At 35.4% G+C, this 144,179-nt stretch overlaps 1 protein-coding gene across 4 annotated transcripts; it reads right to left on the minus strand.

Annotated features, from left to right (window-relative positions):
- Positions 1-7,504: 7,504 nt before the first annotated feature.
- SCN7A (sodium voltage-gated channel alpha subunit 7) lies at positions 7,505-85,408 on the minus strand. Of its 4 annotated transcripts, none has more exons than XM_041722775.1 (25): positions 85,087-85,408; positions 66,619-66,854; positions 61,949-62,061; positions 61,507-61,596; positions 60,106-60,234; positions 58,524-58,615; positions 53,445-53,651; positions 50,266-50,335; positions 48,915-49,056; positions 45,422-45,622; positions 38,791-38,893; positions 37,893-38,131; positions 36,551-36,724; positions 34,735-35,091; positions 30,132-30,569; positions 26,963-27,068; positions 25,223-25,377; positions 22,761-22,934; positions 20,442-20,549; positions 17,890-18,168; positions 17,080-17,133; positions 16,053-16,190; positions 14,031-14,135; positions 13,205-13,475; positions 7,505-10,530 (listed from the first exon to the last, which is right to left on the minus strand). In XM_041722775.1, exons 1-25 carry the CDS (start codon positions 85,094-85,096, stop codon positions 9,464-9,466), a joined length of 5,058 nt encoding a protein of 1,685 aa, XP_041578709.1. In that variant the 5' UTR covers positions 85,097-85,408; the 3' UTR covers positions 7,505-9,463. The 4 variants fall into 4 exon arrangements, with proteins under 4 accessions (XP_041578709.1, XP_041578710.1, XP_041578711.1 ...); XM_041722776.1 differs by lacking the exon at positions 85,087-85,408 and adding an exon at positions 84,857-84,988; XM_041722777.1 differs by lacking the exon at positions 85,087-85,408 and adding an exon at positions 81,357-81,513.
- Positions 85,409-144,179: the final 58,771 nt, after the last annotated feature.

Raw genomic sequence — 144,179 nt, forward strand, 5'->3', positions numbered from 1 at the left:
AGTTTATAAGTTTCTTTCCAATTCAGTTGTTAAAATCTTGGAGATATTTGTACTAAGCAAAAGTGAAAGTCAATGCAGAGTTGGAAACTACTGCCCATAATACACACATGGCTAACAAAAAGTCAATTTTAATGGGATATTATATTAGATTGCTCTTTTCTCAACTGTACTGTTGTCTAACAATTTTTCTAGGCCTTAATGCTCGACAATATGATCTTGCTATAAAGATGTGGATTCCTTCCTTCCTTCCTTCCTTCCTTCCTTCCTTCCTTCCTTCCTCCCCCCCCCTTTTTTTTTTTTAAGATTTGGACCTTTGCCTAAAAATGTAAAGAAGTTTGGGACATCACTTCGCTATTATACAAAGGTTCTATTTTTTTTTTATTACAGGAGAAAAAATGTGATCAGACTAATTGCTACTACTTTATGATGATCTGAACAAGGCTCTTCTAACTTGTTGCTTGTCATTCATTGATTATCGGCCTTACTTGTATCATTACAGATGGCCCATGTCTTTAACCATGTTCCAACAAGTGGAAAAAAATCTTAAAGAATAGAATCTAGCTACATGGTCAGCTTTCACTGCGAAAAGAGGTTGTAAAATGTAGTATTTATTCAAGGAGGCCATGTTTAGCTAATAATTAGGAATGCTATTACCAAAGAAGAAGGGGAGAATAAATAGGGTGGGGGAAATAACAGTCATTTTTTTACATACTTAGAGTCCTCTTAACAGTGAGAAAAGAAACCTTTATCTTATTGAAAGTTTACACTTAGAAATGATTTATTGAAGACTTTTTCATTGCCATGCCTTGAACTGGCTGCAGTTTTGAGAGGTCACTGTCTGTTTCTACTGGGTAGACTGGAAGCTTTGAGAGTAGTAAGACTCAGTATCCTTGTGATGTATTTCCAAGTGCTCAGCCTGGGCTGTGGCTGCAAAAAGTTGATTTTCTGAGCAGAGGATTCAAACAATTGGGAGTTGAAGTAAGAGGGGAAGAACTGGGCCAAACTAGTAGTGAAAGTGTTGTTCATTCCAATCACAAGCAGACTGTTAGTGTGTGGTTGAAGGTGAGGCCAAGTCCCATGATCGTATCACATTAGTGCCTGTGGTACCTTTACCTACTAATAATTTGAGTTATAGAATATACTACTTTTAATTATTTCATGTCTTTTTTCATGGCCTGTTTGAGCTAGATTATAACTTTTAGAGGTCAGAGAGTTTCAATTTTACTTTGTCTTTGTACCTAAAAATACAACCTGGTAACTTGGCTCCTGGCTGAAGGCGGTGCTAAACTGCTGAGCCACCCAGGATGCCCAAATTTTTTTAAAAAGATTTATTTATTTATTTATTTGAGCAGAGGAGGTGCAGAGAGGGGGTGAGAGAGCATCTTAAGAAGGCTCCACACCTAGCATGAGCTTGATCTCACAAACCAGAGATTGTGACCTGAACTGAAATCAAAAGTCAGATGCTTAACCAAATGAACCACCCAAGCATCCACAAGGAACACATTTTGAGAACCATTGTTCTAGGTTAGGATTTATCCATACAAAAATTGATTATAATTTTTGATGGCCTAACTAAAATTTTAATACTATTTCTTATTGTGTTAAATAGTGATGCTTGTTAATAATGATCATTCTAAGCAGCCTGATTAATGGCAATATAATTTTACACTACTTTTAATATTTAGTATTTAGCACTAATTTCATAGCATTTTAGTCATTTTTAGTATTTATACTAATACTATATTTACATAATTGTCCAATTAAAGTGATGCCTCATTTATGTAATGTTGGAAAATGAAACATTCTACATTAACTAACTTTTCCTTTAACAATTTTAACAGACCTTTAAAAATATATTATGAGACTTTTGGTTGAGACAAGATGTCATAGACCATGTTTTTCCTTCTCTTTTCTGCTAAATACAACTGGAAATGCTATAAAACACAACCAAAAAAGAACCCTGAGGATGCTAAAAAGAAGGCAAGTTGACTTGAGAAACCATGACTGGAAACACAGTGCAGTGAAAGACATCTTGCATTCCAACAACCAACAGCAGAAGTCTACCACCTTTGATCTAAAAACAGAGGGTGGTCCAGGTTGGCTGATTCTCTCCCTGAATCTAAAGAGAGTCCCTCTGGCAACATTAGGCAGGCCTGCACAAGAATTTCTTGAGGGCCCTACCAAAAACAAGGTGATTGGGGAAGAACTCTCCTTTTCTGTTGGGCCTGAGTGTCCCTTTTCTGGTGAAAGAGTAGCTGGAACTGGCCAAGGGAGAACAAGCTGTGGCAAGTGGCCTGATCCAGAATGGTTTTTTGACCCAAAAACTCTCTCTTTGATCCAAGGCTTGCCTGAGACCCTCTTTCCCTGTCCAGAAACACCATAATGCATGGGCAGAGCCAGCAAGGACAATTTAGCCACAAGAGCCCACTTCAGAGAGCCTCTTTTTCTCATAAGCTGTAGGTAGGGGTATTCACCTCCCCTCCCTCACCACCACTGAGAAAAACCAGGTTGCCTGACCTATAGAAACTTCTTCCATTCCCTTTGACAGGAACCCACAGAAACCAGTGGGAGTCCAAGCCACACCAGATAAACTAAGAAGACCAAAATAACACCATAAAGCCTCTGAAAAACTAAGCCACCAAGGAACCATAACTCACAAAAATAGATCAGGACCTATGTGCTAAACCTAAGCAGTGTTTAAACTACCTGCCAAAATGAAAGACTTAAATAGGATCCAGTATTTTCTACCATAGTAGACAAAATTCCCTGAGTATGATTAAAAAAAAAATCACTCAGCATACTAAGAGCTAAGAAAATCATAACTTAAAGAGAAAAAGACAATTAGTTGACATAATACTGAGATGAATCCCATGTCAGAATTATCTGAAAAATATTTTGAAGCATCCGTTATAACAATGCTTCAACAATTAATTACAAATTCTCTTGGAACAAATTAAAAATAGAAAATATCTAAAGAAATAGATTTTAAAAGAAAAAACAATGGATTACAGAACTGAAAAATACACTAACAGAAATAAAAAAATTCAATAGATGGCTCAATAGAAGAGAGTGAAGGCGACAGGAGAAAATCAGTGAATTTGAGTACAGAACAATAGAATTCATCCATTCTGAACAATGGAGAGGGAAAAAAAATCAACTGGAAAAAAATGAAGAGCCTTGGGGACCTATGAGACAATAACAAATGAGCCATCATTCATGTCAATATATTTCCAGAAGGAAAGTAGAAAAGAGGGGGGAATGAAAAGTTGTTTGAGGTAGTGGCTGAAAATTCCTGAAGATGGTAAAATGACAGAAGTCTATAATTCCAAGAAGCTGGGTAAATACAAAGTAAGATAAATACAAAGAAATCCATGCCAAAGATACACCATAGTTAAAATTTTGAAAGATAAACACAAAGAAAAAATCGTGAAAACAACTAGAGGGAAATGAGTATTCCCTGCAGGGTATAACAATTCAAATGATTAATATATTTCAAATCTGAAGTCATAGAAACCAGAAGAAAGTGGTACCATATTTTTCAAGTGCTAAAATAAAAGAACTGTTAGCAACGAATTCTATATTTTGTGAATCCATACTTGAGGAAAGAAAGAGAAATAAAATATGTTCAGAAAAAGAAGAGCTAAAAGAATTTGTTACTAGCATGCATATTCATTTTTAAAATTTAGTAATGTATTTTGTTTAACTCAATATGCCAAAATGTTATTTAAATCATAAGTATGAAAATATTAAAGAGAAATAAAATATATTTTTCTCAAAGATTGGCTAAACAAAATTCTTCAAATGGAAAGTGATTGATAAAAGAAAGAATGCTCGAGCATCAGGAAGGAAGAAAGAATAATGCAAAGAGCGGAAATATGGATACATTCAAGGAATCATTCATTTCCTCATGAGTTTTAAAGCCAGATTTTAAAAAATATAAAAAATAAAAATAAAAAAATAAAACCAGATTTGATAATTGGAACAAAAATTATAGTGTCATGGGCACCTAGGTGGCTCAGCCAGTTAGACATCTGACTTTTGATTTTGGCTCAGGTCATGATCTGCGGGTTGTGAAATTGAGCCCTGAGATAGGCTCCACGCTCAGCACAGAGTCTACATGAGATTCTCTCTCTCTCTCCCTCGGCTTCTCCCCCAACTTGCACGCACACTCTATAAATAAATAAGTAAATATCTTCAAAAGAATTATAACATCATCTGACTCCCATGACAATGATACTTAAAAATGAAGAAGACAAAGGTATACAAATGAGAATGAGGTTTTCACACTTCATTCAAAGTGGCAAAATGTCGCTGCTAGTGAACAGTATAATTCAAATATAGATAGAGGGACAGATTAGTAATACTCAGAATGACTACTACCAAAGATATACAAGAGATACATTCAAAAACACTATATATAAATCAAGATGAAATCCTAAAACAATTTCGAGTTTTGTACAGGACGGCCTGAAAGGAGAAACAGAGGAATCGGAAACAGAGAAATGAGGCCAGGAGAAACAAATAGAAAACAAATAATAAATGGAAACTGAAAGTGCTAACATATCAATAATTACCTTGAATGTAAATGGTCTAAGTACATCAATAAAAAGTGGATTAAAAAATGTAACCCAGCTATACACTGCTTACAAGAAACTCACTTCAAATCCAATGACATCTGTCTGTTAAAAGTAAAAGCATGAAAAAAAAAAAAAAAAGACTGCCCTCACCAATGTGGGCAAGCAACATTCAATTCATTAGGGGTCTGAATGAAACAAAAAGGTGGAGGGAAGGGTAAGTTCTTTCTCTGCCCTTGAGCTAGGACATTCATCTTCTCCTGCCCTTGGACATTGGAGCTCCTGGTCGTTGCGTCTTTGTTAATTCCAGGTCTAACACCAGTGCCCCTCACCATATTCTTTGGCCTCAGCCTTGGACTAAGAGCTACACCATGGCTCGCCTTGTTCTCAGGCCTTAGGATTTGGACTGAATTATACCACTGATGTTCCTGATTCTCCAGCTTGCACGTGGCATATTGCCACCCATCTCAGCTTCTATGACCCTATGAAACATTTCCCGTAATAATAAATTTCTTCTTATAAATCTATATATAGGTATTCCTTGCTTTTTGAAAAGTTTGAATTGCTCCACTTCACTTTTACAAAAGACCTATTTTAGTACCTGTTTTCACTAACTAAAAGAAATCCAAAGAGGATTTTTGCCTTCATAAAGCGAAAAAGGAGAGGAAAAAACTAAAGGAAAAGTGAAAATAGCATTTGTTTTGCTATGAGCCCTTAACCAGGCAGCAAGAGCAGTCCCGCCAAACTTCTTCCCCAGAACTACACTTAACATCTCAGCATCAAACCACCACACCTTTGAACTGTGTCTGTGAGCTTCTGTACTTTGTCTTGATATATTTTGTGTATGTATTAGCAAGTTGTGTCCTAAGAGGACACAAAAAAGCCTAAGAGGTTATTTTTTGGGTTTCAGAATGATAAAAATTGTTTTCATATAAATAGTAATTGCTTCTCACTTTACATTATTTCAGCTTATAAAAGGTTTTATAGGCACACTCTCATTTTGGATAGCAGGGGAAACCTATATGTTCTATTAGTTGTTTTCCTTCTGGAAAACCCTGACTACTACCTTTTTAAGGATAAAGACGACCTTATTTATCTCTAAATTGTTGTGTCTAATACCTAGGAAGTGTTCGATAAAATCTTATGAAAGCAAACATGGGCGAGAAAAGAAGGGAAGAAGGATGATGAGATTTTACATGATTGGGAACTGTGAACTCATGCATCATTTTAAGAAGTTACTCTCATGTGGTGTAGATTTAGAATCGAGGACTAGGGGTGCTGTGCCACCTGGATGATTAATAAACTGACAAGTTGGAACTGAGAGAATCCTTTGAGCTCATATCTGCTTTTGAAGTCGATGAAGATAAGAGGTTCACTTACTGATGAGGAGATGAGTAAGTGTCTGACCCTGACAATGTTAGGTTCTCTAAGATAAAAGATCAAAGTCCTCACCTGGAGAGTGAAGGCTCAGTCATTCACTGGAGCTCTTTACTGACTGTTAGAATTGAGAATATGGACCTGGAATCTCTGTGAAGAACAGTAAGGGAGGAAGAGCTCAAGAACCAAAGGACAAAATAAAGCATATCTGGGAAGGGATCATGGTGTTTAGAGTAATTCTGCTCTAATTTGCCATCCATCCAATCTCTTCAGTAGACATTTTATTCCATCTTTGATTCCTCTTTCTTTTTATTGTCTACCCTGACGAATCAAAAGCTCAGATCCTTAGGTATCATCTCTGTATGGATTCCTTTTCTTAAAAATGTTTCTGTGTTGATCATAGTTACCTTCTTCTCTAATTGATAAAATCTTTCTTTTTCTTCCAGGGCCTGCTTTACTAACTTCATCTATAATTTTCAATGCAGAACCCATCATTCTTTCCAAAATACATATTGCAATTTATATTAATAGTATAAAAACTACCATATATTATAATTAGCTATAGTTATGTTTTCCCTCAATAGTCAGCAAGTTCTCTAGTCTCAAATTATCTTTGTGTGCCTATCTGTCTGTCTGTACGTATGTATGAATATCGATCCAGGCTTTGGGTTTACCTCTAGTATCTAGCATACAATAAATATTGAATGAAAAAATTCCTATAGCTTTATTTCTTGTGTCTTTCCTTTATCCAAGGATTGTCTCTAAACAAATTTTAAAATTCCCTCCACCAAATGAGAGATTGAGAGAGAGAAAGAGAGAGAGACCTTATCTCTCCACAACAACTTAATTCACCTTAAACTTCTTCTCTTCTTCTGCCTCTAGGTAGGTCATTTATTACTTGACAGTTATTTTACATAGTGGTTAAATATTAAGGCTCTTCAACTAGACCTGGTTTGGAGTTCTGGCCATGTCGCTTACAAGTTCTGTGCCCCATAGGAGCTCTCATTACCCTTCTAAGTCTATTCTAAGTCTATAAAATGAAAATTATCATTGCTCCATGAGTTGTTGTAAATGCTGAGTTCATGCATGATAAATACTTAGCACAAAGCTGGGCATATTAATAGTCTGCTCAATAAGTGGTAGCTATTTCCAATAACTTTAGAACCATTTTAAAGTGCATTCATTATATTTACTAAAGAAGCAGAAAGAAAATTTTTAAAGATGCAGACTTTAAAATTGTAGCACACCCATCAATTTATTTCAGTATTATCCTCCATAAAGAAAATTCTAATTAATACTGAGATACATCTAATAAACTTATAATTTTAATAGGAGGAGTGTTTTGCAAATTTTGTCTATGTGTAAGGGTCTCTGTTAAGTTTCCTAACACTTATTTTACAGAATTTTTGTGAATTCAAAACTTGTGGCACAAGTTTTGCCAGTTTTGAATTTTGAACCTGAATGAATAAACTTTAATGTAAGGCTCATTGGAAAAAGTTCTTATACAAAGTAGACAACCTGACTTATCAAAGAAAAAAACCCAAAGCTTAGGTTAACAGGTTGTATTTATTATTTTCTATACTTTCTAAAAAGTAGAATATATTGTAAGATTTTGTTAAAAATAATTCTTTACATAGTTTTTGGAAGGTTAGTGACAAACATAGTTTATAAGTTAATATGATTTCAAACTAAAATCAGTTAATGGTCTTGAATTTACAGAAGCAAGTTAAGATTCAATTTAAATATCTAAAGCAGTTTCTACATTAAAGCATTTCCAAGAAATAGAAACCTAAGAAATTTAGGTAAAGCACCAACTGTCACCATGTCACCAAATTAACACTAGTTCCTCGCTGGTCCCCGTCACGTGATGAAGAACAGAAGGAGTAAGGGAAGGAACACTTAAAGAAACAGAACCCTGAAATTACATTTACTTAAGGGTTCCCCCAAAGGCATCTTGGTCAAGTTAATACATTTCTGAGGAGCAGAAATAGATTATAATAGTTAAGGCTCAAGATCATGCATTCATAATAAAATACAATTACTGACATTTAAGTGATATTGAATGTCATACAACATATTTAAAGTTTATCATTTATGTCAGCAGTATACATATTTTCTTCCTGAATACTTTCAGATTTTCTAGGCACATTGAAATCAATCTTTATACAAAGGGAAAAAATACCAGTATCTCGTACTAAATGGATGCAAGTGGCTTCATTTTTGTGATCATGTTAAAAAACAACTATTTGTGCCTATCTTAAAGATAGTGACAATTAATACTTAGGATTTTCAAGTTTTTCAAACATAAAACATTTTATAGAGTGCGCATGTGATGAGTGAAAACAAACTTAAAAAGATAAATGAGAAAGTGAAAACTGATTTGTATACACTAATGTTACACACCATCAACAAACTTACACTTTGATCTTCTATTCAGAGTCTTCACAGTTTCAGTGGTCATGTTCTTTCTCTAAGTTATAGAGAACCATAAAGTACAGTGAAAAGTATTTCAAAGTGGCCACAGTTACCCAACCAAGGATCTAGACTCTGTGAAAATCTCTAGACATAATAGTAACCCTTGACTCTTCTAATTCATATTATGAGCTTCATTTGCCAGATCTTACTATTCAATGTTACATTATGGATAAATGGCAAAAATATATCACCCTTATGATAATATAATACATGAGTCTAATAGTTTCTATATTATATCATTTTAGTAAATGTATACTTTAAAAAAAGTGAAAATGAGAAAAAAATGAGGAAAATGTAGGCCATAACTATGGTTCCCTTTGTGCTTCTTATTCTTTGAATCCATTCTGTTGAAGAGCTAGAGCTTAGGTAGAACTAGCCAGAGATAAAAAAAAACAGGAATCCAAAAACAAACATTATTAATCCCCAGTACCAAAAATAAAAGAAGGCAGAAACACAAACCAAGGTTCCAGTCAACCAAACCTGGTTTGGATCAGCCCAAGAGTATCTGTGGTTGACCTCAAAGGAACTTTCTAAGAACCGCCTTTTTTTCTTCCCCCAGTCTGCAAGTTTATGACTTAATGGCCTGTAGCATTGTATTTTTCTAACACTTTCCCTCCTTAAGAAAGTACTTATTGTACTTGCTTATTTGTAATTAAGTCCTATTAATGGTGACTTGAATCCCATAAAGTAGACATAAACTATACAAGGAAGCTCCTTTTGCTACTAATCTCTCTATCACCTCCTTGGTCCTCTAGAAGAAAGAAGTACACACCATGTAAGTCAGATAGAGAAAATAAGCATTGGATTATCAAATGGCAATATTAAGCCATTTTAACTCACAGAAGTGATTTCAAGGGGTTGTCTTGGCTAGACTGAATATACAAAGGTAAAAAATAAACTTGACATGAAGTCTTGTGAACACAAGTTTAACTGCCATGGGTGGTAAACAATTTAAAATCTTTACTTTTCTCATCTTCATTTTTATTTCTGATTCAAACTTCCAACGTTTTTAGAAGGTGGAAAAGTGGTAAATGGAATTAGATTTGGCTTTGAATAGTTGATTTTTCCTCATCTTTGCCAAAATAGGTATTTTCTGTGTTAGCCTGAACTTCCTTATCTTCATCTATCATATGGATATCTGATGTATTTTTGTCATTTTGCCTTAAGCGGTAACTTTTATAGGCACGTTGAATTATGGTTGCTGAGACTGCCTCTTGTTTTCGTTTCAGAGTAGTTGTAATTGGCTCATATGTGATCTTAAAGGGGTTGGCTAACACAAACCCTGATTCCATCTCTGAAATAATTTTCTCCATCCTCACATCTTTACTCATAACTCGCTTTGTTAAAGCAAGTAAAATGTCAAGGCAATGAATTCTGTCCCCAGCAGCCATGGGAAGATCCATGGCAACAAGCTGGCCCTTATTTGGTTTTGCCATAAAAAGAGGAGGGTCGAGAGCAGCTGCAAAATCAGAAAGCATGCTTGAGTCTATATACTGGGTCTTATCAGGATCAAACTGCTCCCATACCTGAAAGAATTTCCTAAAATCATCTTCACTTAATGTCTTGGCTTTTTTTTTAGAAGCAATATTTAAAAATTCCATGACAACAACAATGTACATGTTTACTATGATCAGCCATGATATGAGGATGTAACTGACAAAATAAATAATCCCAACAGAGGGGTTACCACAATCTCCTCTAACCTGAGTCCCAGGGTTAATTTTATCAGGATCACAGTCAGACCATTTACTGTTGAAAATTGCATTGAGCATCCCATCCCAGCCAGCAAATATTGTAACTTGGAAAAGACAGAGCATACTGCTGCCAAAGGTTTCAAAGTTGGACACATCATTAATTCCAGCTTCCTTTTTAACATAGGCAAAATTGTACATTCCAAAGATTGCGTAGATGAACATGACCAAGAAGATGAGAAGACTGATGTTCAACAATGCTGGGAGAGACAATATCAAAGGAAGTAGCAGATCATGGAACACCTTTGGTCCTTTCCCAGGACGCAGGATGTGGATAATCCGTGACATTCGTATCAATTCCACGATGGAAGGAGACACAAGGTAGTATCCTACCATCATAGGCAGAAATAGTTCTTGGTGTGGGAGAAGATAAAACAGGCAATAAAATTATTTAAATATGACTGTACTTAGAAGAATATAAATTTATTTAATTTATTTCTATTATTATTTCTTTTTTTCTATATGCTAAGGTCATTTTATAAATCCTTCTCATATAATAGAACATAAAGTGCGGATTAGCCAAATATCAATTGCAGCAATTTTCAGGGTACCTAGCAAAATTTGGAGGAGAATTACTTATACCATTATCTTAAGAGTACTATAGGTGAACTATTTCTGAATTCACAGATGCTATGACTTTATAATTTAGAATAGTAGTCACATTTTTTTCTGATTATAGTTGGATAAAGAAATTTAGTTCAATCCAGCCTTTATTGTATATCTAATAAAGGTGTCATGCAAATATGCAAAGATGAATGACCTGACTTTTGTCCTCAAAGACCTTATAATCTAGAAAGTAGAGATAGATATTTAAAGTAATTATAATGTAAGGTAGAAAGACCTCCTAGTTGATAAACATAACTATAAAAATGTCTGGCATTCGGTGATTCACAGACTGTAATTTAATTTATTTCATAAATAGTATTTGGGCCCTTGGCAGCTTTAAGTTGAATTCAATATATGAGTCCTGGCCTAGAACTTTTTTTTTGTAGAAGTGTGGGTGGATGAGGGAACCATGGGAGTGAGAGCTATAACTATGAAACAAATTGAAATTACAATTACCCTAAAAGCAGAGGGCGTATTTTCTGGAAGTACTGGAGAGAGTGAGGTTCATTTTTGATTGAGAGGGTAGGTAGGGGAGAACTCCATGAAGCTTCTAAATGAGATGGCATGTTTATTGAATCTGGAAGGATCATGTCTCCATTTCCATTCAGCTTGGTCATTGTCAATGACGACACTCTCTCTGACATTCTATCTTGTCTCTACCTTCCACGTTGTTTTAGTGAGTCTTCTGCTCTGACTTAAATTTTTATTTCTCCTTACAATCTTCCAAATTCATCCATTATGCCAGAAGTATCCCCATATAATTGTAGACAATTTTTTCTACATCCTCATCACTAGATTTTCTTCATCTCTTTTCTTATCTAAAATTTGACTTTATTTTGAGGACACTATTACCCTTGGAACATTCTCAAGTGCAGAGAGCTCTTTCTTCCCACTCCAGATTTCTTGGGGTAGAAAAATTGAATAACCAAACATCTTCCATCTTTTCCAACGTGATTTCCAGACACTTTAAGTCAATTTCATAAAGAAAAAAAAAAGAATTTTCTGTCCTGACACATTGTGGATCATGCCACTGAACTGCACTATTGCATACCATTTCTTGGCTATATGATCTATTCATTTCTCCTCATTCACACTCATTGGAGAATTAATGCTTGGCTCACTCTCACGCTTTCCACCCCAACATCACCATCAACAGCGCATTGAAAGGCCAGTCTCTTGTTCTTTGACTTTCTTACCTGTAATAATCTCTATAATTTTACTTCAGTCATATGCAGCTATGGCCACATTCTGAACCCAGGATTCTTCACCATCTGAGACTTCTTCAAATTTAAAAACAGCTTTCTCTCTGACTGTGATTTGCTCTCCTTCTGAAACCTCTGATTCAGTAACTTTCACTTTAATCCCAAAGGGCTCTTCACTTCCATAGTCCTCTATTTTTCCCCCTATCAGCCCCTTCCTGCCTTTTGTATTTTTCTTTCAAGTTTCTTGTGCTTGTATTATCAATAGTTGAACTGCTTCTACTACCAAATGAATAGGCTGAAGTTTCTGGAAGCACAACTGGGCAGACAGTTTATCTATATTTTCACTACTAACTATATAGAATAGTGCTTAACATAATAAACATTTAAATATTGTTTCTCATGGAGCTTACTTCCTAGTATGTGTCTTATGGGGAGGCAGACAATAAACAAACTTTTCTGGGCCTGAAAGATTTTTATCCTAGATTTTTCACTAGTCCTTCCCCTTATCCAATGCATCTTGATTTAGATTTTGCTTCATTCATGGAGTTTTCTCTAATCTCTACTTACTGTTAGGTGCCCTTCACTCTCTTGTGCCACCATAACACCCTGTGCTTCTTCCCTTACCACAACCTTAATAGCACATGAAATATGTATTTAATCATCAGTACCCCTTACTAGATTGTAAATTAAGCGCATACAGGGATTATGCCTACCTTGTTTACTATTGGATTCTTTGCATATAGTATAATATCTATTCACAAAGGGGATAATAAAATATATTTGTTCAATAAAACTGAGGTCCCCAGAATAAGAGAAAACTGGTGACAAATTTATTAAAGCCTAACACTCTAGAGTTGTGAGAGTTGTTAATAGTTTTAGAGATTAGAGAAAAAAGAATAGGGACCTTGAAAGGTTATATCATGCTAAGACCTAAAGCTCCTTCTAGAGTCATCCTAGAAAAATACTGTATGTGATATACTGAAGGGGTGACCTCTGAAGTAAAGTCTATGTATTAATTCAACAAGTATTTTTGAATACCTTATAACTGTCAAGCATGTGTACACATATGAATGAAAAAATATAAGCACTCCTGTTGGAATAAGAAGGATATCTTATCTGTTTTGCCTATTAAGAGACTATATTTCAGGACACATTTAGTGTAAGAACTTGCCTGAATTGGTATTACTACAAAAGAAAATGTGACTAAACAAAATCTTACCTGTAACAGAGAAAATGACCACCATAAAATCAAAAATATTCCATCCAATAGCGAAATAGCTACATTGGAAAGCGATGAGCTTCAGTACACATTCTCCAGTGTACAGAATAATAAGAACTAAATTAATCCAGCAGAGAGCAGCGTCCATTTTTTGACTCTGTTCGTCACTTTGTATCATAATGGTTACGGCTTGGAAACAGATAAGAACCATAATGATAGCATTAAAAATGTCATTTGTTACCAAGTCAAAGATGAATCCTTGGCACTTATTCTGTGGATGAAAAAAAAAGATATAATAGCCTTATTAAGAGGTTCAATTCCCACACATATTCTCTGTACATTTATAATTTCCCTCCTAGCATAAACAGGAAAATAAGTGAGGGCCTAAGTTTTCACCAAAATATAATTATAGTGTATATAGTCAAACAAACAAAAGATTATCAAAACTTTAAGGAACATATTTTTAAATTTTGTCAAAAGCATTTGTGAAGCATTCTAAAAACACATTTTCATTTTTTAAAAAGATTACTATTTATTTATTTATTTATTTATTTATTTATTTATGAGAGACACACACAAAGAGAGAGAGAGAGAGAGAGAGAGGCAGAGACACAAAAAGAAAGAGAAGCAGGCTCCATCCAGGAAGCCGGACATGGGACTAGATCCTGGGACTCCCAGGATCATGCCCTGGGCCAAAGGCAGACACTCAACCCCTGAGCCATCCAGGCATCCCAACACATTTTCATTTTTAAAAGAGAATACACAAAAGAAACTCTTCTCGAAGTTAAAAATGGAATCTCTAGTTAAAAATGAAATGTTTTCTTACTCCTGGGCGACGTAATGTTTTTTGAGAGTCCTCACACAACAGCCTCCTCAGTGCACGGGATTGTTTCTTCTGTTTGACTGTTATAAAGATACTGGAGCCTCCCTGGTAAAGAAATGAAAGAAGATATTAAAATCACATTGAATCTAAATTTCACCTTACATCAAATCATTACTGATTTGATCTTTTACAAAGGGCATAAAGGCAATGACCTGATTCATGCCTAACCACATTTAACCTTCTGCACACAAATCCACACTAAGTACATGTAAAGTATATGGTAATGGCTAGCAGCAATTATCTTTTGGTGCACTTTCTTGTAGTCAATTCTTGTCTAATTTTTCAGTCTACCGAGGCCTACCTCATGTTAAACAGAGACAGAGAAGAAACAGTCAGGGATAAACGGAAAGGTTTACTAGGAAAAAATTAATCCAAATGCTAAAGGTAGGGCAGCCCAGGTAGCTCAGCAGTTTAGTGCCGCCTTCAGCCCAGGGCCTGATCCTAGAGACCCGGAATCGAGTCCCACATTGGGCTCCCTGCATGAAGCTTGCTTCTCCCTCTGCCTGTGTATCTGACTCTCTTCCTCTCTCTCTCTGTCTCAAAAAAATCTTAAAAAAAAAAAAAATCTTAAAAAAAAAGCTAAGGGTAAAATTAGTTTGTACCTTCTAATAAGCAGGAAAAATAGAATTGGCCATTATATGTTTTTATAAGTTCACATATTCTTAATTTTCCAAATAATACTTATGGGAAGATATTTTTATACACTTAGGCCAACAGGGCCTTGTGCTTACTTCTTCATAGCACCTTCTAGAGCTTATTTATCTCTGTGTCCCTAGTGCTAATTTCAGTATCTTATATAAAAATATATCAAGAGAATAAGAGGTAAACAGTTAATGTTGTATTAATCTAGAAATTAGGAATTATTACTGCCTAAGTCAGTATTTAGTCACTTAATTTTGACAAGAGTCACCAATTTCAAGTCCAGAAGCAAATCCTAGGATGTTATCCCATTAGGTTGAAGAAGCTGAAGCATACTATCAAGTGTATATTTGCTCACTGTTCTCCTAATCCCATTTGACTAGCAGAGGCTGAGAGTAGTTTGTTTACCAGACTCTGTACATGGCTGAAGATAGAATTTGAAAACTAGACTATTGTTTTCTTTGATTCTTTAGAAGGCTCTCCTAAACCTCTAGAAAGTAGGTCTCTGTGGTTAAAATAAGCAGACTTCAATGACTTTTGAGGCCCTTACATTTGTAGAAGCCCTGAAGGAAGTCTTTGTGCAGAGATGGCACCAAACATGTTGTTTGTTCTGTCTCTGAATCATCTCTTACTCGTTCCAAGTACTCCTGTTTAGACTGTATATTTAGGATTTAGGATTTTCTCTACTTCTAGCTGAAAAAGCTACTGTGCTGACAGAGATGTCTATGGTGGTTATGAGTCTGAAGGCTTTGAACATATCAGAGAGTAAAAAGTATAGCTTATTTTTCTTGAACTTCACATATTTGTGCAGATGTACCACAATATACTTGTCAGTATGTTATTTTTTACAAACATATATATATATATATATATATATAAACTTGTAACTTTTAACTTTAAACTGTCCATTTAGGGATCCCTGGGTGGCGCAGCGGTTTGGCGCCTGCCTTTGGCCCAGGGCGCGATCCTGGAGACCCGGGATCGAATCCCACATCAGGCTCCCGGTGCATGGAGCCTGCTTCTCCTTCCTCTCTCTCTGTGACTATCAAAAATGAATAAAAAATTAAAAAAAAATGACCCCAGACTGCTTTGCTTTAAAAAAAAAATAAATAAACTGTCCATTTATATTTGAATATAGAAAACAATGTAAAGATGATAATTTTATCAGTATTTCTCAATATGCAGGAATATCAACCTGTTTTTTTAGGTAAGTACCAAATATAAATGGTATTAACCTGATCCCAAACCAATTATTTGAAGCAGGACATTTTTATAAATGTGCTTGATTTTCTTAGGCATTAGTCGACAAAAAATATTTGTACTTATCTTTATCTTATGCTTGTTGAAATTAGCAATAATAAAACCGATCAGCATACTCAAAGGAAGAAATAATCCAATAATAACAAAGTTGATAAAGTAACAATACATGTAGATGTTGTCTTCAAAATTAGGTTGCCTATTTACCTAAAAGTTAAGTTAAAAAATAAGAAAAATAAGGTAGGTCATTGCAGATTTTAGGGCAGTGAAAATATTCTCTATGATACTGTAATGATAGTTATATGTCATTACACATTTGTCCAAACCCATATAATGTACAACACCAAGTGAACCCTAAAGTAAACTATGGACTTTGGGTGGTTATGATTTGTTAATGTACGTTCATCCTTGGTAAAAATGTACCATTCTGGGAGGTGGTGTTGATAATAGGCTATGCATGTGTGGAGACAGTGGGTATATGGGAAATATCTAAATGTCCCTCCAATTTTGTTGTAGACCTAAAACTGCTCCAAGAAGTAAAATCTTTAAAAATAAAAGAGTGAAAAAATAAGCAAAATATTGATATACCAATCTTTTAAAACATAAGATTTATAAAACATAAGATTTATAAAATATAAGATTTATAAAACAATTTATAAAACAATAAGATTTATAAAACAATATAGCAAAATATTGATATACCAATTTTCTAAAACATAAGATTTATAAAACAATTTTTCCTTTTTACAACAGGAAAAACCAACAATTCTACCTGAGGTAATGTTTCTTCTTTGTTCTTTGGTGAAGCAATATCATTGCTTATTTAGATTTCAAACTTTACTCCATTGGTTTAATCATTGCTATGAAGTCTGATAATCCTTCAAATGAGCCTACTGGGCTTCAACCACTGTACATCATCCTGGAAGGATTTCATTTTCTGTGAAATACTCAATCTGAAATGTATTCAATTTCTGTCTAGAATAAGCATTTGCTTTTACCATGTTATTTATTCTCTTATTGTTGGTACCCTTTTTGGAACTGCAAAAATAACCTTGCCTATACCTTAAAAATGGCTCTAAGATGATATTGTACTTACACCAATAGAATCAACTGCTGAATTCATAATAGTGATCCATCCATTAAACGTTGCCTGTAAAAATGGCATGTATTTAGTTCTTATGGAAATCTTAAGCTTCATGGCAAATAAAATATAAAACTCAAATTATTAATAGTGTTAAGCGTGATTGGTAAGGCTGACCTCATTTCAATATACCATGTAATTGAGACCTTTATCATTTCCATTACTGCATTTATAATGTCTATTAACAACTATTTAAAACCACTTAATTGTGGTAGCTTAATTGTAGCTGATAAAAATATTGTAAGATAGTATAAATAGAAAGGGGGGGGTAGGTAGATAAATGGTAAATATATACATGCTACCCAAGTGTCACTGTTACTTGTATCTACTATATATGTACTTTTATATGGGGAAAGTAAGACAAGATGAATGATTTATCTCCTCATTTCTGTTAGATGTTGGGTGACTGAGTAGCCATAGCACTAAGTAGAAACAAAATAGTAGTGTCCTGAACTGGACCAAAAATTGTGACTCAATTACCTTACCAATTATGGTAGAAACAGGTTTCCAGTACTTGTCATCTCCCCCATCAGACCTATCTTCACCCTTCCCTCTCCCAGCAGAGCAGGGTCTGTGTTTCACTTTTGTCTTCCCAAATAAGCTTAGTGCAGCATGTCCCATAACATGTATCTACTAAACTAATAATTGCTAAAATATGTTATAATAACCAACTCTAGCAATCATCCACATTTTGTCCTTTATGTTCACCTATAATATGAATGAATGTATATAAACATTGACAAAACAAATCAGAAGTGAACTTACTACTTGAAGCAGTGAAAGGAAACCATTTCCAACATTATCGAAATTCAGTTTTGCATTCTCCCATGGCATGGATTCATTAAACACAAGGCTTTCACACTGACTCTTATTCATGACTTCAGCTATAGGAAACCTTTCTCCACTCGTTGGGTCAATGCATTCATAGAATGTGCCAGCAAATAAATGTACTCCTAAGATGCTAAAAGCCAGCCAGATCATAAAGCAGACCAGAAACACATTCAAAGTAGGTAAGGTTGTTTTTATCAAAGCTCTCACAACCACCTGGCATATAAAAAACAAACAGGTAAACTTTAGGTAAGAAATGTAAAATCACTTTAATTGAATTGGAAATGTTAAATGTAATGTCATATAGAAATAACCAAAAAAAAAAGCGATCACTAAAGATTTACTCAGTCACATGCCAGTATTTGAACAACCTAATATATTTCAATTAAAAATATACATTAAAATCCAGATATTCTCAAAATTTTCATACTAAAATAATCACTAAAAGGCAACAGAGTTGATTAGGTAAATAATTATTTCACTGATTTAACATGTTTACCAATTTCCTGTATTGTGCCAGAAATGGGCAAGACAACTGAACCTGTGTGAATATATGTGTACATATTACCTAGAAAGTATATAAAATGAGAAAGAAACAGGGCTACATCTAAGTCTTGATGATTCTAATTTGGGGGAGGATAAGCATACAAAGTGGACACTGAAGTGGAGGGGGAAATTAGAGGAAGACCAAGAAATCGTAGATCAATGAAGTCATGGCAAGAGGCTATTTCAAGAAACACTGAATGAGCAGGGGTTGCCTGCAAGATCACAAACCTCCTCACTCTATCACTCTACATCACTGGTGAACCACTCCAGAGCAGTAAGTGTGGGAAATAAATCTACCACCTCAACCTGAATAACTCTAATAGTCTAGAATCACTGTCTCCATAGAACTCCCTTCTCTCTTGATACTACAATCGGAATTGAGTTCTTATCACTCCATTATAGCTATTACGGCAAATGTAAACCAGTTCTTACAGCCAATAGAAATTTTCACTCTTTGCATTTCTTTATCTTTCCCTTAGCAACTACACTTTTGACCCCTTTCTCCCAATTTCCTGTCTTTCTTTTTTTGTGAGGCACCATTGATTCTCTTTTCTACCACTCTATCCTTCCCTTCCCTCAGCCACTACTGGGTGCATACTCTTCCTGCTGTACTTTCTTGCTGATATTTATTCCTTAGTTTTCTGGCTTTGAATAAATATTTTAACTTTTAATTTGGTTTCAGTAACACCTCATTTTATTTCTAAAACTAAGTCACAGATCCTTTGTTGGCACTTTAGATATTTTGAGAGGCCCACTGATGCCTCTAATAAAAAAAAATGCTATTCTCATCCAAAATATACTCAATGTAAGAAAAAAGCAGTGGGATAGAGTTGACACAAATATTTTAGTAGTCAGAGCATCCAAGACCTGGAACTTATTAAATCTATAAAGCATTAATTTTGTAATCACGTGGCTCCTTATATATTCAATGATATATTTTCAGAAATCATTCAACTACAGAACTTCCAGAGGTAGAAATGAAGGCTAAGATCTGAATCTGCAATAGAACAGAACAGAGAATCCAGAAATAAACCCATGCTTATACAGTCAATTAATCTATGACAAAGGAGGCAAGAATATACAGTGTAAAAAGACAATCTCTTCAATAATGGTGCTAGGAAAAATAAGCAACCACATGCAACTGGACTCTTTCTTATACAATTAAACACAGATAATTTTCTTATTGGATTCTACCTATATTGACTAGATGAAATTCTGTAATATTAATCAAATAGGTAGGTTAATGTTAAATGATCTATGTAAATGAAAAATGCAAGAAAACATTGATGTGTTATTATGAAATGAAGGTAAAATTGGGCTTTTTCTGTCATTTCTTCACATAGCTGATCACCATATATTACATAATTATACTCTGTGTGGTGGGTCATAAATTCTGTTTTCTCCATTAGCTCTAGCCATAAGGGGTGGGTTTCCATTATGGGCCCAAAAGATTGAACGTTAGTTTTTTTATGTGGCTCAACCTATTAGTTTCCCTCACATTGATAAGAGATTTTAACACATTGGTGAGGGAGAGATGACAAGAATTCATAATTTGTGATATATGACTTTTAAAAACTAATTTATTTTAAAATTCAAACTTTTATTCAGTATAATTACTTAGTGTGTACAATATTCCTATAATTTTAAACATCTAGGTGATGATATGGGCTAGAATGGTTTCACTTTTTGAAACTTTACATTCTCTCCCAACTACTAGAGGTTTTTTTCTTATTTTTATGATTTTTCATATCTTATGAGCAATAAAGACCTAAAATCTTAAGCATAACTAACATACCTTTCTTCTATATTTTAAAATAGTAGAACATAAGGTTCTTGCATTGGTATTATTAAAGATGCAAATGTTAAAACTGCAAAAATTTAATTTGTAGAAGTTTAGTAATCCTAAATTAAAATCTACAGATTGGTTTAGAAACTTTTCTTACCTTCATTCTTTCAAATTGAGATAGAACTCTGAGTGCCCGAAGGAATTTAATGGAAATAAGTGGTTTTAATTCCTCCCGAGATTTGCCTATTAAGCTGAGACAAAACACCTAAATATGTTTAAGGGAAAAAGATGAATTGGGTTTAATTTTAAATTAAATAAAACAATCTGCAAAATAAACTTTGCATTTATCATAGAAAAGATAAGTTAAACTTTACCAAGAAATATACAAAAGATTTAATATATATTTCCATATATCTTATCAATGACTTTCAAAAATGAATGAGGAAATAACTTCAAAAAAGATAAAATAAAAATATTTTGCAGCAGAAGGAATATATATTATTGAAGTAAACAAAAATTTGTATATTTGTCATACTTTATGATCAAGGATTTTTTTAATCCATTTTTTAGTTTGAAATTAGATTGAGTCAGTTTCATGATTATTTGTAATATAGTAATAGTATGCTATGCATTCATAAAAGCAAAATTTGGAATATGTTACATACAAATTCATATTAAATATGGTTAATAGATTAAGATTTCAGAGAAGAGGCATCAAGGAGAATATGGATATTTTTAAGTCCAAGTACAAATTACAAAAATGTATACAAAGATACTAAGGTGATTTTTTTAAAGTAAGCATATGCATAAAATCAATCAGGGCTGGGGTGCCTGGGTGGCTCAGTTGATTAAGCGTGCAGCTCCTGCTTTTAGCTCAGGTTATGACCTTGGGGTCATGAGGTTGAGCCCCCTGTCGGGCTCCACGCTCAGTGCAGAGTCTGCATGGGATTCTCCTTCCCTCTCCCTCTGCTCTTCCATCTGCTCTCTTTCTTTCTCCCTCTAAAATCAATTAATCTATCTTTTAAATATATCATTCAGGATTGATAATTGTTAATGGAGATTGAATAAGATGGTAGAGTTATGATGAACTTTTATAGCATCTTTATATTTTCTGTATTTTCAAGGCAGCATAAATGAAAAATTTTGTTCTTTTTTATGCTATACTAACAGATGGTCTTAAAGTGAGCTTTAAAATAGTCATATGATTTATGTAATCATGGAGGTATGTGGACACCTAAAAATAATGACTAGCAAACAGGAAGACGGGTTGATGGTATGGTGTGATTTTGTTGGCATAGAAGGTTAATTTGCAATAATTTATTTAGAAGTCAGAGATCAGAACTGTAAGTCATTTTATTTATACAGTGAGAGGCTTCAATCATTGCTTGTAAAATAGGAGTCATTTGTTCATTCAACAAAAATTGCTGAGTACCAATTATGATACATGAATTGTTCTAGGCATTGGGGATAAGACAAGAACCATATTAGGAAAATGATTCTTCCCTAAAGGAGCTAAACTTTCAGTGGGGGAAGACAAGCAGTCACAATGAATAAACAATGAATATCAATTAATATATAATACTAATGGTACTATGGAGAGGAAGAAAGCAGAGAAAGGAAAAGGGGGCATTATAATGGTTGCAGATTTAAATATAGTAATGCAGATAGACATCTAACTTCAGCATTTTTTTTTTTTGAGCAGACATGAATGAAGTGAGCCAGCCAAAGTTCGAGGTGAGAGGAAAAATAAGTGCAAAGTCACTAAGATGGAACTCATCTTAGCATACCCTAGGAACTTCAGGAACGTCAGTGATGGTGGAGCAGTCTGTAGACTGGGATGGAGAAAATGGAGAGTAGTAGGAGATAAGACTGGATCATGTAGAGACTTGTAGGTTTTGATTGCAGAGAATGTAGCTTTATACTCTGAGTGAAATGAGGTATTTATTGGAGGGTTTCAAGAAGAAAAGAGACTTGAGCTGAATTCTTTTTTACAACACTAAAATGCATGTGGTTGCTATGTGGAAAACAGAATGAAGGCGTGCAGTGATGGAAGCAGGGATTGCAGTTTGAAATCTGTTGCAGTGATCCAAATGACAGTTTTTGGTAGCTTGGATCAGTGTGATGATGGTGAAGGCTATGATAAGTAGTCTAATTTTGAATATATGTTTTAAAAATCAAGCCAACAGAATTTAAATATTTTAGGATACTGATGTGCAATAAGCCTATTCTGTTAGTAGCAGATTCATAGGTGATTGTTAGAATAATCCAAGAATGAATGTTGAACTTCAAAAATATTAGGATGAAAAGAAAAGGACAAATGTTAGCATTATAAATGAAGATATAGGGGATTTTGGTAACTGAAAATGTATAGATAGAGGAAGAAGGAAGATATAAGTAAATGGAAGAGTTAAGTGAGAATCACAGTAAAGAAGAAAATCAAATAATGAACTTTAAAACTTTTCTTTAAAATACGTACAATAACAACCATGAAGTCTAGTTTATACCAGCCATTAGTGAAATAGGCTTTAAAACCATACGCCATCCACTTTAGAAGCATTTCCAGAATGAAGATGTAAGTGAAGATCATGTCAGCATATTCTAATAAGATTTTAATAGTCTTTCTCTGATCGATATATATATCTTCAAAAGCCTGTGGGTAAAAAAAAATAAGGATTAGTGTACATGTTATTTCTAATAAATCTTTGGCATAGAGATGAATGAAATGTCCTCCCTAGTAAGCAGATGGTGAGCAAAGTCATAGGCTGTTGTTTCAAGGGCTGGTTATTCACATAATCCCTAAGTATCAGTGTCTGATCCCATGCCTGTAGCAGACATCAACTGGTTCTAGAACTTCTTATACAGACTAGTTTGGCACCACAATGATCCATAAAGCTTCTCTCAAATCAGTCAATCACACTTAACATAAGAGGTGCAACTTTTACTGACATCTGACTGGTTATTAGCTCTAATTCCATGTAGCCAACTCACAGATATATGCCAGTTGCTAATAGAGAAGTAGAGATTTTTAAAAAATGTGTCTTCAGATATCTACACTGCTGTTAACAAGAAAAATCACAAAGTTTGCTCTGCTGCAGAAATAATCAGGTAAACCAATGGAAACACATAAATATGAAATAAAACTATAATCATTTCTCCAAAGCCCCTCAGATTTAATTGATCAACTTTAATTTTACCAAGGAGGATGCAAAGCCTGACAATGTCATTTAAAGCAATTTCATAGTGTTTTTATTTTAGCACTGAAAAAAGGCAATAAAATACCAATAATGTCAGGCATACTTTTATTAAAGTATATTCAAGTTCAAAAAGCAAACAAGGATTAAAATAATAGTATGCAAATAATGGTATGATTCTTCTAAGTCTAATGTTAAATAAAAGTAAATATAACATGACAGCAGAGTTACTGACTTTCAATTGAACCAATTATGGAGTAAAGGTGTCTATGTAAGCAAATGATAAATATAACCTAAAATGATTATAAAGAACTTTATTACAATGTATTTACCTATTGCATAGTATATAATGCAATAGTATATATTGCATAGTATATAATGCAAGATAATATAAAAAGATAATATACAAAAGTCTTTAAAAACATTTAAAAAATGGGCAAAACTAATATATAGTACTCGAAGTCCACATACCAGCTACCCAGGTGGACTGGGGAAGTAATTGTTAGGTGTCAGAGTATGTGGTTCTGGAGTCCTGGTAATGTTCTATTCCTCAAGGTAAGTGACAGTTACACAGATACATTCACTTTGTAAAAATTCTTTAAGCCTATATACTTAGAATTTCAATGGTTTTCATTATGTATGCTAAATGTCAATATAAAGCTTACTTTAAAAAATGTATACAGTATAAAGTTGGTTCCCAGCTGTGACTCCATTTTCTCTGCTCCATGCATCTCACAATTAACTATTTTTTGTGTATCTTTCTCTGATCTTCTTCAGTGAAACCCAAGAAAATAATTTATAGTTATTTTTCTTTATTTCCTATGTCATTCAATATTAAATAAATAAAACAATTTCAAAATATACGAATGACAGTGGGAAACATGAATGTTAATAGATATCTAATAGATACTTTTATTCCAGATCATTCTTTTTCCACTTATTACCATATCTTGCAATATCAGCATACATACAGCTTTTATAACCTTTAAAAGATACATTTATTTATTTTAGAGAGAAAGGGAGAGAACAGTGGTAGGGGCAGAGGGAGAGAGAGAATTCTAAAGCAGGCTCCCTGCTGAGGGTAGAGCCCAACCTGGGGCTGGATCCCAGGACCCTAAGATCATGACCTGAGTGGAAACCAAGAGGTGGTGGCTTAGCCAACTAAGTTACCCAGGCACTCCAGCTTTTATATTTTTAAAATAGCTGCACAGTATCCCATTGGGTGATTGTACCATAGCATATTTAAACCGTCACCTATTATAAACTGTTTTTGCTCTTCAATCTTTTTTATTACAATGAACTGTTCAGTGAATAACGTTTAAATGCATTTAATACATGCTCAGATCTGTAGGATAATTTCCCAGAATTAGGGTTATTGGGTCAATGGATAAATACATTTTTTGTTCAAAGGTCGTTAAAAGTATATACAGCACTTTTCTTTCCTGATTGAATTGGTACCAAAGTACTAGCACAGTATAACAGTATGTATGTGCATATTATTAAACTTTGTCTCATACAGAAAACTTTATTAAAATAAGAATTTGGTATCTAACATTCATTTTTCCCACTGTTATTCATATATTTCAAAATTATTTTATTTATTTAATATTGAAAGAGGCTAATACAGATTTTAAGACTGTAATATATGTCTTCCAAAAGTAAAATCACAAAATATGAACTTGGCATGATGACTTCAAATAACAGACTTCAGACACATTTTTTTCCCATAAAAGTCTCATATACTAACCAGAGCACCTGTGCTGAGCAGAGTGACAACGCCAATGAAACACTTAAAACAACTGTTTTCCACTATCTTGCAGCAGGTTTTCCTTATGTTCTGCCAAATTTTTCCTTTCCGGGATACTCTACTAAATTGGCCAGGTGAAGATCTTTGTCTATAACCTGTCAAGAATGAAACTGCTAAGAAGAAAAATCTTGAACAGTCATGAAAAAGTAGACATCTCAAACTTTCTACCATATGCTTTAGCAATTAGTTATTTACAGAATTTAATACAGGTGCTCTCTGGCTTATAAAAATTTGATTTTTTTACCCCTGTTTCTGTGACCACACAGTCACTGAGGAAGACAAGAAAAACTTGTGAGTTTGAGAATAGTAGGAGGAAAGAAATTGTAAAAGGCAAAGATGACTTAGAACATCCCCTAGCCTTGTGGGATAGAGGGACAGAGTCTAAGAAGAATAGAATTTATTCCCCACCCTTAAAAAAAAAAAAAGCACACACACATGCAACACCTTCTAAACATCAAATTTTGGTATGATGCTTTAAAATTCATTCTCTGAAAATTCACAAAGCATTTTAATTTAAGCACATAGATGCTTATGAAATGTTGAGAAGTATAATATTAATTAAGTCAATTAAATTGATGTCAGGTCTTAGGTGGCGTGAGAATGGTGATTCTGGGGAACTCCTCTGGATTGTAGAGCACTTTGTGGGTAGAATTCATGTGCATGGATTGAACTCTACCTTCTGGTTAAGAGAGTTAGCATAAAAATTAAAAAACCCTGAGACTTGAGAAGACAGTGCGTAACAGGTGAGAAAATGAAGAAACAGAAGTGGGTGGAGTTTAAAGTTAATGCATTTTACTTTTTAACTTTACCTACTGTCAATTTATATATCTTTGGTCAAAAAAATATAGGAAATGTTTTATCCTTTGTCTTGAATCATACAAATCCTAGAAGTTGAGCTACTGAGACCAGGTTCTTTTTTTTTTTTTTTTTAACTTTTTTTTTTTTTTTTTGAGAGCAGGTTCTTATACTAAATACAGGAATTTGAGCATTTTAGCAGTTAACATTCTGATTTCCAGTGATTTCAAATGTCCAGAACCCATAATTATTTGTTCATCTTGCTAGGACTAATTTGAATTATAAGTCATCAAGAGATGTATGTTATATATCTAGTGACTTAATCAACTGACTGAAGTCATACATTTCTTAATATTGATGTAATCACCATTACTTATTTTGTTTTCCTATGAAAGATAGAAGATTTTTCATCTGAGTATTTTGAATATTGACTGTATTCCATGAAGCATAAAAATACACACACACGTGCACACATGCATGCACATACACTTATTTAATCTTTTTACCAATCCTGTGAGTTAAGTTTTATTATTATCCTCAGTTTACATTTTAGGAAATGAGCCTAAGAAAGGCTAAATAAAAGCCAGTAAATGGTGACTTGGGATTTGAATTCAGCCTATCTGACTCCAGAGCCAATGCTCTTAACTATTGTATTAAACTTCCTAGGAAATAGGCCCTCTCCCTCTTTTCCACATGTTGACTTTTTTATTGACATTCCCTATAAATTTTATCAGGATTGATATGAGCATGTGTGCATATTTGTTTGTGTGTTCCTTAGCCAAATTAGTAAACTCTAAAATTAGAATATATACAATAGTATTTGATAAACTAAGAAATTTAGTTGAATTCCAATATAATGATCAAAGGAACTTATTTTTTTCTTACCATTTTTAAGATGCTTTGGCTTCTCATGATCATAAACCATTTCTTCTTCTTCAGAGATAGCAATATCAACTGTACTGCATTCAGATGAGCTAGATTGCTTCACCTTCTGAAAAGTAAAGTCCCGCCAAAAAAAGCTGTGATTAAAGCTTCTCACTGGAGTTCAAGTTTATTTCATTTTCAGGAATAAGAAAAATTGTGTACCGAAAGACTTTTATCAGGTTTAAAGACTATTTAGGCTAATTTCATGATTGGCATTAAAATGCATACCTATCTCTGTGATTTGAAGTTTTAAAAAATTAAAGATTAATTTAAATTAAAATAATTTTTAGATTAAAATTAGCATTTAGTTCATAATGCTGTTCTCCTGAAAGATGTATAGGATACCATATCTCCAGTATCCAAAAGGATTTGAGTTTCAAAGCTCTCCTGAAGTTATTCACAAGGTTTCCACATATGCCATTTCAGCTAGATAAGTAGTATCAGAATAAATTACCCCTTGATGCTAAAGATGGGTAGACAAGAGTGCACTTAGTTTGTATTGTGAAATCCAGTCCAGACATTCTTGTATATACCATCATAGGACAGGACTGATGTGAGGTTATCCTGAAGTGAAATGAAGAAATGGCACAAGGAATAAAGGTCAGGAATAGACCTGGCAAAATGGTACCAGCCTTATGGAGAGAGGCTATTTATAGGGACTGACATTCTTTCTCACTCGGTACTTGACTGAAGTTCAAGACCGAATAGGATAAGGTAGCCATGACTTTGTATATGTGGTAATAATGCATGTGACATGCACGGCTTTTACTTGAAATTATTTTCTCACAATGCTTTATTCTACTTTATCTTAAAATCAATATACAGCATGTCATCCTTTAAAATGACCAAGATCCTAAAGTTAATAACATAGGAGATTATTTTCTAATTAAAAATAAGATAAATATATTAAAACATCTGGGGAAGAACAGTCTTATTTTTAAAAAATTAAGGAAAGATCTAAATAAAGTATATCAAAAGGAAAATTATAAATATTTTGTCCTACCTATTGGTCTTATCCACAAAAAGTGTCAAGGAAATATAAATGGGAGGCTTTGTTTGCCTTAGACCTTACATGGTCAATTGTCAGTAAGACATTTGGTACTGAAAAAATATATATCCATTAGGGTATTACTCTTAAACAAATTGCTTTTATTATTTCAATTCCTCATATTTTCTTTATTTCCGATGAAATAAAGGTATAGCAATGTATGGGTTTGAGAGTAAACAATACATAAATGAATGTTATATAATGCTTCAGCATTCCATAATTAAAAATTATACACCTTATATTTATGTTATTTTAGAATTTTTAAATAAACTATTTGATGTGATTTTTCCAAACCCCTTTAGTATGTTATTCTAAATATATATATAAATCAATTGGAATTCAAAATTATAAATAATTTTATTAGAAGACTATTTAATGGCATGATGAAGTGACCATGCTACATATGAAAAACATAAAATTCATTATAAAGTTTGATGTTATTTTTAAAAAAATTTCTATAGTCACATTGCAACTAAAAAATGGCTGAAAGTTTCAATAACAAAGAAAAAAGAAGAATATATCTCAGAATTATCAGATAAGATATACCTTTATATTCTTTGGTTTTTGGGAGATTAGCATCCTAAAGTACTCCTGAGTTGCATAATCTTTAAAGTGTCTAAATTAAATATGCAACTAAATATACAGATAAGTGACTGATCAATCAACAAGACCAAATAATTATAAAGCATTAATTACATTTTCTGAAACCTTACCATTTACAATTATACTTAAGTGTCATCTTTCCTATATATTCTCAAATCCCAGACTTTCTAATGAGATTGGCAAGAAGTTTCCCAGAGCATCTCAACATGATGTGCTTTGATAAATAGCAATTTTACCCAGAATAAGATGGTAGTCAAAGTTGTAAGTGAAGATATGGAAGTGTATCTGGAGAAGAGTATTCTCTGTTTTTTTAGAAATGGTATTAATTAAAAAAAAAAGAAAGAAATGGTATTAATTAAAGGAAAATAGACCTAAAAATATTGGCATGCTAAGGAGTGAAAGTGTTTCTGTAACACAAAGATAGATACTTTCACTAGGAGCTGGAAGGATTCTGGATAATTGCAATTCAACTCCTATTAAGCCAACTTGAGAAGTTATTACAGCGCAGCTGCCAAGCTGTAAGAGGTCTGAGAGACAAGATGGTACCAAAGACTTTTTCAGGGATGTGGAAAGAGACGTTCTTTTCTCCTTCCCAGTTCCTGTGAGTAATCTGAGATGGTTTCCTACTGAGGTACAAAGCAAGAAGCTTGCTGAGCAGATGTGATCTCTGTAGATGTAACTTTATATTAAATTATACCTCCTACTAAGACAACATAATGCTTGCAAATGAAGAAGATAAGATTGATTCCAGTAGGGTGTACATTTTAGAAGGTAAGTTAGCAGCAATATCTCTACTTCCTTGAATGTGTTGAGTTTTTTGTTGCTGGGTTTTTTGTTTTGTTTTGTTTTGTTTTCATTTTGCTTTGTTTGTTCAAGAGTTGATAAAGCTACACACTGTTCACAATGGTAGCGTTTTCCTTATTCTTTTAACCCAACTCAATTATATATGTTATAGTAAATGTTGCATAAATAAAGTGACAAGAATCCTAGAATTTTAGCAGGTAAGAAAGTATTTTAGCCCTCCTATAGTCTAGTTTGTCATTTCCAAGATGATAATGCCCAGAGTTTAATGATTTCTCTGATAATGCACAAAGAAATGTCAATTTCTTTGAAAATTTAGATTTCTCCAACCTGCTTTTCATCACCCCATATTGCCTGCTTATTAATTTACCAAATTTTGTAATTATATTAACCTAATTTTACAAAGTGTTTACTATAGACTGGGTATTGTTCTATGCACCATTGATCTACTTTTCGCAGTCCCATCTTCCCTAAGAAATATATTCAATTCTATCTGCATTTATAGACAAGGAAACTGAAGCTTAGAAAGGTTAATTAACTTGATTAGGAGCATGAAATCAGGAGCAAGGAGTGCTATAGCTAGGATTGAATGGGTCCTCGCAACTTTACCACTAATTCACTTTCTTACCGACAATGCATAAATCAACAATAAGCAATCAGAATATTCAAACATCTTACCTCTTTGCTGCTCCCATCACCTGACTTGCTTTGAATCTCCTTATTATCCAGATTTTCTATATCAGATTCTCCCGAAGCAATTGGCACAGTTTCTGAGACACTAGGACTGGGGATAAGTGATTGACTCTCATTTTCAGTCAGTGTGTTTTTTTCTGTGCCACTGCTTTTTTCCTTATCCTTGAGGAATTCTTGGGTGTTGCTTAATTCAGAAAGGGTATGGTCAGAAATATTCTCTTTAACATATACATCATTTACATTGTCCATTGTCTCCTTTGAAACATTTTGGTTTTTGCATAATATTTTAGAAAGCACATAGTTTATTCCTTTCTGAATCTTTGCCACTGCACGTTGGAGATTTTTTGCTTCATCGTCCTCTTCAGTTGTTGCAGCCTTGTATGAACTAAATGAGCTCACCAATGCCAGAAACAGGTAAATTATCTAAATGAGAAAGTAAATGAGGTTGATTTTATCTTACTTTTTGTTTCCTTCTAAACAATAAAACATCTTTGAAAAAAACTGTCCTGAGATTTGAAAACAGGATACAAACTACAATGCTATTTAGGCTAGCCAGTTCTTACAAAGGGTCAGGTGCTATGCTAAGAGTTTGTACAGCTAGAACTCCCTTAGGATCACAACATTCTCTGATGTATCATTTATTTCTCTTTTATAGATGAAAAAGGCAAGGCTTACAGGTCTCAAATATCAAAGGTCATATAGATTAGACTCAAATCTTATTCCAAAGCTTGTTTTCCTTTGTCTAGCTAGGCTACATCTTCCAAGATGAAGAAACAGATTGTTACTTCAGGTGGCTGACTTCACTTCAGCACTATCCCAGGAAGACATACAATGACATCTTCATGGGTTCTGCAAACCCACAAGGAATATAATGAGGAGAGTGCTATTCCTGGTTCTGAAGCATGCATCTAAATTTCCTTGGGACATGCTAGCACAAGGACTGGGTAGGTTAATTGATTCTCTGTGGTAATAAATTTTGTTAAATAAGAAAGAGATGAGTGATGGAAGAATCATTCCTAATACTTGTAAGTTATTTGAATTCAAGGAGGGTGTATATTTTGACCTTTACTATCACTAAGAGATATGATCAAACCATGTTTAGTTTCCAGAGAATCATACTATTATCTTGTTTGTAACAGAGAATCATACTTTTATCTTGTTTGTAGTTGTAGGATATAAATAATATTTTTGGACTTTAGAGCTGGAGATTCATATTGGTAATTCTTTTAGACTTACAATAATAATTTGAGCATCTTGCTTGTTATGGAAGTTTTTCTGCCTCTCTTTGGATATCTGAGCTTTTAATGATTTAGTTTCCTTTATGTTTTATACATTGCTTTTAATGAACCAAATTCAAATGACATGAATTGTGTTTAAGAATATATATATATATATATATAATATATATATATTAATGTAAAGTTTACTTACAGAAAATATGGGCAGGGGCTCTATGGCCCTTGTACAAATTACATTATTAGGATTTTTATCCTTCTTAAGAGACAATGAGTTCAGGATGTTAAGAACGCAACACCAAATATAATTTAAGGTAGTTGGTTGTTTCTTTTCCTTCCTTTGTTTGGTTATTAGGCATGGTGAGAAATAAAGGAAGGGAAGTTAGGTAAGAATTTCATGACTATACACTTCATGTGAGCAGGAACCAAGTTATCTCTTAAGACAACTAGCACAGTTCTAGGCACAAAATAAGTGATAAATATTTGTTGAAAAAAATTATATAATGAATGAAAGAATAGATATTGTGGGGATGCCTGAGTGGCTCAGTGGTTGAGCATCTGCCTTCTCCTCAGGGCATGATCCTGGAGTCCTGGGATCGAGTTCCACATCAGGTTCCCTGCATGGAGCCTGCTTTTCTTCCCTCTGCCTCTGTCTCTGCTTCTCTGTGTGTCTCTCATGAATAAATAAATAAAATCTTAAAAAAAAGAATAGATATTGTGCCAGGATTTGGACAAGGAAATATTCTGCTATAACAGTTGTGTTTTTAAGAGCTTACAATCTAAGATTTCTTATATCTTAGATACACATATCCTACACACAATACCTGCAGATTTACATATACAATAAAAATGTTAAAAAGCTGAAATGAAATTCTAAATGATAGAACTGAAATTTGAACCCATGGATCTGAACTGTTCTTCTTGGATCTGAACTCTGTTTTTTCTTGGATCTGAACTCTGTTTTTATCTACAGCTCAATGCTACATATAAGTATTTAAAAGTCAATTAAATACTTGCTTTTGTATATGACAATATTTTAAGATTTCCACTTAAGACTGAATCACTGTCGGAATCTTGTTGGGAGAATAAGATAAAGTTAAATCTAAAAACTGGGAAATATCTTCTTTTTACATCAATGCTGAGATTAAGTGTGAAATTGCAATGCTGTAATGCAATGAGTTGGAAGTACAGGGGGAAAAGATCTACAGCCTTACAGATTCTCTCCTTGCATTTTTTCCCTTATTTACTCTAGTGTTATTATCATGATGTTCCACACATGGGTGACTGTTGAGGGGAATAAAGTTTAAAAGATTCAGCAAGCCGAGTAATATAATTGTCAATCAATTGGAAATGCAGGTTCATGTAACTCCATTTTACCCTCTAATCTGTCTGCCTATTGACATCAAGTTTCTTATAATCAGGAATAAGAAAAATAAGACACAGAGTAGAGTTCCAAAATAAAGAAACAGAAGTACAATTATATAATTGCCTCAGCATTTTTGCTTCCTTGCTTTCTGTGTGTGTGTGTGTGTGTGTGTGTGTGTGTGTTATTTCCATCAATAGCCATCAACCATGATCCCTCCTTTTCAGAATAGAAACTTATATTTCCTTTGCAAAATCACCCTTATCTCATTAGTAGTCATATGAGTTGAAATGATGCCAACTCCAGCTCCAGGACAGGGTTCTGAGTAGTTTAATGTAATACATGTTAATATATCACATGTTAATATATTCTACACTTTGCACAATAAATAATAAGTGTATTCCACACCCTGTGCAAAAGAGATTGGTTTACAAATAGACATGTGACTCAGAGCTAATATGAGAGATCTGCTGTGACTTCTAGGAAAGAAACAGGAATTTCTCTTCTATTAGACTTGACATGATATGAACACAAGAAGCTTTAGACTTCAGCAGCCATCTTGATCAAACAGAGGGCAATAGCCAGCAAGAGGCATACAGAAGACAGATCTGAGATATACAAAGATGACCTTGTTTGAACATATGTGTCACACTATAACTGAAGTGAAATCTACCTCCGATATTTTGAGTTATGCATGCCGATACATGTGTTGATTTTTGTTTCAGCCAGTACGAATAGGGTTTTGTCACTGGGAGTTGAAAGTGTACTAATAGCTACAAAGGCAGAGGTCAGTGAAGTCTTTTCACATGTTGGGCCCTGTTCTAGGCTTTGATGATATGGAGAAAAGTCTTGATCCTTTCTTTGTGCAGCTTAGTTTAATAAGGAAGGTTGAGACATGTACATCAACAATTAAACATAATGTCAGCAGAGGTAAGTAGACAGGGGTTATAACCAAGGTGAAACAGAAGCAAGGTGAATAGGAGCACCAATAGATACAATGGAGTCTAACCTGTGATTTTTTTTTCAGTCTTTAGGAAAATGTATTTGATCTCCACCAAATATTGAATCCTTTCTTTTTTTTCCCCTTTCTCTGTAAGAGCAATTTTCTTTTATAAGCTATTCCCTTTTCTTGGAAGAAGTGAAAGCTACTTACTCAATTCATGTAATACCACTTCAATTACTGGGAATTTAAAAGTGACAGCTTTTCCTTTTAGTTAATGCACAACAGTTTTATAAACCAATGATTTTTAAACTGCTGCACAATTCAATCAAATGAAAACTTAAAAAAAAAAAAATCCTGATGACCAGGCTATGTCCACATACCAATAAAATCAGAATCTCTGGGAATGGATCCAGGGTATTACTATAGTTTTATTAATTCCCCAGGTTATCCCAATGTGCAGCCAAGTTTGACAAACTGTGTTACATCTAAGTGCTTCTTAAAAATTTAATGTGCATACAAATGACCTGGGGTTATTGTTAAAAATGTAGATTCTACTTCCATAGGTCTGGGGTGGGGTCTAAGAATCTGCAGTGATAACTATCTCCCATGATGCCAATGCTACTTGAGTAGCAAGGTTTTAAACCAGTGCTATCCAACAGAAATATGATGCATGTCACATATGCAAACTTCTAGTAGCCACGTTAAAAACATAAACAAAAACAGGTGATATTAATTTTACTACATATATTACTTAACTAAATATATCAAAAATGTTATTTTAAAATTTATTCAATATGAAAATTATTAATCAAATCACTTACACTTTTTATGGAGTAAGACTTCAAATCCAGTGAGTATTTCCACATGTAGCACATCTCAAATTGGACCACTCATATTTCAACTGACCAACAGCCAGATATGGCTAGAGGCCACCATATTGGACAACACAATTAATAGACTACTAGATCCCATAAATCTGTATCATGAAAATACCAGCCTACATTACATCAGTTTTTCAAGGAAAATGTAAAAGCATGGGTTACTTACCAGTAAGTTTCCAATTAAAATGACCATCATGTAAAAAGGAATACAACTGAATTGGCCTGCTACCTTAAAGCAGTCCCATAAGGTCTCTATCCACTCTCCACAGAGAATCCGGAACACATTCAGGTAGGAGTGGAAGAAGTCCTGCATGTGCCAGCGTGGGAGTCGACAGTCTTTGTCTATGTTGCAGACACCTTCTTTGTAACTCATACCAAAGAGTTTCAGGCCAACCACAGCGGAAAAAAATGTGAATGTGAGCAACAGCAGAACCAAGTCTTTCAGGGCCACCAATGAGTCATTAAGAATCTGCATCAGAATCTTAAATGTCGGCCAGTATTTTACCAACTTGAAAATTCTCAACTAATACAGAAATCCCAGAAACAACAAAAATAAGAAACAAACAACAAAAAACCTGGTCACTTTGTATTGTGACATATATTTAAAATTTTTATCAGCATTATACACATATACATATATAGTCTTTAATGCAATACTCAGCTTTAAGTTTTATTAATAATAACCACTGAAAATTCATTTTTATATAATTCTTAATATAACATACATATTCTGTATTTTTTACACTAATCCATACACATCTTCTTCTATTTATTTGTCAATTTTCATTCAACATTATACTATTATAATTACTCTAGTTTTGTTTTAATATCTGGCAGGGCAACTAGCCATTCTTTGTTTTGCTTTTCACAACACACAGGAAATTCTCCTACATTCTGACAAATAGATGATATCGAAAAAACATGTTAGGTCCCATTAAATTCCAGTTAAAGTTTATTATGTATTTTCCTTTAAAGTAACTTATCAAAGACCAAACACAGCATTCTAGGTTTAGTCTGAATATTTCTCTTCTTTCCACTAGATTTTTTGTTTCTATTGATAGGGTTACCTTAAAACTTTAGCCACCATATTACAGTGAACAGTTATCTAAAACTGAAACATCATTTTTATAGATGTTATACCTTCTACAACTTTGTCTAGTATACAGTTGGCTTTCTGAACTCAAGAGTAGGGCTTCACATTTATTCATGTAAAACTGAATCATTTATATTCAGTCCATACCAGCTTTTCAGATACTTTGATACTTTTATCGTATTTTTATATTTCCCAGTTTTGTTTCATCCATAAATTTGATAGGTACCTCTCACATATGCATATCTTACTGATTAGAAAAGTCTACAGATAAAGACTTAAGACAAGGCTCTGAAGAATTACTTGGAAAAGGTCAAAGCTACTTAATTGTTCTTGATTCCTGCTACATTCCTTCAACTTCTTACCAGAATATATTACTTATTAAGTACTTAACATTTCTATACATACTCTTCTAATAACATTATTTCCTTGGCTAGTTTTCTGACTCTTACTACCACCCTACATTGCAGGCATATACTGATTCTGACTTAATATTTTTCATAATAACATTCTGCTAGCCTGATCTCTTATAATGTTTTCTAACTCTACATTCAGAAATACTGTTCTTTAGTTATACACTGGCATTCAGCTTCTGGGACTCTAGATTATCCTGCTCCTCACAACTGACCAGTAACCCTGGTCCTACTTCCTAAAACTACACCTCAAATTTGCTACAGATGTGGCTCATTTTCTTTGAGGTTTTGGTCAAATGACAGCATTGGAAACTGCTTACTCTTCCTGGGGCACTTTCTAAGCTCTTTCCATGAAAATTAATTCATTTATTACTCCAAATGTCCCAATGGGAGAGGTATTACTATCCTTCCTACGTTGTGTCTGAGGAAGCTGAGATAAATTTTCATAAAATAAAATTTAGATATTGAATCCTACTTACCACCCTGAATGTTCGAAAAGGAGCCATTCCATGAATATTTGCTAGATAAAATTCTGCTAAACCATGGAACACAATCAGGCTATCAAAAATGTTCCAACCTACTTGAAAATACCCATATGGATGCATTGCAATTATTTTCAAAATCATTTCTGCTGTGAAAATTCCGACACAAATCTAAACAAAAACAAAACACATGGATGAGAATATGCTTTCAAATACACTATCAAAACCCTCATACACAGAAACTATAACTTTTCACTGCCACAGTCTTCACAGTTTCTCTGTCAAGATCTGATTAGTTTTGGAGCCTGTATTATAAGGCTAGGCTCAAACATTTTTATTTAACAGCCTAACATCAAGCATTGCATACAAAGTTTTCAGTTATTTAACAAAAAACTATTCTGGAAGACAACAAAAGAATATTTAAGGATGAAAATCTTTTCATTTTGAATGGTTCCTTTTGGGATATAGAGTAGATGATAAGATATTTAATTTTTTAAACCGTTAAAGAATTTTATTTTATTTTTTTTACTTTTTTTTCGTTAAAGATTTTAAAAGTACATATATGAACTAGAAAAAAAACAGAGTAAATCTATGAACACTATTTTTTGTAAACTATACTGGCAGAAATAACTAAATTGTTATATTGGTACCGAATAAACGCATAATTCAAAATGGGTAGTAGTTTGGCAATCCGTACTAATACCAAGCAACAAACAACAACCACCATGAAAGCAAAGAAAATTAAACACTGTTTATTTCCTTGAATGTGACTTGTTTTTAAACTCTGAGAAATCTGTTTTGCTTTTTGCACTGTAGGTAAGAAAAAGGATGAGTGTATCTCAACAATGCCTTGCCAAAAGGATAAATTACCATCTAAGGCAAAGACAGGCAAAGTTCCCATCTGGAACAGACAAAGCAGGTATGGTTGTAGTCAGGATTCAGAATTCAGGTGTCATTGAGGAACTTGTATTTGTTATTTCACCTGTGCCCTGCTCTGATCTATGGAGCTATGGTACCAAGAGGGGAAATACTTGGGAAGGGAGAGAAAATAAGTAATATTTCCATTTAACCTAACTGCCAAGCAGCTGACTAGAATCTCAAACTTAAATAGCAGAATTTTAAACTTTAGCTATAAACTTTTGCTATAAACTTATTCAATGATAAGAACACTTACAAAGCAGAGCTGGGGTGGGTTGTGGAAGTATGAACATAATACTTCAGAAGCTAATCTGCATATAATGCATTTGTAACAAATTGGAGTTATAAAATAAAATAATGGGAATAATGATGACTAAAGAAAGCTGAAATCACAAAGGAAAATGATGTACAAGAGCCTTACCAGGTTTCCAATGCTGAGAACATTTTTGGTTTCTTCACTCATTGGATAACAATCCAAGGCCAAAAAACATATGTTTAGAATTATGCATATGGCAAGGACAAGATCAGTAAATGGGTCCATTATAATCATATGGATAAATTCTTTCAATTTTAACCAACAGGGAGAACAATTCCAAATCAAGAAAGTTTTAGTACATCTATACCAACACGATGGGCATCTCTTCCTGGATTTTTTAAGCTCTGAAATGAAAGAATAAAAAGTTAAACATTAGCAAATTCTTTAACATCTAACTAATAAAATATTTTATTTTTGCATGCAAAGAGATAAGTTTAAAACTTTTGATTTGGAATTAGCAAATAGAAATAATTTGTACTAATAAAAGCAGAGCAAAGTAAATTTCCTCTATTTTGTTCATTCTTGCTGAGTTAGACCAATCAAAATGAGACAAACTGTCTATTAGAAGCAAAATATTAGTTTCTCTCAAGAAAACAAGTATGTAATAAAGTTGAGAGTATTACGATTTATAATTTCTAGATTTTAATGCTTTACAAAATAATGGCTTTTAATATTGTCCATGATAATGAGTTACTGGTTATAAATATAAAAAAGCAGACAGTACAGAAAGGATCTCAAAATATTGTTTTATTATTACAACTTCTATTTTTAGTTGTTATAAGTTAATACTTTTTTGTTAACAATGTTAAAGAAAATTTCTTAGCACTCTTTGGTGACTCTTTCCAATGTCTAAAATACCATGTTTATGGAATTCCTTAATATTCTTATATCAATCCTTAAACTTTTGTTATCATTTAAAATTCTGAAGAAATTGCATGATTTCTTTAAAAGTGAATCTTATGAATGGTACCTTTCATAATGTCTAAGTTTTTTTCTACTTTACCTTCCTCATGTCTGATAGCAGCAGTAGCATCATCCAACATATTCAAAGAAGTGATAATAGAAGTTGGTGATCTTTTCTTCATTTCTATTTGTGTGGCGTTGGTCTAAAAAGAAATTAGATGAGTCCAATGCTGGCTTCTTCCCTTTATAGACACAAGACTATAACTATAAGAAGTTTTATAACCTTTTTTAAAATGCTGACTCTTTTACCTCCAGAAATCTCTTTTTGGGTTTCATCATCTGGTGCTCTTTACACTATAGGCAATACTAAACTAATCTAGGATTATTTGGGTAATGAATGTGTATAACTTGCAACTCAAAAAAACCATTTCATACTATGAGGTCAATATAAAAGGAGGAAATCAGAGAATACTGGTTTATTATTCATATTTGACAAGCCATTCAACGTATATTTTAGGATTATTGCAAAATATCCAGTTGGTAAACATGCCACTGAATAATAGTATTTCTTAAACAAAATTTATTTGAGGGTATTTTATAACTGAAAACTCTCTTGAAGGACATCTGGGTGGCTCAGGGATTAAACATTTGCCTTTGGCTCAGGGCATGATCCTGGGGTCCTGGCATGGAGTCCTGCCTCGGGCTCCCCACAGGGAGTCTGCTTCTCCTTTTGCCTGTGTCTCTGCCTTTCTCTCTGTGTCTCTCATGAATAAATCTTTTTTTATTTTTTTAAAGAAACTCTCTTGATAAAATCAAAATTATTTGCTTTTGTGATAATGAAATAATCTTGAATAGTATGAGGTAAAAGAATGTATCGCAGAGTTGTTTTGGCTAGAACATATAGGATAATTCCATAAAGGAATCACTTCCTTCTGTCATGTCTCTTGAGTGATGGTTTTAAGATAGTCTCTTTTGCTGATGTGGTTACACAGAATTCAAAAGAAATCCTGCATTGGAAATACATTCCTAGAGTCTGATGTAGATGTTACAAGTTCTAGACCATTATAGTTATCACAAAAAGAGCTCAGATGTTTCTAGCAACCATGAATAAATTTATATTTGAATTTAAAATGTAAGAAACTGACAATGGTGGGGCACCTGGATGGCACAGTTGGTGAAGTATCCAACTCTTGATTTCAGCTTAGGTCATGATCTCAGGGTAGTGAGATTGAGCCCCGCACTGCACTCTGTGCTGGGTGTGGATCCTGCTCAGGGTTTTCTCTTCTTCTCCCTTTGCCCTTTCCTGCTCAACGCACACGTTGGTGCGCATGCATGTGTCTGAGTGTATGTGTGCACATGCTCTTTCTCAAAAGAAAAAAAGAAAGAAATCGACAATGGGTACATAATATTACACCACAGAGTTCCCAACAGTTTTTACATTTGATACACAAGAGAATTATATTTGTATATTTGTTAACTTGCCATTAGGTATGGCTAAATAGGTAAAATAAATAGTAAATAAATTTGAATATAAAGCTTCTCTGGAACAGAGGTAAATGGCATGGGGCTGCTGCTCTGCACTAACACTGAAGGAATTAGTGGTCAAGGCTCATTGATAAGCAATACTCAGCATTCCCTGGTTGGCAGGTTCTGCTGTGGTCTTTCTGAAGTGGCATAATAGGTATCAAGGGAATCATCATATTTATCTCAGTCTATATAAGTCAAGTTACCTCTAATTTCATAAATAGTAGAATCAGAGGAGGTAAAAACCAACTGTACTACACACTGATTCCATCATGAAAATGATAGATTCTTCAGGTCTACAGATCTCTGTTCCTTTATTATTAGTTTTTTATTGAAAAAGTAATCTAAAAACTCAGGATGTGAGGTTATTTACCTTAACTAAACTTACTTCAGAAAGTAGTTTTTAACTGACTTACAAGGTTATATAAAATATAAGTTGTAATTTACAAAATTTCAGATTTCCATGAGTTAAAAACCAACAAAAGCATAATTGTTCTGTTATTAAAGTCTAACAAGGATTTTCCAGGTAAACCTTCATAAAGATGATATTTTATGAGATAGTGAATACCTTCCACTATTCTTATATGAGGAATTGCCTCTCCTAGAGAGGTTTCTGATGACAGTGTTTGATGGAACCACCTCAAGAAGCAATTCAGTAAAGATAATCATCTGTGTGGAGAAGGTAGAGTGAGGAGAGAAATAACATTATTGTCAATATACTCAATGTTCAATTCTCTACTTATTTGGCTTGAACTGTAGATATATTTTAGAATATAAAATGAATAAACTACATATAAGTCTAGTAATATAATTACTTCAGTGGAACTTCTTAAAAATATTGAATGAATGCCCACAAGTTGGCCAACTACTAAGGACAGGACCATTTTATAACGCAAATTAAGAAGATCACAACTCAGCAATCTCCTGTTTGGAAGTTTAAGAGGAAATCAGGACATATCCCAGGTTAAAATTAGACTGAGAAAAGGAGCTACGATTCTTGTTCTCACAACTGGTTTAAATTTTCCTCTAGAGAGGATATATGAATAAGATAGAATCCAGTCATATTTCTAGCATTTAGCAGTGAATGAAGCAATGAAGTATTCATCTTGGACTTAGATTTGCTCTAAGCTATACTGGCCTTTTTAATCCTTACTCACTGTGTTCCTTCCCCCTATATACTGTGGATTCATTCTTTAGATCTCAGTTCAAGTGTCAGTTCCTCAGAAAAACCTTTTCTTACTCAGGGAAATCTTTATTATAGGCTCTCAAAGCATCATGTTTCTCACCTTTATGGCATGTGCCACAGTTTCATTTATTTTTTTTTATTAGAGAAAAATACAGTGAATCACCAGGTACCCAATATTAACATTATACTCTTCATTTCTGATGCATTACTCAACCTACTTTATTTTAAATATTTCAGGAAAAATATTTCAGACACTATATAATCAGACACCAGAATAAGCTTTGTAAGACACATAATAACAATATTAGGATCACAATCAGAAAATTAGTAATTCCTTAATATTATTCAATACACAGACCATGCTCCATTTTCTTTCATTGCTCAGAAATTTTCTATTATAGTTTATTTGTTCCAATCAAAATACAAAAGAGATCCACATATTGAACTTAGCTTACAGGTCTACTGATTATCTGGTGACTTTTTTTCCTATGTGATTTATTTGTTGACGATAATGGATCACTTATAACTGCAGAATTTTCCACTTTCTTGATTTGGCAGATTGTGTCCTATTAATGTAATTTAATGTGTTCTTTTTCTTATAGTCTCTAGATAAAGATAGTTAGATCTAGAGGCTTACTAGATTTAGCTCAGATTATAGCAATAATATATTATATCTGGTGTTTTATATGTCCCATGTTTCATAACAACAGGAAACACATAATGTCTGGTAATCCTAGAGGTACAATTTTGTGTTTATGATAATTTTATGGTCTATCTCCCCATTTGGTCATTAGCTTAATGAAAGCAGACTCTGTATTTGTATCTATTAACATTTAAAAATCTCCAATGCTGAGTATAATGCCAAGTATATAGCAGATTGTCAATAACATTTTACTTAGACAGATGAGATATAAGGATGCCATTTGCTATTAGATGGGCAAATATTTTTGAAAATATTTATATTCCTACAGTTGTATATATCTGAATCTCTTCTTAAGGTTTGGACAGCGACTGGCAATTCTTGAGAAAGTTTCATCTGCCAACTGTGTAATTGACTGAAAAATATAGTTTCAGCATTGAGCCTCCAGAAAAATAAAGTGGTGAAAAATGAAGTCAAGTGTTGAGAAATTAGATACCAATAAATACAAGTCAAGTTTTGCAACTGGAACTCCTCAATAAAGATTAAATTTGAGGATTCATTAAGATGCTTATCATATGTGAGTCAACACTCAATAAACATTATATACCATTATTATTATCATTACTATTATTTTAATTACCCCTAAAAGGGGGTAATTAAATTACCTCTAAGAGGGGGATATAGTCAAAGACTTAAGAGTTTTATGTTGATGGGGTAGTCTCTATCATGTATTACTGTGCCTTCTTGTGTCCCCTATAATTAGCCATTAACATCTTTTTTTTCCAGTTTCTTTGTATACTATAAGCATTGCCAAGTGCTTTACAAGAATTTATTTCATTTGAATCTCACAACCTATGAGACAGATACTACAATTATATATACATATTGCAGATAAAGAAGCTGAAGTTCAGAAAGATTAACAGACTTGGCAAATATCATATATCTATTAAGTGGCTAAAATAGACTGAAATCTATATTTATCTGACTGCAAAACTATGCTTTTAGCCAATATGATTTACTGCTTTCCTATAATGTGAAAGTATGAAGCATCTAAGTAATCTCTCAGTAATTCCATCATCAGAATTATTTTTTTTTCATCATCAGAATTAGAATCTAATTAGTCTTAGATCAGTCACCTAAAGGGTTCTCAGTATTTACAGTATTTTCTTATGTATAAATAAAAAAGGAAAAGAAAGTAAATCTTGTGAAAATGACCTTCCCTCTTGCTTCCCCAAAAAAAGTTTTTCATGACAAAATGTTCTAGCACTCTTCCAGGAAAAGAAATCCTTTACAATTGAAAGATTTTAATTAAAACCAGAAAGGCTTTATGTGATCCAAAGCAGCCAAATGAATGGAGATATTAAGAAATTGAGAAATAATTCAAGTTCTTTCTAAGCAGAGTTAAGAGGGCATCTCATCTTGGGATAAGAGAAGTATTGTGCTCTTGGATACACTTGTGTGTAGCCCTTGACATTTGAAATACTACTTTAAAACAAATTACACATTCAGCATATCATTAAGACCATAATCATTCAATCAGAAGGACCCCACACTCATTTCTAGAGACAGAAATCTCTTGTAATTTTTCTATGACTTCCTCATGGGTGATATAATGGCTACACTCAATAGCCTCTTTTTATACATGTTTTCTTCATACTGTCTATAATTGCTTCTTGTTTCAATGGTATGCATGTTATGAACCATGTAGACACAGTATCTATCAATAACTTTTAATTTGGTGTGATCCTACACTATGTTACTCAGTTCCCATGTTCTTAGGAGAATGGCTTTTCTAGAGATTCTTCAGTGATGATTTAATAAAGAGTTATATATGTAGGGAAGTTAACATTTTCCCCCTTTGACCCAGAAGTTACCTTTTGTATTATTGAACCTCTTAGCCAGCCTTACTACACATTCTACTTAGTGCTGAAGTCTATCTTGGCTCTTTACTTGTCCCCATCTCTTTTTATCTTTCTCACATGACAGGGTCTCAGTAGAGTTCCTTTCTATTCTTTGTCTCCTCCCTCAAGCCGTCATTTTATCATGGAGTTTGTATTTTTCTCCAGTGTAGACAATCTTTATGAGCAGGTGTTGAGAGTGCAAAATAGTTACAAACCTAAAAGAATGGAAAAGGAGGCAGGGCAAGTGAGGTCCTGTATCTAGGCCACTCCAGTCAAGAAGCACTCAACTCGACTACAGCCATTTTGTTCCCAGTACCCTCCAAAGACTAAGTTCCCAGGCAAGAGGGTTCTTTATAACACCAGGGTAGGGAGAAATACCTGGAAAAAGCATGGGCTGAATCCTACTGCAGGCCACTTGGCTCCTGACCACCATACATACCTCAACAGCTCCAGGTAGGGGTGTTAGAAGACTGGACCAAACCTATTCCTCCCCAACTGAGAAAGAAGTATGAAATTGCCAGGTCCTATTGACTATAAGAAAGCAACTCTGGTTGCTTCCCTGGGTCCCCTTCTTTTAGTACACTTATACCAATTTAGATTTTTTAAAGATAATTTCTATAGCTTCTTTAATGTTACTTCTGTCAATACTTTTAGGTTCATTTTGCTATGAAGCTAAAAATCTGAAAATACACTCAAAGACAACACTAAAATGATGGGAAATTAATTAAATTTTACTAACCATGGATTTCATCATTTCATGAATAAAATAATTCCTTATATTGAGATGCATAGTGCATTTCTTCTTGAAAGAACTAGAAAGCTACTAAAGTGCATTTTTTTCTCTTTTTACAACTTCAGTACTGTACTTTTTTTATAAAGATTTTATTTATTTATTCATGAGAGACACAGAAAGAGAGGCAGAGACATAGGCAGAGAGAGAAGTAGGCTCAACGCAGGGAGCCCGACATGGAACTCGATCCCGGGACTCCAGGATTTGGGGCTAAAGGAGGCGCTAAACTGCTGAGCCACTGGGGCTGCCCAGTACCGTACTTTTAATCCATACTTTTAGTACATCATGATATCTAAATTATGGAAGGCATTATCACTTTTGAGTTGAATACTAGAATTGTCCAGTTAAGTCTGATGTACTGTCTGAAGCAAGCTTGAATAAACTAAACCTGCATTAAGAGAAGTTTGAAAAATAATATATTCATAGTTTATCAGCAGTAATAATACACATTTTGGAACATAAAATTATCTGTCTTAAAGAAATATTTAAAGATGTTGGTCACTCTTACCACACTGCACTCAGGAAATAATGTTATGTAGCAACAGTGAGCCCACTTATCAAGATCACTGTTGATGTTCCTATCATGAACAACACACAGCTACTGAACACTAAGTAGAAAGCAATATAGTCCAAGATCTTGAGAAAGTAACTCATTCTGTGATTCTATGAAGCATTAAGAAAAATTTTTACCTCAGCTGCTTCATTTCTTTCTTGAAGTTCTTTTAAAGTCTGCTGAAATTTTGGCTCAACCTTCCTAGCTTTAGTTTTCAGCTTTTCTTCTTCACAGGACATAGCAAGTATGCCCAAGAACAAACTTGCTATGTAAAAAGCAAACCAAAAGCTTATCACAACAAAAAATATCATGTAGACTTTTCCAGAAGCATAAAGGATCTAAGGAGAGATGGAAAACGACAAAAGAGGAAAACGTTATTTGTCTTCCTGTAATCTATTTTAAAATGAAAAATGACATTTTGTTATGAAAATAATTTAGTTGTAAGTAGAATGTAATCACAGAATAGTTTTACTGGCTCAAACTGGAGAAATAAGAGAAAAGCTCTTCAATTTTAGATATATACATTAGGTACAAAATGCATGGTATAAAACCAAAGGAAGAATTTAGTAACTGAATTAAGTTAGGGTGAGAGTCCGGCTTTTAGGTCTTCACTAAAAGAGAAAACACACTGACAGGAAAAAATTGTCATTTTTCAAAAAGAAAGCTGGACAGTCTGAAGTAAAGACTATTTCCTTTATAGTAAAAATTTTAATATATGAAGCTTATTAAAATTAGAGAATGAATATTTAGAGATTAGTTTCTTCTTATTACTTTATGAAAACATCATAACAAGGAAACAGCTTAGGTCTCTTCAAAGAGGTGGGGAATAAGATAATTTTTCTAGGTCAGATACCTACATTGGTGAAGAACATTTAGACAAATCACATGGTAAAGTCATATAATTTACTTATGGAAGTCATTTATGTATAGAAAAAAATCCAAGATTTTAGACTTCAAAACTGAGTATTGACTAGCTTTTATTTCATAATAATTACCTAAGAAAAATGAGAGAATTTAAAAATTTAGAAAATTATAAGTAATAGGTAAGGTCCACTATATAAGTAATACAGGCCACGGATTTATCATTATTGATTAAAAGCATATAAAGAAAATTTAAAAAATAGATAAGACTAGTGTTAATTTTTAAGCATCCACTTGAATCGATAGGTAAGTATTATTTATAGAATATATTATACTGAATAACAGTTAAAATGTTTACAGATTAATAAGTTCTAACATTCAATCAAAAATAATATCTTATTAATCTATAGTGTATTATCTTCAACGGTATTTTTAGTAAGCTTTATTTCCCCAAAGAGTCACCTATTTAGAATTTGGTTAAATATTTTTCCCACTGAACTAGCTATCATCTACAATAGACATTCAGGAGTCAAAAATAGATGTTATAGGATATACTGCAGGCCATGCATATTAATCAATACTTTGTTTATTATCTCATTAAATCTGTGCAGCACATTTATGTGGTATTTATTATTATTTCCAATATGCAGATGAAAGATGAGGTATGTGGATGCCACCAGGGTACTCCCAGGCTGATTTTTCATTTCACTAGTAGTGGGAAAGGATTTCCTTTAGACCAATTCTAAGAAGAAAATTAGGTAACATACTTAGAGGGCTGTAACCAAAAATCAGAAAACATTAATTATTATGTAAAGTAATACAATCCATAAATATTCACTTATATTTTTGTTTATCAAAATTTCATTAAGCATTTCTATGTGTTTGATGCTGAGAACACAAAAATTAAAATGTGGCAAAATACTTTTTAGCTAACATATCTCCTAGTGGGAGAAACTGCTGAACAAGCAATTAAAATAACCATAATTAGGGATGCCTGAGTGGCTCAGTCGATTAGGTGTCTGACTCTTGATTTCGGTTCAGGTCATGATCTCAGGCTTGTGGGTTCGAGCCCTGTGTGGGGCTCTGCGTTGGTATGGAGTCTGCTTAGGATTCTCTCTCTCTGTTCTTCCCCTCCTCTTCCATATGTGCACATGCATGCTCTCTCTCTCTCTCTCTCCAATAAAATAAGATAAAATAACCACAACTAAAGACAATTATACAGTTCCATGGAATTCTACTGTAGGGTTTGCCTAGCTGTGAAGAAAGGCTTGGGGAAAAGCTCAAGACTGGAAAAGCTCAAGACTTTTTCTGGGTTTGAGGCATGAATTTAAGGTATGAGACTGAAAACAGAAACCTGAATTTAGGCTGAGGGTACAACATACATTGAAACAAGAAATTATGGGAAAAAGCTCACTTAGGAAACAGCAAGCCTTTTCCAATAAAGCAGAGAGTAGGTATATATTGGGATATCACTAGAAAATAAATCTGGAGAGGTATGCAAAAACTAGATCTTAAAGGGCATTATAGACCAAGCATTTGAACTTTGAACTGCATTCCAATGGATTTGGAAACCTTTGAAAGATTTTTAGCAGTAGGATAACGTTATAAGATTATTTTAGAAAGAAGAAGTTCCTAGTACAGTGGAGGAGGCATTGATACTTAACAACATTTGGAAATAACATAAATAAATACTCCCCTTACAAAATCAGAGAAATATAGTTTGCATTTTAAAAAGTCATTTTAATATTTTAATGTATTTCTTTTATTAGAAATATAATTGTACTGCATGTCTATTTGGTTTACTTGATTTTTCATCTAATAACATAACATCAACCGTTATGCTGAAAGTCCTATCATTATTAATAGCCTGTAAATACACATACACACACACACACACACATACACACACACACTCGCCGTAATTTACCCAATTATAAAAAGTATGGAGTATATGTGTATATTTTTTAAAAAAAGGAAAAAGTAAAAAAAAAAAAAAGGAAAAAGTGTTTTCCTTCACTGTACATACTTTGGAAATTTAAAGTAATTTATTTTATCTAATATATTTTGATATTAATTATGCTGCTAAATTAACACTGCATATTATACTGTGATAAAACTTCTCTTAAAAGAAAAACTGAGTCTCCATTTTAAAGAGTATTATATCTTTCTGAGAAACTATGGCACATAAATCATCAGTTATGAAAAAAGACTCAATTTGGATTTCAAGTCTCATAATGGCAAGCTTTCTGTTAAAATCAGACCATGATTAAATATTAAAGGGGAATGAGAAGAAATAGAAGAATTGATGTGAAATACACATTATAGATATTAAATAATTTTTTAATACATGGTAATCTCACAGGTTCAAAATTTTTTTAACTAAAGAATTAGTACCTACCAATGTTCTTTACTTAGTTAATATCAAATGTATGATAACATAGGGCAGGGCAGTCATCTCTGGAAGATACATGTGTTGTAACTTTGGAGAGGTTATTCACCCTCGGATCTTAGTGTCTTCATATAAAAAGCATATATATATTGGTCTTGCAGGATTGTTTCAAAGATTAAATGAAATATATATAAGGGCACAGATTTGGGCACAGCATTAGCATACAATTTGATATTCAATAATTCTGATTCTCTTTTCTTCTGTGCTCAAATTCTTCTCTCCATAAAAATTTGATAAACCATGTTACATTTGACCTTTATTTTAGAAGGGAGGAGCATGGCATCATTTTTATGTGCAATGCAGATTCTTTCTGTTCTTACCTGATGATAAAGTGCTTCAGGGTAATCCTGCGTCATTAATCGAAACATGGCAAGCAAGGCCCAGCCAAAAGTGTCAAAATTTGTGAAGCCATAATCAGGATTTGTGCCAGCTTTCACACAGACATATCCTTCCGGACACTGACTAAAGAAGACAAAGAAAAGAAAAGCTGATTACTCTTAAGTGACTCTCATTATAGCGAAATCATAAATACAGAACATCTACCCATGAATAATAAAGGGTTCTTTTCTTCCATAGAGAATAGTCTTCTAAACAATTTCTAGTGAAGAAGCTGCAAATGAGGTAGATTTTAAGTTAATATAAGTGAAGAGTGTTAATTAAGCTAAAAGGAAAAAGGGCCTCACAAATGGTTTTTTGCAAAGCCTTGTTAAAGATTTCTTTGCTACTCAGTATCAAAGTCAAAGCATACTTGATGGGAAATAACAGTCATAAAACAAAGCTGTAGTTGAGAGTTTAATTTTCAAATGCTCTCACCTCAAGCCCTTAGCTCCCATTGTTTATGGGTGAGAAAACTCTTATCACATTGATAATTTATAAGCAATACGTGTTGGTAGAAAGATCAGATCATTCACATGATCTGGGCAAAGAGTTGAACAAGCAACAAAATGTCTAAATCATGTGAACATATAAACTACATAACTCATGCTCCTCTGCCTCCATATGACTTTTTAAATCTGGGCCCCAGAGCTAAAGCAAGAGCTGAGCCTACAGATGGGCATCAAATCATATTTGAGGAAAGTTACAATGAGGGAAGTAACATAAGGAATTACTGAAGTGCTAGTACTGCTGAGAAGCACCATATTTCTATTTTCTTTTCTCTTTATTTGAAGCCATAAGACAATGACTTGAGAGTTTTGTCATATCACTGAAGAATTATTTATAAGTACTATTTTTAAGAGCAGTAAACATTTTATGAATGTAAATTTTAGTCATAAATGATACAAGCCATAAAATAAGTGAAATTAAAGCATATCTTTCCTATTTCTTCTCTTCAAAGGCTTCTGGCTAAAGAAAAGATTCATATCATCTTTCTTAATAATTCCCACTAGTTCTGGGGTATACAGAAAACAGAAAATCAGATCCTTATTTACTTCCCAGCCTTGCCATTTACCAACTTCTTGATATTGAGTAAATCATTTAACTAGTCTGTTTATTGCTTTTTCCTGTAAAATCAGATTAATAGTATTCCATGTTGTATACTTCTCAGCATGGTTTTAATAATAAAATGAGATAACGTAATCAAATGAGAAACATCATCCTAAGCAACAATAATTCAGTAAATACTATGGATCCATGATACTGACTTGATACAAGAACATTAACAGTACTTACCCAGCATCTGTTCTGTTGCCACAAAGGAGAGCAGAGTTATCTCCTTCCAAATAATAAAAGTTTTCTGTTTCTGAAAAAATAGGAAAGAAATTATATTCTCTAATTTTGAGTGAAGAGCATATCTGATATTCATTTATATCTGTATTAGAAGATAAATATCCCTCTCTACTATGGAAAAAATATACACCCTCGCCCTTTTTTATCTACAAAATTGTCCAAGATGCACAGGTCAAAATGCACCTGTTTCACTTGGACAATCCACCTGTTTCAGTGCCCCCAAAATGAAAGCTCAGCATAAAAAGAGGAGAATCCCTTTCAAAATTAGAGTTCTAGAAAATGAATATAACCAGCCAGGTATGATGAGAACCTTGAAGGAAAAATTCCCAAAACTAAAATGTTTGAAAGCCTGAGGAACTTTTTTCTTCCAGGGTTTATTCCTAATGATCTTCCTGAACAGAAGACCATATTTCTACCTCTGGGTTTAAATGCCTCCTCCCATTTTGAAGTTTATTCTTCTACAAAAAGCATCCAGAGCCAGTTACTTGCCATAATGTCACCTAATTTCAACCACAATACAAACTAATCTGAATCATAGTCCATAGAATTTATTCATATATCCTTATCTGCTGTCATTCAAAATGTTAGTTGTGTGTTTTTAGAGATGAGCTACCAGGGTTGGGAACATGCATTGACATTAGGTTCAAAATTCAAACCACAGAGATCCAACACATGAGATTAGTCCTGATTGTATGCGTGTATGTCATAGAATCATATACATATACGTAGGTATGTACATACACACAAAACCAAATTACTCCAATCTCAAATAATGTCACTTCAGCTTGTTGCCTAAAATAATACCACTGATCAAACCTCTTTTTTTTTAAGGATTTTATTTATTTATTCGTGAGAGACACAGAAAGAGAGAGAGGCAGAGACACAGGCAGAGGGAGAGGCAGGCTCCATGCAGGGAGCCCGATGTGGGACTCGATCCCAGGTCTCCAGGATCAGGCCCTGGGCTGAAGGCAGGTGCTAAACCGCTGAGCCACCGGGGCTGCCCCTGATTAAACCTTTTATTTATTTATTTTTTGATTAAACCTTTTAAATGGCAGTCAAAAACCAAATGAAATTTGACATTAATAGAAGAGGGCAGCCTCAAATACTCTTCTAAATACAAGGACTTTGACATGGCAATTCGGTTAAATAATGTCTTATAAATATAATATTTTAATCAAGTCCTAATATGTTTTTAGAGGAAATGGAATGACCAAAATTGGACAAATTTTAAAGTAATTTCTTTATAATATAAATTATGCTTTAAGATGAAAAGAAATTGGTCTTTGTTTTCCTAGCAATAACCAGTAAAGTAGTAAAAATTGTTTACTTTTGTTATAACCAAAGAAACCAAAGAGTACCTCAATTGGAATCTAAGTTTTAACATTCATTTTCTGTTGCCCTCACCACCAGATTCATGACCATGAAATAGACACATATAATAAGGAAATGTTTCACATACTCATATGCCAATAATTTTGTAATACTTGCATCATAATGATATTTTGGGGTAAACTAAACAGTAAAATTTATTAAGATTTGTTTTAGAACTTTTTATATCTAAATACAAATAAAATTAATGTAGGGGGACTACATAAGACATCAATATTTTATTTTTATTCGTTTAAAAATATGCTTTTATATTTTTCTAAATACTATCAGAAGGATCTGACAATTTTAATATGAGACAAAAATCCAATAAGAGAATATAGCCTGGCAGAGAGATAATGGAATTGAAATCTAGATTGAGCATGGTTAGAATCCTATTTTTATCACTGAGTAGTTACAATATGCTGGATTTTTCTGTTTGTAACAGGGGTCATTCACTTCTCTGCAGGATTATGGTGAAGGTATGTGATCAAGCATGTGAATTATTTATATATAAAAGCAATATTTATTTTGGCATTATTACTATTTGCCTAAAATATGTTTATTATTTATCAAGGGATAATCCAAAACATTTAAAATTAGCAGCAGTAATTGAAACCCAACAAGAGTAAGAATTTCTATAATGGAGGCCATTTTTTATATTAAGGTCATTTTAAAACTTCTAATGAGTAAAGTTAAATTTATATTTTAAATAAACAACTTTAAAAATAAATAAATAAATAAATAAACAACTTTATTGAAGAAAGGTAGTATTATGAGGATTCTACTTTGATGAAACTGCAAATAAGACTTTGGTCATATGTATTTATTTTGTAAAAGATAAAATTTACAAAACTTAGCAATTTCAAACTTAGGTTTCCCTCAGTGAACTGTCTGAAGATTGCAACTTTGCAATTCTGATCATTGAAACTGATCCAAATCAGCACAGGTTTCCCCTCACTATCCAAAAGTAGAGCATTTCTAATGAAATCTTTTGTGAACAGAAATGACATAAAGCAAAGAAACAATTATCATTAGTTTTTAGGGAAAAAAATTGCAGGCATTCTTAGGCCCCCAAAGTAACCTCTTTTCAGCTTTTCTGATATTTTAGCACACATCTTGCTTATGGATGCACAAAATAAAGATAAAGCACAGGTGCTCACAGACACAATTCAAAGCTATGGCAGCTTGATGCCGAGAGGCTGAGTGTGGTTCCAGGGGAAGGAGCTTTGTTGGGGCCACTTCTACCTGTGGCGATGCATGTTATCTTTTAACAGTTTGCTGCAAAACAAATGCTGAATGCCTTTTTCATAAAAGTGAAAATCATCTTCAGATTTCCTTTGGTTAGCGAAAACTGGTACTCATGTAGGTCTTCGGTAAAAGCTAAGTGGTGAAATGTGAACCTTCAAAAAGCCGGGAAGACTATCGAGCACAGTTATAGCATTTATAAGAAGTTTGTTCTGAAGTTGAGTGTTTAACACTTCTGTGAAGGCTGCATGGCCAGTAAGAAAAAAATTATTTAAAAAAAAAATTTTTTTTTATTATTTATTTATGATAGTCATACAGAGAGAGAGAGAGAGAGAGAGAGAGAGGCAGAGACACAGGCAGAGGGAGAAGCAGGCTCCATGCACCGGGAGCCTGACGTGGGATTCGATCCCGGGTCTCCAGGATCGCGCCCTGGGCCAAAGGCAGGCGCCAAACCGCTGCGCCACCCAGGGATCCCTAATTTTTTTATATAGGTGGCAAGTGATTCTTACCTCGAATATAATATGGATTTCCAGTTTTGTTGTGCAGGGTTGCAGTTTCATTTTCTTGAGGCCATCGCAAACATTTATGTTTCAGGTTGCCCATGAAGAGCCCCATCCCAATTAGAGAAAATATACTCAGAAAAAACAGAGTGAGGGTAATGACACCAGTAAGTTTCTTCAAGCAGTGGATGAGGATCCCTACAAAAGACCTCAGACCTAAAAAAAGAAAAGTTTGTTTTTGATAAAGTAAAATATCTTAGTAAAGCAGCCTTTAGCCCAATTCCTCCAGGGCGAATGCATACTCCATTGAAATCAACAGCTTTGTGTTTCATAATCTAAATCATGATTATCTATATCTAATAAATAAAATGAATAAAAAATAAGATAACTAAATATACAAACTTTAAAATCTCTATATTTTTGCTAACTTATTACATCTGATAAAATAATTCAGGCACAAATTTTAAAATTAGCTATTTGTTTTTCTTTACTATAAAGAACAAGATTAACTTTATTTTGCTGTTTGCAAGTATTTTTTAATGTATTATATTAGAGGTAGAATTGCTTTACCATAATATATTAAGTATTAATACATTATATTCAATTTGTTTTTAAGAGATGTTGAAACAATGTATAAACCAAAGATATAAATACATAGTCAAGCCTTCACTGACATCTTTAAAAAAGTTGCCAATTTATTAGAAGAAAAATAAGATCACTTTACTTTTATATAATTTCTGTGATCACTATAATGAACTTACAAAATATGTATATTTTATATGTACTTTTCATTTAGCAACTATGAGTCCTCTGTATATTTTCTTTAATTGAAATATAGTTAACATACAGTGTTATATTAGTTTTAGTTGTAATTTTTTTCTACAAAAAATTTTTTGCAGTTTTGTTGGAATTATTATTATTTTTTAATATTTATTTATTTGAGAGAGAGAGAGTGAGCAGGGAGAGGGGCAGAGAGATAGGAAAGAATCCCAAGCAGACTCCCCATTGAGCAGGAGCCAGAAACATATGGGCCTCTATCTCATGGCCCTGAGATCACGACCTGAGTTGAAACAAATGTCAGATACTTTACTGACTAAACTACCCAGCTACCCCTGTTAGAGTTATTCTTAAGAAGAATAATTCTTAAGTAAGAATATATGTATGTGAATATGTATATGAATATGTATATGAATTCTTAAATAAGAATATATGTATGTCATATAGATATACATAACCAAGTTTCTTGTGGAGCTTTAATTTTAGTGATGACATTTTGAAGGTTAAAAAAAGTCACCATTGAATTTTACAAAATCAAATTTATTACTAATTTTCATTATTATCCACCATTCGCTACTATCTACTGTTCAAAGGTCTGAACCATATGCCAATTTTGACTTTGATTTCCTAGTATAACTTTCCCCTTTTATTTTTAAACTTTCATTCTGTTTTAGTTTAGGTTTATCTTTTGTGGAGTTTGATTTACTTAAGATTTAATATTAAAGTCTACATCTTGACAGAAAAATTTGATCCAATTGTATTTATTTTCATAAATTGCCTTTACTTTTGGATATGACTTTACCATTATATTTTTGGATTCATATATTCCCCTTACGTGCCTCATATTTTAAAAATAAAGTTTACTTTTTCTCCCTTTTCTCTAGTACTTAAGACAAAACATTTGTTTTAGAAACCGTATCAAATTTATGTTCTTAATTTGAACAAATGTACTCTCTACATCAAAAATAAAACTGTACTATAGTCTCACCATGTAAGATAAGGAAATAATCATTTATTTTCTCACATTTCTCTATTCCCACTTCTCAGTTTTTATTAATATAATTTAGGACTTCTGTCCTAGTTATAATTCCTCAATTTGTGTATTTTGCATTACATATTATCTTTCATGATTTATAGGAAAGGTAACATTCAAATCCTTACAATAGCTTGTTAGGAAACATAAATTCATGCAAAGGAGGAGCAGAGGGGACTTGGATGAATATACCTAATTTAAAGGAGCACCTGCTCCTCAACTACAGCTGGTAGTTGTCATGCAAGAATGCAGGTGGGTGGATACTGAGAATTCATCCAAAGTAATTTAGATTTTAATGTTAAAAATTACTAGATTTTTATGACTTTGGCATCTCTATCAAAGTTTTCTAAAACAGAATATTTTTCAGGAATGCTATTACTTCTGATTTATAACATTTGCAATCTGTTTTGCATACCACTAACAACAGTAATTAAAAATTCATTTTGTGTTGAAATTTCAGAGTTCACTGTGATTACCTCTGGTATTAAATCTCTCCGTTGTTGAATATTTTGTTTTCATACCAGTTATTCAAGAAAGATACATATATAAAATTTCAGAACTCTTGCATGACTGAGAATATCTTCCTATCAACTTCACATATGGATAACAAACAGGTTAGAATACTGGTGTTATACCTCCCTGCCTATATCTCTTCTAAGCTCTGAAACTCCACTGCCTATTCATGTTCAAAATTATCAAAAGGTTTAAAAATAACCTTTCCACAGGGAATTTTTTTTTTGCTTATAGGATTTTTATACCTTTATTTTTAATAGTTTAAATTTAAAAGCTATTATTATGTTTAAGTATATCTTTTAGCTTTTGTCTACTGCAAAATGAATCTTTTCCACTTGTGACAAAAATCTCATTAAATTATTTTTTAAAAACTTTTCTAGTATATTTTTAAATAATTTGTCTTTTACATTTATTCTAATCTCTTTTTTAGGGTCACCAACTACCCATAAGATGGAACTTAGTTTTCTCTTTTTCATTAACTCATCCACTTTTAGTTTTACTGTATTAATATAGAATTTCCCTCATTTTTCTTTACCCAAATGGTTTTATTTTACTATACCATAATACTGTACAGATAATACTGTATTTTAGTGCTTCTATTACCATTAAATATTCACCAAGATATTATAAATTTTTAAAAGATTGATTTCTTTATTTTAGAGAAAAAGAGAGTACATGAGTAGGAGGGGCAAAGGGGGAGAGAGAATCTTAAAGAAACTCCCCACTGAGCATGGAGCCCAACACAGGGCTCCATCTCATCACCATGAGATCATGACCTGAGCTGAAACCAAGAGTTGGATGCTTACCTGACTGAGCCACTCAGGTGCCCCAGGTATTATAATTTTTATCACTTTTTGTCTGATAAGTGTTTTTGTCTATTTTATTATTTCATTTTCATCTTCCACTTGTGTCTAAGTTTTCTTCTGAAGGCACTACAAAAGTTGCACCTGGATGGTGCAGTCAGTTAAGCATTGGACTCCTGGTTCCTGCTCAGGTCATGATCTCAGGGTCATGAGATCCAGCGCCATGTGGAGCTCAGTGCAGATTCTGCTTGAGATTCTTTCACCCTCTGCTCCTCCCCTCACTTGTGCTCTCTTAGATAGAAAGATAGATGATAGATAGATAGATAGATAGATAGATAGATAGATAGATAGATAGATACAATCTTGAAGGCACAACAAAAAAAGATAACTTCGTATGCTTGCCTCTATTCCTTAGGGCATATATCTTTAAAGAAAAAAGAATTATTTTTATTCTCTTAAATAATATGCTCCTCTTTTGGTACTGCAAAAATACTCTCATATGCTCTACATTGTTGGTATGTGTCTTGATTATTTTCACCATTGGAAAAAAAGTTTCTATCAGCCTGTGTGTCTTCAACTCAGTGAATACATTCTTTTTGTATTAACTTAGATTCACCTGATTTGTTCTATAATCTTTACTTCAGAGCCTAAGATGAAGATACAGGTGATGCAGGTTTATGTTCTAGTCACTTGTGGAGAGTAGTAGGGAGTTAGAACTGTGAAAATTCCTATCAGGGCGACTCTCACTGCTACTTTCGTTTTTTTTTTTTTTTAAGATTTATTTTTAAAAAAAAGATTTATTTACTTATTCATGAGAATACACAGAGAGGAAAGAGAGAGAGAGGCAGAGACACCGGCAGAGGGAGAAGCAGGCTCCATGCAGGGAGCCTGACATGGAACTCGATCCCTGGTCTCCAGGATCAGGCCCTGGGCTGAAGGTGGCGCTAAACCGCTGGGCCACCTGGGCTGCCCTGCTACTGTCTTCACTGGGTTTGGTGAAGCTGCCATGCATAGGTCATTTCTGTTAAACAGCTTTGTTGAGCTATAGTTCATTAATCACACAATTCACACACAGTATGTGTACCAATCAATGTTTTAATATATCGACAGGGCTATGCACTGTCCATCACCATACTCTCCAATATTTTTGCTGTTTTGCCCAAGCTGGACTCCAAGTACGTAGTATGCATATATCTGGTCTTCTTCGTGGAATTCCAGTGGACAGAAACTATCTGTAGATCTCATTTTTGGTATTATCATACTTGCTCCTGGACTTATTGGTCCACCTCTTTCAAAAGTACTTCTGACTCAGCAGCCAAAAACACTCTGAGTGAGTGGAGTTTTTCCTATCTGTTTTTTATTAATTCTTAACATAAATAGGTGCTAGTGGGCCTCTCTAGGATATCTTCAGGAATGGGAGCTGTAAATTAGTCCTTAGCATCTTCCATCAATGTGATCCCAGCTCTACCTTATTTAGCAGAACTTCCGTGAATTCTGTGGCATGTGGAATGTCTCCTATCCAAGCACTCAGAAGAAAAGAAAATTTATCTTATTTTGTATTACTTTGTTAATTTCAACAGGCTTTTAGATGCAGTGAGGAAAAGAAGGCAAATTAGATATCTGTCTAAATTGCTCTCTTAGAAGTCTAAGGACAATTTTATAAGTTCATTTTTAAGATGCAAGAATAAATAAGAAAAAATAGAGAATAATATATTTTGATTAATTTCTATATTTTGTTATCATTAGGTACTGAATCCATCTCAAATAAATAACGGTTGAATGTGAATTTTTTTGGCTTTCTTGGAGTAACTGAAATAAACTTATAGATCGGATAATTCACTGATTTCAAAGAAGAAGCACTGTTCAATTTAGTATTTCTCCAAGCAATTGCAGGGGAGTTTAAAAGAATACAGGAGAGTACATAAATCAAAATGAAGACAAGAACAAAATGCCATTTCTTACCTTGGTTTAGGGGAATAATTTTTAAAATCCTCAAATTTCTTGAAATTCTAAATATTGGAATGAAGTATAGGGGTAAGTATCTTGTTATGTGCCTGTGGAATTAAATTAGAATTACTTAGAAGTCATACTGAGTCTATGCTGCTTATGATTAACTTTTTATACTAGTTAAAACTTATTTTTAAAACCACATATCCAAACGTTTCCCTTGCTCTCATTGTTCCATTTTGCAAGTAGTTGCATTATTGATTTGAAGACAAAGATTGCTACAGTGCAAAGAAATTGGGTAATTATTAATCCACAAACAAATTATGACAGTTCATAAAAGACTGACACTGATTAGTCATAATTCCATACCAAATACCATATATTATGTTTATACCATATATTATGTTTATGGATAATATTTTGTTATCCAAATAGTGAAGAGGTAGTTAAAAATAGGAAAAATCCATAGTTTTCTAAGTAATGAGATTTAAGTACTTAAGCTTCTGATGATGATTATGATGAGGATGATGGTGGAGATGATGCTGGTGGTGATAGCAGAAGGCAGTGTATATACTGGTTACGAGCACAGACTGTAGCCAGAGCATGTGTGTAGATATTCAGTGTGTAGAAATTCAGGCTCTCAATTTACTAGCTGTGTGACATGGAAAAATTAGTGATTCCTTCTTGGCTTAGTTTCTTCAAAATTAGAGTGGAGATAATATTTCCTAATTCTAAGGGTTTTGTGGGGATTAAACAAGCTAATAGACGTAAAGTGCATGCACAGTACCTGGCATATGGAGATAAGGGTTATCTGTGTTAGCAAAGTATTAGCTACCAGCAAAGGCAATAGCAAAAGTACTAGTGATAATAATTTTAGGAATATTAACTATTATTTTCTATTGCTTACAACATGGCAGACACTGATTATGTGCTTTATGAAGGCTATTCGTTGTTTTTAAAAATCAACCTCAAATCTTGAAATAGAATATCATTTTAAATTATATTTAACAGGAGTTTAGTGCCAGTGATCACTTCCTTAGCCATAAGACAAAGTACACTAAAATAGAAGCATTAAAATTTAATGTAACACTCTTGAAAATATGTGTGTGTTTAAAATATCTTACCCTAAAAAAATAAAATAAAATAAAATAAAATAAAATAAAATAAAATAAAATAAAATAAATAAAAATAAATAAATAAAATATCTTACCCTGATATCTAGTATGTTTACTGGCCCTAAGCAATGTAGCTAAACTAAATGTAGGTTGGAGACAAAATCAACATGTTAGGATCTTTTTGTTAAGTCTCCAAGAGATTTACTGCACATTGAGAATAATCACTTAAAATTCTAAAATTCAATTCTGTTACGTTGCTTCAGATAAAAAGAGATAATATCCCATTTCTTTCATTTTTATTGCATATTCTGAGGGCTAGTTCAGTCAGAGCTGCCTGAGAGAATTCATTATGGTTATGATTTATGAAATATTTTGTTTACAGAATTTTTGCAAGCAGAAAACTTGTTAATCTTGATGTTTCTTTATGAAAAGTACTTGCTCAGCAAGGTATTAAAATGTTTGCAATTTGAAGAAATACTCACTCAAACAAAGTTACACTGAAATCGAGCCAGTTCCATGGATCACCAAAGAAATAAAAAGGTTCTACCCAGATGCCTCTTGCAATGAGTTTTATAAGTATTTCAAATGTGTAAATTCCAAGCAAAGTATTCCTGCAGAAAAATTTTCATATAAATGTTAAAAGTGAGAAAATGCATTATCAGCTCTGAAAAATATGTCTATGGTAACTCTTTCGCAACCAACCAACCAACCAATCCACTAATCAACTAAACAACAAAAAGCCTATGCCCTTTGAACCATACAGTAGGACTTAGAGCTTTTAGGGTGGGCTATGTGTTACAACATTAACTATGAAATCTATCAACTTTTTCAACAAGCTCTAGCTAAGGTTATAGTCTTTATATATATTTTGGTAAATAATGAAAATATAAAATATCAAATTTATTCCACATTGGAAATTACAGAATAATTAGCCAAATTATAAGAGTGTGAAAGAACTGATTTTATTATGTGCATATATAAGAATTTTTGTGGTGATTCAGTCTTATATTTACCTTCCAAAATTAACTAGTTTTAAGAACAGATTTAAAGCTTAAGAAATAGCATCAAGGGGATCCCTGGGTGGCGCAGCGGTTTGGCGCCTGCCTTTGGCCCAGGACGCGATCCTGGAGACCCGGGATCAAATCCCACATCGGGCTCCCAGTGCATGGAGCCTGCTTCTCCCTCTGCCTGTGTCTCTGCCTCTCTCTCTCTTTCTCTGTGACTATCATAAATAAATAAAAATTTAAAAAATTAAAAAAAAAGAAATAGCATCAAGAAAGTCTTCTCTAGAAATTTTAATGGGCCTTTCCACCATTGTAGGCTAATACCATCCAAACTATTCACATCCTTCAAGAAAGAGAAGAAAAATAGAACAAAATGGAGGCAATAGAAATAACTTTCTTAAAGAATAGAAAGGAATAAATGTTATTTGAGTTTACAAGTCAGGGGTGGAATTGCAATAGTAAAAATCTGAGGCACTGAAATAATATATTAATCTTATTAATTAACTTTAAAACCTCATTTGTCTGACACAGATATAAGCATGTATCTAACATTCAAATATCTATATGATGTGGACTTAACATGTTGGAAAATCACAGCATTTAAAATCTAACTAAGAATAATGAAAGGGCAGAAAAACATTAAAATTTATTAACTAATATATGTATCTATTTGTTTTTACTTGGAAAATTCATTAATTGTGCTATAGGTATAAGATATTATGTACAATGAGTTTATATTACAATGAATATTGTATATGAAATATAAACAGTAAATTGTACAATGTTAAATATATAGTATATAATGTACTGTGATGCAATATGTTAAATATAAAATATAATCATATATGAGATAATGTATAATAAAATTCTATGACTTACTGTAATACTGGGCCCCATTTTGGCATCTCAGTCATGGACATAAATATGCAGTCAATCAAGACGCTAATTAAAATGAATAGTCGGAAAAAGGTAGGTTACAGTCAAGGAATAATGGATAAATATAATATTGGAAATATGCTTTTATAACTTGTTTATATGTGTATACATGAGATAAGATATCTTTTTAAATGTCAAGAAAGAATACTATTCATATTGAAAAACAAGGAGGATTAAGATTTGTTAATATTTACTACTGTTATGTATACCAGAAAAAAATTTTAAATGTATTTTCAATTATGGAACACTTAGTACAGTTATAATCTAGATTCCAATATGACCTAAAATGAGATATCAATTCAAAAGAGAAAAATACTGCAGCAATATTTGAATAGAATAGTTGCATCTGATACTATTACAGTCTAAAGCCAATAGAAAAGGATATGGATGTACCAAAATCTTAATAGTTGTTCTTCTAGTTGAACTGAAAGGAGAAAATGTGCACCATGTGGCATTGAATCTGAAGATTGTTCTACTTTTATTTAATACCATGAAAGTCTGTAAAATTAAAAAAGAACATCAAGTAAAATTACAACTAGGAACTAAAATTTCATCCACTATGTAATCTATTGCCAATGATCACTTCAGTCGTGAATTCTAACAGGTACACTTTTCTTATATTTTGATATCCTCTACCAGATGAAATCAAATGGGAAAAATTGTTTTTTTAAACATTTTCACTGATATTTAGGATTATCTACTACTTTTTTTTTTTGCTAGTGTTCTACCTAAAAAGCCGTTTGCCACACTCCAACCCTCAAGTATTCCTAGAGAACTAATGTAATATGGAGAAATCTATATCCTGATCCTGATGGCTCATGAAGATACATTTAAAGAAACTTGAATTAATGAATATAAAAAAGGTTAATTTTATTTCTTTTTTTTTTGGTTAATTTTATTTCAAAGCAAATAAGGTGTGAGATTACAATAGTAAAAATGAGCCAATTCATGTAAATATTTTATTAATCACTAGTAATTATCTATGGTATAAAACTCCACTTTTGTGTTATTATTGAAATAAACATATCTAAAACAAAAAGTTACATCATGTAAAACTAATATATTGGGGGCAGCCCTGGTGGCTCAGCGGTTTAGCGCTGCCTTTGGCCCAGGGTGTGATCCTGGAGACCCAGGATCACGTCCTGCGTTGGGCTCCCTGCATGGGGCCTGCTTCTCCCTCTGCCTCTCTCCTTTTCTCTCTGTGTCTCTCATGAATAAATAAATAAAATCTTAAAAAAAAACCTAATATATTGGGATACAGAAGCATTAAATACAAAAATAATGAAAGATCAGAAATGTCCTAAAAATGAGTTATGTATGTATATGTGTGCATATGTATATCTGTGCATCTATTAAATACAGACACACATAGTATATTATAAAATGTATACATATATGTTATAACATGTATGTATCTATATTATAATAGATGCACAGATATACATATGTACACATATACATATATATTATATATCTATGCACACACATATATATGTACAGTGAAAGTGTCTATGTGCGTATGTCTTTGTGTGCACATATATATTCACATATATACTTTTACTATATATACATATCCATTTGGAAAATTTATTTATTATGGTGTGAGTACAAATACATTATACACAATGAATATTATGTCCATAATACAACATAGTATATAAATATAGTATACAATGTAATGTGATAATAATGTACTAAATGATATATGTAAAAATAATCTATTATATACTTAAGTATTATATTGTATGTGTTCTATAATTAAGTATTATAGGTACCTATGGTGACTATATATTGGCATTTATATATATATATAAATATATTAGTTAATATAAATATATATCCATTGGTATTTATGAATGTATATTCTAAATGGAAATGGAGTGTATTATAATTCTTCTCAATAAAACACTTTTTGAATATATAATCTATGGACATTTTGTCATCTATTGTAGTTATTTTCCCTATTTCCATTTCAAACGCAAAGCAAAAATAAGAGGGTCACCTGAAAATCTGATTATTTAACATGTGCTTTCTGTTATTTTCCAGGACAATCTCAAACTTCATACAAGAGGTAATGTGTGAGTGAGGCACGTGGATAGCGCAGTTGGTTAAGCCTGTGACTCTTCATTTTGGCTCAATTCCTAACCTCAAGGTTGTGAGTACAAGACCAGAGTCAGGCTCTGCACTTAGCATGGAGTCTGTCTGAGATTCTCTCTGCTTCTCCTCCACAAGCTCTTTCACTCTCTCTCTCTCTGAAATAAATGAATCTTTAAAAAAAAAAGATTGCACACTCTATGTGCAATCAACTAGTTTGTTATTGTGAAAAAAATGTTTAGCACTTGGGGGAGCTGCTCTGCCCCTGCCTAGTGCAGGGCTCGGTGGGGGTTGTTGACCCCGTGAGGCCCCGAGAATGGGGAAAATTAACAAGGCAGGAAACAACAAATGTTGGAGAGGATGCGGAGAAAAGGGAACCCTCTTACACTGTTGGTGGGAATGTGAACTGGTGCAGCCACTCTGGAAAACTGTGTGGAGGTTCCTCAAAGAGTTAAAAATAGACCTGCCCTACGACCCAGCAATTGCACTGTTGGGGATTTACCCCAAAGATTCAGATGCAATGAAACGTCGGGACACCTGCACCCCGATGTTTCTATCAGCAATGGCCACAATAGCCAAACTGTGGAAGGAGCCTCGGTGTCCATCGAAAGATGAATGGATAAAGAAGATGTGGTTTATGTATACAATGGAATATTACTCAGCAATTAGAAACGACAAATACCCACCATTTGCTTCAACGTGGATGGAACTGGAGGGTATTATGCTGAGTGAAATAAGTCAATCGGAGAAGGACAAACAGTGTATGTTCTCATTCATTTGGGGAATATGAATAATAGTGAAAGGGAATATAAAGGAAGGGAAAAGAAATGTTGGGAAATATCAGGAAGGGAGACAGAACATAAAGACTCCTAACTCGGGGAAACGAACTAGGGGTGGTGGAAGGGGAGGAGGGCGGGTGATGGAGGGGAATGGGTGACGGGCACTGAGGTGGACACTTGACGGGATGAGCACTGGGTGTTTTTCTGTATGTTGGTAAATTAAACACCAATAAAAGTTAATTAAATATTAAAAAAAAAAAAAAAAAAAAAAAAAAAAAAAAAGAAAAAAATGTTTAATTGCAGACATAACAATTTTCCAGTGAATGTCTAAGTGCTGAAATTATTTAATTTCACAATTATTTATTGGTATGCCACCTTTAACAAAATAAACTGAATATAATTTACATTTTTAATACTTTGTATCATCATTAATACTACTGATTTTATACTAAACTATCCTTATGCTTTTTGGCTTGTTTTATTTTTCAAAATCCTTGGTTTTGTCTTAAATAACAAACTTAGATTTGCCTACCATATCTTATACATTACAAAAAACTCAGAACTCTGCTAGATAGTAAAAGTAAAAGCAGAGATAATTGGGATCCCTGGGTGGTGCAGCGGTTTAGCGCCTGCCTTTGGCCCAGGGCACAATCCTGGAGACCCAGGATCAAATCCCACATCAGGCTCCTGGTGCATGGAGCCTGCTTCTCCATCTGCCTATGTCTCTGCCTCTCTCTCTCTCTCTCTCTGTGACTATCATAAAAAAAAAAAAAGCAGAGATAATTGAGATGAAGACTTAACATTTTCACTAAAATGCTCTGAAGATTTTACAGGTGTTTTATAGCTAATGCTACATAATGCCCATGGAAGCTACTGCAGATACTGGAGTCTTTGTTAACCTATACATTTACACTGTAAAATGCTAATACTCTTCCAGCATGCAAAATATTTGAAAGAGTTGTGGTTATGCAAAATCATCACTTTGCCTTCTATCCAGAGACTTTGGTTCAATTCCATTTTGCCCATTTGGTAATATCACTGAATGCTTTAAAAGAATATCAAATTACGTTTGTCCACAATAGGGCTAATCCTCATATCCCCCCAAGCTTAATTTTTTTTTAGAATTTTTTTTTTTTAATAGAATTTTTTTTTTTTAATTTTTTTTTAGAATTATTTCAGTTTTGTAAAGTAGCACTACTATCATTCCAGGCTGAAATTTTGGCATTATTAGTCTGTCTTCAAATCCCGTTGTTTCTTCTCAGGTTTGTTAATTTTTCCCTCTTCTAAAACCTTCCTATAATCCAGGCCTCTTCACTTCAGACCTGGATTACTCTCTTTCCTATATCATCTCTCTGACCCCATCTCTTCTACACAATAGTAATTTATAAATATTCAAATTGAACTTAATTAAACATTGCATTCATCACATCAGTCCTTTGGCCATCACATTAAATCCATATTGACATCTTCATTTCCTCATTCCTTCATTTCCCACAACTTGCAATAGGGGTTGAGTGCTATCATCATCCTATCTCTTCCCTATTCCAATTAATATCAAGATCTTCCCTTTGCAGGGATAAAATGTGAAATGTTCTCCAAGCTGTAACCAAAATTCTATTTTCTTAAGGAAGATTCTTTCAGCTTTGTCAGCCCACACAGCCTTTGCTAAGAATAATAGTCTTATTTTATCATTTCTGTGCTTGTTTGTGGATTGTTCAAATACTTAGTGGGCTTCTCAAGTCATTCCAGGGATAAGATAGGATGTAAATGTATGAATTAATGAAAGTGACAAAATATAAGTTAGTTTTATTTTCCCATCTACTGAACAAGCTTATTAAGTTCAACATTTAAAATTATTGTACATATTACAAAATTTTTGTATCATAGTCATTTTAAAATCAATAACCTTAAGTAGCCAATCCCATAAAGTAAGTCCTTTACACTAAGTCCTAACAGTCTAGCCTATTAAAAGTAAAGTAACTCCCAAAAAACCCTAGCAGGCAAGCAACCAGTTTTAATAAAAATCCCGAATATTTGTGAAATTTCTTATCCAGTTTTTTACACTTAAAATAACTCTTTGACTTATTATTCATTCTTTTTAAATCCTATCTCAATTACATTTTTTTGTACATCTGAAAAAAATAATGAAAATGTAGTCACAGTAAGTTCAATTCATTCTCACATTTTTATTCTTGTAGTATGGGTCCACATCTTCCAAGGGCTCCAACACCATTCCTTGAGGGAGATTCCCATAAGCAAATGGAAGTTCTTTTCCAACTTCCAAGTCAGTGTTTGGCGTTAAATCTCTTTGTTCTTCACTGTGCTTTTTAGCAGTATGCTGTTTCATAAATTCGAGAGACTCTCTGGTGAAGGGGACAAGGCCCTTAGGTTCTGGGGAGGCCATTTCCAATTTTCTACCTGCAAAAATGTATTTTCTTCAGTTCTTTATAAAATTTTGGTATATAAAGAAAAAATTAAATTTCAAATGGTTAGGATATGATTAAGAGAGAAGAGCAAATTAAATATATACATTCAAAGAAAATTCCTGAGTTTTGTAGATATGGGAGTTGTTAAACTAGATTTTGTTATATTTGATATTATACCTATTTGTAAGTTCATGAGTGACTAATCTTACATCATTTACTCATCCACTGAATTCTCTGTTTTATTGAAAACTGCCTTCCAGTTTCTCCCCCATAATAAAAGATTTCTAAAGTTCTAGAGATTTTCAGTTTCCATTATTGTACATGGATATTTACCAAGAACATTTCGGCAAACATTCTCTTCTCTCAATCATCCAAGTGGCAATTACATCCATAACAGCAATTTAACAAGTAAAAACAAAATTCATTGTTTTACTGAGTGACTACAATTGCTCTTTAACCTTTTAGACATAGTAAACACACACGTACACAAACACACAAATTTAACACCTTGAAAATTATTCATGAAATCTTTGTCATCAATTCCTCTGAACAAAATAATATTCTTATAATTATCTTCAATCATGAATTTAAACATGTTCTGCCCTAATCTCAGACTTTTAGAATCATAATTTGTCTGGTTGGGGTTCAGAGGGTTGGTGAGGGAGAGCTAGCTTCAGCATTTTGGTCAATTTTTGTTTGATGCTGATATAGTCAGTATGGCACCTGCCTGATGTGTGGTGTCCACAGCTGTCCACAGAGCAGTTATCCTCAGCTAGCAATAGGCTGAGTCAAGTAAGTCAGAAATACTGTGTCTATAATTGGAATAACTGTTTGCCAGAAATTAGGGATCTCCCACTGGCATGGAGTGCAACTAGAATAAGCCTGATTTATAAATGAATGAACAAATATATGGAAATCATGATCTCAGTTGGGCCAAGAGATACATACACACCAGGTGAAAAACATCCCTATTTAATTTAAATATTATCCATTGTTCACATATCTGTGTCAAAGTACACATCTTTATAATTCTATATCTGGATTGCCCTAGTAATCTCTAAGGTTTCTCTCAGTTCTAAGTCTTGCCTATTTTAAGTCATCTGATAGGCCACTGATGTTAGTTTTCATTAAATATAATTTCATGCATTGATTCCCCATTCATGAACTTTGCTTTATTCTCTCACATAAAACATGTTCTTTGCTGATTTTCTCCATTCTGTTTCCTGTCAACACACCTCACATATCATACTTTATTGAGAGGAGCCTGAATGCTTTGAATTAGTACAATTTGTCAATACAAGCTACAGATACTTGATGTTTGCACTTACATATAAAATTTTCCTTTAAAATATTTAATGAAATATTTAATGAGCTTTCAAAATTATATCCATTACATGGAATTCCTTGAATACATATTAAATAGTTTCTTAATGACTCACGGTTATAGTCTAATACAAACAAATAAAATCATGAATCTTGGAATTAAATGGTCCTTCCTGTTACTAATGTTCTTAGCAGTCTCAGTAAAACCACTTAGTGCTCTCTTTTTTTTTTTTTAATGATAGTCTCACACACACACACACACACACACACACACACAGAGGCAGAGACATAGGCAGAGGGAGAAGCAGGCTCCGTGCACCAGGAGCCCGACGCGGGATTCGATCCCAGGTCTCCAGGATCGTGCCCTGGGCCAAAGGCAGGCGCTAAACCACTGCACCACCCAGGGATCCCCACTTAGTGCTCTTAAACCTGTCAGTCATAAAATAGGGATTCCTTCTCAGGTTAAATAAGGATAAAATAAAATAAAATAGGTGAAAATGCCTACTACCATCATTGGCACACGATAGGTGGGAGGTAAATATGAATTTTTAATTGTGATAAGATTTTATATGTTAGAATAATGGGCCAAATCTAATAGAATAATATATAGTAAGAATACATATAAGGTTTTGAAATTTGAACCAAAACAACCCATCTGTGCAAGAGTAATAGATACATTTTTGCAGCAGAGAAAACCACCAAGGGGTTTTACTTAATAATAATTGCAATATAAATCAATACCAGTTTGTGTCTGCCAAAAAAAGCTAATATAACTTCTGTCTGTTTCGGAGGAAGATGGAGGAAGCAGTCTTTACTTTGAGGCATTCCATGACCACGTCAAAGAGGCCTGTATATAAACTGAAAGGGTCTTCAGATGGGATTTGAATGTTGATTAGACTCAAATCACACCAGATAAAAGAATGGAGAAAAGAAAAGGCTCAAGTGGAACATTATTTATTCCAAGTATCTCAATGATTCTCATGTAGAAAAGAAATTTGATTTAAGTATTATTTTCTAAAAAAGATGAACTAGAATCATTAGGCTGAAGCAGAATACATTTGGCTTAAAATAATAAAAAAATAATAAAGTAGTTTTTAAATAGCTGTCAAGACATGGAATAAGTTAATTTGGACATTAATCCCTCCTTGTAATTAGCAATATGAAAGCATGGACTTATTGACAGTTGGGTAGAATAACTTAAATGGGTCCAAATACTGATTGGTTGCAACCTTATAATTTTAGAACTTTCTGATCTTAAAATCTTCGAATTGAATTTTCACGGAGTATTACATGACCTAAAAGTCTGGGCTATTAGCTACACGGAACCTATGCAGCATTGAATTAACAAAATCAAAAGCATCTTTTTTCTTTTCATATTAAAATAAAAGCACTTCTTATATCTTATATTTTTAGGATCCATTGTAACTGGTAACAAATATTATTAAGTATATATGTAAAGAATATTCTCCTTAAAAGTAGACACTAAGGGAGTTTCAAACTTACTGCAAAGAAGCTGTTAATAATGAAAATATTTTTGGACATTTTACATCAAAACCTCAAAATTAAACTGCAAGCCAGGCTTTTATTTTAAAGCTTACCTATTAAAGTAATCTCTACACTCAATGTGGGGCTTGAACTCATGACCCTAAGATCAAGAGCTGCATGTTCCACCAACTGGGCCAGCTACGTGCTCCTGTAAGCCAGTCTTCTTATTACATTGTCCAAATATAATCTTTTCTTTTCCTGTTATCATGTATACATAGCAAAATAATCTTTGATTCCTAATTCTGTCACCTACTAGCTATGAGACCTTGATAACATAACCTGTCATACATTCCTTTGGAATCCCTTATGCATCATCCCACAAGGTCAAATATATTAAGCAGACCATATACAGAAAGACTAGACCACAGTACTGACTTTGCTGATGCTAATTCTATCAACCCAGGCAGTTATCCCAGAAGCCATCTCTAGTAATGATTTTGATGTTGAATGAAACTATTCTGAGTTGTTGACTAGGTGAATGAATGGACAGTGGGTATTCTCTTCCATGGTATGACAAAGAAAGGCAAGTATTTATCAAATGGACCTGGCTTGCATCCGACTTTTAGATAGCTGAGCGCAGACTTTAAATTATTCATCATTACATCATAATTCAGTGAAAGCATTTCTGTGGGGAATTCATAAAATATGGTCAGGCACTATGCTTTCCAGTGAGTGATCTTAATATAATGCTAAAGCCTGAAAAATATAGAAAGATTAACCTGTCCATTAGAATGCCTTTCTAAAAAGCTGAATAGGTAAAGTAAGCTTTTGGCAAAAATTGTATCAAAATCAGCCCAGATTTGGATCCTAACAAGTTCCAGTTGTACTGGTATCTTATATTGTTGGTTAAAGTGCAAGTCAATTTTCTTGGACATCAGTTGAAAGTAGTACAGCAGCATCAGTATAGAAAAAAGAGATGCATTCTTTTGAAAAATATTCTCTTTAAAGCAAATTTCAAACATTTGAACATAAGCCAATATTTACTATAATAATAATGGTAATTCTAATTATAGTTACAATGACTGAGTGACTACCATTTGAGAGGCAATGAACTAGATGTTTCTAATTCTATGATCTCATATTCTCATGTATCGTTGTGGTCATCATTCTACCAGTGAGAAAACAGAGACAGATGAATTTCATGATTTCTCCATCACTCTATAGCTCGTTAGATGGTGGAGGGAGATGTTAACCCAGGTGTGTCTAATCTAAATTTGGGTATCTCTAAACTATAGGAGCTATAAATTTTCAGACAAGTGTAAACAATTGATATATCAGTATGTCTACCTTAGAAATATCCAAAAAACAATGGGCTTACTGGAGTAACTTGTTTCACTCAGTAATTGACAGGTTGATGTCATGTGGGATTGTTTAGAAACTTTTTTTGTAAATGTTGTCAATGTCAAATATTTTGGAAAATTTTGTAAAACTGAAGGTGAGCTAGCATAGTAGACATTAATTTGGAGGGGAGGAGGTGCTGCCTAGTGAGCATGGTGATCTTCTACATAGATTTAGAAAATTTTGAATTGTATGAATCATGGTGAGAGACCTCTTGCAACAGAAGTGGAAAGGACCAGATAATACAATGACTTTTTCAGGGTCTCGCAGATTTAATGAGTGACAACATGATCTTGCAAAGACAATCAAATGCATCCTCTCAAGCTTTCTAATTTTGATTATTGACATAAAATAAGAGAGGCAGTGGAGAATCACTTTTTTTGCAAGAGAGGTAGACGCTTCAGCAGAAACTCTGAGCCATTTTGGGAGTGACAGTAACAACAGAGCCAGTAGCAGTAACCAGTGCTATATTTTTGGTGGTCTGAGCAGAGGTATTATGATGCTTACTAGACTGGTTCTGCCGTATGATGTTGGCTGTGATCTCAGCTATGACTTAGTGCACTCTACCTATAATCCCTTCCTCTATTTTCTTTTGTAGATACCCATATTTAGGATTACTGGGTATTGAGTTTTAATCTATAACATGATTTTATTTTCCTCAGATTGATTTTGTTACTATCATTAAGCATAATTTGAAGTATATTAGTATAATATAGAATCTACATAAAACCTAAATAGTTTGTTACAAATAAGAATGGGAAAAATAGAGGTTATTAAATAACTGATACAAGGAAATTTATGGAAAATGCTTTTCCACTCAACTCTGGGAAATGAACTAGGGGTGGTGGAAGGGGAGGTGGGCGGGGGGTAGAGGTGACTGGGTGATGGGCACTGAGGTAGGCACTTGATGGGATGAGCACTGGGTGTTATTGTATATGTTGGCAAACCAAACACCAATAAAAAAAGATTTATAATAAAAAAAAGAAAATGCTTTCCCCCCATTATTTTCATAATTAGGATGAGTATTATCTTTCTTTTAGTCATTTTAAATCAAATTTAGAACTTACTTTCCATAAAGCTTTTGGAGCATGAAAGAGCATGCAAATGAATTTGGTTTGTGCATTTTGAAGTTCAGGCATTCTCTGTCTTCTGGTTGTGCTGATGGTGTGGGTTTTGTGTAGTTTGTTTTTCTTTTTGTACTGTATTATTTGTGGAGCATATATATGGAGGTTCAGAATCGGGCAGTTTCCATTATACTTCTTACAGCCAAACAAAACTTAGATGGTTCAGTGATTTAAATGAAAAATAATTTTTTAAACAGTCTCAACTATGAAACTTAAAAAAGAAAACTTAAGTGAACATATTTATAATAATTTAAAATGGAAGTCCTAATTTAATGAAGCAAAGTGCTGGTAGGATTTGAGGAAATAAGCACTCTAATAAACTTTTGGGTAGTGTTAATAGCAGAACTTTTCTAGAAGAAGATCTGGCACTAATTATCCAAATTAATATGTGTATACCTTACCCTAGCAATTTGAATAGAAATTTACTTCACTGATATACCTCAAACCAATTTCTTTTTTAAAAAAAATATTTTATTTATTTATTCATGAGAGACACACACACACACAGAGGCAGAGACACAGGCAGAGGGAGAAGCAGGCTCCATGCTTGAGCCTGACGTGGGACTTGATCCCAGGTCTCCAGGATCACCCCTGGGCTGAAGGCAACACTAAACCACTGAGCCACTGGGGCTGCCCCCAATTTCTATGCACACATATATCTGGACTGTCATATCATATAAAGAACATGGACTATGGAAGAAGTACCAGATTAGATTAGGGACAGAAGAGGTAATGTTTTGAATTTGGGGGGTTTGAGGTATCCAAAATAAAAAATTCAGAGATAAGTTGGAAATTTGGACCTGGAGCTTAACAAGATAATTAGACTATATGTGTCTATATATTTTATTTATGTGCATAAATATATGTGTATATATTAGTATACATATACATGTACATACCAAATATGATTATATAGTTATATAGATAAATAAATAGTTGAAATCAAAAGAGTACAAGAGATTATGTATACTTGCAAATGTAAAATTCTTTACAGAATGATATTAAGGACAGCCCACTGAAAAGCATCTATTATTTAACATTTGCGATTTTTAAAAAAAGTTTGAAAACAAGTGATTTTATGTATCACTGAGTATTTTAAATCACATGGGTAAAAAAAAAATAAGAGACATCGTAGTTAAAATATTGAAAGCCCTTAAAGAAAAGTGACATGTATTAGGAAACAATAAGATGATTACTTGCTTCTCATCACAAAAACACAGAAACCGGAGGATGGTGTAATAATGTTTTTAAAGTGTTGAAACAACAAAGAAAAGATAAATCTAGAATTCCACATGAAGCAAAAGTATCTTTCAAGAATGAAGACAAAGATATTTTTAGATGTTTAAGATGGAAATCTAGATCTGTAAGAAGAAATGAAGAGCAAGAGAATTTGTAAATATGTGGGAAATAAAGCATAATTACCTAAACCAGGAGACAGCCCAGTTGTCCATCAAGAGAATAGACAGAAAAATAAAAACTATGGCATATTATATAATAGAACACAATCAAGCAACAAAAACAAATGAAGTACTGATAGATCAAAATGACTAAGACCCAAAATATTACGCTGAGTGAAAGAAACCTTCTGGCAAATATCAAAACTACACAATCCACTTTATATGGAGTGGTAGAACAGACAAAACTAATCTCTACATATGGAACAGAAATCAAGTGTGAAGGATGCTGGAACTTTCTGGGGTGAGAACATTCAAAGCCTATTAGGACTTAAGAGCACAAGGGTATACACATCTGTGAACACTCACCAAAGGATACATTAAAGTTTGTGTTTTACTTTGTTTTACCTTTAAAAAGCCCATGAACAGAACACTCGGGCATCTCAGTTGGATAAGCAAGCATCTGACTCTTGATCTCAGTTCAGGTCCTGATCTCAGAGTCGTAAGATCGAGCCCCACATAGGGTTCTGCACTGGACATGGAGCCTGCTTAAGATTCTCTCTGTCTTCATCTCTCTGTGTACCCCACAAAATAAATAAATAAGAAAAATAAGAAAATAAAAAACCTATAAACAAATACTGAATTCCAGTTAAATATATGAATTATGAAGTGTTTATGGTGAGGTCTGCTGGTGTTTGCAACTTATTTTGAAAGGCAATATGGAAATATGAAGAATGGATAAATGGTTTGAGGAATGCATTGATAGATAAATGACAAACTAAATATTATAGGATGACTATTGAAGACTCTAGGTTCTGACTATAGGGTGTTCATTACACAGTTCTGTTGCTTTTTCTGTTTGAAATTATTTTATAATAAAAATTTGGAAAAAAAAGTTTGGTTCTGGAGCTAGATTACCTGGATTCAAATCTGAGGCTTTAGCATTTTCTAACTATGACCTTGAGCAAAGTACTTAATCTTTCCATTCCTCATTTTCCTCAACCAAATGTGAATAGGAAGGGCTTACCTCTGTGAAGAGGAATGTGAGCATTGAAAGAGTTAATAAATATAAAGCACCTAGAACAGTGCCTGATAGTCGCTATACAACAAATACTAGTATTACTATTTTCAATCCTTTAAAACATGGTATTTTTATGTTTAATCATCTTTTTAATTGAAATTACGATATTATTTCATGGAATTTAGAAAAAGAATAATTTTAATTTAATTTTTTTTCTTTAAGACTTATTTATTTATTTTAGGGGGACAGGGCAGAGAGAGTCTCAAGTAGACTCCGTGCTGAACACAGAGCGTGATGCGGGGCTCCATCTCACGCACAAGCCTAAGATCATTTCCTGAATCTAAATCAAGAGTGGGCTGCTTAACTGACTGTGCCACCCAGGCACCCCTTATTTAATTTCTTACTGATAAATCAAAATAATAATAATATTCAACTACAATGATCACAATACATCCTTTTCAAAAAAGATTTTATTTATTTGAGAGAAAAAGAGCGCACGCGCGCGCGTGAGAGAGAGAGAGAGAGAGAATGAATGGGGGGGGGAGTGGAGATACAGACACCCTGTGGAGCAGGGAGCCTGACAGGGGACTGGATCCCAGGACCCTGGGATCATGACCTGAGCCAAAGGCAGATACTTAAACAACTGAGACACCCAGGCAATATTATGACATCCTTAAATAATTTTTAAAATTCAAAGAGTTCTGCTTTTTACATTTTCTTTTGCTTTATTTATTTATATCTCTTCTATCATCAGACTTCTACATTTTTTCCTGCTGCTTACAAGTTCCTTGCTTCTATATGCTTCCTCTTCTAATAATTGCCTCCAGCTTATTAAGTATAAACACCATTATAATAGGCGTTAGAGACGGCAGTCAAGCTCTCCAATGGGGGGAAAAAGTCAACCAAATTTTAAAAGTTCTGGCTTTTCATAAAACTTCTCCCCTCTCCCTATCCCTGACATCATTATTTTATTATTCTGAGATATAGCTGGAAAGCTTGTGATTATGAAGGCTGACCCTTGGATAACCAAGGTAGAGCATACATGTCTTTAGATTCCCATATTCCAGTCAGCTTTAGAAGAAGCTGACGGTATTTCTTTCTTTTATAAGCATAATCTAAAATATGACACAATCATTATCCAATGGTTTAATGTTCCAAGGGTATAACTCTTTCTACGAAGGTGTACTGTTGGAAGGCAGCTGGTTGGATCGACTTACCATGTGACAAAAAATAGCCATCTCCAAGCTCTAGTCTCCAAAACTGGTTCAGGCTTCACTCTGTTTATTGCACAACTCATTTATATTTCTGGATTCTTTGTGTGTTTGCATCTCTTCCCTCCAGTTGGTTATCATTTTCTTTATTCCAACTATTTGTCTTGTCCCTGGTTCTGTTTACTCTTTCCTGACTTAAATGACTTTTGATTTATGGCTCTGATCTTTACATTATCTTTGTGTTCTGCCCAGAGTTTAGTCAGTTTAGGCTAAGGCTCCTCAATATGTGTATCTGACTAGCACTGACCTACTTTGGGTCCCAGTTCTGGGCTTTTGGTGGCTTCAGATTTTATGATTGTTCACTTCTATCCTTCCTTAGATCCCTTGTCCTAACGCCCCTCAGACCCCTTGGAGTACCTTATTGGAATGTGTTATATTGAAGAGAAGTATGTTCTTATTTCTATTTATAATTTCAGATATATTTAAAAATTAAGCTTTGATTTTTCTTTAAAAGATATTTCTTACATTTTGATATGTCATACAGGGCCATAAGTTTAACCACGGTGTTTGCTCTTAACAATTTATTTAGCAATCATTTGTAGAACATATACTTATTAAGTGCCAAGCACTGTGCCAGACAGAAACACTGGAGATAGTAATAAAATATAGTCACTGAATTTAAGGACAATGGGAGACAGACATGTAAATAAATAGGAACCAAGTCATCTTGGTCATCTCTGAAAACTAAGCATCAAGAGCAACAAGGACTGAAATTAAAAATCATCTCCAACATGTCAAAATTTCCAATAATCTCAGAACAATTAATGTCTCTCTTCTTAGGGAGGAGCAGTCTAAGATATTAAGCTTCAGAATGACACAGTCAATACACACAATAGAATTAGGAGTTCATAACCAGGGTCAGATAACAAAGTCTCTCTATTTGCAGCTGACTGCAAATTTTGGAAGAACAATGAACAGAAGGAAAACGTAGTGGCAGTTGAAACACCAGGAATGGATGCAGTTGACTGGGAATAGGATCTCAGTGAGGGTCTCTTGCCTCACTAGTGAATGTCACTATATATGACAGTAAAAAAGACAGTAGAAAGTGAGGTTGCCAGGAACACAAAAATAAAGTTGATTCTGCCTTAAATATTCCTACTTGAATCTTCTAAGACAACAAAGGTTTTGATCCCTACCAGTCAGTCTGGGAAAGGGGTCTAACCCAACATTCTAAACCACCCAATGTCCCAAAATTCTCCAGCTGTTCTCAAAACTTCTACTGCTTTGTGAAATTGGCCCCTAGAATTTCTGAATTATCCCTTGTTTCTCAAACAAAATAAGCAAGTTGTAAAGGAGCCAGAATCTTCCTAGAATTGTATTCATAGTGAACCCAATCTGTCAGATCCTTGACCAAAAATTTCTGACCAGAGGCCATGTTAGGGCTCAATAATTGAGAGAAAAATGCCCTTTGTTACTACCCAGAGGAATGCAAAGGGCTCTGTCATGCAACCAGATTCTATAACTTGCTTTCAATCCTGAAGTACTTGATGCAACCTGCTCCTTTGATATGCAAGACCTGACCCGATTTCTGTTTAAAAAATCCAAAACTGGCACTCTCCCTGGAGCTTTCGGGGACATTCACAACTCGCTGACCTCCATGAACATCCTCTTCATATGCAGTTAAACTGCTACATTTCCTTGAACCTTCATTGTTGCTCACCTTTTGAGCAGACTAAGCTCAGAGATCCACAAACTATGCCCAAATCTGTGACCAGATGTAAGAGTTAAAACCAGTTGTCATGTAAGGCCAACTATAAACCTCTAGCAGCTAATTTGGCACTGGGTTATCTTGTGATGAGCACAAGACCTTAGACAATGTATGAAACCCTAGGCAGCTGACTAGATGTGATGGCATCAAATCTGCAGTTCATGACTCCTGGGGCCTCTGAGAGGACAGAGAAGGTGAGAGGATGGTGGTACTGTGAGTTGTATGGAAAGAAAATCCTCTTAATGCAGCTGATTTGAATTATACCAGCCCTTGACTGTATATTAGAAATCTCCTGGTGCTAATATTGAAAATCTAGGAAGCAGCCCAACCCAGACAGACAATTTCAGAACATCTTAGCCCTTGGGCCCCTTGAGATAAAACTAATGCAGCTTGCCAGATAGAAAGATTCTTTTGGCTAATAGCCAAGTTTCATCCACTCACCTTTATAAAGCAGGCAGAGGCATCATTAAATTTTGGGAGATTGTTTTTTTCTTGACTGAGCTCTTAACTATAAGAGATGAAGCTACACTTGAATTGCTGAAGGGAATACCCATTTTAGAACATAACTTCTCCAGAATATGCACATGTTTTTCACCTTTTTGGGTACCTTTTCCCCCATCTCTAAAATAGTCCTCATTCTCTAGGTGCCTATTTGGAAATGGTCTTACCAGATGTTGCTATTTTGCCTCAGAGGTCCTGTGCAAAACAGCTCTAATGTTTGAAGTCAAAGAAATGCAACTGGGACATCCATCTTATCCTATTGCTTTGAGTTCCTCCCAAGATAACGAATCTTTTTCCTTCTTCTCTTCCTCTTGTTTCCAATACATCTTATCTCATATTTAAGTAGCATGGCCAAAAGTCACAATTTTGGGGGACAGTTTGGATTTATGCCTACTGTTGAGAACTAATTATTAATAGCATTCTTTTTCCTTTCAGAATCATCTTTAGTGGGATGATGAATGACAGCCATCAAAGCAGTGAGCCAATGCTCAGCCTCTTCAGCTGAGTTCCCAGGGAAGAGGCTATATGGGTAGCATTCTGTATTGGCAACTGCAGCTGTGTTTTCTTAGAGATAATAAAGGACAGGGAAGACAGGGAATGCCAGAAGTCAGTGTTTTTCCTCTCTCCTTGCCTCATTCTCTACTGCTTCCCTATCCCTTAGTTTGATTCCCTAAGTAGAGCCTGCCAGTAAGGCAGTCAGGCTGGGGAGACAGATTTTCCCACATGTAAGAGGTGACTGACCAGGATAGGCACAACTCCCTTAATTTTTTCCCACCTTAGGGAATGGGAACCACAACATCTAAATGATAACCTCTATGCTTTCTGCGAAGCTAGTGTCGAGCCTAAGATGAGCTAGAGTAGCTTTTCCAAAAGATTTATGAGATGTTCTACTGTATACCAGGTAGTATATATTTATTTATTCTTTTAATATATTTACTAAAAAGATTTAGAGTAGCTTACAAAGGCATAAGTCATATAGCAATATAATATAAATTAGGAAAAAAAGCAAAAATAAAAATCCTTACTCTGTGGATCCACAGAATAAGGATAATATCCCAAATGCCAATTTCACTCTGACATGGAACAGGAGATAAGGGTAAAAAGACTTCTCAATTTCCAAAGTATTTTCTTTCTATATCAGAAATGGACAATGCATCAAGCCTATTGCACCAATGACATTCAAATAACTCTGAAAAAAAGTAATGCTACTAATGACAAGGCTGGTAAATTAACTTGAGACTGGAAGGTATTGCATGCATAAGTGAAGGAGACACAGTTAATGTGATCATTAAACAGAATCTGTATTACTGAGAACGTGGGAAGCACAACAGCTTTAGTGATGTGACCAATTTATTTTTTAATTTTTATTTTTTAATTTTTTAAAAGATTTTATTTATTTATTCATGAGACACAGAGAGAGAGAGAAAGAGAGGGAGAGAGACAGAGACAGAGACAGAGACACAGGCAGAAGGAGAAGCAGGCTCCATGCAGGGAGCCCAATGTGGGACTTGATCCCAGGACTCCAGGATCACACCCTGAGCCGAAGGCAGATGCCCAACCACTGAGCCACCCAGGTGTCCTGAAGTGACCAATTTAGATTGACATTTTTGTTCATTTAGAGCACTTAAATGCACTTCATAGCACTTAAATGCTATATATTATAGCTTATGTTTCATCCCCTCTCACATTCTGTGATGATTCACAGCTCTTACCTTTTTTTTTCTCTAGGGTTTAGAACTAAAATGATATCAGAGGCAGTGATTTTTTTCTTATGGAGAATACCAAAATAATAGCATTGTCTCTTAGGAAGCAGAAAGCTATGAGGAAAGATGACTGAAGCTCATGAAATTCTGATAGATACGGATAAGATTAAAATAATCAATCATTTTTACTGTAAAGTTCTACAGGGCAAAATTGAAACTCTCCTCAATGGATGCAACCTTGATATGGAAGCAATGGACACCCTCATAGAGTTCAGCTAGGAGCAAAAATAAGCACATTCTTTTTTCCGTTTGGCATTAGTTTCTAAAATAAAGTTGCATGTACTCATTGGCCCAGCAATTAAGTTGTCTTATGAATATTCTTGTTGAAGTTTGAGAAATCATGTTTGCTAAGATGTTAATCACAACATACATTTAGTTTCAAAGACTAGAGACAATCAAGTAGTCCACCCTAAGGAACGATACCATAAATTTCAGTATGTTGCTATCATGGAACACTAGTAATAATAAAGAATAAGACAGATATATCTGTCTTTGGGAAAGATTCCCGAAATGAATTAGTGAAAAATTTAATGTTGAAATTGGCTTTCATTGTTCACCTTTGACTAAAGTATAAGAATTACATACATCATACTATATATGCTAGTGCATGCATAATGTTCCCCCTCTGGAAGGAAGTAAGCTGCTACATCTATGGAGAGGGGTTGATGAGGTGTCAGAGGATTTTGTCATCTTCTGGTTAATATTTCTATACTATTTGAACACAAATATATACAGACCCAAAGTCCAGAAATGGAGAGCCTTATACACTGAAGGCTCGGGAATAAAGCATAGGTTGACCAGAGTGGCACCAGTCCACCCGGAATTTTGTAGCTGTCTCTTCCTCTTGACTTGAACTGACTTGGTTTTCTGCTTTGGGATTATTTTTCCACTTGAGCTGCTTACTTCTTGTTAGTTTTGATGATCTGAGTTCTACTCTTTTACGTCTCCTGAGCATACAGTCTGTTTTGCCTGATTTAAATGACTTTTTTATCTGACCTGGATTCTTCCTGTAGCTCTGCTCTGCTCCCAGGTCAGTCTATTTTGGCTTTGATATACCCATTTAATTCTGGACTCAATTCTCTCTAAAAATGTCAGCTAAGTATTCCTAAAATATATCATTCTGAAAAGGAAATTTTTAAATAAGTAACTTTCTCAAAAACATATATATGCATTGCCATTTTGTTATGATTATATTCCCTAAGATTATTAATACTCGTCTGGATTCAAAAACTAGGAAAACAGCCTTGTCAATAAATGAGTACCACCAAAAATTAAAAAAAAAAAAGATCTCTTTTGAGAATCGAATTCCCCCCAAACCTAGTAAACTTGGATTCTAGTAATGGTTCATTAAAATAATCAGGAGCTGATGTCTTCACAAGTATCTTCTTGCCAGGGAGGAGGACAGGTCATACACATTCAGAGTGGTACAACCTATACTGAAGAGAAGAAATCTGGAGAAAAGTATCATGTTACAAAATCTTAGCATCTTGTCTCAAGTTCACTTACCAGAATTAGCCCAAGGAAAGCTCAGTGGACATTTGAAAGCCCTGAGTGGATGCAGGACAGTAAGTCATTGTGTCTCACCAGGGTAAGCCATAATGACTAGCAATGGAGGCAGGGAAGGCTTCCAGGAACATGAAGGAAAGCTGCCTCAGTTTTAAGGATGCCCACTTGAACTTCTCTGGCAACCTCATGGTTCACTTATTTCTATGGATACGGTAACAACTTCCAAGCTGCGCCTGTCCAGCCCACCAGAACAAGCATATTGGGTAAAGGCCAGAATCTTTACAGAACTAACTGTTCTTGTGACCCTAGTCAGTCAGACCTTTGACCAGAAGAAACTGGCCAGAGTCCATTTAAGAGCTCAGTAAGAAGGAATGAATTCTTGCCCCTAATTGAGTAATACAAAGGAAAGATTGTTATACATGTACCTTCTATACCCATCAGCAATCCTGAGACCTTTTGGCCTATGGTTTTAGACGCGATTATATCTATGGAATACAAAAAAAAAAAAAAAATCCCAAACTGGCATATTCACTGGAACCCTAGCGGTCTCTTAGAACTGGCTATTTGCCTCTGCTCCTGGTTACCCTGAAAGAGTTGGTCTACTTTTCCAGGATTGACTCCAATCCCAAAACTACACTAGCTTTTCAAATGTAGAACCAGACACATAGATATTCAACTCCTTCTAGAGTTGAAGAGCAACTTTGAAACATATTAGGGTGAGACTAGATATGGACCAGAACCAAGTTATAGCCTGCAATCAGGTGCTTGGACCCTGAAATCTCTGGGGGAACTTGGAGAATTAAAAACTGACAGATCAGTTGTCTCACTCTGGCATTTGAAGTAGAAAAGAAGAAATATTGCATTCAGTACCATATATTTAACCAGGTACTATGGTCCTCAAATCATCATCCTTTGGTTCTAGTTTAAAACCAAATGCTCTGCCCTAATCTCAGACTTCTAGAATTATAATTTGTCTGGCTGGGGTTCAGGGGGCTGGTGAGGGAGAGCTAGCTTCAGCATTTTGGTCAACTTTTGTTTGATGTTGATACAGTCAGTTTGGCACCTGCCTGTTGTGTGGTGTCCAGAGCTGACCACAGAGCAGTTATCCTCAGCTAGCAATAGGCTGAGTCAAGTCAGTCAGAAATACTGTGTCTATAATTGGGATACCTGTTTGCCAGAATTAGGGATCTCCCACTGGCATGGAGTGCAACTAGAATAAGCCTGATTTATAAATGAATGAACAAATATATGGAAATCATGATCTCAGTTGGGCCAAGAGATACATACACACCAGGTGAAAAACATCCCTATAAGCCCTTGGATGAAAATTTTCTCTTTAGCCTTAAAGGTTTCCTCCTTCAGCATTGCAGAAGGGATGACTTCCTTGCCTGGCCTTGATCAGCCCACCCTAATAGAAGAGAAAGGGGCCAACTCAGGAAGAAATGAGATCTGTACAAGTTCATATGACGGTGAGGGACTACATTGCTAATAGCTAGTAATGGGAGGGACTTATAGATACCCTCTCACAACTGATAAAACTGATACTGGTTAGTGAAAATAGTAGGACCAGAGTCCCAGAAATCAAGAACATCACTTTTACACTAACGCTTCCACAATAAGCTTTCAAGAGAATCTACGATGCTAGGTTTAGGGTTGTTAGTCAGTTTCTGGGCACCCCTGTTGTGGTACAGATCCTACCATAATGAGAACCTAGGGCTGAGGTCTATCAGGCTACTCCTTCCCTAAATAAGGTGTTGAGCAAAATACTGCTGTTTCATTCCCAGAGTGCTTTAAAGCTGTATTCATCCTACTGGGGCAAAATTCATGGGAATGTATATCAACTGCCCTACCAGAGCCTCTCCCACAGGAGGCTGTGAGACAGAATGCCCGGTTCTAAGGTGTTTGGCTCTACCTTCTGCTCTTTAGTGGAGGATGATAGGCAGCAACAGGTCCTGGGACCTGCATATGTCATCTGGGGTCTATACATCCCTTTTTTGGAGCCTACATCTAATTTCAGGTTTTTCTCCTATGGTTTTCAAACACATCAAGGGGGAAAGAAGGGGCTCACAGTACCTCTTCTGAGTCCAGGATTATAATAAATCCCAGAAGTTAAGAGTAGAATATTGTATGCCTAAACTTTTATTTCTCCTATATTAATTAATGAGCCAAATAAATTTACCAATATCTAATATACTTGCATCCCAAGGAAGTAAGACCACATACCAAAAATAAAATTTAGAGCTAAAAAGAGGAAGAGGATAGGGCATATTTTGAGAATATTCAAAATTATTTACATATGAATTGTTAACCATGGCACATAATTTTGTGAGGATGCAATCTCACAGGCTAGAATATTCTTTAAACTATACAGGTGGCAAGAGATCAGAACCTGGATTTGAATATTTTTTCCTTTAGTGCATTGTAGTGAGGTTGTCGAAGCCCCTTTCCTTTTTATATAGACATAAAATGAGAATAGGAAAGTGGATAAAAACACAAAACAATTCCTTATACAAGCAACAGTTACACGTGATATATTCACAACACCCTTCATGTAATCTGTTATTCAGTCCTCACCAGGATATGTAAGTTTTTGATGTGTCACTTACAAATTAGAAGAATAAAGCTTAATCTAACATGAAATAATTAATTTCATTTCTAAAAAATGAAAATTTATTTTTATCATTCTAAATCTCAATGTCTTCATTGGATTTTCAGCTCATTATTGATTAGCCTAGTAACTTCAACAAATTACCTACAGGCCTTATCTTCTTCACTTGTAAAACTAGTGGCTGGGTTGTAGAAACTTTAATTAGGGCTGGAAAATAGCAGGTATGATGCACAGGGCTCTGTTTATTATAGGGCCGAGATTCCTTCTATTTTGCTATAAACTACTCTCCTAAACAATAGCCAGGAAGAAAAGTATCCACAAAAATACTACCCATACTCATTACAAGAGAATTTTCTGACCAATATCCAAATTTGAGTCCATCATTTCCATTAATAAAGGGAGCACATCAGTGTGTCATTCTACATATTTTTTATCACTTGTCCTGCTTTGACCAATATCCTAAGTATTGGAGTCAACATATAACCAGAGTCACAATGAACACATCATCACTTCTAGAAGATAACTTCCAGAACGTATGCAGTTCACAGGCTAACCAAGATAACAATATAAACAAACCTGTTGATCCAAACAATACCAAAATGCCCAGCCGTTTAAACTGGGCACACCATTTCCCATCACATCTATGCCTCTGATTATTTTATTTTTTTAATCTATGCCTCTAATTTTATACTGTTGATTCACATATGAAAAGCATCAATCTTAAAATTACTAAGTAACTTAAGAGACAAGATTCCTTCAAAGTATATTCCATCTTGCTGTGTAAGCTTTTATTCCCTCTCTTCTATCATTGTGTCATGTAACTAGAAGTCGTTGCCATATAGGATTTCTAGAAATTTTTCACTAACAGAGCCTCTTGGCTTCAGAAGCTTACCTGGTGGGATGAGAAAACTGACCACAGACACAGCACACAGTAAACATCTGCAGACCAACGCTGCTTTCGAAGTAGCTCTCTTAATTCAGGTCCAGAATCTTAAATCTACTGCTAAAGACCCTAAGGGTGTGTATGGGGTGGGGCAGGCTGGGGGTGGGTGGGAAAGGCTGGCAGCAGATGGCGGCTATCACCATCCTGGGGCTGGGCACACAGCAAGAAGAGGCACTTACTTGCGACCATGTGACAGGTCTCCAACAGCACCTGGGGGAAGGAACCCTGAGAAGCACAACTCCCTGGAGCCCTTTTCTCCTCCTGGGCTTCTTTTTCTTCCCGGATCTCTCTGGCTTCCTGAGTTCTGGTTGCTTAGGAGGTGTTGCTAGGCTGGCGTCTGCCCTCACCAGCTGATGCTACAGGCCACGACGGCTCAGCGGTGAATGGGCCCCCACTGAATTCCCAGCTAGAAACCGGGTCTTTGGGGTGGCTGCCCAGCCACTGACCCGCAGACCCCTCCTGGCCAGATGCGCAGTGGAGCCGCGCCTGCCGCCTTGATGCTGTTTTTGTGTCCTCCCTCCTCCCTCCCATCCCCCAGCCACGCCACCCTCTCCCCCGCCCTCATCCCCAGGCCGGTGCGCGACTTCGCCTTCCAGACCGGGCGTGGGCGGGGTGATGGAGACGGAGCCTGCCTAGGCCTGAACTGCAGCTGCAGCGCGTCTCCTCCACAGCTGCCCCAGGAGGGCGGAGGCGAGAGGAGAGGGAGCGGAGAGTTCTTCGAGAGCTTGAAAAGATGGAGAGAAGTGGAAGGGGATGCAGCTAAGGGTTCTGGAAGGCTGGGAATAGGAGGGAGATAGGGGAGAGGAAGAGAGGAAGGCAGCAAACTCATGTCTTAACCTCTAGTCGCTTTCTCTACCCTCTTGCATAGCTGCCCCAGTAGAGCTTGTCAGGGGGCAATTGTCAGCCTGCAGTTTTCAGACCTGAACATCACTTAGGGATGGGGGGGCGGGGGTGGCCTGTTAAGGAAGGAATGGGCTGGAGCTACTACAACCTCATTCTAGATTTCTTTCCCACTCTGGTGATTTGAGGTACAAAGAGAAAAAATCATGCATATTTGGAAAAACTGGTGTGCAGCAATGAAGTTTGGGGGTGAAGGGAAGAGATGTTGGACCTTCTTTCCCAAAGGGAGTTTGGAAACTGTTACATCATAGAATGTTCACTTATAACTCTATCTTGTTTGCAAATGGTGATGTTTCTTTAAAAAAAAAAAGACAAAAACAAAAACTATTTCTACAACACACCAGGAAAAAAATAACAAAAATGAGGAAAAGGGAAAAGAAACCATGTATATTTATGAGAGGCTTTAAGTTTATATTCCAAAGTATGAAAAACAAGGGTAAAGTGGAACTAAACACACACTGGTTCTGTGCGTACCATGTCAGAAGACTGCATGTTTCATCCATGATTCACAGAAAAGGCCTTGTTACATGTATTTTGTTTGTTTAAATTAACACTTGTTATGAAAGATTTCGAACATATACAAAAATACAAAGAAAGTTTAATAAGCTCCAATGTACTCATCACTCTGCCTCAGGCACACTGCCTCAACTATTGTCAACACATAGCCAATCTAGTTTTATCTATGCTTGCCCTCACACCTTGGATTAGCTTAAAAGTAGTCCAGACAACATAATATTTTATCCAAAATTATATTAACATAAGTCTCTGCATAAGCACTTTAAAAATACAACCCCCTCCATACAACCCAGTACCATTATCATACCTAATAATTAACAATTACTTCATAGTGTCAAACATCCACTTGATATCTTTTTAATAAACAATGTATGGATTATCATCTCTTCTTTCCCACACTTTGTGATGGCAGTACAAGTGAATGTTCTAGTGCACAGAACTCTCCTTTGGGGCAATCCAACTTATCTATCCCTTTTCACCCAGAAAAATCTATGCATCTTTCAGTATATTAAAACATAAGAACATTTAACAAATTTAATATTAAATATTTTAAAGCTTAAATAATGTACTTGACATAAACTTCTTTGTGTAATGTGTAGTGAAGAGGCAACTAATCCCAAGACACTATGCAAACCAATAATAGAAATAAGAGACAAACAGAAGGGAAAACAATGATGTTGGACTTATCTTCTGAACTGGGCATTTTTGTGTTGTTGTTCTGGAGGAAATATGTTGCTAATGTGGGACACAAAGGCAGAAGAAATTTATTAAATCTCCTTACTACATCCAGTCCATTGAAATGTCCTTGAAACAGGTAGAGTGACATTCTTCTACGAAGTCAGCTGCCTCGATATTAATAATTTGCTAAGGGCACAAGACAATCTCAGTCTGCCCCCTCAGATGCTGTAAATTTACTTTAACATATAAAAATTCCTTTAAAACTTCCTTTATCTCTACTCCCAAGATACATGTTGGCAATCATTTCCAAAGCATATGACCCACCGATATACATCCGAAGAGTCTTATGAATAAGATTTTATTAGACTGTAATAAATGACCTTTTTCCAACAATAGCTGGCCCCTTCAAGGTCCTGGAAACCTTGCTTCCAAAATTCCTTAGAGACTTATGCTATCCCTAACTCCTTCCTATCTTGAAAATATTCAATGGGCCACTCCTGATAACCCCAGTGCAGCTCTTTCTGCCCACGGGTCATGTCCCCACGTTTTAATAAAACTACCTTTCTGCACAAAGAATGTCGCAAGAATTCTTTCTTGGCCATTGGCTTCAAACCCTAAAATCTTTCCCACACACTGCCAACATTGTCAGATAATATTACTAAGTTAATCTGACACATTTTAGCAATCATTATGACCCTAAAAATGACTTGATGAGATTCTTTTGGATTGCTCAGCAAGGGGATGCTGTTTATTTTCTACACATCTGCCTTAAGAACCTTATAATTATGTTTTCTAAGATGTGTTTCCTAAGTATGTATCCAAAAGGTGGAAGCTCTAGCATGCTCTACTTTATCAAGAAAAATCTGCTTTTGGTGAGGATGCAGAGAAAGGGGAACCTTCTTACACTGTTGGTGGGAATGCAAACTGGTATGGCCACTCTGAAAAACAGTATGGAGGTTCCTAAAAAAGTTGAAAATAGAGCTACCCTATGACTCAGCAATTGTACTACTAGATATTTAGCCCAAAGATACAAATGCAGTGATCTGAAGGGGCACCTGCACCCTAATATTTATAGCAGCAATGTCCACAATAGCCAAACTATGGAAAGAGCCCACATGTCTCTCGACAGATGAAGGGATAAAGAAGGTGTGGGATAAATATGTATGTATATATTTATATATATTTATATAAAATAATATACATTTATTTTATTTATATGTATATATGTATATATGTACATATATATTTATATGTATATGTATATATTTATATTTTATATAAATATTTATATAAAATAATATAATGCATTATATATATAAAATGCAATATTGCTCAGCCATCAAAAAATGAAATCTTACCATTTTCAATGATTTGGATGGAACTAGAGGGTAGTATGCTAAGCGAAATAAGTCAATCAAAGAATTATATGATCTCATTTATATGTGAAATTTAAGAAACAAAACAGAGGAGCATAGGGAAAGTTAGGGAAAAATAAAATAAGACAAAATCAGAGAGGAAGACAAACCATAAGAGACTCTTAACTATAGGAAACAAACTGAGGGTTGCTGGAGAGAGGTGGGTGGAGGGATGGGGTAATTGAGTGATGGGCATTAAAGAGGGCATGTGATAAGCCCTGGATATTATATGCAACTGATGAATCACTGAACCTATATCTCTGAGACTATATGTTAATTAGTTGAATTTAAATAAAATAAATTTTAAAAAAAGAAAAGGAAAAACCTGCTTCCTCACACTACACTTGAACCTGATAGGCCCCTAGGGGAATTATTTTCCTTGCTGCCTCAAGAGGGGGCTATTTATTCTGACCTCAAAGACGTCAGCCTCAGGAGTGTGGACGGGACTCTTGTTTTTATTCTCACTCCATATCACCACACCCAGGTTTGATAAAACCTTAAACAATACTCCCAAAATGCAAACAAATCTAAACTCCTTTTTTGAATATATGTTTATCTAGCTGTGTAATCTTTTTCTTATTCTAGTCTAGCATTCATCTTTTAACTTTATGGACACTCTTATTTATTAAGAATTTACTTTCTAGTTGACAGTCTCCTCTACCCAGACTCTCCCTATTATTAGTAACTTTCCCATCCATTTGGATATCAACAGCATTTGGATGAAACATCTAATAGCCTAGCTTCTGATATCTTCCCTAATAGATGATCTCTTTCTCCACTCCACCTCAGCTATAATTCCTACACTCTGAATCTTGTCTAGCAGCTTAGCAACTGCTTTGTTTTTCTCCATAACACTTACCTAGCATTGCTAAATATCAATTCTTATTTGTTTATTTTCTATTTTGTTCTACTTGAATGCATGCTGTATGACAATTTTTGTTTATCCCCTGCTATGAGGTAGTTCCTAGAACACAGGTTGTAATATAGTTGATACTCAGTAAATTTGCTAAAGAAACAAACACCAAGAATGCCTCTAATCCACTCTGTGCTTCCCAGAAAAATATAGTGATTCACCATAGAATTAGATCATAGAGCATACGTAATATGAAGAACATGAGAATTGTTTGTTGATCTGCTTTCATTCTGCTTAACCTCCAGTATACTTATATACTTTAATGCTTTTGTAATATACAGGTATGAAAATTTCCCTGGTTGCAGAATCTTGATACAAAGCACAGGCCTCTCTGAAAAGAAAGGGTAAACAACAAATAAAAACAAAAAAAAAAAAAAAAAAAACAAGAAAGTCCAATTATATCTACGGGGAATGCCGAGGCATTCAAGGAACTAAAGCACTCAGCATCAAGGAGGAACTTCCCTACTCTTATTCTAGTATAACAAGAAATAGACATTGGCTTGGGTTTGTTGTGAAAATCCAGGCTTAGATATCTTTCATGACGAATATAATATAAATCATATTGTAGAAAATAATTTAAATCGTTTGAATTTTAAAATTCTTAAGACTTCATGTTTTTTCTTTTTAGCAAATGCTAGTTACCTTTCCACATGTCATGTGTGACATCATAGGCGTATACTTAGAATCCTTTTATGTCTTAGTTAAAGATGCTATAACAAAATACCACAAACTTGGTGGTTTCTAAACAATAGAAAATGATTTCTCACAGTTTGGGGGGTTGAAAGTCTGAGACGAGAGTGCCAACATAGGTTCCAATGAGAGCCCTCTTCTGGGTTGCAGACTATAGATTTCTACTTGTATCTTCACATGGTGAAGAGCTGAGAGAAGAAGCAAGCTCTCTCATGATAATGCATTCGTGACAGCTCTACTCTTTGACCTGGTCTAATCCTAATCACTTCCCAAAGGTCCCATCTCCTATTACTATCACACTGTGGAGAAGGGTTTCAATATATGAATTTGCGGTGGGTCGGGGAGGGGGCTACACACAGTACATCCACAATATTTTTGTTTGTTTTCTTAAGATTTTATTTCTTTAAATCATCTCTACATCCAACATGGGGCTCGAACTTATAACCCTGAGACCAAGAGTCACATGCTCTACTGATTGAACCAGCCAGGTGCCCCATAGTTTCACTTTTGTCATCCTCACATACCTACATAAAGACAGTCTTGCAAAGCCAGAATCAGTTCCTTGACTGAAGTTATTTGGGCTTCTCTACAAAATAGTGAGGAATAACACTTTATCAGTTGACAAATTTCTAAACTGATTTCAATTTCTTAGCTCCCTAGATGTATATACATACACACCCAGATCACATATTTGTTATATATATATGCATATGTTTTATATAAATAACATGTATATGTACATATATAGCATATATACATAAATACATGTATATATACATACATACCTCAATGATATGTTTATAGATGAACATACACACACACACAGACACACATATATAAACACATAGCCCCAGTTTGACTCTTTCCAAAAATCTTCCAAAGATAGGCACAGTCAATAAAAAATATCGGCAAAAAGCCGTATTAAAGTTGGTTAAGTAAAAAAAAAAAAAAAAGTTGGTTAAGTCTCTGCCTTTGGCTCAGGTCATGATCTCAGTGTCCTAGAATCAGAGCCCCACCTTCAGGGAGCCTGCTTCTCCCTCTCCTGCCTCTCCCCCCTGCTTGTGCGTGCTCTCTCTCTCTCTCTCTCTCTCTCTCTCTCAAATAAATAAAACCTTAAAAAAATAAATATTGGAAATTAGCAGAGAAGACTTCAAACATCTCATATGGAAAACATACACTCATATAGTAGATGGTGGGTCATTTCGTACCTATACTTATTTTATAGTTTGCCTTGGTCCTAAGAATCAGATTACAAAGATCACAGGTATAACTGAAGTTTCTATTCAAAATGTTCCTAATCACAATGCTGTCTATTTTGCAATTTTGTATCCAATAATCATGTATCAAGTAATTCCTAGCCAGGCTGGGCAGAAGCCCAGAATATTTTCAAATGAAAAAATAAAATAGAAAACAAAGATAATTACAAATTTGCAACTTTTTGTCATTTATGTAGAAATCCCATTATAATTTACATGCATATATGTGAAATGGCTGAATATTTACACGTCGTATGTAGAAGTCAGATTTGATTGCTATAACAAAAATTTAAAATAACTATGGCTTAAACTTGGCAGAAGTTTCTTTCTCTCAAACCTAATAATCCAGGTATAACCAGTCCAAAACATCACTGAATGAGGCTCTTTCAATTTTGTTGATTTGCTATCTTTAGTGTATTAAACCCTTATTTGCATAATTCAAGATGGCAAGATTGCAGGCAGTAGAAAAAGGAAATAGAAGAAATGAAATTCATGCCATTCCACTAAAGAGTACAATATAGAAGTTTTAGTTTACACATTCTTGGGTTCATATTATATTAGCCAGAACTTAACCCCATAGACAGAACTGGTGCAAGGAAGGTTAAGGAATGTCATATTCATTCAGTGAGTCAAAGGTTGAGGTTTCTACTAATACAGAGAAAGGTAAGAATAAATATTTGGAGATGACCAGCAACTTCTGCCATACTGTGTCTGTATCTACAATCGGCATTCTATCCAGACTTCCTGCCCATGCCAAACAGCAAATTAGAAAAAAAAAAAAAAGTAACTTCTAAAGATTTAAGAACTTACAAAAGCATACCCAAATTTATCAAGAAACATTTCTCCCCACCTAAATTACAATTGTCAGGCAAGAAATTCAGATCGAAGGACTAATTGAACAGTTACAGTAATAGAGTCTAGTTTGTTTACTCAAATGCATTAGGTTTCACAGTTATATTACTTATTTCTACTACTTTGTGTTTTGTTTGATAAAATGGCAGGTCAAAAACTCTTCTTACAACTTTTCCTTTCCCAAATTTTTCAAGATAAGGAGTACAAAAACCAGAAATTGCTAATGGGATCTTCAGTGAAACTATGAAACATCTGTAACATCAAAATACAATATATGAAGTGAAATGCAGATGGAAAAATTAAAATAAATGACTTGGTAAAGTGAAACAAAGAAAGTCTAACCTAATTGTCTATAAATAATGATACTGGTGAGAGAAACTAATCCTTTCTGTAGACAGCTAGAAAATCTCAGAATTGAACAAACCTGGTTATCATACAGCTAAGCAAGGTTGGGTTCTGTAAAAATCAAGTTATCTGAAAATCTTTAGGCCACCAGAGGTTCAAAACTAGCCCACTATACTAACTGCTTTCTTCCTCAAGTCATGGTGGAAGGTATGTTCTCTAGGAAATTTTGATTACAGAGGCTTGAAATCTGGGATACTAAACACAGAAGATAATAAAGAAAGGTGCTGGATGGATATTAATAAAAGTTTATACTCTCAATGGTGCTGGATGGATATTAATAAAAGTTTATACTCTCAATGATAAAACTCTCCCCTTTGCCCCAGGTTCTTTCCCTTGACCAACACCCAAAATCCTAGTAGTTACATTTTTTATATTTCAGAAAAGAGATTCTAGGATCTTCCTCTAGAAAATCTGATCTATCCCACAGGATAGGTCCATTGATTCTGGCATTTTGGTGTTTTCAAGAAAAAAAAATTGGCTGATTACTGAATCATTCTAGAATAAAGCCTTCTATTCCACAGATTTATTCCCTCAGCCCTTAAACACATGCATCCAATTAGTTACTTAGGGATCACTAAGCAAGAATCACTGAACATCTGAGGAATTTTTTTAGCATGGCAGAAAGAAACAAATCTATTGAAAGAAGTAACTCTGTGGACTTAGAGATAGAACAAAGCATAGAAGAAAATTCAAATACAACATAATTAACATAAACACATGCATCCAATTAGTTACTTAGGGATCACTAAGCAAGAATCACTGAACATCTGAGGAATTTTTTTAGCATGGCAGAAAGAAACAAATCTATTGAAAGAAGTAACTCTGTGGACTTAGAGATAGAACAAAGCATAGAAGAAAATTCAAATACAACATAATTAACATGAGATATAAGAGCGATATATCCATAGAACAAGAATAGGATCCCCTATTTTATTTAAGATTTATTTATTTATTTTAGGGAGAGAGAGAGAGAGAGAGAGAAAGAGAGAGAAAGAGCATGAGCAGGAGGAGAGGGAGAAAGAATCTCAAGCTGTCTCCACACTGAGCTTGGAGCCTGATACGGGGCTTGATCCCACAACTCTGAGATCATGACATGAGCTGAAACCAAGAGTCAGCCCCTTAACCAACTGTGCCACCCAGGCACCCCAAGATGCCCTATTTTATTAATCAATTAATTTATTTATTAAAGTTTTTTTATGAGAGAGAGAGAGAGAGAGAGAGGCAGAGACACAGGAAGAGAGAGAAGCAGGCTTCATGCAGGGAGCCCGATGTGGGACTTGATCCCAGGACTCCAGGATCACGTCCTGGGCCGAAGGCAGGCGCTAAACCACTGAGCCACCTGGGCTTCCCGATGCCCTATTTTAAAGGAACAATATATGAAAGACCTGGAATCTATATCTATGACAGATGATGAGGATGATGGTGGTAGTAATGTAGAAAGAGCTTCAATAATAAAACTGAGGAAACCACTAAGAATGTACAAAAAGATGGCCAGCAAGATATTAAAGATAAAATTAGAGAATAAATTCCAAAGATTCAACCTTCAGCTGAAAGGAATTCTAGAAGGCAGCAGAGAGAACAAGTGAGAGAAAACTGTTAAATAAAGTAATCAAGACAATTTCTTAGAATGAGGGCCTAAATCCCCAAGTGAATAGACCAACAGAAAGCCAGTTTAAATAAAAATAGTTCCTCAATAAAATTAAGTTATCATGAAATATTACAATCTTTGTATAAAGATATGACTTAAAAACTCCTAGACAGGAAAAAAAAAAGTGACTTAAGTATAAGGGATGGTTATCTATCTACTGCTTAAATCTTGAGTGCCATATCATTGTCCAATAAAACTAACCAGGATGGTTTTGAGAAATGGCAGTTTCTAGGACTAGGGCAGAATATACAAGAGGAATCTGGCACATCTTGTAGTGCCAGAAAATAAAGAAATGCTCAAAAAACAAAATAAAAGAGAACAAAACTCACCTCATGTTAATGAGTATCTATCAAAGCAAAAGGACTTGGAAGCCAACTGAGTGAGTTACTAATGACCAAAGCTGGAACAATTTAAGCAACAAAATAAGTATGTTGAATTATAACCCAAAGTATAAAATATCTATGAGTCCACACTGATATAAATAAATGATTGAATAAATTAATAAATGTGGGGGAAGAAACAAATGTCCCACGCAGAAGAATTCTAAATTATTCATGTAGATACACCACATTAAAGGAGAGGGAGAATAACTCTGCACCCCTTAAGTGTGCACTGGGCATAGTGACCTCCGTCCAAAGTGCAAAGTATGAAAACGGGGAAAAAGAGTAACTTTAAAGTGCAGAAACATAACAAACACTACCTCAGCCAGGTGATCAAGGTCAACATCAACAGTCATAAGTCATGTTGACAGTATGTACTCTTGATACGACTTGATGAAAATGGCACTTCACGTCTGTCATCTTCCTCCCAAACTCATGTCTCCAGACTAAGAAAAAAAAAACATCAGGGAAAGTCCAATAGAGGCATAACCTACAATATACCTGACCAATGCTACTTAAAACTGTCAAGAATATCAAAAGAAGGAAGTCTCAGAAATTGCTACACCCAAAAGATTAGGATATGACAACTACATGTAAGTATAGTAAGCTGGATGGGATATTGAAACAGAAGAAAATGACATTACGTTAAAAAAAAGAAATCTGAATTATGGACTTTGGTCCAGTACTTACAACAAATGTATCATACTAACTTAAGATGCAAATAATAGGGGAAACTGCATGGAGAGTAGGGACAGTGGTGTATGGAAACTGTTTATCTTTTCAAAAATGTTCCTTTGTAAATCTAAAACTGCTGGAAATAGCAAAGTATTATTTAGGATGAAAGGATGATGAGAAATGGTATTCCCCAAATCCCAAAGAATCTAGTCAGAAAGTAGGTATTAATTACAAAGGGAAAAAGCAACTTTACAGTGGAATATCTTGGCAGAGGCCAACACAATGAAATGATCAAAATTAACATCAATTATAAGACATGCTAACATCATGTTCCTTCTGATAAAATGCACTGAGAAGGCATCATATACCACTTCTGTGATATTTTGTCAAATATGTATAAACTCAGTTTAATCAGGAGAACACATAAGACAAGCTCAAATTAAAGGAGAATCTAGGGATCCCTGGGTGGCGCAGTGGTTTGGCGTCTGCCTTTGGCCCAGGGCGTGATCCTGGAGATCCGGGATCAAATCCCACGTCGGGCTCCCGGTGCATGGAGCCTGCTTCTCCCTCTGCCTGTGTCTCTGCCTCTCTCTCTCTGTGTGTGACTATCATAAATAAATAAAAATTAAAAAAAAATAAAGGAGAATCTATAAAAAAGCTGGTCAGTACTCCTCAAAGGTATCAAAGTCACTAAGGGCAAAGAAATACCAAGAAACTGTCATAGATCATAGAGACTAAGGAGACATAAAAGTAGATACAATGTGGAACTCTGGATTACATCCTGTTGCGGGAGAATGACATTGGTGGAAAAACTAGAGAAATTTTAATAGAATCTATAGATTAAAAACAACAAACGAGGGATTGGGCTATAAATATTAAAGATTTATCAGTAGCAGCTTTGGAATGTAGGAGACAATGGAGCGGTAAATTCAAATTTTAGAGTAAAATGATTTCCAATCTAGTACTTTACAGACAAACCATCAGTTAATAATATAAGAGAAGAATGTAAATGATTTTCAGACATTGGACTTCTCAAAATTTATTTTCCATGCACTTTTTTATCTATGCATTGTTACTTATGAAATTATTGAGCAATGTGATCTCTCCAAGAAGAAAACAATACAAAAATGCTCCTGGGATCCAACAAACAGGTTTCAAAACAAAGAGGCATTTCCCAATGATGAGAATAAACATGCCAGAATGAGAGATGCACATCCCAAGAGCACACAGTCCAGACTGGATGAAAAGGTACATTGAGGTACATGGTGGCATTTTACAGAGATTTTGAAGAGTGTCAAGATACTTAGCCAATGGTTAACATTTTTTAAAGTTATTCAAATATTAACTCTGCAAAAAACCAAAAGGGCATAGATTTAAGGACATAAAATTATAGTATTCTCTTTGACCTAGCAGAATCATATTAAGAAAGCAACTAACATGGTTTTAATCAGTGTGATACAGTCACATTGGCAGGATGTTTGCCTGAGGAGGGGGTGAAAGAGAGGGAAAATGCTACTTTTTCTATAGTAGAAATGTGGTATGTAATATTTAAAATTGATGAACCAAAAGAGAGCAGTATCCATATAGTGTGTGTAAATTCAGAAGATTGCATATGAAAATATCAGCAGGGTGTGTGGATGGCTCAGTCAGTTAAGCATCTGACTCTTGGTTTCAGCTCAGGTCATGATCTCATGGGTAGTGAGATGAAATCCCACAGTGGGCTCTATGCTCAGCAAGGAGTCTCCTTGAAGATTCTCTCCGTCTGCCCCTTCTCCCACTCTCTCTCTAAAAAAATAAATAAATCTTTTTAAAAAGAAAATAACTGCTAAAATGATTTAAAGGGTTGCCTACTGGGAAGAAAAATGAAGATGGGCAGGTTTTGTTATGAGCCTATTAGGACTCTAATTTAAACTATGTTTGTTTTACATTAATAAAATATAAAATTAATTAAAATAAATTGATACATAATTTCCCAGGAAGTCATCACACTATCATGAAGATATAAACAATGTCCTTTCTCTCTGCTCATTGATGCTTTATCTCTTTATCCTATCTGAAGGAAAAACAGACTTGAAATGGAGATTTTACAAAATAACTATTCATGAAATGAATTTCCAAAAGGATGGCATCTTCATCTTCTCATCTGGGAAAATGAGAATAACTTCCAAAAAAACATCAAATCTTAATTTGGCTCTTCTCTTGTTAAGTGAATATACTTTCTGCCCTATCTCTTTCTTTTCTTATTCTGGAATTCCTATAATATGAATATTGGTTCTTTTCATTGAATGCTGCAATTCCTGCAGGCTTTCTTTACTCTTTCTCATTCCTTTTTTTTGTTTTTGTTTTTTGTTCTCCTGATTGAATAAGTTCCAACATCCTATCCGGCAGGTAAATGATTCTTCTGCACAGTTGACTCCACTTTTGAAACTCTCTATTGAATTCTTCAGTTTAGTTACTGCATTTATAACCATAGGATTTTTCTTTTCTTTTTTTTATGGTTGCTCTTTCCTTGTCAAACTTCTCATTTGTTCATGCATTATTTTCCAAATTTCATTTAGTTGTCTGTGTCTTCTTGTAATTTACTAAATTTCTTTCAAAGGATTAATATAAATTCTTTGTCTGATAGTTCATAGATCTCCATTTCTTTAGGGTTGGTTATAGCAGCCTCATTAATTTGGTGGTGTCAAAGTTACCTAATTTTCTGTGATTCTTGATTCCTTACATTGATGTCTGTACATTTGAGTTATTGGATTCCTCTTCTAAAATTATTAAAGTTATATTTATTAAAGTTATACCTATAAAGTTAGGTCTTTCTCTGCATAGTTCTGATCTTGGTACAAGTAGATACTATGTAAGAATATTAAAACATAGTACTGAGCATAATTAGCTTATATTAACTGCTTAATTAATACCTGCTGATAAATTAGTTTATGATCACAGTTCTTACACATTTTCCATAAAATGTAATATATTGCATAACAGAAACATTTTTCTACATAGAAGTCATATTTAGCAAAAATATTTAGGGAAAGCCTAGGTGAAACCAAGTAGTTTGAAGCAGTATTACAGGACTTCTTAATAGGACTATTCAAGACTGTCTTTCTCTCTCTCCTTGCCCAGGCTTTCCTCTCTATTATGACCAAAACTGAAGTCCTTACTCCTTCCTAAGACTACTTCTCTCCTTTCTTCCTGATTCCTTTTCTTACCTGATATTCTGGGACCTTTATCAATCACTTTTCACCTTTCTATCTCCAAATTCTTCCATTAGACTAACCTATAGAGATGCTACACACTTCATCTGCAGAAAAAGACACAAATGTACAAACCTAAAAAGCTTTGCACTTAGGGGTGTCTGGCTGGCTCAGTCAATAGAGCATGAAGCTCTTCATCTCAGGGTCATGAATTCAAGTCCCCATGTTGGGCATGGAAATTACTTAAATAAACTTAAGGAGCACCTGGGTGGCTCAGTCAGTTGGGCATCCAATTATTGAATTAGGCTCAGGTCAAGATCTTGGAGTGATGGGATCGAGTTCCATGTAAGGCTCCATGCTCAGCATGGACATTGGGATTCTCTCTCTCCTACTCCCTCTGCTCCTCCCCACTCATGAGCATGCGCTCTCTCAAGAAACAAATAAAAAAAAAACTGTAAAAAAAAAGTTTTGTAGCTAGTTTTAAGACCAGTTTGAAGCTCATTTATTAAAGTACATAGTGCAATAAAACAAAGTTCTGGTCTTCTGTAGGCTACCATCCTCTCTTTTCTCTGTCACCTTCTCAATAAAACAGATTATACTTGATGTTTTTGCTTCCTCTCCCCTCATTCTCTCATTCTACTCTGGAATTTGGCTTTAGGCTTTCTCTCCACTTGCTCTTGACACAGTCATCAATAAAAGCAACTTATATGAATAAAGTACCTTGCAGAAGACGCACAGATAGTGGTTAGTGTCCCCATAGATTGCCATATTAGTTTATCTCTCCTTTAATTTATATTTTCACAGATTTTTTTTCAAAGTTTACACACAAAAATTGAAATTGAAAATGTTTTAATTCCAATTAACTGATAGTATGCATTATGTCTTATAATTCAGTAATTTCATTCTGTTACAGTTTTTCCCTCTCTGGAAAATCATGGTGTTATATTAGGATACTAGAAGTGGGACGGCACTGTATACAATTCTAAAAAATAAAAATCACTAAATGCCAGAATCAGTGGACACTTTTCAGTTTCTATTTGGCTAACACCTCTATTGTATTATAATTTCCTTCTTGAAACTATTGTTTTCCTTGTGCTTGCTGACACCACACTCTTCTGATTCAATTTCTCTTGCACATCATCTCAAGAGATCTGTTTTTATTCCAGCTCCTCCTCTACCCCACAGCTATCCAAAGGAAATTTTCTGCAATGATTAAAATGTTTGATATCAGCCTGTCTAATAAGAATTGTCATTGGTCCTATGCAACTACTGAGTATTTGAAATATAGCTAGTGAAACTGAAAATCACATGGTAAAATTTCATTGTATTGCAATAGATTTAAATTCAAATAGTGACACGCAGCTAGTGGCTACCATATGGATAGGGTAGTGCTAAAAAACAGTATGATCTTGAAGGAGATTTTTTTTTCAGTTGCTTTATTTGCAAAAACAAAGGGGTCAGAACAATTGGTTTCAGTGATTCTGCTATTAGCTCTAAAAAAATTTTATTTTTTTATTTTATTTATTTTATTTTTTTAAGATTTTATTTATTTATTCATGATAGTCACACAGAGAGGGAGAGAGAGAGGCAGAGACACAGGCAGAGGGAGAAGCAGGCTCCATGCAGGGAGCCCGACGTGGGACTCGATCCCGGGCCTCCAGGATCGTGCCCTGGGCCAAAGGCAGGCGCCAAACTGCTGCGCCACCCAGGGATCCCTAAAAAAATTTTATTGTGTTTTTTTTTCAAAGGAAATGATTTCCTAAAAACATCTGTCTCAAAGATTTTCCTTCTTAGGTCTTGAAGTAGTTTAAATACTGAGGAAGAGTTATCACTCAATTTGTTATTGGCATTTATTCAAAGAGCATTTGCACAAACGAAGTGGAAAGCCACAAATTATAGTTTAGTTGTTAAGAGAGATTTGAAAAGTTCTCACCAAGAAAACAAATTGTGGGGTGCCTGGGTGGCTCAGTCGGGTAAGCATCTGCCTTCAGCTCAGGTCATGATCCCAGGATCCTGGGATGGACCTCCTTATAGGACTTCCTGCTCAGCGAGGAGCCCGTTTCTCCCTCTCCTTCTGCTGCTCTCTCTGCTTGTGCTCTGCTTTCTCTCTCTCTCTCTCTCTCTCTCTCTCAAATAAATAAATAAATAAATAAATAAGCAAATTATAACTGTGGGTGATGGATCTTAACTAGGCTTATTGTAAATTATTTCTCAATATATACATATATTGAATAATTTGAATAATTATGTTACATACTTTAAAACAAATATATGTAAGTTGTACCTCAATTAAAGGAATAAATTATAGAAATTATGGTTTGCTGTTAGAAGAGGCATATATATATTCACTATCTCAGTTCTAACTGAACTAGAAATCATTGACTTAAATAAGGTAACATAGGACTGCTGATTAATTTAATAATTATTTCATTTTAAATACTTATGAACTAGTACATTATTTCTTAAGGAATTTACTCAGTATATTTTTCATAGGTCTGCATAAAGTGGGTATTTCAGTAAATATGACTGAAGAAGTTTCAAATTAAGTTTTTATTTTAGACACATTATATTTTAAATATAAAATGCCCTACTGCCCCCTGGTGTTAAAATTAAGCCTTATATGCTACACTGTCTACATCTCTCCACCATACATTCTTATTGGAGGTATGGTGTGCAAAATTTTGGTTCAGATAGACCCATTTTTATTGCAGTTGTGATTCTGATGAAATTAATAACTATATATATGTTTGATTAATTCAATTGGATATCTGAAATAATTCCTGTCTAAAATCAAATTTCAGAGTCTGTTGGCTCACTTTATCTCAGTCTCTTCCTTTTTTCCCTTACACCTTTCCTCCTCTCTCCCTTTCATTAATCAGTTAACATATACATTTCCACACATTTGCCATGATGCACATTGATTTAGCTTTCCTTTTTTCCCTCTTGTTCAGATTAATTGTAAGGAACTGCAAAAAGCGATGTTATTAGACATTCAGAACTGACAATGATCTCTGGATAGCATCTAGTTCAGCTCTCTTATTGTAGAATTTAAGATATATTTCACAAGGGACATTGAAGATAACAGATATCAATGATAAAGTGCTAGATGTCCTGCCCATTCAGGCCTTTTCATTCTTAATTTCTCAAAGGCAAGCAGAGGGAGTTTTCATTGCTAATTTTACAAACAAGTATTTGTAGGATGCCTACTATGTGCCAGATATTGTGTTAGCCATAAGGTAGATCCCTTTTTTCCCTCATGAAAAATATAGTTTTATAGAGGATACAGATAAATAAATGGGACTTACAGTACAATGCGATAAGTGTGTTAAAAGAACAAATAGAAGGCACTATATCGGGGAATAAAAAAAAATTGTTCCAGATCTAGATGACACAGATCAGAAACACGTCCCATTAGAAATGATGGCTAAACTTTGACCAATGCAGCAATTTTGACAGGCCCTTAAAAGTTGGTTTGGTTGTAACTATAAGAAATTTGGCCATGAAATATAAAAGCAAGATGCTTATATTTCTACAGACCATATTTATTTAAAAAATGGGGATTGATGTGTACAGGGAAAAGAAAAACAAAGAACCCACTGATTAAATAACTGAACCTCCCCTAATACAAGTACAGGGAAAAGGAAGGAAAGAAGAGAAACAGGTAAGCTGGCAAGAATGACATTAGAAGGTTTTAACATCACTACAGTAAAACATAATAGCATTAAAGTGCTTCAGAAAAAGAATCACATTTGAAATTCCAGGCAGAGCACAGAGAATTTATATAAAATCAGTGCTCAAACTTTATTTTAATAAAAAAGTTAAAGAAAGCAAGGAAACTTTTAATATATTTTGGGGGAGGGTTACTGCAAATAGTGACCATTTATTTTGGGATCTAGAAAAAGAACATTTTAGGGCAGAATTAGTTGAAAAATCCAGATCTTGTGTAAGAGAAAAACACTTGTTTTAGAAAATTATATTTTGTATTTTAACAATAATTGAGAATTTGTCTTCTGAGACATCTATAACTGCAGATTTTGAAATTTATATAAATGCTGTAATTGTGACTAAAAGAACTTTCTGCATATAATCGATTGCAATTGCTTTTTGGCTTCTACCCTTATAGTCATTAGGAATAAATGTCAGTATTTGTAATGGCACAAAAATTAGTCTTGCTGCACTGGTAATGATTTTCAATAGTCCAAGAGCAAGGAAGAAAAACTAAAAATGCATTTAGAGAGTGAAGATAATGCAAGAAATATATTACTGCTTAGGCAATTCTGAGTTTTGGGAACTTTGAGATTAGGAAGATTATGATTATCCAAGAACTCACAATTGTATCTGAAAGAATGACTTCTTTTTACTTAAAACCATTTGCTTAAAAATATTTATAGTTGAAAATTTTATTGATAAGATTATATATAATTCATTCTTTAGCTCAATGTCAAACTTACAGTATTCATTTCATGGGGGGTTAATTATTTATTGAAGTCAGAGGCATAATGGAGTATGTGAATAATGCAGTATATTGTACTCTCCAACAATTTGTTTGAAAATAGCCTAGATTTTCTTTATAGTAGAGCTCCTCACTCTGCTCACCCAGTTCCTTCATTCCCTCTTCAACTAAAATCTGGGTATTCTTTACTTGTTTCGCAACTTGAAAGAATCCTAAATTGCTTACTTGGGTCTCGGTTATTTGGGGAGAAATTCAGCCCATGTTCCTCTGGCATTTAGCATAGTGGAACAATAATGCCTATACTTAGGTAATTCTAGGCTTTCCCAGTGTGGGGAGGAAATAGGCCCCGACTCCAGAAAAAATCCAAATACTATTTTTTTAAATTAAAGGCATTCCCCATACTGCAGTTTTGAAATCTAGTTAAAATGGTCATTTAGAGTATTCTTAAAGGGGAAATGAATTTATTAAAAGGTAGCACACAAGGAATAAACACACCGAAAGTATGGAGCTTTGCTTCGACCATTGTTAGTACCGCCAAGATTCATGAAGCACAAATCATATGCTGGGCTAAGGCAAGTTAGATTATCATCTGAACATAAGTAGTGAGTCCAGGTAGACTTATGCCAGGGTCCATGTTCTTAACCCCTCATGGATAATCTCTTAACCCTTAGATTCCAAGCGAACACAGCTCCCAAATTTCAGTTTGCATACAAATATCTTAAAGAACTGACTGTAAAACTAGCAGATATGGATGGAGTCCAGGGATTCACATTTTAACTCTAGCCGAGATCACAAGTTTAGATATACTAAAGTACTGTGCTATACTGGTTTGGCAGTAATCATGAATATAATCATGGAGTTAATTTGTACACGTGAACATCAGTTGTTTTCTACCAGTTAGAGAAGCCAGCTTCTTCACTCAGTACCCTGCATCCCCTTAGAGCTGCCTCCACACATTACTGCTCAGCACCAGCCACACTCCTTAGGGATGCTCTGTCTTCTCCCAGATATTCACTTTTCCTAATGTAACTCCTTTGGCTAAGCATTGGCATCTTCTTAGAATATTATGCCAAGAGTTGGAAGAACATAATACTCCTCACAGGCCCACTGGGACTGCTGAGGAGAAAGTGTTGAAAAGCAACTCCTTCCAAGCTTTTTACTAAAAGCCATAAGTGACAAGTTAAATTCTAATCCATCTTCTAAACGCTATTAAATGGAGATGCTAAAAGGAATGGAAAGATGGGAACAGTCATCTCTTATGGTAATAATATAATTTCCAGTTTCATCATAACTTGGATGTAAAAGAGAAATGTTAAACAACTTGTAAAACCAATTAGCATATTGGTCATTTTTATTCCATACTTCTAAGCACCCGTTCTCTACTTTCATCCTTTCCTAAATCTATTTCTAAATTTGTTTTATGGTGAATATTATTTATAACCATATAAACAGAATCGATTTTTAGTCATCACACCAAGTTTTATAATGTCTGAGAGGTACATAGAGGATGCAAGAGATTATAACATAATTGATGAAGTGATCCAAGAAGTACTATAAACATATGAGACAAAAATGTTTTGGGGTAAAATTATTGGTATTTAATTAAAGTAAGCTTGCTTACTAGCATTGGTCTTATTAATCTATTCTGAACTTCAGTGATAAATTACTTGGGGATATTAAACTGATATGCTCTGGCGGGATGTGTGTCCCACATCTTGAAAATGTCATAGTTCAGAATTCACAAAAACTCAGGGATTCAATCTAACAGTGTTTTTGAGTATCAAACTGAACACTAGCAAATAATTTCATCCATTAAAAAGGGAACACTAGAAGTATGGAATATATTTCTAGAGTTTAACAGCTATACTCAGGGTTTTATGACTGTATCTGGCACCACTTATTGCTACCACAGCTTTTCAAACTCATTTATGTTTCCTAGATCAATATTATGGTCTCAGTTGCTGGAGATCTAATAACTTTAGGTGGACCTGGTCCCAGCTGTTGCAGTAAAACCTAATGCTAAATTTTGTCATGCTTGTTCCTCCTACCACTTCTGACACAAAGAAAGTTCCACACAGCAAGTGGAGGGATTTACCTTCCTGATGGGAGCTGACATGGTTAGGTGAGACACCTTGAAGCGAAGACCAAGTAATACTCCATGAAGAAAACTTTGATGAGGGATAGAGGTCCAGAGGGAACCAGAATAAATTCCCTCTCAATTCCTCCTGTCTTGGACTATTTGAGATGAGGTAGTTCCATCCTACTTCTCTGAAAACATACAGCAAGACAAATTCATCCTTGTTATAAAGCTGTGCTTGCATCAGTAAAGCACTCCTATTTATCTGTTCTTCCTTTTATAGAAATCAGAACTCAAAGCAAAAGCTGTTTTGGTGACTATACTACCTCACACCTCAGCTCCCATGGTACTTCAATCACCAATAAAAATAAGGTAAACAAGCTTTTACTTCACTTTCTATTTTTATATAATCCTAAGACAATGTGGCTTGTTGAGCAATATTTAAGAATTTTAGTTCTAATGTAAGTTTCAATGGGTAGAGGAATTTATTCAGCTCCCACTGGAGGAAGGCATGGAAAGCCATATGAAATATACTTCACCACGGAAGCCTGTGTTAGGGAATTCAGAAATTCTCCATTAAGGGTTGTATGCGCAACACTGTATGCCCAACCCAAGGCTGCCTGAATATTTCTAGATTTGGAATTGTGGTTGACAGGCACCCCAATTTAAGACCATGAAGACTTATAAAAGGCAAGGAAGAGGAAAATCTAATATTAAAAAATGAAGTTGGGAAAATAAAGAGGCAAAGAAGCAAATGGTTCCGAATTCCTAAGAAAAGGAACCCTGGCTTGGAAAAGGGAGTTTGGAATAAACTACTTTTCCAATCTTTACTAACGTCATACTTCCTTTATGTCCTTGAAGATAAAATTTTATAATGGCATATTATCCTTTTTACATATTATTAGATTTGATTTGTTAGTATTTTGTTTAGAGTTTTTGCATCTATGATTTTGAAAGACATTGGCATACAATTTATCTTTCTTATGATTAACTTTGTCAGATATTAGGTCTGTGGTCATGCTGACCTCATAAAAGGATTCAAGTAGTTTTTCTATTTTCTATATTTTTCTATTTTCTGAAGGAGTTTATGTATATGTATCAAAAAGTTCACATGTGAAACAATGGCTTTAATGCCATATTCAATTTCTTAAATTGGTATAGAACTATTCACATTTCCCACTTCTTCCTATGACATATTGAAAAAATATATTTTAAGAAATTAGTCCATTTCTTTAAATACTTAACTTATTGGAATAGAGTTGTCCATTATACTCTCTCTTATCTTTGTATACTTGTAGAATATGTAACAATATCCCATTTTTAATTTTTTAATTTGATAGTTTCCTTTTTGCTTGATCATTTTTGTTATTTAGTTTTTCAAGTTTTTTTTAGTTTTCAAAGTTTTTTTTCAAAGTTTTAAGTCTTTTAAAAAACTAAATTTGGTTTTATTGGCTTCTCTCATTCATTTGTTTTCTATTGTTTATACATGGTATCTTTATTGTTTATTTTCTTCTGTTTTATTTTGATTTGTTGGTATTTTCTTAGCTTCTTTAGATGGATTCCTCAGTGATTAATGTTTAAGTTTTCTTCTTTTCCACAATATGCATTTAAGTCTATACATTTTATTTAGTGCTGCTTTAGCTGCATTCTATAAGTTTTCTTTTTCATTTTCATTTAGCTCAAAATATTATCTTATTTGACAATTTGTCCATTGGGCTATTTAGAAGTGCATTATTTAATTGCTAAAGAGAGATTTCCTTTTTGTTTGCTTTGTTATTTGCCACTAGCTTAATTCCACTGTGGTCAGATAAATATTCTGTATGATTTTCAAACTTTGAGCTTTATGGTCCAAGGCCCTGGGCTATTTTCTTAAATGTTTCATGTACCCTTGGGGAAAAAGTGTTTTCTATTGTAAATGGGTAAATGCTCTATATGTTAGTCATTTTTGTTAATAGTGTTGTTCAAATATTTTACATATTTCCTGATTTTTTTGTTACCTTCTTTTATGAGTTACTGAAAGAGGTTTGGAAAAATTTTCTACAATAAATGTAGATGTGTATTTTTCGTAAAATTTTGTCATTTGCTTTCTACATTCAAAAGCTAGATTTTGGATACACAAAGATATAATATTATGATATCTTCCAGTAGATTCAGCCTTTTCTCATTACAAAATGCCATCTTATTTCTACTGATGCTTCTTGTTATAAAGTATTTTTGTTTGATTTTAGTAAAGTTACATATTCTTTCTTTTGGTTAATATTGTATGACATATCATTTTGTATCCTTTTACTTTCAATCCTTCTTTTTAAAAATGATTTAAATTTATTTGAGAGAGAAAGCAAGCAAGAGGGGGGAAGAGCAGAAGAAGAAGTATGGGGAGAGGGACAAGCAGACTCCTTGCTGAGTGTGGAGCCCCACACAGGACTGAATCCTAGGACCCTGAGATCCTGACCTGAGCCACCCAGAGGCAGAGTCTTATACTTAAAATCAACAGTCGGACACTTAATTGACTGAGCCACTCAGGCACCCATATATATATATGTGTGTGTGTGTGTGTGTGTGTGTGTATTTTTCTTAACATTTTATTTATTCATTTGAGAGAGCGCAAGAGCGCACAAGTTCAGGAAGAAGCAAACTCCCCAAGGAGCAGGGAGCCCTATGTGAGGCTTAATCCCAGGACTCCAGGATCATGGCCTGAGCCTTAGGCAGATGATTAACTAACTGAGCCACCCAGGCACTACAATCTTTCTTATATTTAAAGTATGTTTATTGTAATTAGAAAAAAGTTAGGTCTATTTTCATCCAGACTGAAAATATTCATCTCTAAATGTTATCACTGGTATATTTGAATCTACATCTATTATCTTACTTTTCCCCCAGTTTCCCCTTTTGTTTTTATTTCCTTTTTCTTCTTTCTTGACTTAATAAGAATAAAATACATTTTTAAATATTTCTATTTTCCCTTATATTAACTTCCCTATAGATTGTGTTACTATTTTCAAAGGAGGAGAGATGAATTTTCCAGAGATTACACAATGGATCCTAGATTTATTGAATCCATCTTAAATTAATATTTTACTCTTTGGGATAGTACAAATGGACACATAAATAATGGTATATTCAAATTACTGCTACATATAATATGGATGAACCTCAAAATCATAACATCCAGCCAAAGAAGATATATACAAAAGAGCACATGCTTTAGAATTCTATTTCTATAAGGTACTACTGTAATCAGAAAAAGATAATTTATGGTGATAAAAATCAGGATAGTGTTTTCTTTTGGGCAAGGTGGTAGTCAGAAAGTACAGAGGGAATTTCTTGGGTACTCGCTATTTTCTATATTTTCATCTGTGTGTTGGTTGCATGGTTGGTTGCATGGTGTTATATCCATGTCATGAAAATTAACTGAAATGTACACTTACATATGTTCTCTTCTATAGATATGTTGATATATATATCATATCAACACATATAGTAACATTAAATAAAAATCTAGTTTCAATTTTCCTCTGGGCTAACTTCTGTAGGTTGCCCAGACAGGGTGAATTTCTCTCTGTGCTCACAACACAATATTCATGCATCTTATCAGATACTCGTGTAGGTATATTGAAATGTGCCTGTTTACTCAGCAGATTCATAACTAAATCATTAATTTTTTGAGGAGAGCTCTGTGGAACTCAAGGACATGTGTCCTTACGTAATCATAGTAATCCATCTTGTAACCAACTTTGATTTCAGAAAAATAAAAATTGTGAGTAATGCTCTCTTAAGCTCTCCTCTAGGGTTTGCTGTGGTGATTCTAGAGATAAGGATCACCCAACAGGGACTTGTGGTATCTTCAAGAAGCTGAAGCTTGCCTGCATGACATTTACATTATTCAAATCTTTCTGCTCCTTTTTTCTTAGTCCTAGAATCCTGCCACAATTCTCCTTCTTTCTTTCTTCATTCTTCACTGACTTTACCAAGTAATCAGGATGTGTGCTGTGTGTGTGATCAAGACAGAGTTCTTTTTGAAGAAAGATTCCTCCATGTCTTGGTTCAATTTGTATTGATCCGTGACAATACTGGCTCCTTGATGTTTTATTCAGAGTACGAGTTTATTCTCTTTAAAATCACAGGCAGATTATTTTGTACCCTTATTGTTTAATTAACTGTTATGAATTCTGCATATGAATCCAAATTACTCCACTACCTCTAGTATAATGAGGGCATTCTCTGCTGAAACATTGTCTAACCATGCCTGATCCTACAGACCTTTAGCAATTGGCAGTATTTTTGTGCTTCTTCAATGGTTTCTGTCTCTCTTCTATAACAAGAGCTTAGTATTCTTTAAACCCAAATTCCTTTTCTCCTCTTCTTTGCACAGAATTACCTACAAATTTCTTCAGTCTCTGGTCAAAAACAATGCTTACTATCTTCAAATTTTATAGCAGCAGCCAAGTCTGAAGCTCTAGCCAGCAGGGCAGTACAAAGGCTTTAAATTCATCCAGGCATGTCTAATATTGACATCTCTTTTCAGTGAAGAAAAGCTCCTAAAGTTTTAGAAATTGGGTTTCTGTGCAAGTTGGGTGAAAAATGCAGCATAGTTTCAAATTTTACAAAGAAGTCTCCTTGGATTTCTCTATTTAATAAACTCAAACAAATAAAAAAGAACATCACATATTGGAATAATTAATATTATTAAAATGCCCATATTACCCAAAGCAATCTACAGATTTAATGCAATCTCTATCAAAATACCAACAGCATTTTTCACAGAACTAGAGCAAATTATCCTAAAATTTGTATGAAACCACAAAAACAATCCTGAATAGCCAAAGCAATCTTGAAAAAGAACAAAACTAGAGTTACCATAATCCCAGATTTCAAGATACACTACAAAGCTGTAGTAATCAAAATAGTATAGTTCTGGCACAACAACAGACACATAGATCAATAGGACAGAATAGAGTCCAAAATAAACTCAGGCATTTATGGTTAATTAATCTATGACAAAGAAGGCAAGAATATACAATGGGAAAAAGACAGTCTTTTCAATAAATGGTGCTGGGAAAACTGGACAGCTACATGCAAAAGGATGAAACTGGACCACTCTCTTAAACCAGGCACAAAAATAAACTAAAAATGCCTTAAAGACCTACATGGAAGATCTGAAACCATAAAATTTCTAGAAGAAAACATAGGCATTAAACTCTTTGACATAAAAACATTTTCCTAGATATGTCTCTTGAGGCAAAGGAAACAAAAGCAATAGTAAACTACTGGGACTACATCAAAATAAAAAACTTTTGCATGGCAAAGGAAACCATCAACAAAACAAAAAGATAAACCTCCAAATGGGAGAAGATATGTGCAAGTGATGTATCCAATAAGGGGCTGTTATTCAAAACAGATAAAAACATACAACTCAAAAACAAAAACGTCCTATTTAAAAAATGGACAGAGGACCCAAATGGACATTTTCCCAAAGAAGACATACAGATTGATAGCAGATATAATGAAAGATGTTCAACATCACTAATTATCAGGGAAATGAATACCAAAATTATAGTGAGATATCATTTAACATCTGTCAGAAAGGCTAAGATAAAAAACACAAGAAATAATCAGTGTTGCAAGAATGTAGAGAAAAAAGGATCCTCATGCATTGTTGGTGGGAATGGAAATTAGTGCAGCCACTATGGAAAACAGTATAAAGTTTCCTCAAATAGTTAAAAATAGAATTGTCATATAATCCAGTAATTCCACTGCTGGGTTTTTACCCAAAGGAAACAAAAACACTAATTCAAAAAGATATATGCGCTACTATGTTTATTGCTGTGGAGGCCGAGAAAAATTAAGACCATTCCACCTCAAGTTAAGCATTAGCACACATACAGCCATCTTAGGCCCCTGTGAATAAGAGCTGAACTTTACAGGAAAAACTGCAGAATGTCCTCGGCAGGGAATCCCATATCAGAAAGACAACAGAGCCCAAGCAGAACAGAGCTCAATGACCTTGAAAGACCCATATCAGAATGTAAACAGAACTTGAGAAATTCTTCCACCCCTTCTTAAAATCCCCTAGACCAGCCCATAAAAAACCCAGCTGTAACCCACTTTGGGGTCCAAGTCCCTGCTCCACTGTGATGGGTATACTTGGACCCAAGGTCGAGCTTGCTAATAAACCCTCGTGTGCTTGCATCGGTGTTGGCTCCTTGGTGGTTTCTCAGATTTGCAATCTTGGGCACAACAACTGCAGCATATCACAGTAGCCAAGATATGAAAGCAACCCAAGTGTCCATTTATTGATTAATGCATAAAGAAGATGTGAGATATAAATACACACAAACAACACACACACACACTGAAATATTACTCAGCCATAAAAAAATGAAAATTCTCCATTTGCAACAACATGGCTATATCTAGAGGGTACAATGCCGAGTGAAATAAGTAAAAGATGATTACCATGTCATTTCATTCATATGCAGAATTTAAGGAAAAAAACCAAAATAATAAAGAAAGAAAAAAGGACAGCAACAAAAAACTGGACTCAAATACAGAGAAAAAACTGGTGCTTGCCAGAGGCAGGTGGGTGGAGTGATGGGTGAAATAGATAAAGGAAATTAATAGTACACTGATCTTGATGAGCACTGAGAAATGTACAGAATTGTTGAATCATTATATTGTACACCTGAAACTAAAATAACTCTATAAATCAAAACAAAACATTGAACAGAATATTTTATATCTTCTGCCTTGATTAATACCTTTTCCCCCAAATTACAATTTGTCTAGTTACATTTGCATGTCTTTCAACAGTAAATTTCAATATCACATGTTCATAGTTCATCAGTACTCTTGGCTCATCTCCAGGGTGATGATTTTAATTCTAGATAAACCCTATTTTCATTTTGAGGACAGATTTTTCAGAGTCAAAAATAAATCCAACACAATTTCTAGTCTCCTCCAGCCTTCCCAGGAATGCAGCTGCTATCTATCTAACTAGTTAGTCAAGCCAGAAAATTACAAGTCATCTGTCACACTTCCTTCTCCTTGAACCTCACACCCATTCTGTCATTATTAGTGAAACTTGTTGATTCACTCTTATACAGCTTTTAATTCCATAAACTCATCCACCGGTATGACATCACTCATCACTGTCCTATCCTAGGCACTCTTACCTCTCCTCGTTATGAATGCAATGGCCTTCCACTGGTCTGTCCATAGATCTTTTATTCCAAGCACTCTCTGAAGAAAAATCCTTTCACAATATGAAACTGATTACATCAGCCCATTTCTCCTAAAGACAAAAACCAAAATCATTATTAAGATTCACATGGAAACACACACACACACACACACACACACACACACACACACAAAGACTCACATGCCCCTATATGGTCTGACATCTTTCTATGTCTCCTTTCCTTTCACTTCAAGCACTCACCGAATGCACCCCAGACACACCCCTTCCTTCTGTTCCTAGAACAGGCTAGGCTCACTCCCTTAATCATCCTTCAGATAAAGCTTTGTTGACCATCCTGAGTGGATCAAACTCCCCTAATTTTACAATTACAGCAATTGCAACATTAATAATTTAACATTTCTGTGTCTGATTATTCAGTCAAGGTTTGTCATTTCCCTGAACAAAAGCTAAATGCAGACAGAGCCCTAGTTTTTTTTTTTTTCCAGAACAATCATAGGCACTTAGCCCAAGATATGACACATAGTTTTAGCTCCATTAAAAATTCGTTGAACGAATTAATGAATGAAAACATGATCTGGCAACCTTAAAATAAATAAAAGCAATTTTAGTTCCTACTATATCTTCTTAAAATTTCCAAAGGCTTAGTATCTTACTAAGGCATGTTCTTAAAAATCATTTCCTTTTTTTTTTTCACTTTCAGTGTTTCTTACACTTCTTGGCCAATTCCGTTTCTTTTCTTTCTTCTATTCTGTCCCAAGAGAAATGCTGTGCTCCAGCCAAAGCAAATCTTACTACCCTCTCTTCTCCAGTTTTTCATTTTACTCACTATTAGAATAAGCATCAGCCTCTTTGGTTCGGAGATATTCCTTATAGAAATAAGTGAGGAAAGGGAAGTAATAATGGTTAACATCTTTTGAGGGCTTTGCAATGTGTCAAGCACTGGTTTCAGAACTTTACCATAGGTTGGCTTATTTAAACTTCAAAAAAGCCATTAGAGAAGGGCTAAAACAATTCTCTAAAATGAGAATTCCTCATTAAAATATGAGGAAAAATATGAATAACCAGTATGCTACTATCTCCCTAAAGCAACAACAATTCTCAGTGGTGGTGAGCCTGGAAAAGGTGGTGAAAACACATGTGCTTAAATTTCTTTGTGCTTGTTACACACTTCTAGCACAAACTCTAGCACAAACTCTAGAAAATAGCCAATAAAATATCAGTAGAATAAATTAATGAATGAAAGAACTAATTAATGAATCGCTCCATTAAGTGGTATGATTCAATGTGTTGAAAAAACAGTGATCGCTAAGCAACATGTGTTAAGAATAATATTTAGGATAGATTGTAAGGGACAGCTTTGAAAAAACACTAGTAACGTGATACATAATAATTTATATGTGAAGTGTTGGGGCTGGGACTAGAGTATAATGTCACTGGTCAGATAGACACCTTTTACAAAATTCTTAAATGTGAAGTTCTTTTTCTAACTCCTTTCTTTAAAAAAAAAAGATTTTATTTATTTATTCATGAGAAAGAGAGAGAGAGAGAAGCAGAGACACAGGCAGAGAAAGTAGCAGGCTCCATGTAGGGAACCCGATGCAGGACCCGATCCAGGCATCCCAGGATCACGCTCTGAGCTGAAGGCAGATGCCCAACCACGGAGCTACCCAGGCATCCCCTTTGTCTACTTCTTCTCTAATGTCTATTTACACATTTGTTGAAGGATAGATAAAGCAGAGAATTGGAAAGGCAAGGCAATTTACATCTATAAATTGTTTAAAATCTCATAAAACAGATTAAAATAATTACATAATTACTTTCCGAAAAAGGCCAGCTTCTGCCTTAAAAGAACTTATTTCCCATTTAATATCCCATGGAAATCACATTCACCTCTTTCGTTATACTTTTAGCGGTAAGAAAGGAAGTTAAACTGTTTCCAACAGGGCTTTTCTCTTTTTTCATCTCTATTATTTTCTCTTTCCTAGGCCACATTAAATTTAGACTCAAGTTTCTAAATGCTACTATAGCAGACAGAATAACATCCTCCCCCTCTGCAAAAGATATCCACATCCCAATCCTCAAAACCTATTAAGTATGTTACCTTACCTTGCAAAAGGGACTTTGTCGATGTGATTAAGTTAAACATCTTGTGCTGGAGAGACTATACTGGATTATCTGAGTGGATCTAATGTAATCACAACAGTCCTTATAAGAAGGAGACAAAACGTCAGAATCAGACATAGCTTCAAAGATGAAAGAAAAGGTCATGCACCCAAGAATCCAGGAGGCCTCCAGATGCTGGAAAAGACATGGAAACAGATTTTTCTCTAGTCTCCAAAAAGAATGGAGTCCTCTGACACCTTGGTTTTAGGACTTCTGACCTCCATACACTAAGATAGTGAATTTGTGTTGTTTTAAGCTACTATGTTTGTGATATTTGCTACAATAACAACAGGAATTTAATACTTCCGTTGTGTTTTTAAGATTGGCAAAGGAACAAAGAACTAGTATTGATTCACCTTAAAGAGTTAATTATTTTACTATGGCTGAGGGCAGAGAAAAAAAGCAATTTTTGGAATATTCTAAAAAAATGCAGTCTTGTTTTGTTTTGAGAATGCTTTAAGTGGCTTCAATACATCCTAGCTTTTCAAAATTAGATTACCCGTGGAGGAGTAAAAGATTGATAATGGGAGAAGGATGAAGGGCAAAGAGGCAATGTAAATGTAAATACCTGTAGACATTGATTTAGATATGTGCTTAATTTATGAAGTACCAAATATTTTATGCTGTTGTTTTGATTAGAGGAAAAAAAAAACACAATAGCTCCTGAGAGTTAATGATATAAATCCAAGCATGTAACAGTTTGATATACAAATTTCACTACCTAAAAGGCATTCTGGAATTGTATTGTTCAAACCATACTTTTCTAGCAAATTAGAAGCAATGTTTACATTTTCTCTGTGTTAATTACTTCATTTTAATCCATACCCTCAACTACAATTCACTTATCAAATTGTATACTTTCTACCAGAATACACTCTTCTATTAATTTACTCATAATCTAAAATTTAATTTCACTTCTGTATCTAATTAATAGATATTTATCTTTTTTATTTGTTGTACATCTAATCTAATGTGGGGAACAAAATCAAAAGAAAAAAAGTTAAATTTCTTTATAACCTACAGCCCATTGACACGGCCTTGAAACAGGCAGGCTGATCTTCCTTTACAAACTCAACTGTTCCCATGTTAATACTTTGCTAAGGGTGGGGTGCATAGGTAGCTCAGTGAAGTAAGCATAAGCTCAGATTATGACCTTGGAGTCCTGGGGTGAAGACTCATCTCCAGCTCCCAGCTGGGTGGGAGTCTACTTCTCCCTCTGTCTCTGCCCTTCCCCATCTTTGTGCTTTTTATCTCCTGTGCTTTCTACAAGCTAGCTGTCTCTCTCTCAAAAATAAATAAAATCTTAAAAAATAAACCTTGGTAAGGGCAAAAGGCAACCTTGGTTTAACTTAGTCTGATCTCCAGGATCCTGTGAGTCTCTTTTAACATATAAAAATTCCTTTGGAGGGATCCCTGGGTGGCGCAGCGGTTTGCCGCCTGCCTTTGGCCCAGGGCGCGATCCTGGAGACCTGGGATCGAATCCCACGTCGGGTTCCCAGTGCATGGAGCCTGCTTTTCCCTCTGCCTATGTCTCTGCCTCTCTCTCTCTCTCTCTCTCTCTCTCTGTGTGTGTGTGACTATCATAAATAAATAAAAATTTAAAAAAAATTCCTTTGGAAACTTCCTTTATCTCTACCCCGCCAAGATACAGGTTAGCAATCATCCTCCAAGTATATGACCCACTGATATACATCTGTAGGGTCTCATAAGTTAGGTCTTCCTAGACAGTAGTAAATGACCTTTTCCTAACAACAGCTTGCTTCCAAATTCCTCAGACTTACAGTATCCCTAACTCACTCCCAACTTGAAAGTATATAATCAGCCACTCCTTACAACCCCGGTGTAGCTCTTTCTGTCCACAGATCTTGTCCCCATGCTTTAAAAAAACCACCCTTTTGGTACCAAAGACACCCTTAAGAGTTCTTTCTTGATCGTTTGCTCTGAACCCCAACATTTTCACATCATAATCTATCTACTCGTTAGAACTTTTCCAAGGATGATTAAATATATATTTAAATAATAGTGGAAAAAATAAATAAATAAATAAATAATAGTGGAAAGGATTCATGTCTTGGTTTAATTTAATTTAATTATTTTTGGTACAATTTTATATTCAAATACAACAGTTTTTTTCCCTTAAAAAACTCTTTCTTTATATGTTATTACTGAACCTATGTAGATCAACCAGGAATAATTCCAAACTATCTTCTGACTGTGCTTGTTAAATGCTGTGTGATTAACAAGTTTTAATCCTCAAATTTAAGAAAAAAAAAATCCTTTTATGTGACAGACATTCCTCTCACCTCTCTTACAATTACCCAGGGAGAATTCTCACATCCTAAAGTTTTGCTTTCCTAGTAGCTGCAGAGTGCAAGCTGACAGGCTGTGATCTCACTAAATGATGCCAAGAGAATCTGTATTTCTGCCTGATTGCGTGAAAGTAAAGTTCTGATGACTGTCCCAAGCCACAGACTTCAGCAAGATTTCTAGAATCTAGAATCTAAAAGGAGCTACTTAAAATGTTGTAAACAAATAAGGCTTTTCCTCAGTAACTTATTGGCCTGGCTCCCTATTTTTCAGTTAAAGAATGTATCTTTGTGCCTGAATTACATTCTTCTTACAGAAAGACAAACATTTGAATTCCATGAATACAGAAGAATTGGTAACTACTCTTTCTTTAAAGTCCTTAACCATCACATCATAGTTGAACTTCATCATACCAAACAGTTCATTTAAGTGGTGACTACCATTGACCCTTCTAATTCATTCCAGTCTTCTGCAATTTCACCTTGTCTCATTAGATTCAGTTCCAGCCCATTTCATGATCAGACTGTAATTTGTTAGTCTTCCATTAACTTCATGATAGGCAATTGTTAAATAAATTCTCTTCAAGAGTTGTCAAATGGAGGGGAATTCAACAATTTTTAGAGTTACTCTGCCTTTGGGTATACTCTAGGCAGATAATAACATTCCAGAAACAATGTGGACTCTCAAGTAACCTCAGGCATTTATTATAATTTCTATGGTTCCCATAGTCATGAGGTTTGAGTGAGCCTAATTATTCACTCCTCCCATCCTTGGGAACTTAATCAATTAAAGTCAGACAAGGACCCAGTAAGTACTAAAGCAGGCTCAGAATTTTTCCTAGTAAAGCTGGATTGAAGAATTTGGCAGGGTTATTTCTACTTTATTTTGAGCCTAGAAATTTATTTTGAACCTCAAGTCTTTGATCTGTCCATCACATTGCAGGTGGACAAGCTGACAAGAAGCTCTGCTTCTTCAGCTTATTCCATGGAATTTATAGAAGCAAGCACTTGCTGCGCTTGGACACAACTCACTCCAAAAGGACAAGAGAGAGTGGATCCATGCTGCCTAATTTATAATCCTTTGGTCCTAACCTGATGATTGTGTGACTCAGGGAATGGCTAACTCTTAATTGGAATGCTCAGTTCTTCCACCATTAGGGAGAACTCAATGCTGGAACAAGGTCAGAAGGGAGGTTGGGATGAAGTATTGCTTCTTGGGAAATGGAGTGGAAGTGCCTACAGAAATATATGGACATATACATAGCAATAGCTTCCTGAACCCAGGAAAGACACCTTCATGTGCTGGGTATATGGCACCATGATTCCAAGTATTGCTGTGGAGCTGTTTAGAACTTGGACTCAGGGGATCCCTGGGTGGCGCAGCGGTTTAACGCCTGCCTTTAGCCCAGGGCGCGATCCTGGAGACCCGGGATCGAATCCCACATCGGGCTCCCGGTGCATGGAGCCTGCTTCTCCCTCTGCCTTTGTCTCTGCCTCTCTCTCTCTCTGTGTGTGTGACGATCATAAATAAAAAATAAAAAAAATAAATAAAAAAAAAAGAACTTGGACTCAGCAGACATGACTTTAAATCTCAAACTGCCACCTTTCACTTAGAGCACTGGGCAGATATCTTAAGTGGCAAAACCTCAGTTTCTCCAACTGTAAAAGGACAGTGATATCAATATCTACTTACTAGGTTTGATGTGGACATTTAAGTGAGAAATTACACTTCATTAAAAAAATGAAACACTGTATAACGTGCTTAACCTGTAGAAAAACCCCACCAAAGTGAGAGTTATAATAGTAATTGTAATAATTATTATTTTATTATTGTCTTTATTATCATTCTCAAATGGATATGTTTTTCTATTTTTTTTCAAAGATTTTATTTATTTGAGAGAGAGAAAGAGAGAGCATGCACAAGAAGATGGAGGGGCAGAGGGAGAGGGAAACAGACTGACTCCTGAGCAGGGAGCCCGACACAGGGCTCTATCCCAAGACCTTGCGATCATGACCTGACCCGAAGGCAGCCACTTACCCTACTAAAGGCAGCTACTTACCCGACTGAGCCACCTAGGTGCCCCTATTTTTTGTTTTGAAGTGAACTTTCTTATATAGTCATATATAGATCAGTGGTGCCTAATCACTCTCACCAACGTAGGGTCAGCAAACACAGTCCACAGACCAAATTCATCCCCAATCTCCTTACAAATAAATTTGTATTGGAACACAGCCATATTTATTCATCCAAATGTTTTTTTATGGCTGGTTTTGAGCAACAATGGCAAAGTTAAGTAGTTGGGATAGATACCAGACACAATCCAGCTCACAAAACCTAAGGTATTTACTTCTGGGCCCTACAGAGAAAAAACTGGGCAATTACTCCTAACTTCTGTGCAGAAATATGTGAAATATTAAATGGGCCCAAGTTGGATGGCAAGAAGCTCTTATGGCAATTCAAAATGAGATGGAGTATCGATACACTTTGAAAAGGGTATTGATTAACAATGTTAAATTGCCTCTGATTTGGGTTTATGGGGCAGACTTTGAAAACTCTGCTGGGATGACTGAAATAATGCTGCATTTGGCTCCTTTGACCAGACACAAATAGGCATATTTTCATTTTATATTACTATCTCTAAATAAAACATTTTTGAGCAAATTGATTCCTTATATCCTAATTCTCTTTTCTCATTTGAGATTGTTATTCTTTTTCTAATAGCTCAAGATAAATACTAATACCTTTATTTTTCATCTTTGTTCATGAATAATGGAGTATTTTGAGGGTAAAACTTTTCCCAATCTTGCTTTTTCTAGATCCCATAGGTTTTGTTATAAACCTTTTCATTGTTTTTTAGTTTATAATTTTATTTTTTTGTTCCCTTTGTTGAGAAGAGTTGGGTATGCCTCTTAATTCCTAAAAACTAGGAAACACTTTAAATTCTTTTTCTACTTTTATTTTATTATGAGAATGTGATCCATAAACACATTACTTTTTGGATTTAAGATATTCGTTTTAGCCAAATGCATGATTAACTTTTATAGGTACACAATAAAGATTATTCTCTATTTAGTGAATTTAAACTCTCCCCTCTCCCAAATATAGCCAGAGTTATGTAATCAAATATATTTATTTTATTATACATAGCCTCTGCATTTATTTTTTGTCTATTATCTAGATCCAGTTCTAAAATGGTAATATTAAAACATACTTGCACTAAAAAGGAAGAAAAGCACAAAATGGCTTTATTCATGCATATGCAAAATTGTCCTTATGTGTCTTGTGAACTTGTTATTTCCAGGTGTTACTGCCACCCTGAATTCCATCACCATCTCACTGTTATTTTCAGCAAATCAAGGTTTCTATCATCTTAAACCGTCTTATTTTTAAAGTTGATATATGAAAGAGCATTTGTACTGATTGGCCCTGTAAATTTCTGGCAAATTCCTTAGATCTAAGAATGTTTCTCGTGCGTGGCTGTTTTTCAGTACAGCAACTAAGAAACTCAAAGCAACATGCCTTTGACTGTAGCTGCTTTGAGTTAGTGCCCAGCCTTGTACTAGCCACCTAATCTGAGTCTTGCCTATGATGGATTGATTAGTTTTCATTTCCAAGATCTGATCTTACCACAGGACACTAGGTGGAGCTAAAATCTCACTTAATGCTTCTCATAAGGCACACTGGTTTCTCCCAAATCAACTCTGATTCAGGTTGTTTTTTTATTGTGCCATTTTCATGATGCTCATATATACATCACAATCAACAGCAGTATCTTTGCACTTGACACTGGTGAGAATGACTAAAATTAAAAAGACAGGAAACAAATGTTGGCGAGGATGTGGAGAAGGGGGAACCCTCTTCTGCTGTTGGTGGGAATGCAAGCTGGTGCAGCCAATCTGGAAAACGGTGTGGAGATTCCTCAAGAAGCTAAAAATAGAGCTACCCTATGACCCAGAAATTGCATTACTGGGTATTTACCCCAAAGATACAGATAGGACAAATGACAGGACACCTGCACCCCAATGATCAGAGCAGCAATGTCCACGATAGCTAAACTGTGGAAGGAGCCACGATGTCCTTCAACAGATGACTGGATAAAGATGTGGTCTATATATAGATGGAATATTCCTCAGCCATCAGAAAGGATGAATACCTACCATTTACATCGATGTGGACAGAAGTGGAGGGTATTGTGCTGAGTCAAATAAGTCAATCGGAGAAAGACAATGATCATATGATTTCACTCACATGTGGAATGTAAGAAATACTGAAAAGGACATAAGAGAAAGGAGGGAAACCAAGAGAGGAAAAATTAGAGAGAAAGACAAACTATGAGAGACTCCTAACTCTGGGAAACAACAAAGGGTTGCAGAAGGGTAGGTCAGGGGGGGATAGGGTAACTGGATGATGGTCATTAAGGGGGGCATGTGATGGGATGAGCCCTGGGTGTTATACTATATATGTTGGCAAATTGAATTTAAATAAATTTTTAAGTGGTATTTTTTTCACAATTGTAATACTTCTCTAAAAAATTGGCAGAGAAAGAAATCCAGGGCATTTTAGTGTGTTGCCTGCATTAGTTTGTTCTATGCAACCAAAAGATAAAAGAAAAAAAAAAGACTGTGTAACTATAGAGAAAACAATGTAAAAGGAAATGCAAAGGAAAGGAAATTTTCTTAAATCATGGAAAGCACTAGCCCAATAGTTTGTTTCTCAGAAAAAAAGAATGCAAAACAGAACATTTGTTTTGTTTAGACTGGCTATAAAACCAGGCAAAAGAGATTGGATACTTCAAAATCTATTGTACAGGGCGGCTCTGGTGGCTCAGTGGTTAGCGCCGCCTTCAGCCCAGGGCATGATCCTGGAGTCCTAGGATCGAGTCCCACATCAGGCTCCCTGCATGGAGCCTGCTTCTCCCTCTGCCTGTGTCTCTGCGCGCTCTGTCTCTCTCTCTCTCATGAATGAATAAAATCTTTTAAAAAAATCTATTGCACAAAATCAAACATGAAAGAAACAAAACCTTTAAAATTAAAGTACCTAGATATATAGAAAGTCCAAGTGTTTTGACAAATACAACAGTTTTATGTTGGTAAAGTCAGCTACTTTTTTCTAAGCTGTTTCTTTAAAGGGGACCAATCCAGTTGTTTCTGAGGGAAGAAGTTGGGAGCTACAATTGCAATAGTTGTAAAAGACAGTCTAGTAGGTTCTAATATTTTAATATAGTAACTCATATCTTTTGAATTGAAGTTTTCCTAAATTTAGATGCCCAGTTTAAAATGATTTTTAGAAGTGTAGCCTGAATAATAAAAATATTGGTAAGCAAAATTAGGAAGTAACTGTATACACACTTTATATTGTATAATTATATTGTATAATTGTCAAAGACCTAAGGACAAAGTCCTCATTCACCTAGAATATTCGTTCCAGAAATACGAAGGTATCCGTTGGGGTTAGATTAAAATCTCAGGCATATTACTGCTCACTTACCTCTACCTATAGCAACTGGTAGAGCTGAGTGTTCATTTCAGAAATCGTAGAGTTATCACTGTAAAATATGAAATTTTACAAATTTATCTACAATCCACTTATCCGTTCCATTATTGCTCCTTCCAGGAATCTTGACACTCTCCTTTGGTTGTCTCAGGAGTATTTTCAACATAATTATTTCTCAAAAAAAGGAAATTTTTATTTGAGCATTGAGTTGCATACATGGTCCTGCCATATTTATCAAATGGCTTTTGAAATATTCAATTTAGATTGATGTATTTAATTTTAGATTGAAGATACCCACATTGGTTGGGGGAAACTGTTATCTTTAGAAGTCTTTTTGTAAATTTTTAAAAAAAGATTTTATTTTTTTATTCATGAGAGACACAGAGAGAGAGAGGCAGAGACACAGGCAGAGGGAGAAGCAGACTCCATGCAGGGAGCCCGACATGGGACTCCATCCCAGGTCTTCAGGGTCACACCCTGGGCTGAAGGAGGCGCTAAATGGCTGAGCCACCCAGACTGCCCGTCTTTTTGTAAATTATCCTTCTTTAGGAGTTAACCTTTTCAGGACTTGCCCAGATTTTCAAAAAACTGAAAACTTCCACTTAGGGAGCTAGAAAGGTCATAACCTCTGATTTCATCTTTGATATCAGATTCAGCTTCATTCTCCTTCCTTCTTCTTCAGTGGAAATGTTATCCAATGCATGACAGATGCGAGATTTTTATTTTTATTTTTTTAATTAATTTTATTGGTGTTCAATTTACCAAAATACAGAAAAACACCCAGTGCTCATCCTGTCAAGTGTCCACCTCAGTGCCCGTCACCCATTCCCCTTCAACACCCGCCCTCCTCCCCCCTTCCACCACCCCTAGTTCGTTTCCCCGAGTTAGGAGTCTTTATGTTCTGTCTCCCTTCCTGATATTTCCCAACATTTCTTCTCCCTTCCTTTATATTCCCTTTCACTATTATTTATATTCCCCAAATGAATGAGAACATACACTGTTTGTCCTTCTCCGATTGACTTACTTCACTCAGCATAATACCCTCCAGTTCCATCCACGTTGAAGCAAATGGTGGGTATTTGTCATTTCTAATGGCTGAGTAATATTCCATTGTAGACATAAACCACATCTTCTTTATCCATTCATCTTTCGATGGACACCGAGGCTCCTTCCACAGTTTGGCTATTGTGGCCATTGCTGCTAGAAACATCGGGGTGCAGAGTCCCGACGTTTCATTGCATCTGAATCTTTGGGGTAAATCCTCAACAGTGCAATTGCTGGGTCATAGGGCAGGTCTATTTTTAACTCTTTGAGGAACCTCCACACAGTTTTCCAGAGTGGCTGCACCAGTTCACATTCCCACCAACAGTGTAAGAGGGTTCCCTTTTCTCCGCATCCTCTCCAACATTTGTTGTTTCCTGCCTTGTTAATTTTCCCCATTCTCTCTGGTGTGAGGGGGTATCTCATTGTGGTTTTGATTTGTATTTCCCTGATGGCAAGTGACGCAGAGCATTTTCTCATGTGCATGTTGGCCATGTCCATGTCTTCCTCTCTGAGATTTCTCTTCATGTCTTTTGCCCATTTCATGATTGGATTGTTTGTTTCTTTGGTGTTGAGTTTAATAAGTTCTTTATAGATTTTGGAAACTAGTCCTTTATCTGATATGCCATCTGCAAATATCTTCTCTGATTCTGTAGGTTGTATTTTAGTTTTGTTGACTGTATCCTTTGCTGTGCAAAAGCTTCTTATCTTGATGAAGTCCCAATAGCTCATTTTTGCTTTTGTTCCTTCTGCCTTTGTGGATGTATCTTGCAAGAAGTTACTGTGGCCGAGTTCAAAAAGGGTGTTGCCTGTGTTCTCTTCTATGATTTTGATGGACTCTTGTCTCACATTTAGATCTCTCATCCATTTTGAGTTTATCTTTGTGTATGGTGAAAGAGAGTGGTCCAGTTTCATTCTTCTGCATGTGGATGTCCAATTTTCCCAACACCATTTATTGAAGAGACTGTCTTTCTTCCATGGATAGTATTTCCTCCTTTATCGAATATTAGATGACCATACATTTCAGGGTCCACTTCTGGGTTCTCTATTCTGTTCCATTGATCTATGTGTCTGTTTTTGTGCCAGTACCACACTGTCTTGATGACCACAGCTTTGTAGTACAACCTGAAATCTGGCATTGTGATGCCCCCAGCTATGGTTTTCTTTTTTAAAATTCCCCTGGCTATTCGGGGTCTTTTCTGATTCCACACAAATCTTAAAATAATTTGTTCTAACTCTCTGAAGAAAGTCCATGGTATTTTGATAGGGATTGCATTAAACGTGTAAATTGCCCTGGGTAACATTGACATTTTCACAATATTAATTCTGCCAATCTATGAGCATGGAAGATTTTTCCATCTCTTTGTGTCTTCCTCAATTTCTTTCAGAAGTGTTCTATAGTTTTTAGGGTATAGATCCTTCACCTCTTTGGTTAGGTTTATTCCTAGATATCTTATGCTTTTGGGTGTAATTGTAAATGGGATTGACTCCTTAATTTCTCTTTCTTCAGTCTCATTGTTAGTGTATAGAAATGCCATTGATTTCTGGGCATTGATTTTGTATCCTGCCACGCTACCAAATTGCTGTATGAGTTCTAGCAATCTTGGGGTGGAGGCTTTTAGGTTTTCTATGTAGAGTATCATGTCATCGGCGAAGAGGGAGAGTTTGACTTCTCCTTTGCCAATTTGTTTTTTTTTTTTTTTTAAATCTTAGTTTTCTTTTTTTTTTTTTTTTTGTATTTATTTATGATAGTCACAGAGAGATAGAGAGGCAGAGACACAGGCAGAGGGAGAAGCAGGCTCCATGCACCCGGAGCCCGACGTGGGATTCGATCCTGGGTCTCCAGGATCGCGCCCTGGGCCAAAGGCAGGCGCTAAACCGCTGCGCCACCCAGGGATCCCTCCTTTGCCAATTTGAATGCCTTTAATGTCTTTTTGTTGTCTGATTGCTGAGGCTAGGACTTCCAATACTATGTTGAACAGCAGTGGTGAGAGTGGACATCCCTGTCTTGTTCCTGATCTTAGGGGAAAGGCTCCCAGTGCTTCCCCATTGAGAATGATATTTGCTGTGGGCTTTTCGTAAATGGCTTTTAAGATGTCGAGGAAAGTTCCCTCTATCCCAACACTCTGAAGTGTTTTGATCAGGAATGGATGCTGTATTTTGTCAAATGCTTTCTCTGCATCTAATGAGAGGATCATATGGTTCTTGGTTTTTCTCTTGCTGATATGATGAATCACATTGATGGTTTTACGGGTGTTGAACCAGCCTTGTGTCCCGGAGATAAATCCTACTTGGTCGTGGTGAATAATTTTCTTAATGTGTTGTTGGATCCTATTGGCTAGTATCTTGTTGAGAATTTTTGCATCCATGTTCATCAGGGATATTGGTCTGTAATTCTCCTTTTTGGTGGGGTCTTTGTCTGGTTTTTGGAATTAAGGTGATGCTGGCCTCATAGAACGAATTTGGAAGTACTCCATCTCTTTCTATCTTTCCAAACAGCTTTAGTAGAATAGGTATGATTTCTTCTTTAAATGTTTGATAGAATTCCCCTGGGAAGCCATCTGGCCCTGGACTCTTGTGTCTCGGGAGGTTTTTGATGACTGCTTCAATTTCCTCCCTGGTTATTGGCCTGTTCAGGTTTTCTATTTCTTCCTGCTCCAGTTTTGGTAGTTTGTGGCTTTCCAGGAACGCATCCATTTCTTCTAGATTGCCTAATTTATTGGCGTAGAGCTGTTCATAATATGTTTTTAGAATCGTTTGTATTTCCTTGGTGTTGGTAGTGATCTCTCCTTTCTCATTCATGATTTTATTAATTTGAGTCTTCTCTCTCTTCTTTTTAATAAGGTTGGCTAATGGTTTATCTATCTTATTAATTCTTTCAAAGAACCAACTCCTGGTTCTGTTGATCTGTTCCACAGTTCTTTTGGTCTCGATTTCATTTAGTTCTGCTCGAATTTTAATTAACTGTCTTCTTCTGCTGGGGGTGGGGTCTATTTGTTGCTTTTTCTCTAGTTCCTTTACGTGTAAGGTGAGCTTTTGAATTTGAGTTCTTTCCAGTTTTTGAATGGATGCTTGTATTGCGATGTATTTCCCCCTCAGGACTGCTTCTGCTGCATCCCAAAGATTTTGAACGGTTGTATCTTCATTCTCATTAGTTTCCATGAATCTTCTCAATTCTTCCTTAATTTCCTGGTTGACCTTTTCATCTTTTAGCGGATGGTCCTTAACCTCCACGTGTTTGTGGTCCTTCGAAACTTCTTGTTGTGATTAAGTTCTAATTTCAAGGCATTATGGTCTGAGAATATACAGGGGACTATCCCGATCTTTTGGTATCGGTTCAGACCCGATTTGTGACCCAGTATGTGGTCTATTCTGGAGAAAGTTCCATGTGCACTTGAGAAGAATGTGTATTCAGTTGAGTTTGGATGTAAAGTTCTGTAGATATCTGTGAAATCCATCTGGTCCAGTGTATCATTTAAAGCTCTCATTTCTTTGGAGATGTTGTGCTTAGAACATCACCCCATCTGCTCTACCTGTGGTCACGGACGTGGGCGCCTTCTCTTCGGAAAATTTTAACCTCGAGATCTACCGACAAAATCTGCAGACAAAGCGACTTGGGAAAGTTATTCTGTTTGCCGAGGTGACGCCCACCACGATGAACCTTCTGGACGGGTAACAACAGTCATTTGGAAAGAGCCAGAACATCAACTCTTTGAACATTTTCATCCATCTCACGATATGCCTTGTGTATCACCCATATCTTCCTTGAACCCCTAAATTTCTCGTGCTGCTCAGAAATACATGTGTTTGATGTCACAAAAAAAAAAAAAAGGGTAGAGGGTAGAAAGAGCTAGATTGAAGTCACCAAGTATAAGTGTATTATTATCAAAGTATTTCTTCAGTTTGGTTATTAATGGGTTTAAATATTTGGCAGCTCCCACATTAGGGGCATCTATATTGAGGATTGTTAAGTCCTCTTGTTGGATAGATCCTTTGAGTATGAGATAGTGTCCCTCTTCATCTCTCACTATAGTCTTCGGGGTAAATTTTAATTTATCTGATATAAGGATGGCTACCCCTGCTTTCTTTTGAGGACCATTTGAATGGTAAATGGTTCTCCAACCTTTTATTTTCAGGTTGTAGGTGTCCTTCTGTCTGAAATGAGTCTCTTGTAGACAGCAAATAGATGGGTCCTGCTTTTTTATCCAGTCTGAAACCCTGCGCCTTTTGATGGGGTCATTAAGCCCGTTCACGTTCAGAGTTACTATTGACAGATATGAGTTTAGTGTCATCATGATATCTATTCAGCCCTTGTTTTTGTGGATTGTTCCACTGAACTTCTTCTTAAAGGGGAATTTTAAGAGTCCCCCTTAAAATTTCTTGCAGAGCTGGTTTTGAGGTCACATATTCTTTCAGTTCCTGCCTGTCTTGGAAGCTCTTTATCTCTCTTTCCATTTTGAATGAGAGCCTTGCTGGATAGAGTATTCTTGGTTGCATGTTCTTCTCATTTAGGACCCTGAATATATCCTGCCAGCCCTTTCTGGTCTGCCAGGTCTCTGTGGAGAGGTCTGCTGTTACCCTAATATTCCTCCCCATAAAAGTCAGGGACTTTTTTTCTCTTGCTGCTTTAAGGATCTTCTCCTTATCTTTGGAATTTGCAAGCTTCACTACTAAATGTCGAGGTGTTGATCGGTTTTTGTTGATTTTAGGGGGGGATCTCTCTATTTCCTGGATCTGAATGCCTGTTTCCCTTCCCAGATTTGGAAAGTTTTCAGCTAGGATTTGGTCAAATACATATTCTGGCCCTCTGTCCCTTTCTGCGCCCTCGGGAACCCCAATTAAACGTAGGTTTTTCTTCCTCAGGCTGTCATTTATTTCCCTTAATCTATCCTCATGGTCTTTTTTTTAATTTTAATTTTTATTTTTTTAATTTTTTTTTAAATTTTTTTATTTATTTATGATAGTCACAGAGAGAGAGAGAGAGGCAGAGACACAGGCGGAGGGAGAAGCAGGCTCCATGCACCGGGAGCCTGATGTGGGATCGATCCCGGGTCTCCAGGATCGCGCCCTGGGCCAAAGGCAGGCGCCAAACCGCTGCGCCACCCAGGGATCCCTATCCTCATGGTCTTTTAATTGCCTGTCTCTTTTTCCTCAGTTTCCCTCTTTGCCATCCACTTGTCTTCTATGTCACTCACTCATTCTTCCACCTCGTCAAGCCTCATCGTTAGGACTTCTAGCTTGGATTGCATCTCATTTAATTGATTTTTAATTTCTGCCTGATTGGATCTAAATTCTGCAGTCATGACGTCTCTTGAGTCCTTTATGGTTTTTTCTAGAGCCACCAGTAGCTGTATAATAGTGCTTCTGAATTGGCTTTCTGACGTTGAATTGTAATCCAGATTTTGTAACTCTGTGGGAGAGAGGGCTGTTTCTGATTCTTTTTTTTGAGGTGAGGTTTTCCTTCTAGTCATTTTGCCTAGTGCAGAGTGGCCAAAAACAAGTTGTATTGGGAAAAGGAGAAAAAGTGAGAGAAGGAAAGAAAAGAGAAAAAGAAAAAAGAGAAAGAAGAAAGAAAAAGGGGGAAAAGAGAAGAAAAAGAGAAAGAAAAAGAAAGAAAGGAGAAAAAAAAAAGGGTGGGGGTGGGGTGGGGGAAGCAATCCGAAATCAAGAAGAAAGAAAGAAAAAAAAGCACAAAACAAAACAAAAACAAACAAACAAACAAACAAAAAAACCAAAAACAAAAAAAAAAAAAAACAAAAAAACCCACGGGGGAGTATCTTCCGATTCTGTGTACTTTAAGTCCCTTGACTTCCCTTGGACCTGGTCCGTCTCGCTGGTCTTCTGGGGGAGGGGCCTGCTGTGCTGATTCTCAGGTGTTAGCACTTGGGGGAGCTGCTCTGCCCCTGCCTGGTGCAGGGCTCAGTGGGGGTTGTTCACCCCGTGAGGCCCCGGGAGGAAGCCACAGTGGCGGGGGCAGCTCTGGGACCTTGGAGTCAGCCCCCGCAGTAGCTCTGGGGCTCTCCGTCTGCAGGGCCTGGAGGCTCCCCGGCGGGGCCGCTGATCTGCTCAGTTCCCGGCAGGAGCATCCTTGCTGACCTGGGCCCTCCCGTCCTCTGCCTGTCCCCGGGGAGGCCGGATCCTGGGCTGTGTCCCGTCGCCCTGTGCTCCGGGGCCTGCGCTGTTGGATTCGCCAGATGCGAGATTTTTAGAGCAGCAAATGGATCAAACTGATCTACTTCCTGTAAATCAACAGGCACAGAAATGCAACCTGTTTTAGTATGAATATTAACAGAGCTCTTCGGTAAATGACAAATTCCTTTGCTAACACTGACATCCGGCCATGGAAAGCAGTGTAGGAGCCCGATCTCCCACTCAAACCAGGGTTCACATTTGTCGTTTTTTAATGTTATTCTGACATCTGCTGGTTGCTGTCTTGCAATGCTCCCAACGCTGAAGCGAACGGCGATGCTTTCGGAAGATTTGTTGAAGCTCCTCATGAACCCTCTCCGAGGGGAGTGATGAAATCTTACCCCACCTTTCTTTATTTTCGAGGATACATTGACCAACCAAGGCACATTTTTCAATTTAGAATTACGTGTGTAGATTTTTCTGACCGAAGGTGAATTCTTTCACTCAGGTGAACCCCGCTTCTAACGTCTTCACCGCCCTTTGCAAGGCTCACACGGTCGAGCATCCCAGGGCGTACTGCCGGGGGAAACCTTCCTACGGACGGATCACAGACCCAACGAGGAGCACTTCTGCTTCCAGAACACGCCCAGGGACGATGCTTGAACCCAAAGCCCTCCTTCGATGCTCAGTCTATGACGCACGTGGCCGTCTTCAGGAAGGTCCAGGACTTAGAACGTACGTCTCCAGAACCAGAGCGTCAGCGCCACGTCCTGGACTGTGACGTCAGCGCCAAACACGAGTCTTCCCGAGCCCGGACGCTCTCGCCTTCCCTGGATTCCGGTCCGCGGAGTTTGCCGCGCCCTCCTGCATCCCCTTTGCCACATCACTTGGGTGTCTGAGGACTGGTCATCTTCTGGCGTGAACGAAAACCCCCGTGCGAAAGCAACCTTTTACCCCGGCGACCGTACTCGGCGTAGGGAAAGAACGCCGGGTCATAAGGCTGAAGCACCTACCTGCAGCGGCGCAGGTGCTCGGACGTCTGCGTCTGCGCCTGCGCCTGCGCCTGGGCCTGCGCATAACGCAGGACTCCACGCCCGCCACGTGATTGGCGGGAACAGCACGACCGAGGCTGAGCCCCAGCTCGGCGCAGCCTGGCGCCCTCTGCAGGGGCTGCTGGGAATTGTAGTTTCCGCTTGGGGCTTGGTCTGGGCACCGTGGAGGCTCCTGTGATCTCGGGCCATCATCTTTGGGTTCACTGCTCGGCTAGAGGCGAGGAGGCCACGCAACTTCCAGAAAGAGGAGCTTCTCTGGAAAGGTGAGCTTTTGAGCCGTTTGAGAACGCACAACCAGAGGAAGAGTTACAAAGCACCAGCGCCAAGAGAACGGGAGGAGAGCTCCCTGCGCTCTGCAGGCGCACAGCTCGGCCCCAGGCTCCACGTGTTGACCAGCTTGGAAGCTCCCAGACCGACTTTTAATTCCCTGCAAATTGCGCGCTGCAAAACCCTGTGTATGCCTGAGGACAGGAAGGAGGCTGGAAACGGAGGGAAGTTTCAAGCTTATTTGCCTCGCTGCTTAGGTGTAACTGCCGCCAGGAGTCTGAGCTCCAGGGAGTATGAATGACCTTTAGACCGAGTTCAAAACTTGCTCATTAGTCTACAAATCTTAAGGGCAAAATGGTTCAGAAATTTGCCAAAATTAGACGTGATTTCTCCCTGAGTAAAACTTCATTTGAAGTTTTCAGGACTAGTAATCTACATTTCAAAATAGAAAAAGAAGCCAGTCATTTGGTACTTGACCTATTTGTTCTTTGCCTGTTTGGCACAACGCAAAAAGTTAGCATTACTCACATTTTTTTTTTTTTTTTTTTGCAGAGGATCTGTTTTAAGAATATTTTCCCTATCCTAAGATCAAAAAACGTTTTGTATCTTCTTTAAAAATGAAAGTTTATTTTTTTCTTTATTAGATTGGAATGCATTTTTTTTTTTAAGCCTAGTGAAGAAAAGAACTTGCTGGGAGAGAAAGCCATGGAAGGCCTTAGGGATCCCAGGAAGAATAGGATGTATTAAAATATCTGCCATGTCTTTCAGGAAGATAGAGGTATTGTTAAAAAAAAAAAAAAAAGAAAAGAAAAATAAAGAAAAAAATAATAAAGGGTAAGGTAATGACCAGACCAAAAAAAAAAAAAAATTGAAGAATGAATGAATCTAAAAGCATCAAAAGAAATTGGATCTGTCAAGTGCAAGGCAGGAAAGAAAAATGAAAAAAAAAGTTATAAATAAAAAATGCAAAGAAACTTTGTAAAAAAAATTGTATTAATCAGCTCTGGCTGTCAAAACAGAATACCAAAGCCTGGGTGCCTTAAACAATGGAGATTTATTTTTCACATTTCGGGAGGTTGGTAAGTCCAAGATCAAGATTCATTTTTCTGGTAAGGGCTCTCTCTTCCTGGCTTGCAGAAGGGTTTTCAATGTATTCTCACATTCTCACATGGTGAAGAGGAAGCATGCTCTCTGGTGCCTCCTCCTACAAGATTACTAATTCAGTCTTGAGGGTCTCACTTTCATGATCTCATTATCTCCAGGTGCCATCACATTGGGCGGTAGGACTTCAACATATGAATCTGGAGGGACATAATTTAATACCATTCCACTTCTGGCTATACAACATTCATGTTGTTCTCATACACGAAATATATGCATGCCATTCCAGCAGCCCCTAAAGTCTTAACTCTTTCCAGCATCAGTTCTAAAGTCAGAGTCCAAAGTCTCATAAAAAAATCAGATATGAGTGAGGCTCAAGGTATGATTGATTCATCTGAGGAAAAATATCTTTCTAGCTGTGAACCTGTATGAAGTCATATTTAAGGACAAAGATCAATCATATTAGCAATGGGATGAGGGGAGTAAGAATAGAGATCATGAAAGAAAGGCAAAAATATAAGAAGAGGGCAGATAATGATATATGATGACACTGTGCTTTTTAATTTAAAAGTGTAATTAAAAATCCTTTCAAAATGAGGTCCAGTAGAAAAACAAAACAATAAAAGGGAAAAAAAGGAAGAAAAAAAATCCCTTATTATTTTATCCTTACTATTAGGAGTTCTGAATGTCTTACTTAAGACTTTATTTTAAAAATGAACATATTGAACGCTTTAATTTATTTGGCCTCCTAGGGAGAAGGGAGCCTCCCTTCCTATATATTTCTAAATGTGAAATTCCTTTTCATTACTTATTCATGTACTATTTATCGTTAATATTATTTATTACTGTACTATTACCATTATATCACTGCAATGCATTGATATAGTGGTTCTTGTTTATTTTGCTTGTTCTCCCAAGTGCGCTTTCCAACTGAAGATTCATGTCTTCCAATTGTACTAGAATATTCTCAGCCTTACCTCTTTGGGTATTGTTTCTCCAATGCTTCCTCAATGTCTTTCTCATGCATTCCTATTAAAGATAAATTAGATCCCCTCATTAAGTCTGTCATTTGACATCTATTTCTGAACTCCTTTTCTTTGTGTTTTCACTCTTTATCTTACTAGGTCTTCTATGTTTGCTGTGCATTTCTTTAAGATAAAAAGAAAATAATCCTGTGTTCCTTTTCAGCCTAAAGAATCTATTAAATTCTAAATTTCATTAATTACATGTTAAATACCTGGTATTTGGAACTGGTTGTTTTTCATATTGTGCTACTCTTTCTTTCATGATTACCTTTCTCATATGCCTTTGAGAATCTGCAACATACTTATTTTAAGATCATCTCAGATAAATTATTTTATACCATATCTGAAATGACAATCTCATGAATTTTGATTTTTTAATCAATTGCTATTATCATTTTTTCCTCACTGGTGTTTGAATTTTGGTTTGTAGGCCAGCTATGATGGCATTTGTCTCCCCTTCAGTCCCTTTCTGTGCTCCTATTTTTTTTTCTGTGCTCCTATTATATAGTTTTTTGGTGTCTCAATTTGGTCTTTATAATCCTGTTTATATAACCAGATCTTACATTGTCAGCTTAGCACTTATATTTTCTGGGGTTAGTGGGACAGAATGAGTCATGCTAGCAGGTGGCTTGGTACCTGTCCTTAATGGGAAGATTTTTCTTCCATTGAATTATTGAATTATTCAATTCAAAAATTATTGAATTGAAATTATAAAAATGTAGGTCTTATAATTTTTAATGAATATTTTGGTCACAGAGAGATAAATCTATTTAATTTAATTAATTTATTTATTTTAATAAATTAATATTTTATTGGTGTTCAGTTTATCAACATACAGAATAACACCCAGTGCTCATCCCGTCAAGTGTCCCCCTCAGTGCCCGTCACCCATTCACCCCCACCCCCCACCCTCCTCCCCTTCCACCACCCCTAGTTCGTTTCCCAGAGTCAAGAGTCTTTATGTTCTGTCTCCCTTTCTGATATTTCCCACAATTTCTTCTCCCTTCCCTTATATTCCCTTTCACTATTATTTATATTCCCCAAATGAATGAGAACATACACTGTTTGTCCTTCTCCGATTGACTTATTTCACTCAGCATAATACCCTCCAGTTCCATCCACGTTGAAGCAAATGGTGGGTATTTGTCATTTCTAATGGCTGAGTAATATTCCATTGTAGACATAAACCACAGCTTCTTTATCCATTCATCTTTCGATGGACACCGAGGCTCCTTCCACAGTTTGGCTATTGTGGACATTGCTGCTAGAAACATCGGGGTGCAGGTGTCCTGGCATTTCATTGCATCTGAATCTTTGGGGTAAATCCCCAACAGTGCAATTGCTGGGTCATAGGGCAGGTCTATTTTTAAGTCTTTGAGGAACCTCCACAGTTTTCCAGAGTGGCTGCACCAGTTCACATTCCCACCAACAGTGTAAGAGGCTTCCCTTTTCTCCGCGCCCTCTCCAACATTTGTTGTTTCCTGCCTTGTTAATTTTCCCCATTCTCACTGGTGTGAGGTAGTATCTCATTGTGGTTTTGATTTGTATTTCCCTGATGGCAAGTGATGCAGAGCATTTTCTCATGTGCATGTTGGCCATGTCCATGTCTTCCTCTGTGAGATTTCTCTTCATGTCTTTTGCCCATTTCATGATTGGATTGTTTGTTTCTTTGGTGTTGAGTTTAATAAGTTCTTTATAGATTTTGGAAACTAGCCCTTTATCTGATATGCCATTTGCAAATATCTTCTCCCATTCTGTAGGTTGTCTTTTAGTTTTGTTGACTGTATCCTTTGCTGTGCAAAAGCTTCTTATCTTGATGAAGTCCCAATAGTTCATTTTTGCTTTTCTTCCTTTTGCCTTCGTGGATGTATCTTGCAAGAAGTTACTGTGGCCAAGTTCAAAAAGGGTGTTGCCTGTGTTCTCCTCTAGGATTTTGATGGAATCTTGTCTCACATTTAGATCTTTCATCCATTTTGAGTTTATCTTTGTGTATGGTGAAAGAGAGTGGTCCAGTTTCATTCTTCTGCATGTGGATGTCCAATTTTCCCAACACCATTTATTGAAGAGACTGTCTTTCTTCCAATGGATAGTCTTTCCTCCTTTATCGAATACTAGTTGACCATAAAGCTCAGGGTCCACTTCTGGGTTCTCTGTTCTGTTCCATTGATCTATGTGTCTGTTTTTGTGCCAGTACCACACTGTCTTGATGACCACAGCTTTGTAGTACAACCTGAAATCTGGCATTGTGATGCCCCCAGCTATGGTTTTCTTTTCTAATATTCCCCCTGGCTATTCGGGGTCTTTTCTGATTCCACACAAATCTTAAAATAATTTGTTCTAACTCTCTGAAGAAAGTCCATGGTATTTTGATAGGGATTGCATTAAACGTGTAAATTGCCCTGGGTAACATTGACATTTTCACAATATTAATTCTGCCAATCTATGAGCATGGAAGATTTTTCCATCTCTTTGTGTCTTCCTCAGTTTCTTTCAGAAGTGTTCTATAGTTTTTAGGGTATAGATCCTTTACCTCTTTGGTTAGGTTTATCCCTAGGTATCTTATGCTTTTGGGTGCAATTGTAAATGGGATTGACTCCTTAATTTGTCTTTCTCCAGTCTCATTGTTAGTGTATAGAAATGCCATTGATTTCTGGGCATTGATTTTGTATCCTGCCATGCTACCAAATTGCTGTATGAGTTTAGCAATCTTGGCGTGGAGGCTTTTGGGTTTTCTATGTAGAGTATCATGTCACGGTGAAGAGGGAGAGTTTGACTTCTCCTTTGCCAATTTGAATGCCTTTAATGTCTTTTTGTTGTCTGATTGCTGAGGCTAGGACTTCCAATACTATGTTGAATAGCAGTGGTGAGAGTGGACATCCCTGTCTTGTTCCTGATCTTAGGGGAAAGGCTCCCAGTGCTTCCCCATTGAGAATGATATTTGCTGTGGGCTTTTCGTAGGTGGCTTTTAAGATGTCGAGGAAAGTTCCCTGTATCCCTACACTCTGAAGAGTTTTGATCAGGAATGGATGCTGTATTTTGTCAAATGCTTTCTCTGCATCTAATGAGAGGATCATATGGTTCTTGGTTTTTCTCTTGCTGATATGATGAATCACACTGATTGTTTTACGAGTGTTGAACCAGCCTTGTGTCCCGGGGATAAATCCCACCTGGCCATGGTGAATAATTTTCTTAATGTGTTGTTGGATCCTATTGGCTAGTATCTTGTTGAGAATTTTTGCATCCATGTTCATCAGGGATATTGGTCTGTAATTCTCCTTTTTGGTGGGGTCTTTGTCTGGTTTTGGTATTAAGGTGATGCTGGCCTCATAGAACGAATTTGGAAGTACTCCATCTCTTTCTATCTTTCCAAACAGCTTTAGTAGAATAGGTATGGTTTCTTCTTTAAACGTTTGATAGAATTCCCCTGGGAAGCCATCTGGCCCTGGACTCTTGCGTCTTGGGAGGTTTTTGATGACTGCTTCAATTTCCTCCCTGGTTATTGGCCTGTTCAGGTTTTTTGTTTCTTCATGTTCCAGTTTTGGTAGTTTGTGGCTTTCCAGGAATGGGTCCATTTCTTCTAGATTGTCTAATTTATTGGCGTAGATCTGTTCATAATATGTTTTTAGAATCGTTTGTATTTCCTTGGTGTTGGTAGTGATCTCTCCTTTCTCATTCATGATTTTATTAATTTGAGTCTTCTCTCTCTTCTTTTTAATAAGGTTGGCTAATGGTTTATCTATCTTATTAATTCAAAGAACCAACTCCTGGTTCTGTTGATCTGTTCCACAGTTCTTCTGGTCTTGATTTTGTTGAGTTCTGCTCGAATTTTAATTAACTCTATTCTTCTGCTGGGCGTAGGGTCCATTTGCTGTTTTTCTCTAGCTCCTTTATGTGTAAGGTTAGCTTTTGTATTTGAGTTCTTTCCAGTTTTTGAATGGATGCTTGTATTGCGATGTATTTCCCCCTCAGGACTGCTTTTGCTGCATCCCAAAGATTTTGAACGGTTGTATCTTCATTCTCATTAGTTTCCATGAATCTTTTTAATTCTTCCTTAATTTCCTGGTTGACCCTTTCATCTTTTAGTGGATGGTCCTTAACCTCCACGTGTTTGAGGTCCTTCCAAACTTCTTGTTGTGATTTAGTTCTAATTTCAAGGCATTATGGTCTGAGAATATGCAGGGGACGATCCCAATCTTTTGGTATCGGTTCAGACCCGATTTGTGACCCAGTATGTGGTCTATTCTGGAGAAAGTTCCATGTGCCCTTGAGAAGAATGTTTATTCAGTTGAGTTTGGATGTAAAGTTCTGTAGATATCTGTGAAATCCATCTGGTCCAGTGTATCATTTAAGCTCTAGTTTCTTTGGAGATGTTGTGCTTAGAAGACCTATCGAGGGTAGAAAGAGCTAGATTGAAGTCACCAAGTATAAGTGTATTATTATCTAAGTATTTCTTCAGTTTGGTTATTAATGGGTTTAAATATTTGGCAGCTCCCACATTCGGGGCATCTATATTGAGGATTGTTAAGTCCTCTTGTTGGATAGATCCTTTGAGTATGAGATAGTGTTCCTCTTCATCTCTCACTGTAGTCTTCGGGGTAAATTTTAGTTTATCTGATATAAGGATGGCTACCCCTGCTTTCTTTTGAGGACCATTTGAATGGTAAATGGTTCTCCAACCTTTTATTTTCAGGTTGTAGGTGTCCTTCTGTCTAAAATGAGTCTCTTGTAGACAGCAAATAGATGGGTCCTGCTTTTTTATCCAGTCTGAAACCCTGCGCCTTTTGATGGGGTCATTAAGCCCGTTCACGTTCAGAGTTACTATTGACAGATATGAGTTTAGTGTCATCATGATATCTATTCAGCCCTTGTTTTTGTGGATTGTTCCACTGAACTTCTTCTTAAAGGGGAATTTTAAGAGTCCCCCTTAAAATTTCTTGCAGAGCTGGTTTTGAGGTCACATATTCTTTCAGTTCCTGCCTGTCTTGGAAGCTCTTTATCTCTCCTTCCATTTTGAATGAGAGCCTTGCTGGGTAAAGTATTCTTGGTTGCATTTTCTTCTCATTTAGGACCCTGAATATATCCTGCCAGCCCTTTCTGGCCTGCCAGGTCTCTGTGGAGAGGTCTGCTGTTACCCTAATACTCCTCCCCATAAAGGTCAGGGATTTCTTGTCTCTTGCTGCTTTAAGGATCTTCTCTTTATCTTTGGAATTTGCAAGCTTCACTATTAGATGTCGAGGTGTTGAACGGTTTTTATTGATTTTAGGGGGGGATCTCTCTATTTCCTGGATCTGAATGCCTGTTTCCCTTCCCAGATTCGGAAAGGTTTCAGCTAGGATTTGTTCAAATACATATTCTGGCCCTCGGTCCCTTTCGGCACTCTTGGGAACCCCAATTAAACGTAGGTTTTTCTTCCTCAGGCTGTCGTTTATTTCCCTTAATCTGTCTTCATGGTCTTTTAATTGTCTCTTTTTTCTTCAGTTTCCCTCTTTGCCATCAACTTTTCTTCTATGTCACTCACTCATTCTTCCACCTCGTTAACCCTCATCGTTAGGACTTCTAGTTTGGATTGCATCTCATTCAATTGATTTTTAATTTCTGCCTGATTGGATCTAAATTCTGCAGTTATGAAGTCTCTTGAGTCCTTTATGCTTTTTCTAGAGCCACCAGTAGCTGTATGATAGTGCTTCTGAATTGGCTTTCTGACATTGAATGTAATCCAGATTTTGTAACTCTGTGGGAGAGAGGACTGTTTCTGATTCTTTCTTTTGAGGTGAGGTTTTCCTTCTAGTCATTTTGCTCAGTGCAGAGTGGCCAAAAACAAGTTGTATTTGGAATAGGAGAAAAAGAGAGAGAGAGGGAGAAGGACAGAAAAGAGAAAAAGAAAAAAGAAAAAGAAGGAAAAGAGAAGAAAAAGAGAAAGAAAAAGAAAGGTAAAAAAAAAAAAAAAAGGGTGGGGGAAGCAACCAGAAATCAAAAAGAAAAACAAAAACAAAAACCACGGGGTAGTATCTTCCGATTCTGTATACTTCAAGTCCCTTGACTTCCCCTGGAACTGGTCCGTCTAGCTGGGCTTCTGGGGAAGGGGCCTGCTGTGCTGATTCTCAGGTGTTAGCACTTGGGGGAGCTGCTCTGCCCCTGCCTGGTGCAGGGCTCAGTGGGGTTGTTCACCCCGTGAGGCCCCAGGAGGAACAGCCGCAGAGGCGGGGCCAGCTCTGCAGTCCTGGAGTCAGCTCCCACAGTAACTCTGGGGCTCTCTGTCTGCAGGGCCTGGAAGCTCCGGGGCGGGGCCGCTGATGTGCTCAGCTTGGGGCAGGAGCGTCCTCGCTGTCCTGGGCCCTCCCGTCCTCTGCCTGTCCTGGGGGGAGGCCGGATCCTGGGCTGTGTCCCGGCGCCCTGTGCTCCGGGGCCTGCGCTGTTGGATTCGCGCTCCCGCCCCGCAGCCCCCTCTGCGGAGCCGCCGCCCGAGCCCCTCCGAGCTGCTCCGTGTCCCGCCGAGCGCTGCAGCCCTTAGGGAGCTCGGCGCATCTCCCGGGGCGCAGGTGCCTGTTAGTGTCCCAGGGAGCCCAAGGGCTTCCCCGCCCTCCTGGGTCCTGCTCCACCTCCCTGCGGGCCCCTTTCCGCCCAGGAAGGTTGGTGCAGCTCCTGCTCCTCCGGGACGGGGCTCTCCTGTCCTGGGGACACTCGCCCCGGCCTCAGCCCGGCTCCTCGGGGCACCTCCCCCTTGGAGGCCTTTTGTGTCTTTATCTCTTTTTCCCGGTCTTCCTACCTTGATAGAAGCGCGAACTCTTCTCACTGTAGCATTCCAGCTGGTCTCTCTTTAAATCTCAGGCCGAATTCGTAGATTTTCAGGATGATTGGAAGGTTATCTAGGTAATTTGGTGGGGACAGGTGACTCGGGGACCCTACTGTTCCGCCCTCTTGCCCCTCCTTCGATAAATCTATTTTAAAATAATAAGAAATATCTACTCAATATGTGTAGTAGCTACTTGGAGTGTAGTTTTTATAGCAATGCTGTAAGATTAATTCATTTCTATGAATCATCTTTTTCAGATGCTTGTCATAAGGGTATTTATTTATTCATTCCTGTTTAACATGTTTAGAGAATACTAAGTACATAATTTTTTCAATAAAAAAATACTAACTTTATCTTCATAAAAGGTAATAATGTTGGAATTAAAGACAGTAAAAAGGTATCATTTTGCTCCCTAAAAGGCACAATCAAAATAAATTCCTATATTAGATTAATTGCGTTTAGGTGATTTTAGTCTTCTTTTGGTTGTTAGTAATTAGCTATCTCTGATTTCATGTCCTTTAGTTTTCTAATTCATTCACTTAATTAATTTGACACAGTAAGTAACGAAAAATATAATTACAGATCTTCTACGCCATTTTTAGTAGTCTTTAGCTTAGTGTTTTAATCTGCAATTATACTTAAAGAATAATCTAGTTATAAACTAGACACATAGAAGCAAAGCTGACCAAATTTACATGGATTATATATAAAAGGAACACAGATTTAGAGTCAGAGACCTGAATTTATATTCTGGCTTCACCACTTAATGCCTCTGTGACCTTCGGAAGGTTAAAGTTTCAGTTTCATCATCTGTGAAATGCCAGAAATAGCACATAACTCCTAGGTTTGTTGGAGGATAAAATGAGATAATGTAAAATCATCAGCCCAGTGCTTATCCCATATCAAGGACTCTCTCAGTTATGATTACGTCAGGTATGTGAGTTCTAGATTATCTGTTTGATTTCTTGGAATCAAAGTATCCAAACAAACTGTCTTTGTATGTACTTTAATAAATAACCGTTTTTGTTGTTGTTTGTGGTGGTGGTGGTGGTGGTGGTGGTGTTTTGTTTTGCTTTGTTTGGACTACCTGCTATGAGACCTCTATAGGCCTAGTTTGGAAGTGCAAACATTAGCTTGAATTCCATGCTGAAGAAAAACATTTGTAATTAGAAAACTTCCCTAATTTCTAGTTAAGGGCAGGTAGGATTTAGTCATGGGAATAAAAACCAAGAACTGTAAGATAATTAGACATTAAGAAAGTTGTTATCTGTTTCTTGCTCTCTGTCTCTCTTTCTGGGTTCACATTTTTCTCTTATCTCTACTTCTCCTTGTAGGTTCAGCTTCTTTCATCTTTCTCCTGGCACATCAAATTTCTTTGTTCAAGTTGCTCATGTCAGCCCAGTGACAGCCACATTAGACTCTTTCAAACCAGAGACTACACTTCTAATCTCTCTAGGTAGCAACTCTGCAGTCCTTGGAGATAAATTCCCATTGACCCTGTTTTGGTTGACTGTCCACCTACTTCAATTGGCTGTGGCAGGTGGCAGGGTAATGGAGTTGGCTGTTTATTCAGAAGAAACGGAGAGCATCCAAGGATCTAAGGAGGTGGTCTGTACAGGCAGGAATAGAGTTAGTTTCTAACTACTAATAATTATTCTAAAGATGGGGAAATGTATTATTCAGATAAAAGGGACCTTTAAAAACTCGAGTATAGGCTGATTGAAATAAGATCAACCATGCCATTTTTTACTTCATCTGTCTTCCCACATCAAAATATCTTATTATTATGCAGTGACAGAAAGAGAAATATTTATGAATGTTGAAGAAACTGTTTCATGAATCTAACAATTCCTTGGCAGAGTTTTGGTGTCTTAATAGAATGTTATAATTATTCAAAACCTTTGGACACCTTTATAAATGATTTTTTTAAAGATTTTATTTATTTATTCATGAGAGAGAGGCAGAGAAACAGGCAGAAGGAGAAAAACAGGCTCCTCACAGGGAGCCTGATGTAGGACTTGATCCCCAAGCCCCAGGATCACCCCCTGAGCCAAAGGCAGATGCTCAACCACTGAGTCACACAGGCATCCCTATAAATGATTTTTTTTGTGTGAAATTCTTTGCTTCTATCATCTTTCTGAAATGAACAAAGACACAAAAAATTTAGCTTCACTCTACTCCAGTAATAACAAATTGTTCCTGGAACCATGACCAAATAGAAACTATTGGTTCTAAAGATGAACAGGTAAGAGTCTGTGTGTATTTTTAAGTTCATATATATGTTTATACAACAATATTTGAGGAAGGATTTATGGTTGCTCATTCAATATTGCATCAGAAAATATTACTTTACTAGAAAAGTATTTCAAACAGCATGTCCTCCTGAAAATGAATAAAGGACATCACTCTACATTACACACAAAGAATCAATAGTATTATCTGGAATTTAGATCTAGGAAAAAAGAAGTGACATCCAATGACAAAAGGATAGGTCAGACAGAAGTAGAAACATAATTTGGATTCTTAACACCAACTAATTCTGTAGTGAGAATGGTGAAATTTAAAATATGGCAACCAATTCAATGAGGGAAACTTACCTAAATTAAAAGAAAAAAACATTTCTCAGACTGTGTGCCAATCAGATGAATTCATATATAACTTACAAGCTGAAAATTTCTTCTTTTCTTGAACAAAATTACCTCTAGTAAACTTTCAGATCAGCTAATACTGAATGTCTACCATCTATTAGGTTCCATACTAAGTTTTGAGGATAAAGAATTAATAAAAGTTACAAGGCCTTCCTTTAAGGATTTTAAATGAAAATATTAGATGAGGAAGACAGGAATACACATAATTATTAGTTCACTCTTACTTTCAGAATGATGGGAGCATGTATACAGTACCCCCAAAAAATATATGAAGAAAGTTATGTTGAAACTACCAGCATGTAAACCACAGTGTGATTCACTAATCCTATAAGTTCCAGGCTTATGAAAACTGTAGGAGATTCATCATAAATCCTAATGTTGTCTTGCTGAGGTGAGAAGAATTGACAACAGATTTCTTTTCTTTATAGGATCAAAACTTTAGGCCAAATGCTTGAGGTGTTAAATATTAAAAAACAGAGAGAGTCAATGGTTAAAGGAGGTTTTTTTTTGGTTTTGTTTTGTTTTATATAGTATGGCTTTCCCATGCATCTGAAATCAAGCTTGATAGTCGATTACCTACTTTATGCCTTGTGCATGGAACGTGTTCCCTTTCAGCTTGACCCCACTTGGGACTCCTGTTTGTGACAGACCTCAGACAATATTCCTGGCTTTCTTGGGTCTATTTTTCATTCCATTGCCCCACTTTATTCATGCCTATGATGTTGCATGTTTTTCTTCTTATGACCTTATACTGTAGATACATTTGGAGGCTATCCCTCATTTGAGTTCTCAAACTTGAGATTGATGATACTCCTTTTATTTTGTCTTGATGGCCTAAGCTCTCACTAAATTTTTTCCAGTAGGTTCATTTCTGTCTACTTTATTATATATCAGTAGTGACATACAGTTTTTCATGCCTTGACTACCTGGCCCAGATTTTGTTCCTTCCTCCTTGAAGCTTCCTATAAAATTTTTTTGAGATTATATTAGGTATATATAATAGTTCTCCTGTATTGTTCAAAATCTGATTTATATTTGGTTATTATATCAAGGTTTTATAAGCATTCAGCAAAGGCTATATTTATTTTTACTCTCACTTATCTGTAGATCCCATCAAACCCACCTCCTTCGTTCTTCTAGTGGCAGTGTGAAGCATGTTGGGTAAGTCTGTGATTAGAAGCTTAACTCGGACATGTTCAGAAAATACTTCTAAGAGTAGTGCAAGTGAGTGGTTTGGTTGAAGATGAAGCCATAGGGTAGGTTCCTTAGTACCAGTGTCTGCTCTCACTGCAATATTTTGTGCTCAGATATTTGACTTTAACTAATGTCATTAAAAATACAAGTATTATTTAGGAGAATGATTCCTTAAGAATTATTTGACAACTTCAGTTATGATTACATACATTAGTAATACTTTATTGACATTTCCATTGACAGCACATGTAGAACACAGGACAAAGATATGGATAGATGGGAGGCTGGGTTAGAGGGAAGTGAGTGGGAGGATTTTTATGATACCACGTATACTAATTACTGAGATTAGGCAATGAGGAGATCTCTGTCCTGAACTTAGATTTGCTTCTGACTATAATTGACAAACCATCGAATCCATGTTTTCTAAATTTTCTTTTGAAAATTAAAGAAATTGGGTTTGATACTTGAAGTGCCTTTGCCACCCTACGCAAATTTTGGCATGGGTATCAGAGCTTCATTCTTTGCCTTAGGTTATTTTTTATTAAAAATAAAAATATTTTTATTGCTTTAATTATTCCACTGAAATGATAGCATTTTATAAATTATAAAATGGAAAAGTAAAATATAGAACATCAAATGTTGTAAATACTTTTGGGGTATGTGGATTACTTGCATTTAAGTATCCTTTTTAATATGGGACATTAGTAAATATAGAGTGCAAAAATACAGAATTGGCAATTGTATACATTAGTGGCATTGAACATCTTGAATTCTTGCATTTCATATTCTATCCATATTCTTCTATTTTT

This window comes from Vulpes lagopus, chromosome 11, assembly GCF_018345385.1.
Source record: "Vulpes lagopus strain Blue_001 chromosome 11, ASM1834538v1, whole genome shotgun sequence".
NCBI classification, from domain to species: Eukaryota; Metazoa; Chordata; class Mammalia; order Carnivora; family Canidae; genus Vulpes; species Vulpes lagopus.

Bases quoted from the DNA above. Each gene is read 5' to 3' on its own strand.
- SCN7A (XM_041722775.1), bottom strand. The intron at 62,062-66,618 runs GTGAGAATGAAT...TTAATTTTACAG, and splicing joins CATACTACAAGAATAAAAAT to ACTTTCATGGTATTAAATAA. The intron at 14,136-16,052 runs ATAAGTACAAAT...TCATTTCTTTAC, and splicing joins TCAACAAGCATAAGATAAAG to CAGGGAGGCTCCAGTATCTT.